The sequence below is a fragment of the Gobius niger genome, assembly GCF_951799975.1.
Source record: "Gobius niger genome assembly, chromosome: 1".
In the NCBI taxonomy this organism is placed as follows: Eukaryota; Metazoa; Chordata; class Actinopteri; order Gobiiformes; family Gobiidae; genus Gobius; species Gobius niger.
Window position 1 is genome coordinate 58,520,686 of NC_136852.1, and position 144,179 is coordinate 58,664,864.

General features: G+C 39.8%; 10 protein-coding genes and 1 long non-coding RNA gene across 13 annotated transcripts in view; 2 read left to right on the top strand and 9 right to left on the bottom strand.

Annotated features, from left to right (window-relative positions):
- Positions 1-19,751: 19,751 nt before the first annotated feature.
- Positions 19,752-47,077, bottom strand: LOC306980182 (uncharacterized protein). The gene is made up of 16 exons (XM_079579446.1): positions 46,744-47,077; positions 31,995-32,050; positions 31,002-31,114; positions 30,792-30,866; positions 27,445-27,588; positions 27,287-27,364; positions 27,058-27,209; positions 26,928-26,982; positions 25,844-25,918; positions 24,560-24,662; positions 23,998-24,465; positions 21,617-22,123; positions 21,214-21,312; positions 21,001-21,131; positions 20,722-20,773; positions 19,752-20,590 (listed from the first exon to the last, which is right to left on the bottom strand). Exons 1-16 carry the CDS (start codon positions 46,833-46,835, stop codon positions 20,445-20,447), a joined length of 2,346 nt encoding a protein of 781 aa, XP_079435572.1. The 5' UTR covers positions 46,836-47,077; the 3' UTR covers positions 19,752-20,444.
- Positions 47,078-51,503: 4,426 nt separating this feature from the next.
- rhobtb4 (Rho related BTB domain containing 4) lies at positions 51,504-83,553 on the bottom strand. 3 transcript variants are annotated; one of them, XM_079556568.1, is made up of 12 exons: positions 83,418-83,553; positions 82,758-82,876; positions 66,993-67,194; positions 66,800-66,903; positions 59,963-60,148; positions 59,006-59,825; positions 58,601-58,820; positions 58,090-58,208; positions 56,092-56,242; positions 55,926-56,014; positions 55,744-55,849; positions 51,504-55,629 (listed from the first exon to the last, which is right to left on the bottom strand). In XM_079556568.1, the coding sequence occupies exons 3-12, from the start codon at positions 67,182-67,184 to the stop codon at positions 55,451-55,453; spliced, it is 2,166 nt and encodes a 721-aa protein (XP_079412694.1). In that variant the 5' UTR covers positions 67,185-67,194; positions 82,758-82,876; positions 83,418-83,553; the 3' UTR covers positions 51,504-55,450. The 3 variants fall into 3 exon arrangements, with proteins under 3 accessions (XP_079412694.1, XP_079412695.1, XP_079412693.1); XM_079556569.1 differs by having other exon boundaries at positions 83,378-83,553; XM_079556567.1 differs by lacking the exons at positions 82,758-82,876; positions 83,418-83,553 and adding an exon at positions 71,661-72,021.
- Positions 83,554-90,501: 6,948 nt separating this feature from the next.
- wdr54 (WD repeat domain 54) lies at positions 90,502-93,298 on the bottom strand (the record flags this gene model as incomplete). Its single annotated transcript, XM_079566017.1, has 9 exons — positions 90,502-90,691; positions 90,767-90,841; positions 91,131-91,293; positions 91,429-91,529; positions 91,595-91,722; positions 91,803-91,859; positions 92,624-92,690; positions 92,935-92,997; positions 93,074-93,298. 9 exons carry the CDS (start codon positions 93,296-93,298, stop codon positions 90,560-90,562), a joined length of 1,011 nt encoding a protein of 336 aa, XP_079422143.1. The 3' UTR covers positions 90,502-90,559.
- Positions 93,299-93,990: 692 nt separating this feature from the next.
- Positions 93,991-105,648, top strand: nol6 (nucleolar protein 6 (RNA-associated)). The gene is made up of 26 exons (XM_079560700.1): positions 93,991-94,121; positions 95,729-95,944; positions 96,014-96,130; positions 96,213-96,392; positions 96,464-96,632; positions 96,746-96,874; positions 96,949-97,112; positions 97,199-97,319; positions 97,409-97,467; positions 97,536-97,637; positions 97,720-97,835; positions 97,914-98,091; positions 98,188-98,310; positions 98,384-98,532; positions 100,966-101,041; positions 101,291-101,431; positions 101,516-101,633; positions 101,718-101,872; positions 101,971-102,134; positions 102,217-102,369; positions 102,492-102,589; positions 102,700-102,824; positions 103,861-103,950; positions 104,033-104,233; positions 105,172-105,273; positions 105,350-105,648. Exons 1-26 carry the CDS (start codon positions 94,083-94,085, stop codon positions 105,497-105,499), a joined length of 3,435 nt encoding a protein of 1,144 aa, XP_079416826.1. The 5' UTR covers positions 93,991-94,082; the 3' UTR covers positions 105,500-105,648.
- Positions 98,688-100,959, bottom strand: LOC306966077 (zinc finger BED domain-containing protein 4-like). Its single transcript, XM_079560711.1, has 2 exons — positions 99,347-100,959; positions 98,688-99,271 (listed from the first exon to the last, which is right to left on the bottom strand). Exons 1-2 carry the CDS (start codon positions 100,823-100,825, stop codon positions 98,720-98,722), a joined length of 2,031 nt encoding a protein of 676 aa, XP_079416837.1. The 5' UTR covers positions 100,826-100,959; the 3' UTR covers positions 98,688-98,719.
- On the bottom strand, positions 103,028-103,590 carry LOC306966088. Its single transcript, XR_013793087.1, has 3 exons — positions 103,352-103,590; positions 103,180-103,263; positions 103,028-103,075 (listed from the first exon to the last, which is right to left on the bottom strand). It is a non-coding gene; the product is annotated as an uncharacterized lncRNA (long non-coding RNA).
- A 4,567-nt stretch (positions 105,649-110,215) lies between the features above and the next one.
- On the top strand, positions 110,216-114,022 carry LOC306970059 (aquaporin-3-like). The gene is made up of 6 exons (XM_079565885.1): positions 110,216-110,385; positions 112,393-112,519; positions 112,593-112,730; positions 112,818-112,933; positions 113,030-113,247; positions 113,338-114,022. Exons 1-6 carry the CDS (start codon positions 110,278-110,280, stop codon positions 113,546-113,548), a joined length of 918 nt encoding a protein of 305 aa, XP_079422011.1. The 5' UTR covers positions 110,216-110,277; the 3' UTR covers positions 113,549-114,022.
- A 6,094-nt stretch (positions 114,023-120,116) lies between these two features.
- On the bottom strand, positions 120,117-124,246 carry LOC306968091 (uncharacterized protein). Its single transcript, XM_079563378.1, has 6 exons — positions 124,139-124,246; positions 123,463-123,836; positions 122,827-122,953; positions 121,348-121,467; positions 120,901-120,991; positions 120,117-120,815 (listed from the first exon to the last, which is right to left on the bottom strand). Exons 1-6 carry the CDS (start codon positions 124,188-124,190, stop codon positions 120,617-120,619), a joined length of 963 nt encoding a protein of 320 aa, XP_079419504.1. The 5' UTR covers positions 124,191-124,246; the 3' UTR covers positions 120,117-120,616.
- Positions 124,247-130,612: 6,366 nt separating this feature from the next.
- LOC306974349 (uncharacterized protein) lies at positions 130,613-131,306 on the bottom strand (the record flags this gene model as incomplete). The annotated part of the gene is made up of 2 exons (XM_079571540.1): positions 130,613-131,074; positions 131,244-131,306. Coding segments are annotated over 2 exons (525 nt in total), but the record flags the coding sequence as incomplete, so codon positions are not given.
- Positions 131,307-131,750: 444 nt separating this feature from the next.
- On the bottom strand, positions 131,751-132,615 carry LOC306974428 (arrestin domain-containing protein 3-like; the record flags this gene model as incomplete). Its single annotated transcript, XM_079571668.1, has 4 exons — positions 131,751-131,780; positions 131,974-132,115; positions 132,181-132,238; positions 132,348-132,615. 4 exons carry the CDS (start codon positions 132,613-132,615, stop codon positions 131,751-131,753), a joined length of 498 nt encoding a protein of 165 aa, XP_079427794.1.
- Positions 132,616-134,204: 1,589 nt separating this feature from the next.
- LOC306974514 (uncharacterized protein) overlaps positions 134,205-144,179 on the bottom strand; it is a gene marked incomplete at both ends in the record, with an annotated part of 11,413 nt that continues 1,438 nt past the window's right edge. Inside the window, 8 exons of the mRNA XM_079571784.1 lie at positions 134,205-134,221; positions 139,229-139,295; positions 139,704-139,863; positions 141,951-142,537; positions 142,623-142,879; positions 142,962-143,058; positions 143,153-143,309; positions 143,396-143,435. Of these exons, the coding sequence (XP_079427910.1) occupies positions 134,205-134,221; positions 139,229-139,295; positions 139,704-139,863; positions 141,951-142,537; positions 142,623-142,879; positions 142,962-143,058; positions 143,153-143,309; positions 143,396-143,435 (1,382 nt within the window). The remainder of the gene's footprint in view (positions 134,222-139,228; positions 139,296-139,703; positions 139,864-141,950; positions 142,538-142,622; positions 142,880-142,961; positions 143,059-143,152; positions 143,310-143,395; positions 143,436-144,179) is intronic.

Here is a 144,179-nt window from a genome sequence, read left to right on the forward strand (position 1 = left end):
GTCTGGAGGAGGCCTGGTCCTGGTGTCCGGCCCCTGTCGCCCCCTCTGCCCACTCTAGTCCACTCAAGACCTGACATCCACACTAGTGCAATACAAACAGTGCAGCCGTGCCAGCTGGACTGCCCACCAGTTAGCATGCTGCAGGGCTACACACTAAATATTATTTGGCTTTTCAATTGCGGTGTAAGTAAACATTTTTTTATCACTGCACCACATAATTAATTAGGAGCATATAGCAGATTTTGGGAACTTATTTTAAAATGAAATCATGGCCGTTTCTAGCCATAAGTCATATACACATGACCCATTTCCAACGCCACTCCCTTCTGAGCAGTGTTTTATTCATCTGGGAACTGCTTGTATATATTTTAATTAACACAATCCATCATATCATTTTATTGAATACTTAAATGTTTATCAACTGCAGGACTTTCGCTCCAAATGTTTTGATGAATTTAGCTCCGGACCCTATCACAGAGCAGCACATGACGCTGAAGACTCCTCATTGGTTACTTTCACTTAAGTTACATGCGATCTCGGTAAACACTATGGGGAAACTAGCTTATAATACCGGTGGATTATACAGATATTCTACGTTTTTTGGACAACTCCTGGCAACGGGACTTTTCGCTGGCGACACAAGATGAAGTGGGGAAGTGGCCATGTGTTTATGGAGTTTTAATGAGGCTAAACCATTGGCTAAATAAACCTAAGGAGGATGCGATGCTCCTCAATACTATGGGTGAGTCCATGGTTACAACACACTTCCCATCTGTCCCCTGGGTTCAGCTATTGTTAACTTGGGGTCAGCCCTATGTTCCCCGGTACCTATGTTCCCCTATGTTCCCCCACTTCTATTGATTAAGATTAGGCAAAAGCCCACTATCCTTAAGGTTAGTGGCTAGGGCAGGGTCAGGTTTAAGCTGAGTGATATAGTACGTTTCGCACTCATGACTTGATGTACCAACTCACCGACAAAAAAAAAATTCACCCGGGGAACATAGGACCCGTGGAACATAGGTACGTACCCGTACCTGCTGTTTAGTAGTCTGCTGTTTAAATTATGTTTTGGAGCGGTTTGACTCCCGTCTATAGAGTAAACTTTTGCCTTGTTGTAGGTCTGATGCTCTGGGAATAAGAATTGTCTGTGATGCTTGTTCTGTGGGTATTTGCTGGTATGTGGTTAAATGCTTCTTTTTAGTCTGATAAGTACTGGTAAAAGACTCTTAATAGATCTGATTGTAAAAAAAAAAAAATCCAACACCTTGTGCAACAGCCCCACCTAGAGTTTACATCACCAGCCGCCACTGGTCACGCTACACACTTTGTTAATTAAAGGCCCCAATCTGTGATTTGCCTCGGGCCACCACAATGCTGGAAACAGCCCTGAATTGTTTGTCTCCACAAATTGACGTAAAATCATCATTGTGTTAAAATACATACAATTGGCTGCTTTAGTGACGCCGCAATGCTAACCCATGGAAAACAGATATTTTAAGCTTTTTATTTGCCCAATACATTTAATGTAGGTGACTTTTCCATTCATTTATTAGAGACTATAAATAAGAGACAAGTAGTTTAATTTTGTGTACAATCCAAGTAACTGATCAATTACACACTGAAATTAAATATGGTTAAAATTAAATTGTTATCATCTAATATTACAAAGAGTTAGTGAACATTTTGTGTCTAAGGAATTGATAAAGAAAAGTGTTGACCTTGATCTACCTTGTGCCAAAATAATATATGCAGCTTGCAGAGAGGTTGTGAATTGATACATCTTTGTGTTTCAAAAGCCGGATTTGTTAATAACCTGGCTCCGTAAAATTATCCAGAACAATCACTTCATAATTTTCAAGTCTGCAATGAAACTAAAGGGAAATGAAGAGGTCATTGGTTTAAGTTTTCGCAGTTTTATTTTACATTACTCAGTATTATTTTATATTCTCCATATTTACTCATCCTTTTTGTTGGACCATGGCTCTGGCTTGGCTCATTCCAAGGAAGACATTACAGTAGTGTTTAGTTTCAATGAAAATGAGTTCCCTAGACGCAGAGGTCACGGCCAAAGCTCCTCAGTTACATCCCTGTGAAATGAGTCTCCTCCAATACACTGCACTTCTCCATGCTCCCTTTAATAGACCCTGTGTTGTTTTTTGGAATTTTCATGTCCAATGGTTTTCCTTAAAATTCCAACCACATCACAGGGAACTATTTTTCTTGAGTGCTGAGAATAAATCGATTCCTCCACTGCTCCATTACACTATGTAAACAAAAGTGGACTGTAGATTTAGCGCTACAAGTTGTGTGAGGTTTTCTTGATTTGTTGATATGGATGTGACATTTAGCTGAAAGAAACATTGTGCTAAAGCTTTGTGGCCACTGAGGCAAGGAAAAGATACAGACCTTTTGCTTTAAAAGCCACAGTTCAGAGAGAAAATGGAACCAGTGTGTAGCAAGGAAAAGAAGTTGCGTGTTCTCGCTGACGTTAATATTTAACCAGAGAAAAGCTTTTTCTTTGAAACTTTACAGTGTCCTTATGGCCCCTATATATTTTCTTCATGTTATATAGCTTTTCTTTCTAATTCCCTATCTCGAGATGACTTTTTCTATTTTTGTAGATTAGAGAGGGGCTAATACCTGGGGAACCTCACAGATGTGTTGATGATGGAAGCTACTGTTTAAAATTCATTTCAGAGAAAAAGAAAGTCCACACTTTTGTTAAAGGCCCTATATCTGATCTCGGAAACCACTAAATTAAAATGTTAGATAAGGTCCAAACTCATTCTTATTTTTTTAATATACACTTCACTATATGCAGGGTCACTTTTCAGGGTTACTTTCACAAAAACGCTATAAACTAGCCAGCAACGTTAATGAAATTGATACAAATGCTTTATAATTATCTGCACAGTGTTTTTCCCACAAATGTCTCAGTTTACAATAAACTAAAGGAGGACACAACAAATTGTATTCCATTCCTAATTCTCTAATTAGCAGCACAGCAGTGGCGGCTCCTTGTTAACAACAAGGGAAGCTGAACATCCACCCAAAATTTCACTCAAGAAATTGCCAAATAAAAAAAAATCATTTTGCAAATGGAAGTATTATATTACATTATAAGTACACTGGAGAGTGCTAAGTTTTGTGACAATGAGCATTGTCATTCTTGCTGCACTGTCTGAAAACAGCATCCTTTGATGAAGCTGCCTAAACTTCACTTATATCTCTTAGTCATTATCTTCCATTTTGCACAAGACACAAACAGAATGTCAGCTGTTAATCAGGTGTTTCAACATGTCTTCCCTGTAGTATCTCTATACCCTGAGCTGCCTGAAGCTCTGTGGAAATTCCCATGGAAGCTCTGTTTTTAGAAAGCAGCCTCTGATTGGCTAACTGTGAAGCTCTGCTTCAAAGCAGGGGACGATGTTGTAACATCCACCAGCTTTTTAAATAAAAGGTGAAAAAAAGATTTGACTGGCAGCTCCTGCTCCTCCTCCTGACTTGTCCTGTTATGTGTCTTTAGCATTAGCTTGACAGAGATAGACTTTATTTCAGTCATGGACTACATGTTTGATGGAAGCTTTTAAAATAATGTACTTTTGTGGGATAAGAGACTTCTGTGGAGCGTAAAACATTATGACACAAGCACAACAGAACTAGGGCTAATTTGGACCTGGTTTAATGTCACATCCTAATGTCAGTCCTCTGGAACTGGGGAAAACGTTTTCCTAAGTTGGAAAATGTATATGAGCCCTCACTCAACTGGGGAAAATAACTGGGGAACTCGGGTAAAAGCAAACTTCCTGACTTCCGCACATGGTTTAGTTCTGGTTTACGCTGCGTTCATGTGAAGTGGGGTGCTCATTTTCGGAAGATGTGACGTCATTGCTGGGTTGCCAGATATGCAGTTAAACCACAGAATTGGGCATCACTTTAAGCCGTACTGTTTTAAATGCAAAATATATATATTTTTTAGCTTATTTCATGATAAAAGGCAAAGCACTTCTGAAAATGACAAAATGTCAAATCCCAGCTCCGAGCTGCTTTTTCAGGAAGAGAGGAAGAAAGAGGGATTTCTCAACATCGCAGAAGCACAAGGGCTCCATAAACTAGTAAAAACATTGAAAATTCCAGCTGCTCCGTATGTTGTATTTATATGATAACAACACATTTCTTTCTGTTATGTAATATGGCCTGTGATGCTGTTCATCCTACTGTTATTTTATCAAAAGAACCTTTGCCAAAAGAACTATTGTTTGTACATTACCACTGAAGACTGGAGATTTTAAATCTTCATCTGTCACATACAAGTCACACTGTAATGAGACGACAGACATTCCTGATCTGCCTGCCAGATAGAGTTCACTGTGTGAGCTGTCCTAGGACCACATGGGAACTTCTCTCGGCTGCAGTGACTGTGGGAGAGCAGTATCGACTAGGGAACTTTTCTCATGTGAAAAGCGTCTGGCCCTTGCATAGAAAAATGTCACAAAATAAGTGTATCCATGACCTGATAATCAAGCTCTCTCTCCCAAGTAGTACCCTCTTCTTTTTTTTTCTCTAAAATTCAAAGCCAGGTTAATTAAAGACCCCTTAATTCCCTCACACATAATCATGACAGTTCTGCAACCAAGGTAACATGATCTTATATTTTGGGTCGCTAACCGTGCTGCAAAGTACTTTTAAGCGTGTCTTCCTGTGGCTGACATCTCATCATGGCGTGCTATGAAATGGTCCTGAAGTTGAATGAGACTCAAACAAAAGCGCGTGGGGAATTAGCACACACGAGGCACATTTCCAGCAAGTGTTTATGTTCTTCTTAAAGCCTTTCTCTGGCAGAAGCGATTACACGAAACGTCTCCCTACTTATTTGTTTTCTCATCCCAACGCTTGGCTGCGGCGTTTATCCATTTTGACAAGCACATAATATGGCTTTTGCCGCTGTGAGGGAGGAAATGAGCAGCAATCGGGAGGGAAGGCATAAAATATGGAAGTTAAAACAGAAGCTAAGGGTTTTATCACTTTTCCTGCGCTCGGTCCCCAAAGATGTGTTGAAAGATCACAATAATCCCCACCAAATGACATTACTCTCCTCTCTCTGAGTAGGTGGAAATGTAAAGCAGCCAAATTACTGAAGACACTCAAGGGTGTTGGGAACCATGCGATAAACACGTAAAGTTTGCAATGTAATTTGATTAAGTCAAAAAAGTATAAATATGGAGTCGGCACAACATCGCAGGCTAAGACTATTAGAAGATTTTCTAAGCTCATGAGAGTTTGATTTGACTAACAGAGTTAGAGAAAGTTCTCAAAAGCTGTAGGCTACTTAAGTATAAGTAACTGTTAATACACCTGAGTGGCACCTTGGTGTTTGGTTAAAGAAGTAGCCCAATACAAATAGGCAACTAGTCAATGCTACAACTTTACAACTACCTCTTCCTGATTTAAATCTGTTATAAATACAGTCTCCAACAAACATCAGTAAAAGCAAGACTAGAATAATGATGAAATTATATAAAGTATGTAATTTCATTCATTTGACCTTTAATTAACCAGGATCATCTTTATTTGTCAGACTCGAGGTCCAAATGAAACCACACAAGACAAACAAAACAATACAACATGGATAAAAAGAATATTATAAAAGACAACTGTACCAGTGCTTCCACAGAGCTGACTGGTAACGTATGGCACTGATAGTAGGATTCAGCAGGAGTCCTGGCCACAGAGGGAAACCTACTGTACATATTTTTAGTAGTCGGGGAAACCATAGAACCCAAAGCAAACCTACGCAGACACAGAGAGAACATGCAAACTCCACATAGAAAGTCCCCATCCAACCCTAGGATTGAACTCAAGGCCTATACTTGCAGTAAGGCGTGAGCGCCAACCGCTGCACCACCGTGCCGCCCAATGTAACAATATAACTTGAGCAAACCATTACTTGTACTGAGCAAACAACGTTATGTCACGATTCCACTACCTGAATAGTAGAATAGGTACTTTGAGATCCGAAGAATTACCACAAACAGTAATATCTACAATCAGTCATTATGTTAAAAAAAAAAACACTTAATGTTTTATATAAAAGTATGCAGCTGTTTGGACCAGACTTGGAGATCAGTCCAAAAGACATAATATAACTGAGTGGCCCTCTAACATTCTTTCTGAACTGCTTCAAAATGGAGCGTTACAGAATATGGCCCGCTCCCTGCAGCAGCACAGCCTTTTCAGCAGTGGAGTGCGTATTTCGACTCCATCAGGCAGAGAGTCGGGAATACAGATCTTGAGTGCGTTCAGCTCCAAAATTGTGACCAAGATTTGCCCAAGACTTTTCAGACAGATTTTACTGATAGTAGCCTGTGTGTGGGGTATGCTTGAGGACAATACAACGGAGTATTCAGAATGCCTTATGAAAATTGTCAACTGTATTGCATTTGGTAATAGCTGCATTTTTGAGATTTGTGGAATAAGTGGAATTATTCCATTAGTGGAATAAGTATGTTACTATTGAATCGAGTTTTAGCGCAACAAAATGTTAATCCCTTAAGATTATTTTACTTCAAATATTTATAAATAGTTTTGTAGTAACTTTAGTTTAGGCCTTGTTTGACTAGAATGTGGGCCATTAGCCATCAATGCAAGAACATCAATTTGAGTACAAAAAAGTATTTATGTCAAATCATATATATATCTTAGAAAGAGCATAATTATTATTACCCAGTATAGATGCATAGCCAACATTTTATTGTGTCAACCATGCCTGTGTGTGCCAATCCACTTCCCCCGTGCGTCTGTGCCCGTGTGTGTGAAGTGCGGGATAATTAGCCGCCTTATCAGCCTGGGACACTGCTGTCTCCTCTCCACTGACAGGTCATGGAGCCCAGGACCAGCGGGAGGCAGAAGCAGAAGGAGTACAGGTTGATAAGGCCACGTTAGGAGCACAGACTAGGAGGACGGAGGGACCCAGCGAAAGGGTGAGAGAGGGGGCAGGAGAAGGGGAGAGGAGTGAGGAGGCTCTGAGATGGAGCACTTAAAAAGGAGGAGACAGCTAGGCCCCGCAAGGACAGAGCAGCTGCTGCGGCCTATCAGCTCTTCCTCAAGACCTCGCCGCTCATTAGCATAAATTCAAATGACAAATGTGGCCCGCTTTGGCAAGGACTAATTAATTCACGAAGGGGGATAGACAGGGGTAGAGTAAAAATTCAAATCATTCAACGCCACGGGCCCGAACAAGTGTTAAGAGGGCATGGCTGTTGAGTTGCCTTGTTGTACTTTACATGCTGATAAAAGGGCCATTTCCAGCATGTTTTTCTTTGTTTTGTGTATCGTTAATAATCAAGAAAGATAAATATTTTGGTGTTTGGAGAGGTTTGGCCTGACGTTGAGTGAGTAGAGAGGTGACACTGATTGGACCCATAGGTGGTATTGTGGGCTTCATTACACGCACTTTCGACCTCTTGATTTATAACAAGGAACAATGGACTAAAAAAGATTTGCTCAGCTCTGAAGTCTCGGAAAATTGCGCCGGGAGATGCGGGAAGGATAAGTGCTCCCCCCTGTGGCCAGTGTGAAAACCTCCGGTTTCAGACTCCTGTCGAACTCTTTGAGACAATAGGGGAGACCAGGGCTGTTTGTCACTCGGGTTGGTTGTCACAAACTTTTGTAAGCCACGTTAATGTTGCTACTGACCATCAAGTTTAGCATCTGCTGTGGTTTGTTTTCATTCACTCAAAAATATTGCACTGAGGAGATGATTTGCCTTTTTTTAGGGGTCTGACCAATTTTTCAAGTGCATGATGTCGTTGTTTTAATTAAAAGCCTGTAGGGGATTAGTTTCTGGAAAAATGTAATATCTAGATGAAAGCTTTTAACTGAACATTTATTGAGCTTTGAAGCTAAAGTGCGAGAGGTTGAACTTTTTTACAAGTGGTCAGGTGGTCAGCTAGTCACATGGGGTAACATTGGTGGTGAAAATTTGTCGTTGTGCCTGTGTGTTAATGCTCATATTCATTTTATGATAAGCGTTGAGCACCTATCTCTGTGCTTTGTGTGTATTCATACATTTTTCAGCTCATTATAGCAATTTGCTAAAAAAAAAAAGTAACACACTTTATTCTAAATTCATGTTTCCACCTCATTAAAAATAACAATAGTGACAATTAGCCATGGGACACATTATAACTGTCTATTTTCGTCTTTTAGATGGTTACTCATTCATTGCAAGGCGATATTAAAAGGAAGTCAAGTCAAGGGTTAATGTAACTGTGACTCTTGTGGGATGTTCTGTTGAGCAGTGGGTTTTAGGGTTAAGGTTAGAAAAACATGTGACAACTAGCCCCAGTCTCCCCCCCAAATTTACCATTTCATCTTTCTTTTTCTGCTGCTTTCTTCAATGACCATCAGCCTGGATCGACATCGGGAGATGGGTTCCCAGGTGCTGCACTGCGCTCGGCCACCGCTCCTGACGGATTTCCCCAGCGGCATCGAAGGCAGGGTCAAATGCAGAGGACAGATTTCCCTACGGGGACAACAAAGTACACCTTAACCTTAACTTTACTTAAGCTTACAAACTTACCAACTGAGCTACCGCCATACAGGCTGGGAGTGGCCAACTGAGCTGGCGCCATATCTAAAGAGGAAGGTCTGAATAATGCTGGAAGTCCAACAAAGTTACTCAAACTTGCATCAACGAAATGCAACGTCAGGTACGGGGTTGTTCCGTTTTAACACTAAATCATGGCTGGCTGTTGTCAACTCCCTATTCCCTTTGTTACTTCACAGCACTAACAGGCCACAACATCTGTCCTCCATTACATCCAGGTGTTCGCACTGAGACGCCAGCATTTGTGTATTTGTGGTTTCCCAAAAGCCAGTCTATTCCAATTCTATTCCTTTTCTCTCTTTACACCTCTACGTCACTCTCCATGCTTCTGCTCCTTGTCTGAAAAGTATCTCAGTATGAGCCAGGTGTGACCGTTTTGCCTTTACCAAATCCCTTGTTAACCACTTCACAATAGTCGCCCTGGAGAGTTCCCCGCTAAACCAGACTTCGACTTCTTCTCATCGCACCATAATTACATCAAAACAGAACATGTTGTGCACTGAGAAGACTATTTATACATTTGAGACCAGAGCCAGTTTTTCTGCATCCAATGAACATCTTTCGGTCTGAGCTGTTTGTGTGTGTGTGTGTTTGTGTGTGTGCGTGCGTGCGTGTGCGTGTGCGTGCGTGTGCGTGCGTGTGCGTGCGTGCAACTGAGTGGTTGAAAACTGGCAGTGGTGGTGTAATTCTGCAGGTGGCACATCGGGGGCCCCTATAGTCGCCTGTGCCTATTACCAATTATACCCATAGGCTGCCACCACACCTGTAAAATGCATTACGTTTTGGACCAAGAAAGTGGCCACTAGTCTTTTTGTCTGACCATGGATGACAGCTAAAACGATTCAGAAGCTACGCCGTAACCAAAAGGGGTCATTCAGGCAAAAGCCGCAGCTATTATGAGCCTACGACTATTCATATCTTTCAATGAGACCATCTGAATTTCCATAGTAGCCTCTATGTAATATGATTGCCCTCCAATTTAAAAAGACAGAAATGGTCTTTGTTCGAAATATCTCATAATGATGCAATGTTCCAGGGCTTTAAAAGGCAATTACAGGCCCGGACTTTTATTTATTTATCTTATAGCATCTCCATGACAACAACATCCACCTTGTTCACATCGAGTCATTGCATATGGACCGTTTAATCATTATTCTTTTGCTTTCATTGACAAAAGCAAGGTAAATATTTGCTGATGCAAGTAAAAAAGAAAGAAAAGGGAGGCCAGGTGTTAAGGCGGGCGACCTTTAGGAAGGAAATGATATCGCAGTGTGATGTGTAATGTATTCTTCACAGCAAGAAGGTCCTAGGTTCGATCCTGTGCCGTGGCCTTTCTATGTGGAGTGTGCATGTTCTCCCACTGCATGTGTAAGTTTCCTTTTCGTGCTCAGGTATCCACTAAAAACATTGCACAATTACAGGCCGGGATGAATGAGACAACGGATACATATTAGCCCATATAATCTGGCGTGGCGTGTTTACATGCATTAGTCCCATGTGGCGTTAACATCCACTGTCCCGGCCAAATAATCAAATAGTCAGTCGGCGCACATGGTTCGAGGAAGATGGGGGGTGTCTGAATCCTGAGAGGAAATGGTTTCATGGCTGAGCTGCCTGTTTGTGTTAGTGTCTCTGAAATGGGCATCGTCTGCTAGCACTCTGACATGGTGTTGCTCTGGCCTTTGGCATCCATCCATCCCTTTAGACTGACCCCTGCACACACACTTACATGCATAAAGGCGTGGAATAGACTCAGACACACGCGCACGTGGTGCATTTAGCTTGCCTCTCCGCGACCTCCCCGCTGCGCCTTACACAGCAGCCATGATCGCGTGGCTGGCGGGCTGTTAGCTGTCAGAACAACGGGCTGACGGAGACTGACATGTGACGCTACCAGACAGGATCAAATGTGTCAGCCTCAAACACAAGACAAAGACGTTACAACCCCCTCCTCAAAAGAGTTTTTATCAGTATGCAACAGATTTATCAACTGGGTTGTCTAGGACTTTTGGGTTCGACCACTGAATTCAAAATCTGGGACAGGACACATTAGGGACATTTTAGTTAAAGTAATAATTAATAAATTTTAAGACTTTTTATGGCTTCTCATTTCTTCTCTTGACTTCTCGTTTCATTTTGTTAAGCATAGCAAACTTGTGGATGGATATTAAAAATGCCATGCAACAATGTGAGGGGATTGTGTTCATGACCAGGTCCACAAAGTCTGTACATTTAAATATGTGGCTGTGGTGATCAGCTCAGTTTAGAATATTCTGAGTTTATTAAAATGGTGTAAGGGCAGGGGTCCTCAAACCTTTTTCTCTGGGGGCCACATTATTACGGGTTATGGGCTAGGACATACTCAGGTATTTGTGCTCTACTAGTCATGGGCCGAATGAAATCATTTGGCCCGCGGGCCATAGTTTGAAGACAGGGGAAAGATTATATATTATTTGGTGTGCTCTACTGCACACCTTCAAAGTTCATTGTATGTACATTGTATGTTTGCAGTGTGAACATTACTGTTGATAAAACTTTTTGGTTATAAATAAAACAATTTGAACATTCAAATTTTCATCTGGAAAGTTGTTGAAAACTTTGGCGCTTGGTCAGTACTAACTTTACCAAAGTTTTGACATGAGTGGTACAGGTGTTAAAATTAGAGTAGGACACAAAAGTGTAAGATTACTATAGTAATCCTGCTCTGTCTTGATGGTGACAAGGCCCTGACAGTTAAAGCACATACACATACACAAAATATACAGTCCAGGCCTGGCGGACTTTGCCCAATCTGTCCAGGCCTGTCCAGTTGTGCTGTGCAAGCCAACCGCATATCCTCACTTGGGTCCTTTATTGTTCCTTCCACTGCCGTAATGGAAACAGAGTCAGTGTGGCACAGAGGGGGAGGTTGAGCTGCCCAAGGACTCTGACCAGGCCTCAACAGACCTCTACGGCTGCCATCTCTCTCCTCTCACACTTGCAGTGGCCTAATTGCACACACTACCACATCTTTCTCTCCTCGACTTTTCTTTCTGTCTCTGGGCTGTCTGCATTTGACACACACAAATATACCATTACCAGGGAGTTCGGCAAGCCACACTTTAGTGCAAACACACGCCTCCCCAGCCTCCACTCAAATGGGAGGAAATCCTGGACATGTCAAGCACATTCGGGAAAATACTTGAGGTTTTAAAGAAATTGGGATCACCTCATCGCCCAAGTAACGCGATGCTAGTTATATTAACAAATAAAAGAGTGCCCATATGGAAGCTATATTGGCAGATTAGTGCATGCACGTACACATGAAAGTCAGCAGAGGCGGGCTGATAATGAGAGCAGCCGTGACGTTTTTATGTCGTTATTCTTCTGTGTGGCTTAGCTAATCGGACGGGGTTTTATCCACAAATGTGGCACGGGCCAGGGCGGTATTGTTACAGCCTAAACATATTTTATGGTCTATTCAGACTTTGAATTATAGTACAATTTCCTCACATGGCAGGTACCGTTTAGGGGTTGGTTTGCAGGCCGGATTTATTTAGTTTAAATGTCCTGAAGTAGCCAAACTAACACAGAGGGGAAGTAGTGCTCAAAATCTGAAGTACAGCAGAAAAAAGACCCTTGTACTAAAGAATAGATGTGCTTTGTAAGTTGCTGATGTTTTATTGATAATATTGAATCAGTCTTATGTGGTGCTTTTCCACGCAAACCCAAACCTGTTTAGCTTCAAAGATCAGATCAGATTTAGTTTTTAACAAACTCAAATGTTATTTTTTGAATATGTGTGTTTGTATATGTGTGTTTATTTCCAATAGTGCCTAAGTTTGAAATGTAGGCCAGTCGCATAGTCTAAATGTTGGTATTACGGCAAATAGATATTGTGAAACAACTGTGATTGAAGGGCTTGTATTCCCACACTTTTGTAGTAAAGTTGCTCTAAAACTTGATTGAGATACTAGACACAAGAAGACGTCAGATGTTTTGGAATACCAATGGCTCACATGTCTGACAGTAACCTCTAAGTTCTTCTATAAGACAGGTGCTAGACAGATTTGTTATGCGTGTGCGCGCTCTATCTTGGTCAGGGCGATGCCAGGCTGTGAAGGTCTGTCTCCCTGTGTTGTTGCAGCTCGTGTAATCATGGTATTAATTATTAGCTGTTTGCTCTCCATCATTCCCACTCCCTTGAGGCGAGCTCCGCACGAAGGTTGCCAAGGGCTGGCTCTAGGTGTCTCTTCCACTATAAATCTGTAGGCTTAACATCACTATCATGCTAGAAGCCTTTGCAGCACTTCTGAAAGGGAGAAAAGTTCTTCCAAATCCAAGAAGCAACAATTTACACTTGAAATGTGTATTTATTTTATGACCTTCAAGCTGCACTAACCTCTGTGCAAGTCTCACCTTTCTTCATGGACAATTGGGATCATCAGGAGAGTGTCCGGTGTCCATCAGTGTTGCTACATTTCCTCCTCTCGGCCACTATTTGTTTTGCCATTTACTTATTGCTACAGTTATTGTATAAAAATCATAATTCTCAGCATGTTAAAAATTCTGTAGTAAATGCATTTACCCCAATATCAAAAGAGCGTATTTGCAGACATTTGTAGGGGAAACAAACGTGTTTATAAAGGATCGAGATATAAAGTTAGGAATGATCTTCATCGCAAACTAACAGTTTTCGTTTCCTCTGTCAATCAATTCTTGATTATTGATTTGAGGGGGTATTTTTTGTAGTTTTTTCGTTAAAATTGTGTTATTTGATCTTCTGTTAAAGCAGAAAGTAACTTGTTTACCTTAATAAATCCTTTTCGTAGTCCCTCTGGGGGTAATACAAGTGCAACATCGCTGCCTCCGGGTCGGAGTCAGCAATACACATTGATGGAATCATGAAGAAAACGCTAACAGGCTAGTGGGCAAAGCTAACTGCGGGCTAGCGCCACTTAAACAGTATTTACAGCCAAGTTTGAGTGAAAAAAAGTATCTCCATTGTGTAATTGGATGTACAATATCCCTCTCTCCCTTTGTTTTTTCTGTCAGCGTAGTGTTTATGGCCTCTAGGGGCATGAGTTACTTCGTACTGCTTTAAGTGACAATTCTGTGTAGCCCAGTGGTTCTCAGACTTTTCACACTAAGTATCCCCCCATAAAATATCTTCATCATGATCAAATCAGTACTAAAACAGAGATTGAAAAAGCGTTTTAAAATAGACCTTTATTCAACTAAATAATGTAGAAACTGGGTGTTGTCAACCATGTCTAAACTAGAAAGAAACAGAAAAGAAAAAAAACGCAATTGACCAAACATCTTCATTGCATTAGTCAAACACAAGTTGCAAGATAGATTTATATTTCTTTAAACGCCTGGAAACATTTAGTTCAGCTATTGAGTAAACAATGTGTCCCTCTGGGGTTAGCCTAAATGGTGTGAGAATAGATGTCACACATTATCCAGCTAGTGTCCTCAGGCCATGCCATAAATTAGATACATCTCTGTGCCCTTTCATAGACAGACAGCAAATTGACAACCAATCCACACTACATTTGTATTTTCTTTTTTTTTCTTTTTTTACAGTGCCTTATCTTTCTTCAATTGCTGTCATTGTCATTGCTCCCAAATTAAGAGAGATGGGAAAGAGATTGTCCTGGGGAGGGTTCCAGCATCTGGGAGTGATTGAGAATCCACAGAGCAGGGGCATAGCGGTGCAGAAAACACTAGCCTAAAGACATTTTTACCTATATGTTGACTGACGACTTCTGAAAACAATTAGGTCTTCAGCTCAAAGTAGTCCTGACAGCGTTTCTCCATTGTGAAAGTAATAGTTGCTACTGGTGTTTATGAAATACAAGCTCCCCATGTCAACATTTAAAGGCATTTAGTGGATTGAGAGCAATTTAGTAAATCAGTAGATTAAGGCTCTTTATCCAACATTGATCTTGGATGGTTTCATTGCTTTTGAGCGCTTGCCACAGCCTCTGTCACGTTTCCAATTTCTTTCATTTTCAATAATAGTCAAACAGCCAGAAAATATCGCTTTAGTAAAATACATTTACTGTCAATTTACTGAATGGAAATATAAATGACTGGTGCAGACCAAAAACCAATAAGCCTAAAGAAGACTGTGTTTCTTCTGGAACAAGGCCTGTTTAATAAAAGTCGCTTGTGCTTTTGGAGACACAACATTATTTCAAAGTCCAGGAACGCCATTTGAAGATGAGGTGGGAATTTAACCAAGGAAGAATTAAAGTATGCAGTTTTTGTTTTCATCCTTGCAATCAGAAAAATAAAGCATTTTAGAGCAAGTCTCTTGCATTAATTAACAAGTAACACTGTTCCCCTGTGGTTCCCGAGCACTTTGAAGATTCCTTCACAATAGAACCAAAGACTCAACCATTTACCAACCCGAGAAAGAGAAAAATCCCTATGATCAAATCACAATGCCACATGTTGGCCGATTGCAGGCAGAGAATTTGTATCGTAAAGCAAAAAGCCTCTCGGGAATCATGACAGGAAAAATCCCATAGAGAATGCTGCCAATAGTCTCCACCAGTGACTGGTTATAAAGATTTGTCTTTTACTTTCTTGCTTTAAGACAGAGAGATGTGCTAATCCTTTGCTTATTGTTCCGCATGTGCGCTTGTGGCCAATAGAAGCTTGGAGAGGAGTGGGATGTTTGCCAAAGAGGCCCATAGAAGTTAATAGGTTCCTTTCTATGCTGACAGTTAAATCTTGGCTCGAGTCATCATGATCTTCAATGTGTTATCTACTGCAATGCTGTTGACGATAATCTTTAAAGAGAAAATGTGCATAGGACAATGTCACACAGGAGAGAGATGTCTAAAAGCAATGGTTTAACCGCGACTTACACCAGATGGAATTATAACTTATCTAAAGCTGATTTGTCTCCACGCACCAAACACAATGAGGGAAATGAGATTCATGTTTTGATACAGTTTACACTTGGCGTGCCATCACTGTGGCGCATGACTTGATTTATCCGATTAAAAAAACACACACCAGCAGCACTGTCAGAGTTATCAAGTTGAAAGAGACTTTTTTCTCAGTGTGGGTCCTCCGTAATGCGCAGATGTTAACAAAAAGGCTTTATTTAAGGGAAAGACAGGTGCTTTTGAGCTATTTCGGGAACAATGATGCATGCCTGCTGCTAAATCATCATAAGGCGATGCCGCTGTGGATACTGTAAAATGTTAAGGTGGAGATCGCCGAGTTGGGGCATAAAAAGAAGTGTTTTAGACAACATCAAGTCCCAAAGAGAGTCTCACAACCTTCCTTGCCTCCTCTCCTCACATGTCTTCTTCCTTTTTGCCAAGTGCCAAGAAAGAAAACTAGACGCATTTCCACTCAAAAAAACTTGCCCACAGGTGCTTGCAAGCTTGCCGAGATAAGTCAGGGTTATACAAGAATGCTGAGAAAGAATTTTGTCGGCACCGTGGAAACTGACACCTCTCCCAAACATGTAATTAATCACAAAAGTTGCGGCAAACTATTAGTTAGAAGATGACAGGCAGGGGTTGGGAAGTGGCAAGGAGAAAAAGGTTGATTCACAAACGGAGGCTAAGAATAGTGTGCGTGCATGGGGCTGGTGTGTGCGAGCAAAGTGTGTCCTCCGCGTCTTCTCCACTGATCTTGCAGGCTCCAGAAGAGAAACACAGCCGATGGGCCCTGAGCTCTGAGCAGCCATAGGTCGGATCAGGTTAGTGTCATTTGGCCTGGGCGCTGATAACACTACATACAATGAGTGGCACTTCCCCAGCGCCACTTCACCTCGGCTATCCCACACTTGTCACTCAGATAAGCTGTCAGTCTGAAAGCAGATAGGCAAGGGTGGATTCCCGGAGTATTGGTCATTTACATTGTGAGTGAGTTACAACTATATCTTACATCTATAATGAAGCACAATTAAGAAATGAAAATGATTCTGATGGGTTTTTTTCTTCTCATTTTCAATCATCTTTGCTTATCAGAAGTAAGGACCTTTTCTCATTTTTGGTTTTCAGATTGTAAGGATTTTGACTTGATAAATACATAATGTATGAAAAAACCAAAACTCCCCCAAAATAAAATACAGCATGCCAAATCTAGTTGGACACTGGTATATAAGAGCTGCAGTCTGTGGTTTAAGTTGTCAAAACAAAACACGAGAGAATGGGGGAAGCGAAGGAAAAGGAAATATTTGGCTGCCCTTTTATTACTATTTTCAGCTTATATTTTGCCAAAAGTAACTCAAAGTAGTGTAACTCAGCTACATTTTTGTTTTACTGTAATCATCAATATTACAAGAATAGCTAAATATGTAAATTAAAATACAGAATTTTACTGAATAATTTATAAGATTTCTGACCTCCTCAATATTAAAGTAGCTCTACTGCTCAATACTTTGTACAATAGTACTACTACTACTGCTTTGTTAGTATGCACTTCTTCCTACATGACCTAATGACCCGTCCAGTGTCGTCAATTGTTCCTTATTTAAATAATGTAATCTTCAAATGAAAAAAGATGATTTATTTATTTTTTGGTGCCATTGTTTTTTTTTTTAGATGATTAAAACAAGAGCGTGGCGAAGAATCAGGATCACTTAAGGTAAAGCCTGCAGACAGAGTGGACTGCAAGGTTGACTGACACATTTATCACTCTCTCTAATCTGAGTGGACACGATATCACTGGTGTTGTGGGGATGACCATGGGAACAGGGGCATGGCACCCTGGGTACACGGGGGACACAACTGTCCAAACTCATTTCACTTCACATTTTGCCTCAACCCATTCCACTCTCTATACCCTTACCTTACTTTGCAAGTAAAACTATAGATGAAACTTGATCTCTTTCCCTATTTATAAATGACTCAAAAAAAAAAAAAAAAATCCCTCTGAAACACAGGCACTTTTAAGCCGTTTCACGCCCTTCTGCCCTCATTCCAATTTCTGCTTTATAAAAGGATCATCACCTTTTCACACGTATCACTGACGATTAGCCTCCTGGAATAACATGGGCAGAAGCTTCTCCTGGATAGGTTTAGTGAGTGTGTCAACATGCATCAGTTCAGCCTGCATCTAACCCACGTCAAAAAATTATACCTCTCTATTTCGGCTGCCAAACACCCTTACTGAACTGGCGCCACCAAAGCCTAGCCCAAAATACTAGAGGTGTGTGCTTAAGAAATATTAATGTCATATTTAATCAATCATTATTTCCCTGGAAGAAAATCCTGTTTGAAGTGTAGCAGCATTAGCAATTTTTAGCCTCGGTAAAGTCTGGATATCCCGCGCTTGAGAAACGAGTGAAACAATGCTCCTTCTTTTCTGCCTGTCAAAATATTTTACCTTTTGTCCCGTGGAAGGAAGGCCGCGATGTTCAGGGCCACAGCAGCTCCGGGGCGAGTGAGTAAAGACAATGTCGCCACCTATAGACTCATATAAGGAACTACTCTTTTTTTTTGGGGGGGGGGGGGGGGGGGGGGGACATTGTTTATCTCTTTGCATGTTCGATGTATTATTAATATCAATAGAAAAACAAGTCAAATGGGTGGGTATTTCATAACTTATATCATTTGAGGTATAGGTGTGTCACAAAAAATATTTGTTTCAGTGGTTCTCAAACATAGCGCATGGGGGTTTCGTGGTAGAAGTCTTTGAAATTCACTTGGGGAGGGTTCAGATTTTACGTAAGACTTTTTAGGGCTGCAACTATCGATTATGTTTGTAATCGATTGATCTGCCGTTTATTTTTTGCGATTTATCGATTAATCGCTTGGCTGTGGTGTATGAAAATTGGAAATTTTTTCTATCACATTTAAGCAGAAGTGGCGCCACTTGATGCAGTAAACTTAAAATAAATGTTTGTAAGTGCTAATTCTGCTTTTTGATTGGATGAGACAGAGACAGATATTTATGAAATGTACAATGTACAAAACACTATATACCCAAAAATACAACATTTTCATGTAATTTTTGCTCGAATTGAGTCTGTGTGAACCAGAAAATTATTAATCAATTACTAAATTAGCTTTCAACTATTTCAATAATCAGCTAGTCAATTAATCGATTAGTTGTTTCAACCCGAATAGTGGTAATGTGCATTTGTAATTATATTTATTTTTAAAAAAACATTGCATGAAGGGTAGGGGACAGCGGAGTAACAGCATGACAGTTCTTCAGTCTGATCTACGAAATATGATCAGGCGTTGTTTAAAAAACAATGTTTTTACTAACATATAGAAAGAAAACGCACAACTACGGCTATTTTAAAACATTTTTAGGTGATTTCAGTCTATTTGAAACGCCCCAGACTACAGCTGGTCTGGTCCTGCCCAGTTCAAAACCCAATGTGAACTTTGCATCAAAATGTTTTTCCCATATGTACCATAAAATCAATGAGGTGAGAGTTTAACCTCTCAACCCCCCACCTTTACCGAGTGCATTTTCTCCAGTTTGGCCGGCCTTACCCAAATCTAAAAGTGTCTTGACTGGAGAGCTATAGGCCAGAGTTAACGTCTCACTTGAAAGCTAAGACCAGCAACCTTAACTAAACTTTTCCTTTCTTTGTTGCCGTGTTGTTGTCACTTTTTAGACTTTCTTTTCATTGCATTTTTGCCATTTATTATTCTGCTTTTGTCCCTTTTTTGTCCCTTTTTTATGTATCTTTTTTGTTGCGCTTTCATCCTCATTTTCATCTAATTTGTGTTGCAATTTTGACACTTTTGTGAAGAAGTCACTCTAATTTTGGCCAACTGGAGAAAATGTGCTTGGTTCAGGTGGGGGGTAGAAGGTTAATCTTTACACCACTTCATGTTTGGTATAGTTTAGTGACTGAGATCTCTACATCTTTCATTTTTGGCCTCATTTGCGCATATGGCCATCTCATTCAAACAGCCATGATTAGAGTAGGGGGGAAGTATCCCAAGTGTATGGAGTAAGTCAAATCAGTGTGATTCAATTTGTACACACAGTTACTGAAACCACCAGCATTCCTTGTTTTTGTTGTTTACATGCTTGCTTGCCTGCCTGGGTCTGGACTTTATCCTCTTCCCTATTGAAATGATCATGCTCTAAATGTAACCCCATTGTTGACAATAAATAACAGAATCTTAATCTGTACAGTAGACAAACTTTTAATGAAAGGTTTTTTGTTTTTTTTCCTTAGGTGCAGTACATTTGGAGCTTAGACAGACCATACATAAGCTTCTGTGACTCTATACATTCTTATATACAGTGCAGTCAGTGTAATTTGATAATACAGAGCTTTAGTGAATCAAATGTTTTAATGCAAGACAAATACAAGTCATAATGAAAGAGGATTATGAAAAACACTCCATACTTAATAAAAGATACAGATATACTGTATATAAAACAGCACTGTGCTTCTTTATGTGAGGCTGAGGGTAAATTAAAATAGCTGTCATAAACAAACAGAGTACTAAAAAGTGTCTCAGGGTAATAAGATGACAACCACTATGTGATTAGGCATACCAGTCAAGAGCAGTAATTTATGAATAAAAACACACACAACAAACTAGGAGTAGGAAGTAAAGCTTGTTATATGGGAGCATCAAAAAGTGGAATGATTGTTATGGAAAAAACAAGTTTGTGATCATTTGTCATGCATTTGTTCCTCCTCTCTCTATCATTTTGAGTGTATCGCAACAATAAGTTATTTTGGTCCAAAAGGAAAAGGTCTTATACAAAACAAATGAGGCTGGCTTCTTGCTAAGATAAGACCATATTTTGAAAGTTTCACACAACAGAAAGTAGTTCTGGAGAGCGGAGGAAGGTATACGAGCAATTTCCTGAGCGTCTATACGTACACGGGCGTGTCTCAAACTCATTGTGGCGATATGGTCTCCACATAATTGGCAGGGAACAAGCCTTGGCGGCCATCTTGGCTACAACCCCTCCACCAGCCTTTGTCCACAGCTTCCACGTCCATAATTATGTCACCCAGTTCAAAAGACAGCTCTGAGTCGTCCTCTACATGAGAGAGGAACACAAAATGACATGTTGAAGAGTCGCAAATCATACCTCATGGTAGGTAGAAGTACAAGAAGCACTTAAGGCACGCAAGGGCTTCACAATTATGCTCTGAAATTGCTGCTGCTTACCTGCTTGATAGTCATACAGCGCTCGGACACACATTTGTGGCTCCGTTAAAACCTATGGAGAAGACGCAAGAAATGGAAATGAAAATTGTATCCCAACACTCTTTAAGAAATACTGGACACTTTATTATCAGAAGTAGCATATGTCTTGGAGTTCAGCTTCCCCATGGCCCTGTGTACGAAACCGTTCCTCAGTCGACTGGAACTGACCCGTAGATTCAGCAGTCTCCTCCCTGAAGGCATAACTTTGAAGAGACTACATGGGAATAGTGGTAACCTTACCTCTTCTCCGTTCTCTGAAATCTTTATATATTTTTGGATGCAAATATCTTCCTCTTCATCATCCTCGACTGTGCAGTACACCGCAAGCTCTGGGCTGTCCAACTCAGGGTCAGATGGGCTCAAAGAGTGATCTGAAAGGGGGAAAAAATAGATTTTTCTCACGCAATACTGAACCTGTGTCTAATTGGAACAAAACAGGATGCAGTATCTAACCTGTTCCATTGTGCACCTTTGTGTTTCCATTTGTGATCAGGTTGATTGGCAGATCTGCTGTCACACAATTGATTTCCTGGCTCTTTTCTGATATGGGGTCTAGTAAAAGTCACATATTGTCACATCATGCAAAAGCATTACTCCTCAAAAGTTAATTGAAGACATTGACAAAGAGGCAGGGCAAGGACAGGATTAACGGGATTAGGGATGATTAAGAGCTTGAAATGGTTTATGTGAAGAGGAGGAATAGTAAATACTAAAATACAACAATAAAGTGGAGAGATAACTGGCCAAGAATAAAACTGTAGAATGACTCTTCGGTCTATATACTGAATTTAAACACGTGTACTAGTGTATTTATTAGGGTCCAGAGAAACTTGATTTCCATCACTGCTTCACATACCTGTGATCACCAGGACTTCTTCATGCTGTGTGAGCAGGTAAGGTTCAGTCGGACTCAGGTCATTTTGTTCCTCTGGTATTTCAGGGACAGATTCAACCTCCATTGTCTTTGCTTCTTCTATTTGTTCTGGTTTTTCCTCCACTTCTTCCTTCTTCTCCATGGCTTCCTGCTCTCCCTCCTCATCCTCCGACCTCTCCTTTGTTTGCTGCTGCTCTTCCACAGCTGAAGTCTCCTCTGGTTGAGGTTTATCCTTGTCATAATCTTCCTCCTCAACAGCCTCCTCTTGTTCGTGTTGTATTTGGGCCTCAATGTTTAATGTTTCTCCCTCCTCAGGTTCCGAAGGATCAGCCCGTGGTTCAGATTCTGTCCTGGGCTGAGAGTCTTCTTTCTCCTTGACATCCCCCTCTTCTTCTTCTTCTTCTTCTTCTTCTTGTTCTTCTTCTTCTTCATCCTCTTCTACAAGGACAGTTTGTACTTTGTAGCTGATTTCTGAGACCAGCTCAGCAGCTGCGAAAAGTAAGCAAATTGAGGCAGAAATTAATTAATGCAAAATAAAAATAAAAAATCCATGACACAATTAATAGTTTTGCAACAAATAGCATTTCTTTTATTTAACCAATATTATACGTGCACAAAATGTATGATTTATTGATTGTTGAGTTCATGCCATGGCCAATATAACACTATGAGAGTGGCATACCCATAAATTAATTTATATAATAATTATTAATTTATACTGCCTTTCATTATTTGCATATTTTAGGCAATCTTCTAAACTTGTGTCTACTTTATAATGTTATGATGTCACATGAATGGAAGTGGAAGTTCCATTGGAAATTCAGCACGTGTGTGTGGACAAGTGTGGAATTCTTTGCTTTCTTTATTTCAGCTGCCCTCTAGTGGCTGGAGTGAGAATTCTGGTGATTTCTTGAATTTGTGTTCTACAAGTCAGGGGCCGAATTGAATTATCACGCCAGTCAGAAGTGGTCCGCGGGCCGTCTGTTGGAGACCCCTGCACGAGACTATCGGCTGTACAATACAACATGTTTTAGTTAGTTAGGTGAGTTATTTTCATCATGTAATAGTAATTGGATATTGGGTCTAAAGACCAGGCCGATATTGGTGAAACCTACTGCCAACAAAACATCAATCACATTTTTCACAGTGTAGATCCCTCTGACTCTCTCCTGGAGATGCAAGGCAGGTAAATTCTTACGGCCCCCAACTCTGTCAAGAGTCCCCACTCTCTGGCCAGTTATACCTAGCCTGATAAACTACACCCACTTCTCGCTGCACCAATATATTGTTAGTTCAATTAACATTAACATTGGCCAAAACTAATCATGGATGAAGTAGTCGCGCTCTCCGCTTGAGTTTATATTCAGTCCATATTTTGTGAATAGGACTACAGCTGTTGTCACGTCCACTAATTGCTGATTGGTTTATTTCACTGACAATCTGTGTGTGTTAGGCCCGCCCGTTCAAACTGCTCCAATAGCTCCTTGACCAGACTAATTCCCTGCATGGAATGGACAGGGAATAGTATGGCAGAGCCAGGCAAAGTTATACCTTACAATGTATACTCATTTCATAGTTTTCTTGATGACTTTGGTGCTGCAGTCTCACCATCTTTCCACATAAGTTTGTGTGACACTATTTATACCCCTCCTGCAGGCATGCTTTAATGAGTCATGGTTCCCTAATATTAACTTCAACTCATATTCACACTCAGTTTATTGAGAAGTGCCTTGTAAGAGTAGTCAGGTGACAAGCTCCTGCCCCTCTCTCCCAGTACGTGCATGGATGGATGAGTATTTGCTGTTTTTAGATGGACATATCTGGTTTCCACTGAGAAGATTTCATGTGTTTTCGGACTTCTACTCTCACTCTTTACATCTGTAACTCTGTGGAGAGTTTTGCCATTTCACTGACTAAATCAATAGTGAGATACGTTGTGGTTTTGTGGAGTTTTATTAAGGTTTTGGGCCGTGGCCTTGAGTTGATGGAGCACACATTTTAAGACTGTGTTGTGAAACCAGTTGTAATTTACAAATGTTGCAACACGTTGAACGCAGCAAGATTAATGGAGTGAGTGGTATGAGGTGTTTGCTTGAAATTCGGCAATAATGACATACAGCTGTGTTTTGTTGCTTGTATTGTTCGTGTACAAGGACCTGCTGTTCTCACTCTGATCTTGAATAGTTGCTTCACACCTCATCTGAATCATTGGTTCTATTTGTGAAATGACACAGTATTGATAGCACTAAAGCACAGATTTATGATGGAATTAATAGTGGTAATGGTATTTTGTCTTTTACATATCTAGCAGCTTTAACTAAATATACTATAGGGCCCCCTGTAACTTTTCCCAGGGCACTCACCTGACATTGGTTGTTCAGGAAGCGAAGCCCTTGGTGCTGGTGGGGTTAAGCTTGGTTCAAAATTGAAAGTATTGTGCTCTGTAAAATTCGGTGGTGACCCCGGTGCACCCCCTTCTGAAGAACCTAGTAGTGTTGGTGAGGCAGGGGGTGCAGACGGTCCTGTGGGTGACTTCGCTCTACCCTTCATCTGGAGGTTTGTGGCTGGGATGCTGGGCAGGGCTGAAGTCGGTGGGGTGGGGCGCAGGGGGGACAGGGGAGGGGACAGGGGTGTTCTCTGGGGAGAGGTGGACGAGTGGAAGACCGGACTTGTGGGTGGAGATGCAGCCCGGTTGAATGGAGAGGGTGGAGCTCTGGAGAAGGGGGACACTAGTGGGGGGCTACGAGGGGAGGACGTGGCGCTCTCCTCGGCTTTGGCGAAGATGAAGGCTGTGTCCGTCAGGCTGCGCTGGTAACGCCTGAATGGTTTGCCTGATGAGAAAGATAGGCCATTAAGTCAGCAAAGAAAGAAACATGAATGCATTAAATGTTTTGTGTGTGCCTTTTCTCTTCAATACATTCATACCAGAGCGAGAGGGACTGGTTGGACTCTGTGATGAAGACGAGGATAGCTGTCTGAAGAACTCACGTGGGTTCATAGTGCGTTTGGAAACTAACGCTGCAGCCTCCTAAACCACACACATGCAGTATTTTATTATGGACATTATGCGCAGAGTACAATAAAATGCTGTAAAACAAGATCAAAGGAAAATGCCCGTAACCCTTTATAGGGCAAGTGACCATTTTTGGTCAATTCCACACTTTACATGTGGCCTTCCTGCTGCACATCAGTAAGGTAAAAGAAGCACATAGTCCTCACTCAGCCAATCAGAAGAGATCATCCTACATCACAGACCCACTACTGTGGCATTTGACCAATCAGCAGAGACCTGTCACACTCTAAACTTCCTGTTTTCTCTGAAGTCTGAAAAAGACCCAAGTCTGGCTAAACTCATGAAACTCACACATTTTATTGGTGAATAATTGTGCTAAGTGATGATATATGTGTTGGTTTTGGAGGACGTAGTAAAATAAGTGAAATTAGAGCATGAAAACGGCAGGCATCATATTTGATCGTACGCCCTGTTCAGTTAAACCTAAAGTGAATTAGTTTTGTCCATATTTTGACATGCCGTTGCACCTATTATTCATTCTAACGGTATTTTCTTCACAAAAGAACCAATAAACCCTAGGACTATGTTTTCATGTTGCCAAAGGTTATTTTTAGTAATATTTTTAGGCAAACAATATTGGAGGTGACTGACCCCTCCCACTGCACGTAAAGCACAATCACATTACAAAAGCTCTTGCCTATGACAGGTGTGATCATTCAAACATCAATAACACAAAGCCTCCTGAATATCAGCACCCCCCGAGACCTGAAAGTACTTTATGTATATTTTATATATAAACCTTTGTATTTTTTTTACCCCTTAAAGGGCAATGAACTACATATGGTAACGTCGCTCACATTGATTTTCTGCATGATGATGAATAATTTTGAAAAATGTTACAACAGAAATAAACTTGTGTTATGTTCCCCCATAACACTCTTAAGTTGAAATTATTTATTTCAAAGTATTTCAATGAGTAATGTATATTTTTGCACTTCTTTTTAACTTATGTATATTAGTTTATTTTGTGTGTAGTTTTTGGCACATATTTTGCACAGTTTTTGAGGACTGTAAAACAAGGCAGAGTCTGGTACTGTGTTTTCCAGTTTAGCCGCTCTGACACACAGCTAATTCCAAACCTGTCTGGCGGTCTCTCCCCCCCTTTGACTGCACAGGTCTGGGTGACACGGACTTACTGCAGCTTTCTCAATCGATTCACTTCTTTTGAGGCGCGCTCGCATCTCGTCCTCGTGCTCCCTCTGCTGCAGCTCCTGTCAGCGCAGAAACACAGAAACACATGTCACAGCCGCGCGCTAACCATAACCGCTCAAAAAGTCACAAAGAAACACGCACTTCTACACGCACTGGTCTTGATACATGGATTACACAGATGTCATTGGATATAACACTGTGTGAGGAATGTTGTCATCCCCTGTCGTTCTGTCGCAATGAGGCCACTCAAGTGGAGAGAGTGGAGTGAGGTTATCCCATGTTTGCAAAAATGTGTCTGAATGCACTCGTTTATACTATACAGCCGGTTGTCCATCAGATTCACTTTTCTTTTTTTTCATGAACTGAATTTGGAAGCTCCCTGGAAGCTATCTATCTATCTATCTATCTATCTATCTATCTATCTATCTATCTATCTATCTATCTATTAGGGCTGGGATGATCCACTTTTGTCTCGATCCGATACGTATCACGATACTCAGGGCCCGATGCGTATTGCGATACAGCAAGTAATTATGATACGTAATATGTTTACCTTAAAATGTGTAAAAATTTGTAAACCAAGTTCCATGCATTAACACAAAAAGTAACAAAGTGCTGTGTAACTTCCTGGAAAACAAAGGAGTGATAATAAAAAAAATGCCTCCTAACAAAAGTATTGAAAGAATAATAATAATTCATTTTATTTGATGGCGCCTTTCATGTCACCCAAGGACACCTTACAATTAAGAATACAAAAATACAAATATAAAATCACTAATAAAATCACAGTGCATGAGCAGATTTGTTTTGTTCTGGGCTTTAAAAGTAACTAAAGAGTCCAATTGACGGAGGGGCTGAGGTAAAGTGTTCCAAAGCTTTTGGGCAGAGTAGCTGAACGCTCTGGCTCCCATAGTGACCATTCGTATTACTATACATTTGATAAATTATCAATACTTGGTATTGCAGCACAAGTATTGCGATCCGATCCAATCCGATATTTTGTCCCAGCCCTATCTATCTAGTGTAGAAAAGCCTGCTGTATGCGTCAGTCCTGTTCATTTCACCTACCCATTTAAACTTTTCTTTTCTGCGTTGTTCTTCTTCTTCCTCCGCTGCTTTCCTTCTGTAAAAGACCGCAGGCACGTGCATTCTCAGATCGAGCTGCTAGAGGTCAGCATAAACACACTTTCACACTTACCTCTGCTCTTCAAACATTTTCAGCTTATCGTTCATTTTTCTGTCTCTCTCTTCTGCGTCTTGCTTTTCTTTCATTGCCCTCTCTCTGTCCATTCTCCGTCTCTCCTCTGCCGCCTTCTTTCTTTCCTCCTCTTTCCTCTCCTCTTCCTCACGCTGACAAACACAGAGACAACTTCATCATTCACAGAGGATGCTTGATGGAACTCTGTCAAAGAAAGAGAAAAAAGTACCTCTGCACGTGCCCAAAAGGAATCCCTGTTGAGACGACGCATCTCCATTGCTGCATTAGTTTTTCTGTAATTTGTGCCCTGTTTCAAAGAGAGTGAGTAATCAGAATGCAGTCATTGTCTCCCTCTAGTGGAAGCAAGCGGTGTTACATGAAGCCTACCACAATCTCCTCCCTGTCCATTGATCGTGAGCTCCTCCTCAGCCACTGTGTTGAAGAATTCGTGTGGGCATTGCTGAGCTCAGCCCGTATCCTCTCCTCTGTCACCTCCTCTGGCTTTTCTGCCTTTAGGAACACCTGTGCTTCCTGAAACAAACATGCACAAAGTCAAACGCACATGAGCATAAATCAGAAGCTACAGAACAGACATAAACCCGCATAAGTACATACAGCCCCCCTTCTGTGTTGGTTTTCATTTACTCTGTGTGTAAGAGTTATGCACGTTTACAGCCAAATAGTTGTGCAACAGCTCCGGTTCAAAACACTGAGAACAAAACCAGGCTTAGGCACAAGGGGAGGAAAATGGTGGTTTTGGGGTGGTTATGCAAAACAGTGAAATGCGACACATCAGAAAGAGGGGTAAGTTGGAGAAAGCATCCCTAGCATAAAAAAAAAGTAGGACTACAGAAAAAATTTGTTTCTACCAGTTTACATACAGTATTACATGCAAAAGATAAACAGCATTTGCTTAACTTCCAAACATATGTTCTCCAGTTTGGCTTTACCCAAATCTAAAAGCTTCTATTAAAAAGGCGACAAAAACGAGGATGAAAATGCAACAAAAGAGCGACCAAAACGTGCCTGAAAAGCAACAATAACACAATAAGAAAAGCGACAAAAACGAGGAAAAAATGCGACAAAAACACAACAGAAACACTTTAAAAGTGTGACAAAAAAGTGGCGACAGCGCGACAAAAAACTTACAATAAGTCTTGTAGGTCTTAGCTTTCAAATGACGTCACTCTGGCCAGTCGAGAAGCTTTTAGATTTGGGCAAAACTGGAGAAAATGTGCTCAGTTAAGGCGGGGGGGGTAAGATGTTAGACAGGATTTTAACACTTTCTTGCCTTAAGCATGCATTCCAGATTTTGTGTCATATTAGTTACGCCTTCTTTGTACCTGTTTTTACACTTGTATATTTGTCTTTGTGGGATTTGAGAATCTTTGCCATCAAGAAAAAGTCGGAGAAGCTGCAGAAGTGTCAAACTCGAGGAAACCACAGCCCCATGTGAGTGACAACACTGACAGTGACACTGAGCCAAGCACAAAGCACCCTATAATATGAAGTCAGCCCAGTGTATAATCCATATCAGCCTGTCTGTCACAGCCGAACACATGCACTCACAGGCCCTGTAACAATGTTCGGGACACACGTGAACTAAGAATGTGCATCAGAGGGAACCTTTTGTCCAACCAATTGGCCTTTACTAGAAAGCCTGAGATGTGACTTTCCCCTCGTCCATGTAACAGCAATGAGTGACTCAAGAGTGCTGTGTTATTTCAGGACTTGGCAGAAAGAAAAAAAAATCTTCACAATGTAGAAAAATGTCTGCAACCTATTCATATTTTGTTTTTCATAACTTATTTCAACAATGGAGCTCAGCAAGCTACACGCCCAAAATGTGCAGACTCGCCTTGACAAAACCACTCACAGCCAGCTGGGACTTGTAGCCAGTTAGAGGCGAAAACGTGAAATGGTTCAGATGTTGTGAATGGGATATAATGAGACAAAATACGCGTTACATGTTGTGCAACTGAGTTTAGGGAGTCGTTGCGCAATTTGTAGAAATGTGGTGATGTTTTGGTGCATTGCTTTGCAGCACTTTTGTAAACACCAGTGAGTTAAATGTGAAAATACAACATTGTTTAATTAGTTAATGCACTAATCCTACACAACTGCAGCTACTGGGAAAACTTCGGAATACGAGAGATCCACCTAAATAGCAACCACAGTCAAACATGTTTTCCTTATTTATTATCCTTATGAGGGCTAGGCTTAAGCCAATACAGCAGCTAAGGGCCTTTAGAGGGATATTCCCACGAGAATTAATTTGCCACAGGGATGAAAGACATTGTCGTTGGAATTGCATGTATTAGCAAAAAAAAAGCTGGTGACTTTCCAAGACTGCGATGCATTAAATAAGCAGAGGATACCACTTTCCCACATGTTCATTTACACATCAAACCCGGAGCATGTACTGATTATTCATCTAATTTAACCCTAATTTTGTCAGGCCCAGGAGAATACTCAAATAGCCAGCCCCGTACTCACACCCAAAACGCGTGACGGAGGAGTGAGGGGCTTCCAGACAGCTCCCAAAACTCCCAGACTCCATACTCACGCTTTCAAAAACAAGGACAAAAACACAACAAACATTCCAGAAATGCTTGGCCCGTTGACTGGGCGATGCCTTTATATGGAAACCAGTAAACTCAAGGGTCATTTAACTCTATCGGCGTTCACAAAGGACCATAGTGGGAGTTAGCCATGCACTTGCACCATAAGAAGTAAGAAGTGTGATAGAAAAGAAATGTATCTGTGTGTGGCGTCACTTATTATTGAAGGTCCAATATCAGGCTTCATTCAGGCTTTTCACCTTAGTTGTGATTTCTTTGTTAAAAGGCTGAGATTAAAATAATGCATGTGTCACTGTCTAGAAAGCACCCCTGACTGAAGTTGTTATAAAATGTAGTTGTACAAATCCCACTCCTACTGCAGCAAAATAAAAAGAAGTGGTACAGATTTAAAGCAATAATATCGATAAGAAAAAGCTAACCCGCTAATCTGCACAGGGAAAAGAATTTGACCCTGGACAGGACAGGAACAAATCTGGTGGTGTATTGACAAGTGGTTTTCAACTGGGTGTCATATACTGTCAATGGTGTCATGACAAGAATAAACCCAAAGCAAAATATGAATTTAAACTTATTAAAATGTATTTTTCCTCACATAGCTCTGTGGATAAAAGCACTTTAGGTCCCGACACACAAGTTTAAAATGGCTGGTCTCAATAAGGCGCATTGAGTTGCCTTGTGTACGAAATGCGCGGTATAAATAAAGTTGCCTTGCCTATAAGACTCAAAGGGACTTTATGGAGTCCTCTGTATGACATATGAGGTATATATACGGACCAAATATACAGGATCACAGAAATATGAATGAAAAAAACAAAACCACACCAGGTATGTTTTTCTGATGAGGATATAACACTGGAACTTTGAAGATCAACCTAAAATAAGCATCTTACGATGTTCTGGCAGACCATAAATAAAGCCCAAGTTCCCAAATTCTTGTGAGACAGAACAAACAGTAATGGGACAGGAAGTGGACTGAGCACAGGAAGCCCCCAAGACAATGCAAAGTAAACCAATGTGGGTAAATATAGAGTGCCCAGTGCAGGGGTGATGAAAGATACTACACTTTAAGACATCATGCCATTTATGAACAAGAACAGTTATATAAAATAAAGCATTTACGACTCAGTGATTTGCATGTGCCAGTTTGTATACCTTGAAGAAGTTTTTGATAGCTGGGATGTGGTTGGCACATTCTGTCCTTCTAAAGTCGTCGACATTTTGCCCCACCTGAAGACAAACACAGGAAGCAGACACTTGCATTCATGTCATACCTTTCTCAGGACGAGACAATAAACCAGAAGCAAAATGACAAAAAATATATATATAACTGTAAAACTAACTAGCATGCTTATAAACACTCACCCAGATAATCATGGCAGTCCTTGGGGTTCCACTGTCAGGACTCCTTATCCTGCAGAGCCCATACTGCGGCTTGGAGATGTGGAACTTTGATGCGAGCTCGGCCACACCGCCCGCTGTGTGGACGACAAGCGGAAAAAGATATAATGTTGCAATTTTATGGGCCACACATTTCTAATTAAGTACGAACATCATGCAGTATTGTTTCTATTGGTTTACCCATTGTCTCAGATAAAACTATTTTAGTGCAATTGGAAAATGTTGAACTTAAAGGCACTGTACCTAATTAAAATTTTCAAACAAAAAAATGCAACTAGTTTGATTTTAAATTGTTAATTGTGGATCAAAGTAATTCGCAAGTTTCCTAATTAATTCCTATTGTCCCGATGCTTTACAAGGATGAATTTATAAGCATGTTTCACTGTTTTTTCGGGAACAGAGTGACCCAGTAATGTTTACAAATTTAACTTCCACCCTGCTAATCGTCTTTAGCATTGGTACTACCACTGAATTTACAATGGCACATAAAACGCTGCTGGATATGGACTTTTTTTTTTTTAATAATGCTGATACATATACCAGACTTACAGACTCACAAGACAATACATTGACATGAGACAGTACAGAAAAGGAAATGGAATGTGTATAAAGGCAACATAAAGAAAAATAAAAAGTGTAGTGTGTGTATGTGTGGTTATGCGTTTCCTTTTGTTCTAAACATGTTGACATAATTTACAAGTGTAAGGTTCAATGTGAAAAAAAATGTGAGGACAAACTCGAAACATGTTTGCTGGATCTGGACGTTTAATCGACAAACTCCAACCTCGTCATCTGTAGAGTACAGCAACAAATATCCCAACTATTTTGAAAATGCAAATGAACTCTTCAAGTATTCCGAGTGTGATATCACCGCTCATTCAATATGCATCAAAGCACATAGTTTGGACCCACACTTTGACATTTGCATTCCATATCACACATGACGGTGCACCTTACCTCCTGAGTCAGCCAGTTTGAGCTTGTTGCTGATTCCATCGTAGACGAACAGTGCCCTGTAGACACACAAAAGGTCACCCCCTCAGAAACATGCAATAAAAGTGAATCACTGAGACACTATAATATTCTAAAAATGCCATCGAAATTTATGAACAAAATGGAAAGCTGTTCACAAGAGTTATGACACATCCAGAACAATCGCTGACATCTGGTTGCACAAGATTGCCAGTGCCGTTCCCTGGGGGGACGCAGACATGGTCAGAAATGGTGGAGCACATATTTTGACAAGAGCAAAGCCTTCTGGAGTGCTTTACGTCTCCGAATGTCAATAACGTGCTTCTGTTTGTGTGCATTTCCCAGTGGGACCCAGTACGCCTTCCATGTATTGCAGGAGATTAAGCTCTAATCGCGCTGCTTTTCTCCGTCAACACTGATGGATAAAAGTAAGATATTTGCTATTCACCACTGCAGGATCTGTGCAGGTAAAGGCCTGTCCCACCACACCCACTTGTCACATAGACCTTCGCTGCATAGCACAGCGCCGTTTTTTATGGAGATAGGTTTACTCCAATTAGATTTACTGGAGTAAGATGAGGCGATGTTGACTTCTTGATACTTTCTGGTTACTAAGGAAGGGGGGGAAATGCACGCCAAAAGTTATTCAATCATTTTCTTAAAGGCTGAATTTATGCCTGTTTTCTTTTTTTATTGACTTATTGACTTTATTGACTAATTTGACCTCTTAACCCCCGCCTTAACCAAGCACATTTTCTCCTGTTCAGCTTTACCCACATCTTAAAGTTTCTTACAGTCAATAGGCCAGTGCCTCATTTGAAAGCTAAGACCTGCAGAACTGATCTAAACAGATCTTTGTCCTCGCACTGTTCCTCTGTTGTTGACACTTTTTTGTGGCTTTTTAGCTGTGTTTCAATCTTTGTTTTCATTCTCCTTTTCGTCTGATTTTCGTCTCGGTTTCATCTCATTTTTGTCTGATTTTTATCTCATTATCATCTCATTATTGTTGCTATTTTGACACTTCTTTCAAGAAGTTTTTATTTGGTTTAAGCCAAACTGGAGAAAATGTGAATGCTCAAAATCCCTCTTTGCTTGTAGTCGAGGAAAGAGAACTTCTAATCTGCCCTGATATTAAGCTTAAGAAAATAGAGAGCTCATGTCAAAACAACGTGAGCTTTTCTTATTCATAAAAATTCATTTAAAAAAATGACATCACTTAAAAATAGGGAGAAATACAATTGTGACTTCAAAAACTTTTGCTTGTGAATAAAAAATGTACCAAACAGAATGAAAAAATTAACTACATAGTGAAATGAATTCTTGGTTGTGTTATCTTCAAAATAGCAAATAATATCTTTTAATGTAAAACTCTTTTGACAATTCTTGAAAATATGTTACTCAATTCAGCCCAAAATGTTTGAACAATGTTACAAAAGAAAAACAAGTGCTCAAGAGTCTCTTCTTGTGTTTGACAGAAAGTACAGAATTTATCAACATCTGCATACCTTGAGACCACCAAGTTGACAGGGTAGATTTTGTGAATGATCTTAAAATGAACTTCCTTAATTTTGTTGGTTATACAGTATTGTCTGTCTGTCTGTCTGTCTGTCTGTCTGTCTGTCTGTCTGTCTGTCTGTCTGTCTGTCTGTCTGTCTGTCTGTCTGTCTGTCTGTCTGTCTGTCTGTCTGTCTGTCTGTCTGTCTGTCTGTCTGTGGTAACTGCGTGTGACTAAGCGAGGCCCGTGGAGTGATGAATGGGCCGCCCCGACTGTGATGGAGCTGAGTACTTGTTCCCTGATGGACTCCACGGGGTGTGTCAGAAACATCTGTGGGCCGCAAGCTGCTATTACTAGAGGTCAGAGGTCAGGCTGGGGGTCTTTGTATGTGCATGTTTGTCATGGAGACACACAGAGAGGTAGAAGGATATGTTTACAATGTCAGTTCATTGAGCGAAACATTAAATAATTTGTGGTTGTAATTAAGCACTTTTGTACTTACTAATACTTCTGTGAGAGTACTCTGGGCTTATTTGGTTTTGAACAAGCTCGTATGAATCACTGTATTATTTTCTTTCATTGTCATTTACCAGTCAAAGGCGATAAGAGAAAACCATGTTGTGCGCTCAAAGAACACTGGCCCCAAAGATACCAGCCTCTTTTTACAAGCTGATTGTTGCGTTAATCCTAGCAAACATTCTTGAAGTCGTCCAAGTGTTATTTGAGCTGATTTTATGGCACGGCCTCCTCTCCATCGTTAACCCTGTCAGCGTCCAACTTAAGGCACAAATCTACGCTGATCCCAAGTCACTACGGCATTCCTTGAGGTCAGTATTCACGAGCCGCCAGGGTCAAGGTTCAAATGTCTCCAGCTCAGAGCGAGGGTCAGGGAGAGGAGACAAGGTTTTTTTTTCTTTCTTTTTTTTAATATATAAGCCTGTATATTACCTATTTCAATATGGGTGGACCGCGTAACATTTCACCCAATAAATACAATTAAATCATGTTATTAAGTGTTTATTTTATTACCAGTGTTGGGCAAGTTACTTTGAAATTGTAGTATATTCTATATTAGTGATTGCAGCTTTAAAAATGTAGCATGTTTGTATTACATATTCCTGTTTCAAAAATGTAGCCGCGTTACACTACTTTGAGTTACTTTTGAGTTACTTTTGGCAAAATATGAACTGAAAATAATAATAATGCCACCGAGCAAAGGTGCAGTCAGAGATTTCCTTTTCCTTCATTATCCCCATTCTCTCGTATTTTGTTTTGGCGATATTAAAGAGACTAGATGCAAGTTGGTCAATTTATGCTCACTACTGCCACTTCAGGTCTTACGCATTACTTCAGCCTCTATATCAAGCTCATGCATTACGGCACTTCGACCCAAAGCAACAACTTAACAGCTTATTCTACACATTAGGACATGGCTGGAACATGTAGGGGGATGAAAATACTTAGTTTTAAGATTTTTTAACTCCGTATAGTCCCTTTAACTATACGCAACTGAAGATCTTACACACCATGTGTCCAATTTCATTTGGTGCTGCATTTTATTTGGGGGCACTTGTAACTCGAGTTATTTGAATTGTAATGACTAATATATTCACATATTTTGTTTCAGTGATGTGTTATATTCCTTAGTTACTGAAAAAAGTAATATATTTTCTTAACTTGTTGCTTTTGTAATACGTTATACCCCCAACACAGTTTCTTACAAATATTTTTATTGTAGAAAAATGGCCAAATGAAGCAGCTCTCCTCACCTAAGACTTGTAACTTTACTGGGAGCAGGGATGTCTCCTGCTCGTCTCAGTGGAGATGTCATTTAAAGGCCGATTTATATATAAATGTGTGATTTAAATAGGTTAGGTCCCCCATCCTAATCCATTCTACTCACTGCAAAAATAGCGTTTTCTGTGCCAAAACAAAAAAATATATACACTACTGTTCAAAAGTTTGGTGTCACTTAAGATGTCCTTATTTATTATTTTAATGAGGATAACATGAAATGGATCATAAATACAGTCTAGACATTGTTATGAATAACTATTCTAGCTGGAAACGGGTGATTATTAATGAAACACCTACATACAGAGGCGCATTTCTAGCAACCATGATTCCAGAGTTCTAATGGTACATTGTGTTGACTAATTGTGATAAAGGATCATTTAGGATTGGAAAACCCTCTTGCATTTATGCTAGCACATCTGTTGTGCTGATTAGAGAATCTGTAGAACTGGCCTGGCCTGATCAAGTTCTGATCTCTGTTATTTGGCTGGTTATTTGGAGACCGGGCTTGTATGAGCCAAAGTAACCTGACCTTACTTTGTTTCAACGACACGATATGGGCCTTGAATATCATGTTCCCACCTAACAATATGCAATATAACTGAACATGCAACACGTCACAAGCATTTTTTAAGGAAATAAATAATGTCTAAAATGCTTTTGATTTTGTTACCACGTGTTACAAATTTTCAGTAGAGGACTGCTGTTAAAGCAAGACAGTATCTGCTCGTATTCACAGAAACCTGACACCACAGAAACCAGAAACTTGTTGCGATTGCACTTCACTGATTTGCCATTATATTGGATCACAAAATTCACCAATTATATTTTGTCAAAAGAAACAAACAGACAAGTTCACACATGGCACTCTGCATGATGAAAACAGACTCTTACAATGGTTCGCCTTCAAACCTTGCCAGTTCTGATCGTCTTCAATCTGGAAAAGGGAGTGACAGTGGAGACAAGGAGGCATTTAAAAATCAGCCTTTGAAAAGAGGTGGGAATAACATATCACATCACAGTAATAACAATGACATCACACTGAAATACTGCTTGTTCTCTCAGAAACGTACAATGGAGCTCAAGTCGGTGCAAGTCAACCATTTGTCGTTAATACAAATACATAAACCTGGAAAAGTACACATACTACATCCAAACATGAGGTCATTAATGATACCTAACATGGAGAAAGATTTAACATAAATAAAAGTTCATAATCCAAAGTAATGAATATCATTGTACAACTCACCTGATAAGTAATACGTTTATTTTATAGCTTAGAGCAGTTTTTAATAACTTGTTTGCCTTAACAAATCCGTTCCGTAGTCCCTATTTTATTAAAGTAGTAAATGCTCATTGGGCCATAGACGTTTTTCAGCCAATAAAGTGTAGGCCTATGTATTTCAAAGAAAATTGTGCCAAGTACTATATAAATGACAAAGGTTTATTTCAAACGACCCGACCAAATGCGACCCGAATATCATTCAAAATATTTTTGGATGACTCGTAACCACGGGTGACCGTAGGCTCCGCACATCACTGCTGCCTACGGATCGGAGGCGCAATACACATTAATGAAATCACAGAGCTCACAAAGCTAACAGGCTAACGGGCAAAGCTAACTGTGGGCTAGCACCACTTAAACAGTATTATTTACAGCCAAGTTTGAGTCAAAAAAATTATCTCCATTGTTTTATTGGATGTACAATATCCCTCTTTCCCTTTGTCTTTTCTGTCAGCGTAGTATTTACTCTCACAGACAATTAATGAGTAAAAAACTGCAACATGCTACGACACCTGCAGTGGCGCTTATGGCCTCTAGGGGCATGAGTTACTTAGTACTGCATTAATCTTAGGTTCTGTTCCAGGTTTAACCATTCATCTCAGAATTGATAGGTCGCAATCCAAGCCTAAGAGCACATTGTGATTGTGTCTACGGGGAAGACTTTTGGCCCCCTCTGCTCACAGTTATGAGGGCATCCAGCCTAAATATCTGCCAAATCACTATCTGACTCCTGTGACCACCCCTGATGATAAAGGGATCTGCCAAATAACAACAACAATGACACTGGCACCACATAAAACCATCTGCAACTAAATGTAGTGATTCACAGTGAATTGAATGTCTTTGAAAATACTTGTGATGATCAGAATGCAAATATTGGAGCAGCCAAAGCAATGTTTTTTTTTTTTAACTTCTCTCCCTGTATAGCAATTCCTGTCGAAAACATTTAAGCAACAAGCAAAGCCCTGTCCTCTCCCCATTTCTCCCTCCTGCCTGATGTTTACCGGACCCATAGTTGGTTTATTCATTCCACTTGTGCCAGTGGGGGGGATGTGAGAGATTTGTGGTTACGTGTGCAACCACAGTATGATAAACTGAGCACAGGGCAAAGAATATGAGACAACGGGCCGAGTTCTCAACACGACCCAGGGCTGAGATTAAGGCCTCCATCAGAAGACATTACTCACCCCCGTCCTGCTGCTGTCCCACATGTGCATTCCCCCACTGACCCCAACGATTCTTCATGTTTCATATTTTTGGCCTCCCCCCTGGCCTATTACTTACTCCAGGCTGAGAGGTGACCCGGGCCCCTGTGTTATTTTTAACCTATTCTCCCCCACTCTGATGTCTGAATTTAGGAATACAGCATTTTGAGAGATATCACAGTGTCTCATTTTAGAACGTACAAAGACAATGATTGGATGAATAGAAAATAAAAAAAACAATATAACTGTGAGGCACTTAGTCACAGTTCCACCCTGCTTTTTCGGCTATTATGTATTGTCATTCATCCAAGAGTATTAAGTATGAACTCACAAATAGGCCTCTAGACAAAAACAGAGCACTTGAGCTCACTTTAATGTTTAACAGAAGATTAACTGCAGCGTTTGAACAGCAGAATATTGCATCTAAACAATAGAAGTGTCCCCGGTCCACCCAGCTTTCTGGACAGACTTATCTGCAGAGCATTTGTCAGGGTGGAGGACGCTGCCGTCTCAGGAGACTATTACAGACCACTGAAGTTATTTAGTCTGGATGCAGCGATAAATAGTCAAGGAAAATGACAGAGTTGATAAAGAGCAGAGATTATATGAGAGAACAGTGGCTTTATGCAGAAAAGCAACACAACGCAGGGGCATTTAGAGTGTGGGGGGGGGGGGGGGGGGGGCAGGTCGGTGAGAAGAGAGGAATGTTGCAAGGAGGTGGGGAGAGGGAAAAGTTTCTGTTTTTGCCAGATATTTAGTGAGAGAAGTTTAGAATATTACCATCTAAACAAACAAGTCATTAACAGTGTGCCAAGGATGAAGGAGTGCAGGCATGCTCACGGAAAATGCGTGAGTGTGTGTGTGTGTGTGTGTGTGTGTGTGTGTGTGTGTGTGTACGTGCGTATGTGTGTGCGCGTGTGTGCGTGTGTGTGTGTGTGTAGTCGTAATACCCCATGAAAACTCTAACAACCGAACATAAGAACATGAGACTGTGAACAGAGGACAATAAAGCGTGAGCATAGCTTTGCAGAAGGCACCAGTGCGTTGCAGGGATAACGGTTCGCCTAGTGTTACACAAGTTAATCCACACTCCACAGCAGCCAGTCATTGTGTAAGCAGAGCCACACACGTACCAATTATTCAGAGACCACATTTTCCTCAGTGAAACTCAATCCGCAGGCACTAACTAAAACTTCTAAAGACTTTATGTAATGTCTTAAATGCACTTTAAAAAAAGGAAAAAAAAACTTATATTAAAGGGACTATACGGAGTTTAAAAATGTTAAAATTATCTAATTTCCTCCCCCTAAATGTTCCAACAATGTCCTAATGTGTAGAATGAGCCCAGACCTGTTCACCACAACTGCCTCTAAAAACCTGCACTGTCACTCAAAAACGTGTTACTTCGGGTCCGAATTGCCGTCATGCACGAGCTTAATATAGAAGGTGCAGTTACACGAATGACCTGAGGTGGCAGTAGTGAGAATAAAATGGCGAACTTGCATCTAGCCTCTTTAATGCCAAACAAGGGTTAGCTGATTTTATACATTAAGAATGAATGGACACTGTTTGCAAAGGATGTTGCACTTCTACATCACTGAAGACAGCAGTTTTCTCACTACGACCACTCAAATTAAAAACATCTCAAATGTAAATAATTATTGGCAAAGCAAAATGGAATATAAGGTCATGAGAACAAAGATTAAAATATTGCCTGAGAACTGACACATCACCAACTTAAAGGGACTATACAGAGTTTAAACATGTTTCAGCCATGTCTTAATGCAGTGGTTCCCAACCTTTTTTTGTCTGCCAATGATCTTCAGTGTTATTACAAAGTGACCAACGAAACTGAGATTATACAGTATTTAGCAGTGTGTTGTGTTCAATATTAAGCTAAAATACTCTCAAAATCAAACCTTTTGCTGAAAAAATTATTAAATCTAACTTTCCTTTTCTTTTCTTTTTTCTTTCCAAAGCAAAAAAAAACACATTTTGGTTGTTTTCAACATGCAGAAATAGTATGGTGCAGTGAATTTTTTTTATTTATTTTTTTACTTTCCACACACCAAGTATCACCTTGGTATCAGGTCCACCAAGTCTGAAAAGAATCACAAATACTCTTAAATTTGACAAAATTATGCCTAAACCGAAGGGTAAACATGTCTAAACCATAGAAACACTGAACTGAAACATCGTAAAAATTTAAGTAATCTCTAGTAAAAAGATAACTCTCAGTGCCACCTATGGCACACATTTTGAGAACCATTGGCAGAGAATAGTCCTCTTGTACTCATGCAGTGTCATACGTACAGCCTGCCAGAGCATATTTCTAGAAAGTCAAAGAGACATTGGTCAATGTGATGCTTTTCTATGGCTTTTCTAGTGCTTTTCACTACAATGGCGGAGACACAGATAAAGGAATAATGGTTGTGGTGGGGGTCGAAAAACAAGTGAACAGTAGAGAAAATCTTTAAAGCTGTGTTCCATTGGGATATCTCAGGCATTTCCTGTGCATGCTGTCTCACACTACAGTACATACAGAAACACCCTCACATCCCTCAACATTCGAACATTGAACTATCATCTATAAGTTAATGCACAGCTTAGGCAATGCTCCACTGGATCTTTCTGGACACTGCAAACCACAATAAAGAGCATAGACTTTGTTGATATACAGTTTAGACACATATCAGTTGGCTTCTTTCTCTTTGCTCAAGGAATTAAGGAATGGATTCATATCACTGAAACAGTGGGATGGATGGATCCTGGCCATTCTTCTTTTTCCTTAAGGGGAAAATTACAGTCCCAATTCAATTTAATGTATGCAGTTTGTTTTCCAAATAGCTGCTCCATGTCATAAAACGATGTGATTGGGAAAGTAACACACAAATGCATCACAAACAGGCACTCCTGCTGCCAGCAAATCCAGTCTAAAATGTCCCTTAAAGTGATTTCATTCCTAGTTTCTTTTCCAAACCTCTCCACTCAGTCCAAAACTTTCCCACCAGTGTCGCCAGGACAACACAGCCCACCGTGTCTACCCACAAGCCCCGTCCCATCCTCACAAAATGAACAAACAAGAGCAGAGGAAACATGGAATAGAGACCTTACATCAAGCTGTACTTTATGGTGCAGAAGTTGAGGGTTTGTGCTTAGACAATAGTGGCCCTTTGTAACCCCTCCGTAACTATGGTGACCGGGGTTAACAGCGAGAGGTAACCTGCAAACACAGCTGACACCTCTCACTGTCAGAGATCAATCCATTAGTCAGTCAAACTTTACATATAAAGCGCGTTAAAGGCTAAACTAAAAAGGTGGATCTTGAGCTCGTTCTTCAAAACATGAACAATCTCTGTGGCTAGGCCTGTCACGATAACAAATTTGAAGTTTGATATATTGAGGCAGGAAAGTATCGCGATGAACGATATTATTGACTCCGACGATACTGTCAACTCTCAGGCGTAAAAATGACAGTAAACATTTGTTCTAAAAGTGCATCATCATCTCCTAAAATACTACACGAGCTGCAAGAAACATGAAATATAATGTAACTTAATCTGCTTCAGTTAGAAATCTAAGTTTTACAAAGAAAACATAGTGGGGAAATGTTAATAACTGTACAGACGATAAATATCGAGCCCAAAAATATATCGTTTTTCTATAAGTCGATATAGTAATTATCGTGACAATCCTATCTGTGGCCCTGAGCACCTCCGGCTGGCTGTTCCAGAGGTGAGGGCCATAGTGAGTGTATGTCCCGACGTTGGGAATGACTAGTAAACGCCAGCTGGAGGAGCGCTGGGACCAGCAGTTTCATAGGGTAAAAGCAGTTCTGAAGGCGCAAATATTTTTAAAAATAAATGAACAAATTAAATTAAATGGGACTAAATCCAAGTTGGTCAGATTTATACTCACTACTGCCACCTCAGGTCTTAAGCGTAACTGCAGGTTATATATTGAGCTTGTGCATGACGGCACTTAACAATTTTTTGAGTGACAGTGCAGGATTTTAGAGGCAGTTGTGGTGACTAGGTCTGAGCTCAATGGACACATTAGGACATTGCTGGAACATGTATGGGGATGAAAATGTTAACATTTTTAAACTCCGTATAGTCCCTATAAATGATAATGTACAAGAAAAACTTCTATACCCATGCACACGTGTCTGTAGAGGTAGGTACTGTGCCTGCAGGTAGGGGTATGTATTTGCGCTTGTATGTGCTGTATATGCCTACAACATGGATCAAAAGTTTGGAAACACTTTCTATGTAACAGCTTTGTGTGATTCTCTTGGAAAACATTAAACTATGAATGAGCACATGGGATTATGTGGGAGACAAAAAAGGGTGAAATAACTTCAAAATTGCCACCATTTATTCTTGGCATTTACAGTGAGCTTCATAAGGAAGGAAGAAAGAAGAAGTTTATTTATATAGCACCTTTCACAGACATACGAAAGAAAGCGCTTTAAATGAGACAATTATACATTCACTCCACTCTCTGTTTAGTTTCCCCTGGGGGAGAGTGACAGAAACGCTGTTGCGACTGCACAGTGCACACATCTGCGCCAACCACCATGCATTCACGCACACACATCATTCATCCTGGCCTATTGTACATGTTTTAAGTGGTAGGGGAAACCAGAGTGCCCCTATGCAGACACAGGGTGAACATGCAAACTCAATAAAGGTCAAATAAAAATAAATAATATGTGAAGTGAAAACCATTTCTGGTTATTAGATCGTGAAGCCCATTGAAAATGTGTTTAACGCAGTAATCAAATCAAAAGTTTTTTTTGAAGAATTCATGTCAACTTTGTGAAACGTGTTTCCAAACTTTCGACCAATGTATGGGTATAGATGTGTAAGTAGATAAAGCTCAATCTGACCAATGTAAAGATCAATTGGCTTTTAATTTCATTATAATTTATCTTTATATCTTTATGTACTTTTGTTTGTTTGATGGCTTGTTTCTTTAGATCACAATAATATTGTGGCAAAAAAAATGCAATGCTGAATGTTGAACTTATAAACAGAATGTGTGTTTTGTTTGTTTTTTTTGGAAGAGAGAGATGCAGCTATAGACCATGGCAAAAGTCTTTCAAGTGGGTTTGCGTTGTTGGAGCTCATATCTGTGCACAGAATGTATCATGAGTTCAGACATGCTCATCAAATCTGTGCTCATGAAACACACATATATGTGCTTTTCTTGTGAACATAAATGCATGCATTTTTGTTTTGGTATTACATCTTTGACAATGATAATCATGTTTTACCCAGGTTAAATTCAGGCTTTACCATTTTGAGATTTTACGAGAAGAGATTAAAAAAAGTGCTTTATTCCCTCACTAAGACCAATAGTTGTGGCCAATCGAGAGGTGATCACTGCAAGCAACTGGTCATTGAGGGTCTTGTGAATAGTAATATTTGAATATTATGCTACATATTAAATCAATTGTTCCTGCAAGCAAATGTTGACCATCTGTAAAGAAATGTTTTGACATTTCTGATCCCAGGTCAGCCTTAAGACACAATAGAATAAAGATCAGGATGAGTTAAATAATAAAGCCTATTTTGACTTATAAATATAATATTGCTATAGCCAATTTTTGTGTTGTTGCAGTCCAGGTTTTCTCAGATCATGCTGCTCTGTTTATTCTATCCCTTCAAAGCTGGCTTGGAGGACATATTCCTCTGAAGAATGTGCCCGGATGGCCCTCATTTGTTGTGCTGAGCAGATTTGTGTTAATTCTTTAATAATGAGGCAGCTGTGTGGGAGTTGACAGGGAAGCTCAGCACACACTGTCTCCCTTTAGCTTCTACTCCTACAGCCCAAAGCAAGCAGTTTCTCCACAGAAACAACACTGCTGGAACATGAAATCCACAGAGTTTGTTTGCAAATGTGAAATTGGACATGGCTTAAACACACCCTCAATCTGGCAAGTCAGAATAGCAAAATCCTGAATGTGCTCATAACTGACAATCGAAAAAACCTTCGAAATAACACCCAGACTTGTACTTTTCTGAAAAATGCCACTTGAGTTTACAATAATGCAAAGTTAGCCGAAACAGATACAGTATTGTATTGTAATCTGCTATTGTGGGCACAGAGATGAGAGATTTGCACTGGAAACTATTTGAGTGTGTGGCTGGAGGTCGGCCATTGTCTCTGAACAGAAGGGAATCAAATGCAATTTTCAGGTCTTTGTTTCGTTTTCGCGCTTTCAAATAGAAATACTTGTGTTTGTGATCAACAAACAGCAGTATGTTTGCATGACTCACCTCGAACACCGGAGCTCAAGCACAATCAAATACGCCGCAATCAATTTAGTACTTGAAAGGCCTTAAGTACACACCAAAATACAGTCTTTCTCAGTCATGCCTCATCTTGCCAGCTGACCTACTATTAACTTTGCGATTCAGCCTAAATCTAAATCCAAACAGTATTTAGCTCGGCAGTAAGCACTGGGTTTGTGCGGCCTATGGTTTTCCTAAACAAAGCCAGGTATAATAGCTATTACTGTATCTATCATTGTTGTCATATTCCTAAATGCCACCCACACTCAGGCTTTTAAACAGAGCTTAAACACATAGATTAAATGTTGCCATTTTAAATAACCGTGTCAGACATACTGAAGTTCAAGCAGAAGCCAATCATGTTTAAATAAATCAATGAACAAAGCAGAACTTGTGATAATGCAGAAGTAGGTGGTTCCTCAAAACGAAACTATTTTTTATTATTATCATTTCAGCATCTCTCAGGGGTAAAAGAAACACTCTTGTTTAAAGATACAGCTCTTCTTAAAACCTGCAGCCAGTGGGTTTTAGGCCAGTAACATAAATATAAATGGATTTTGTATATTTGCTCTATGACTTGTATCCTCTTGTATGCCAGGCCTAAACACACAGGCGCATCAGTGTATCTGTAACCGAAGTCTTCTGAGCTGTCGCTTAATCATGCATGAGCCTGCTCTGAGTCTGACAAGTAGAAGCAACTCAGCCACCCCAGGCCTTAGATAAAATAAAACTTCATATTTATGATCAACTCCAATCTAGTTTATGGAATGTCTTTTCAATAATCAGAACCATATTTATACAACATAAGAAAATAAATGCTTTCGTTGTTTCCACTCAGATTATTGTTCACACTATTTTAACCTGGCAGAGATCAGATTTGACCAGTCTTTGCTTGCAAATCTTTCACCATTATATTTCTTACAATAACTGGTAGACAATACTAATCTCATGAAAGTCCGTCTCGGTGCATTAATGTTCATCACCAAAGTTCTTTGTTTATTTCATAAGTAAGTAAGTGTTTTATTTGTCAATGCACAACTAACAAAGTTATGTTCAGGTGTTAGTCCTGAGCCGCTGCGACTGAGCACACGTTTATATTAAAATTTTAGACAATATTTTTTTGTGGGAAGTACGTTTATTGTCACAATCTTGTCTTTTCAGACATCCAGTTCCGTGGGTGTATTCTCACAAAGAACAACCACCTAAACACTCATTATGTTGTTTATATATTTCCACATAATCACTAGTTCCTTGTAACAAAGTGATAGTCCTTCCCGCTGGATGAGAAAATACTTACCCTAAATTTCCCACTACCTCCATTCCTCTGACCTAAACAAGACCATAGAAAGCATACAACTTTAATGATCCATGTAAAACTGTTTAAACCAGGCCTAACTGCATTGGAGGCCTGTGTAAATTTACTTAAACCCAAAATAAAGACAGAGAAAAAAAGACTATGTAAATGAACAGCGAAAGAAACGCAGTTGTGAGGCATTTAAAATGTCTCCGGTCATCCTGATGCTGGGCATAAAACCCAGAGAGAAGGAAGCACCGAGACTCCTCTCTTCTACAAAGTCTTCCCACAAAAGGTCTGTTTCCCATTCAGTCCACAAGGTCATTAGATAATACAGCGAGGGACCTGAAGGCCAAGCAGTGGGGGTGGGACCCATTGAACCAAACATGCAACCAAACATGCACCCCCATCGTGATCCATGCAAACTGGGATTCAACTGCGACGTATAGTCGTACTCAAACTCACATGCAAACTTCCTCACTGCACTGAGAAGTTAACATCTGTCTTGCTCAGCTGTTTGACAGAATCATGACATCATAACACTCCCCCTTCCCTTTCCACCTCCAAACAAGCTCAAAAGTAGGCCACTTCTTTTCCCCATTTTCCCTGCCACTAAAAGAAATTCATGTTTTTGAGTTTAGCTCCTAGATTGCTTTGACATTGCACACAAAAACTCTGGTTGTTTGATAGAATGATAAACGAATTCACATTTTTCGTGAGATTTGGGTAAACTCTAAAGTTTGTAAGTTGAGAAAAGAAAGACAAGAGCAAGATGTGGCAATGCATAAGTTATGAACACATGTGTTCTTTGGCAAGATTCTCTCAACTGTGAGTCATGAACCTGGGAAAGTCTTGTTACTGAGTTGGTCGAAAGGACAGCTTCCTTCATGGATAAAGAATAATGAATTGGGGGGGATTTTAAGTCAGCACAACATCCTAATTTACATGATGGCCCTTCTGAGTGGGTGCCATGTATTCGCAGTAGTATCTAATTAAAGAGATTCCCCCTGAAAGGCAACCCTGTCAATGATCAGCACACCAGCAGAAACTCGATCCCCTGAAAGGACAATAGCCAAATGCAGAGCAGAGAGCTGCTGGCCAGGTGCTGCGCAAAGAGACGCACCAGACGCTAGACGTGCGTAAAAAAGACCATCAGCGTAGTCTTACATTTAAGTTCTAATAGTAGCCGTGATATGAGCAGTGTTTCCTTTGAGCTCTCCAGATTAATCCATAGAGGTGAAACCACAGAAACATATACCAAAACAAACGTCAAAGAAGTTTCTTTATCATCAGCATCAGGGGGAGCAGTGTGCTTTCGAGGATGCTAACGTGTTTCTTTATGCAGGATTTAGCGTGTTTTACCAGTCAGTGGATGAGCGTGGGTTGAAAATGTCTTCCTTTGCAGTGAGCAGCGACAGGCTGTAGGTATCAAGGTTGACCGTTTGCGTGCTCATCGTGCCAGAAGTTTCCAGAGCACCCTCTCAAGTCCTCTCTTCATTCACCACTCCCGACAACTTTTCGGGCTTTGGCGTAACAGTGTAACAAGCAGCAAGGACCCAACACCGAAGGTCAGCGCGACAGGAGGGGTACGCAGTGTCATGTAGCGAATCAGCTTAAGTTCCGAGTGAAGTGGGGAGATCTTTGCAGACGCTGCGCACTCCCAGTGTGCAGGGGAGGACTGCCAAATGCGCGCAGCTCTTTGTGCACTGGGGTAGAATAAGTTTTCAACAAAAGCCCCACCTCCTGTCGGGAGAGTGGAAGGCGTAATGACTTCTCTGGCTGCTGGGTCATCGGGGAGGAAAGTGCTACCCATCGTCTCACCTCCATCCACATTAACGAAGCCTCACATCCTCAGTGGTGGAAAGTAGCAAAGTACAAATTATAGGTACTTTTACTTCACTTAAGTACATTTTATGATGAATACGTTTTACTTCACTACAGGTCTGTACTTTCTACTCCACTACATTTTTAAATTGGGTTAAAAGCAAAAGTATTTCATTTTCAAGGTGACCACTCTACACATAGTTTTACTTTTTACTTTTAAGTACATTTTATAATGAATACTTTTATACTTTAACTTAAGTACAAATTTGATCAGATACTTTTACTTAAAAACATTTTTGGTCTTGTATCTGCGAGTACTTCAGTAAGAATATTGAGTACTTCTTCCACCACTGCAAATCCTGGATATTGAACTACAAACTTCCGGTGTTTGATTTCTTTGCACGCTTATGTTTAAAGTTTTTTGGTTCCTAAATATTTTATGTCCAGAATATGTCATATCAAAATATGACACGTGTTTCAATAAAATCAAAGTGAATCAAACTTTATTTATAAAGTGCTTTTAATACCGAAAGGTATCACAAAGTGCTTTACAGATTACAACATTTAAAACAATACGCCTGGCACACCCTCCCATCCCTCCGGATATATTGCTGGGTTGCAGGTTCTAGAATATGATGAAGTCATCGGGCCCAGCGGGGGGCAGGAGCCAGTTTTTCCTATTAACAGCATTACACTTTCACAAGTCATAGCTCAAAAGAAAATTTATGAATTGCAAAAATGATCATTAATATCATTCGCTGAGTCCATGATCTCTCTGTACAAGACCAAAAATTTCCTCAGAAACAACATATTTTTTCCTGAATACAATATTGGCCTTTAGAACGTTGTGATGTCACCTGCAACCCAGCAATACAAACGTTACACTTACACACACTTAAACTTTTACCCCACTATCTATGCACACACACACACACACACACACACACACCACACACACACACACACACGCACGCACGCACGCACGCACACACACACACACACACACACACACGCAGCCACAGCCTGTCACTGCTCCCAAGCCAGAGGGCCCCGTCAGGGGAGACACTGGGAGAGCCAAAAAATATTAGAAACCATCTAAAAAATATCATATCATATATAATTAGGACTAAAATAGTCAGTTAAAAGCTATGCTAAAAAGGTGGGTCTTGAGCCTGCTCAAATGTGTATATTTGTAGTGGCACAAATTGTCCCCATAATTAGTTGTGATCCTTTGTTATGCAGCAAAAAAAGGAAACAAAAAATAGATGTAACTATTTTGAAAGTGTGCCATATTCAAAATAGTTGCATCCTGCATGTTTGTGATATTTCTATAGGAGGTTTTTAAAGGGGCTGAAAGGAAAGAATTCCAACTGTGCATGTGCCAGTGCCTTTGCCTTGAGTGGGCTCTATCTGGTTCTTGGCAGACTCCGTAGACGCCATTTACAGTGTCACTACTATAGGGGGGAGAAGAGGCCAAAATGGGAGGTGAGTCTGAAGCAGGCGGCAAAGGCACAGGCCTGCTTTAGTCGTCATACTGCTGGATTTGTTGGCAAAGTTGGATGAATTATCATTAGATCATATGCTGTGTTGGTAGCTTGTTATTGCATTTCGCATTGAAAGATGAACAGATATTGCTGCAGCACATAACATCCTCTTGCCACATTATTCTTCCTCTTCCTGCCATTAGAGGCCCCTGCCCCAGAGACACTTAGTCCAGTAATGTGGACAAACTCTTATGCCTGTCTTCAAGGGGCTTTGGCATTTCCTTTGGACCACAACATGTCCAATTATCACAGACTTCCTGCCTTACTCATGTAGCCTTGACTAACACCATGTGAAGAAGACACAACAGAAAGTGGTCTAGAATTGACTAAATGACTCTTGTATCACTTTGAACTTCTTTTATTGAAATACCCTGTTCAATCAATCAATCACTCACTGTATGACATAGATGGTACTTGTAACCATAATGTGGAAGGAACTGGCTCTGTGGCGTTTGAGGAAGTTTTGGGGAGAAGAGAAATGCTATTAAACTGACAAATATAAATGAAATGTTTGTGAAGGCTCTCCTTTGTCCACGTAGTGTCTAAGGAGAAGCTTCAGTGAAAAGAATAAAGAATGGCCTTTGCCTTTTGGTGACAGAAAATGTCAAGTGCTCTATAGTAAGAATTTTATATCTGACCCTGTAAATAAGATGGAAGTTGCTGAGTGGCTTTGTCTATCCTCCTCCGGGTGTTAGGATGCTGAGCTCAGTAAAGGAGTGTTGTTATTGTTTTCATCAAGCTATAATGGGTTTGAGCAGGGAGATTAACAATAAACATGAACTTCAATCAGTTGTTGCTACTACTCATCCATGCATCCACCTTTTGCCGATTCATTGTATGAAGGTCACTGTGTACTGGAGTCTGAATGAGTAGCTTTGGGCCTATAATGCTGTTAAATCCTTGTTCATGGCGAGTGTTGGTGCTTTGAGGTCGACAAACTGAGAAGCTAAATGTGAAATATAAAATGATGCCATACTTACATGCTATTGGTCTTTACTTTGAGAGGAAAACTGGGCGCCCTATCAGGAAGCTTGCAGATGAGGTCACTCCACAGCTATGCACTTTCACAACACCCTTTAGAGTCCCTTTTGCTCTCCTCGCTCCATTAGAAGACCACATGTGTCCAGGAAGGTGCCACATACCTTTTTTTTTTCAATTATCACCCATTATGTCACCTGTGCCAAACAGTAGCTACTCAAATGTATAGGAGAGTTGAGATATTATAGCTTTGGGGCCATTACATTGAGATATTGTACAACTTGTTTTATGATTTAACTTTCTTTAAAAAATACTTTGAACAGCTTATCATTTAGGTTATTTTTTTTCAGAGTTGGAAAAAGTTGGCTTAAAGTGATGGTGCTAATGAGTTACTCTTGCTTTCCCCTATGAAGCCATTCTGTAGTTGTCTCATGTTCGCTTTTAACTTTAGAAATGTCTATCACCAAATGACTGTGAAATGAGGATCTCTTTGTGTTGTCTTGGGGGAAGTTAGAGAGATGGGAGCCAGATGTGGTGACATCATGGTGTCTCTCCTCTGTGCTCTCACAGAGTGAGACCGTTAAACCAGAACATTTGTCGGAAACGAGACTGGAACGAATGACAAAGCAAATGACACAGCAGCTTGGTGGTTACTTAGTGCATCAGTATTATATTCTCAATGGTCATGTTTATTTAAGTGAATTATAAAGACATTTAGAAAATGCACATGATTTCTTTAACAAGAGTTGACATGTCTGTACAGTACATGTCAAATCTTGTTAAACAATAAAGAACCAAAGAACCTGCTGTTTATTCTGAAAATACTGCTTTTCTTATGGAGTGATGCAGCTCGTATCCACTAGAGGGCGGTTGTACTAGTTTAACCCTTTTATCAAAGAAAGGGCATTTAAGTTCTTTGTACATATTTCATAAACGTTTCGCCTCTCATCCAAAAAGCTTCGTCAGCGCAGCCTTTTGGATGAGAGGCGAAACGTTTAACACTTCAACTACAGAGCACTGAAGACCACTCAAGAACCTTCATTAAACATGGACAACTCCTGTACGACTGAGAGCCTACACAAACATACATACATTGATTTTGCAGATAACAATTGTAGTGATGATTATTCACAAATATAATGTTCACATTTTTGGTTTTGACTCTCAAGACAATTCAGAATCAGAAAACAGAATGAGACTCACCGTTCACCTTCAAAAAAGCCTTATTATGGGCTAATGAGTTTTAAAAATCAGTTAAAATAATTGCTTTCTTCCACGCGTATCTGCTACAACAAGCCTTTCTCAAGAAGGGACTCTCTTCTGCACAATCCCAGGACCTTGTCCTCAGTCAAGGCCTAATTTGTGGCAGAGCAGCCTGCTGTAGTTACGAGACTGAGGTAGTTACAGCTCATGCAGTGACTGAACCCTGGAGGTTCAAACTAAGAATGGCATCTTCATCTGGTAATGCATGCTCCCCATATGCCGTTTAAAGCAATCCAAGTAGCATTTTTGTGCCTTTTAAAAAAATGTAAATCGATCACTTTCTAAAGATAAAAAGGGACTTTGCATATCAAGTGCAAAGGAGACAAAAGAGAAACCCAACACTGCAGTCTGAGAAAATCGCCTTTACCTTGCATCAACTTTATTTGTTAAGTTTTTTTTTTTTGTAAATTAGGAAGTGTGTGGCATTATCTCGGATTAAAGCTGACTACATTCTAAAACATGACTTTTAAGGTCACTACATGTAAATGAAAACAGTATACATGTTTAAAACATTACCAGTTTTAATAAACACATGTCAAACATTAAAATACTGAAATGGCAAAAAGAAGCTTTTTTTATCGTATTTTCTTAACATTTTTGTACAAATCAGTGGTTTAAAAACATTACAAATGTTAAGCTTCAAAACATTTTTGCAACAGCAGCAAAACATTCTGATTGTTGTAGATTGTTTGACAGCCCTTGATGGTTTTGTTGTGTACAGTGTGCTCTTTTGCCTTTTATTGTAATATACACAACAGAAGTGGTAGCAATAAAGTTAAAACCCCTATTGTATAAATCATTGGGAACAAAGGTGCATCATAATACTACAGAGTTAATACCATCCACTTTAAGTACAGAAAAGACCAGAGGTTAAACACCATGACAGTATATGAACATTGCCCATGAACACTGGGCCTCCTGTGCACGCAAACACTTTAGTACATAAAGCGTGGTGAGAAGTTTGCCTTTTTACAAAGAGAGAAAAGTCTGTTCAAACTTGCAACACTGCCGTATGTTGAGTTACAGCGCAATTTTAGATGGTCTTCTTGCAAGATTGCAATATAATTCTACTAGTCAGATTAGGTGTGTATATGAGTGACTTCATTTGGTTTAGAGAAAATAGACAAGAACTGGGCATGTCCATTTTGTAGTGATAGCTACATAGCATGACATACAGGCACCTTAATGAATGCAACATTGGAGAAGCGCAGCTTGAATTGCAAAGTCACAAATATGACAAGAAGCATCTTAGCATAGACATTGTAGACATGCGTGTGGAAGTTTTCATAATGTAGGTGATGCTGCCTCTTGAATGTCTAAAAAGAATGAGTCAAAAGCACAGGCCAGCGGAGTGATACTATACAGAAGTGAAAGCTGCCGGTGCCTGCTGTTCTGTTTCTGTGCTCTGTGTGTTTCTTGGCTTCATTAACTCTTTCGAGCCCAGAGAGCTGCAGGTGCAGTATCTATACACAGCCCAAAGAGTGAGGTTTTACTCAAGGCACAGAAAAGGAGACTCCTAATAGTGAAGACACAGCTAACACACCTTACTGTATGTTACTAGAATAGTGGCCTTCATTTAACAGACTTTGGCCAGTAGGTGTCAGTGTAGTTATGCATTTATACAGCGCAAGTTCACATTGTCCCATAGCCAAAGCCATTTCTGGCAGAGAAATCATCCTCACAAGCACTGAAAAGCACTACTCAAATATTACGATTTCCATGTGCAATCAAACTTTAGAAACCCATATGCCTTTGAAGTGAATGCTCAAAGAAACATGTGCCATGCTTCTTTACTCGCTTACTCATCCAAATGCTGCTGTTTAGGTATTAATTTGATAGAAAAAGTTTACTGGTAACAGCACCTTAAGATTCAAACCAAAAACTTTGGTTGAGAACCCATCAGTTTGATTTGCATATTGGGAACTTCTAGGGAAGTGCTTGCCTCACAAAATATGCTACTATTTAGTAAAGCTCATTTGTGCATAAGCACATTATAGCACATTAAAAGCTACAGTAGAGTTGAACAACAACTGATTTTCAGGGTATAGGTATAGCATGCTACAATCATCAAAAAAAGAGTACACAAGAGACTATTTGTGTCAAGCACAGATACAGTTATACACATAAAAAAAGAAAGTGCATTTCAACACCAAGTGTCATTGTAAAGATAATAGGCAAATAAATTCTAAACTAACTGTGCACCCTCCCAGCACTGAGACCAGCCAGTGCTAAACTCTTTTAGACTGCAGGAATCAACCTGTCAAACCATCACTTGATTTGCTTCCTCTCTAAAACTTGAGTGGATCTTTTAAACTACAAATTATTACAATCTGAAATAAACTCATCAATTTAAGGCCAAAGTTGCTTGTTACAAATAGAAAGGTTTAAAAGAAGGCCATCTGTCAGAAAGTCTGTGACTAACAGACAAAGGTGCTCTGCGGGCATGGCTCAGGTTGGCTCAGAAGACCTCTCAGAGTGATAGAGCACAACAATACAACTCCATCACTCTTTGAATGAGATTATTGTAAATTAAATTCCACAGAACCAGTCTGCAGATTCTAACTGAGAATTTGTACGTAACTACGGTTCTCCTACCATAAGGCACATACGCTGTAGGAAAATAATTACAGTCAGAAAATCCTAAGACCCGCTCAAACTAAAAAATCAAATATACAAGGGAAATATACAGAGGGGAAAAAGCTATCTGAAAATTAAATTGCACGTGGATAGAGAATTTCTTCTAGTGTACACGTTCACATGTGCTGTTCAAGCAGATTGGCTCGGGTTTAGCTTTTGCTTCACTTGCACATAATTCAAAGAGGAATTTGCTCATTTCTCACTCAAGTCTTGTGAGATCCTGTCTACCTTCTATTTTTGCAGCTGACAACAACTTTGACACATATCCCATGGAGAACAAACCACGTGTCTCACACCATCTATCTTTCTCCAGCAGTCACACTGGTAATGCTAAGGGGCACACACCCACAAATAGAACAATGTGTTAATAGAAAGTCATCACCACAATGTTTTTTCACATAAGGCTTAAAGCCCAAAGAAATTAGCACGCTTTACAACAAATCTGATCTGCTCTCACCTGCACTATACATGTTCAAAAAGCCAATTTAATCACAATCTACTTTCTGGTTAGGAAGAAATATAGAACAAAATGCAGCAGAGATCCTGGGATGTTAAATGACTTCACTCATCCTAATATCACTAACCCTTAGTGACCTCTGTACACTGTTAGCATGTGTGAAGAAACTTAATACTTTCAGATTTCAAAAACCTCCACATGTTTTTGTAGTAAACTCCAAGACTCTCTAGAGACTATGTCAGTATCAGATTCCATGTGGACTTATTAAAATAACAAAAAAGCACCATTTTTATTTCCAAGAGTGGAAAAAGAAAATGGAAGGCAGTATGTATCATTGATACCAACCCAAAATAAACACCATCTTACAGTATGCTCTTATTCTAAACCCTCTATATATACGTGACACGTAACGTAACCCTATCACCCTTTGCTAATAAGCATATGTAACAGGAATATGTGGATGGAAAGAAATCACAGCTTTGGTTTTGCAAAACAACAATACACACCCCCATGTCTTTTGTTTAACTAGATGTAAAAATGAATTTCTATAAGATTAAGTCAGTGCTGCTGTGGCCCTGAGTAGCGCTCTTCCTACTAGTGAAGGGATGCAAAGGCATGTTAATACTTTTATCCTTTTGCCAATCTCCAGTTAGTAGTGGTCATTGTCACTTGGAGAGCATAAACAGTGCATAGGGATTTATCTAGGTCATTAATAAGAGCAAGTTTGATGATGGACCCAGAAGATCACTTGACTACAGGCTAATAGTCATGATCAGTTCATCGCAATTAACATTGTTTCTGGCCTTTTAACCCACTTCTGCGCTCTAGTCTAGTGAACAGTCAACACTCTGGGAGTGGTATCCACCAAATCTTTTGATAGCCTAATAATAAATTGTTGACAACCAATAAAGATAGAAGAGGATAAAAAAATAAAATAAAGAAAACTACATTGTTGGTGTCCATGTTTCCAGTGCTGGTTTTGGAGGGGTAATCGTTTGAGGGGTAACAGTCTGTGTACAAGTGAAGGCAGAATTAGGCTCCTCATAAGTATCCTCAGTGGTCACTCAGTGTGTAATAGTCATTAAGGTCAGTGTGAAGGGTGGAGACTGAGAGATCAGAGCCCTTGCTCCCAGTGCACTCACTCAAAGGCAGGGTACTGTACCGCTGGAGGGACCAGTTCATGTGGAGGGGCAGAGGAGCGGCACTGGGAAGCACTCACTGGAAAGAGTCACACTCACAGCAACATATCCAGACCACTCCATCACACACATGAACCCAACTGCACCCACATAGGTCACATTCATCAAACATGCTCACATTCAGGCATAGTAGTACTGAGTCAGTTCACTTTGACAGGGAACACACTTCAGGAGATGTGTGGAGAGGAAGACGGGTGTCTCCAAAAACACCAGCCTCTTTTGGTGTGCTGCTTGCGCAGGATCTCCTCCTCTCGCTCACGCTCCTTCTGAGAGCGCAGATAGCGGTCCTCTTCTTTCAAGAACCACACCGGAGGCCAGCGTTGCTTCTCAAAATGTTTCTGGTTCTCTGCAGACATATGCATTGCTTTAGTGATACAATAATAATAAAGGTGAATTAATGAACTGTTGTCTTTTATGCTGTATTGTGTTTTGATGTGTGCAGATGATGTAGAAGCAGTACCTGGAGACATGGCCTTCATGTCTTTGGGGAACTTGCGACAGATGCTGTTATAGTTAGTGCAGATGTGATGCAGACACCAAACGGAGAGTTGTTTGGCATTGTGAAACTACAACAAACAGAAACATATTAATTACTTATTTAACTATAGGAGAGGATTTTACTTCTTCATAATGTTTTTAAACCTGTGCCAGTTCCAAGTAGGCCAACACTTGACCATCAATATCCACTCCTTTAACTGCAAACTGAAGAAGCTCATCCACTGCGTGCTGTTCTGTGAACAAAATAAGCACATCACCATTTGTATGATCCAGTAAAATTAGAGAAATTCAATTTTAATGATAAAAATACCAGTGAGAGCAATCAGCCGTGGCAAACAGAGGCGGTTGGCCAGAACTATAAGCTCCATCGGCTCCAGACCAGGACTAGGAGTCAGCAGACCACAGTAGAGGAACTCCAGCACCCCTCTCATGCATGCTGTGCTTGTGTTGGGGATGGGCACCTGATGCAAACATGATAACAAGCAAACAAAAGAGGGTTTGGTGACAGCACTGTACAGCAGTTTAGTATAAGGGATCAGAGGATTTCCTGCACAGCCTTTGATCTGAGCACAGATGAAAGCCTGAATAGTCTGAGGCTAGGACTGTCACCTCATAAAGCCTTTATGCTCCTTCACGTTGACAAAATAGTATAAAATTGTCCAGAATTTCATTGCTCAGTTTGTTAATGCCTTACACTTATTTAGTGTCTTTCAAGATGCCTAGACCTTGACGATGGTAAGCTCCTACTGCAGCCACCATATGGCCCACCAATCATTTGCACACTTTTTTTCCACACAGTGTCTTGCCTGAAGACATTTTTTAACAGAACGCACTACTCAGAGCAGAGATTGAACAAAAAATGACTCAATACCCAATATGAACAGGCTCACAAACTAAAATAGAAAATAAAATATCATCCAGTGTTTTCACTTTCAAAAGACACTGTCAATGTCACACTTTTAGTCACAGAAGAACCAAAAGAACTTTCATAAACTACAAGCATCACCTCCAATCCCTCAGACACTTACAGAAGCCTTTTACACACATGTGGCCAGAAGAGTCTGTCCTATACGGAGTGCAATGTAGAAAGCCTGAGCAGCAGGCAAAGGCATTTATTTACCTGTGTGCTATGGGACCCGGAAGGAGGCTAAATGATAATGATGGTATGACCCCACAGGGAGCTTCTAACCAAGACACTTCCATAACCAATTAGGAAGAATGTCAGCTCAGTGACCTATGGGTGCCATTTGTAGGTGACAAATGCCAAGGGTGGTCTCCAGAGCTGAGTCCCTATGTAAGATCAGGAATCATGAATGAGGTAAATCCTACAGGACACTTGTGTACACAAATCCTACTACAGCATGATAGTTTTATTTTATTTTTTTACTTATTCCTTCCTTGAAAAAAAGTTTGTTTGGAGGTTATGACAGAAGTACCACAAACCCTTTTACGTAGCTGAGTTATAGTTCCAATGTTGCACTAACACATTGCCGTCTAAGTATAATGGTTACAGTCCACTGTCTATATTATTTTATATCTAGTCTGTCAACATAATCAAACAGTGCCTCAGTTATTTCTGGCAAACTCCGTTAAAGTTACCATAGCCACAAGCAGCTCACCCGCAGTCCACACTGTGCCCCCTCAGTTGTGCACATATCCAATCTACAACAAACTCTTTGCCATCACCCACTCACACAATGTGGTTATTTTCATTTCAAGTTAGCCTAAAATGTGACAATATGTGAGACCTGGTTTACTTTCTATACCTGAATCGAGGAAACTTAACACGACTGGCACGAAACTATACTCCAGGGATCTAATTCTCCACAGCCATACAGAGCAGCAGTTAGAAGTGGTTAGCTTATCTACTTCCTTTAGAGGTAGGTCAGGGCCAGTGGAAAAGCCCTGCTCTGAATCTGAGTCTAAGGACAGAGGACACTCGAAGTAACCAATCCTGTGGCATGGGAACCTCTCACGCCACAGAAATTTCCGGATCACAAAAGCAATCAAATACTGCTACAAACTTTGGGAAATGACTATACTTTAGATGTTTTTCATGGTGTGCCAACTACAATCACATGAAGTGTAAAATTATGGTGATACACAAGGGAAGTATTGTGATGAAGTAGCAATGGTGCAAAGTGAGAGAAAACTGTTCACTAAGTTGAATCAGCAGCTCAAAGAATGTCCAAAGATAAAACTATTAAAACAATGATCAAAAATAATTTCCTTTTGTTGCATCTTTTAACTAAGACTGAACATGAAAACTAAACTAGCAAACATCACGATGCAAAATGAATGAACTCACCTCATCAATGTAGCTTTCCATAAAGGAGCCACGAAACATCGCAGCCATCCAGTCACAGCTGGAGATGAGCAGGGGCTTATGGGCCGGAAGACATCCATCATCAAGTTGGAACACCACATCTGAAATCCGGAGTAAAAGAGCATTCATCCGCATGGCAAGCCACAGACGTGATCAGAGCACATACATGGACATGAGTGAGCGGGATAAAGTAGGTGAGAGGTTACAACTTTTACCCAAAAAGGAATTTGTTTAAAATATATAATCTATAATCAGCTTGTTGATCTAAAAAAGCAGTTGAACCAAACCTGTGGACATACATTTTGTAGTTTGTTTTGGGACACGTAAAAATCTTTTAAAAGTAAGGTCACACTTCACCACACACTACCCAAATGTTTTCTATGCCTGTATTACCCTTGTCATTCACAGCCTTATGTCTATATTACACGATAGCACATGAATGTCTTCACAGAAAAAGTATAATCTGTTCTGAAACTGAGGATGAGAGGTTTACCAGCAAAGGTCCCTTTGTTGAGACTCTCCTTGATCCGGTTGGCCCGGCGCACGTGGAAAGCCTTGGTAATCTCCTGGTTCATGAAGCTCTCTCGGTTCAGCACATTGGCCACCATCATACGCAGGTCAAACACTTCCAGCAGCTCAGCGATAGTGGCCACCTGCATCAGATCCCCTCTGCCTTCATCCAGACTGCCCGTGTAGAGGTACTGGAGTACAGCCTACAAAACCAAAGTCAACAAAATAGGGCAGATGGGGCATTTATGTTTAATTACATTTTTCTCAGTTGACTGCTCAAATAAGCTAAAAATTCTAAATACACTTACGTATAACTTATGTTTTACTGATGAATCTGTATTAGTACATAGTAGCAAAATAAGTGACTGTATGGCGTAAACAACTTTACCTTAAATGGTTCTTCCTGTATGAGTGCATCCATGGCAACCACAGTCATAAGTCTTGGGCGTCCTGTCATGGGGTCATCCACATGCTCCAGACAAACACTCAAGAAGCCCCTGCCCCATCCGGAAAGAGCACGTCCAGTCCCCCGCGCCCCCAGTGTGTACTGCGCTCGAGACGGGAGCGCATTATCACTCTGGGAAGTCCTCAGAGAGCCCTGCTGGAGGAGCTGCGGTCTGTTCAACCCCTGCACCCCTCCCTGAACACCATCTTTGTCAATGTCCAGACTTTTGGTACGTCCCGCCTGCTCCTTCGCTCCTCTCCTCGTCTGCTCATCTTCCTCACCAAGTTCCAAGTTTTCCTTGCCCTCCTGCTGGTCTGCCACCTGCCCTATAGACACCCCGCCCAAATCCAGGGTGAAGAGGTCATAGAATTTGGAGCAAGATGTAGCAAGATAGACTTTGTGTGCAAAGACGCGAGTGGTGCCACCCTGCAGGAGAAAAAGGACGTCTGCACAGAGTGGCTGGCAGAAAAGGGTATCAGGACCTTCACCATCAGAGGGTGGGGGGTCTGGGATTCCTACTATGGGCCGTGGGGGGCGAGGTGGCAGAAAAGGGGCCTGCAGGAGAGGTCTCTGAACCTTTTTCAGATGGGACTTCCAGAACTGCAGGTGCCTGCGGGAGATGAGGGCAGCTCGTATGGCATTGTCAAAGACATCTTTGACTCCAAACTGAGCTACAATACTTGTCTCATAGTAAGGAATACCAAGCTCCTTTGCAACCTCATGACCTCTTTCTGGCGGAAGAATGTCTGTTGGTTTGATGGGCCTGAAAATAATATCAAAAACAGATAATTATTTTGCTATACATATTCTTTATTTCTGTGCTATGTTGTTCAGTCCTGACAACCAAACTCAAAGACATCTTAATCTTAAATGAGAAGAGTAGAGCAGAGGTTTTCTCACTTGGCTAGGGGTCGGCGTGCTCGGTTAACAGCATCCAGGTCAGCGTAGCGCAGATCCAGCTGGCAGCCGACCAGGATGATGGGCGTCCGAGGACAAAAGTGCTTGATCTCCGGAAACCACATGGTACGGACATGGCGCAGGGAGTTTGGGTTAGCCAAAGAAAAACACAGCACCACCACGTCCGACCTGCAGGAAAAAAGAAAATGGAGAAATGTCAATTTGTTTACATGTTTGTATTATCAATTCATGATTTAGTTAAAGTAGTATAGTCAAGAACACAGTGCAATCTTTATTGATAAAGTGAAACTCAAACATGGACTAAATCAGGTTTTAGTAGCGTTGCAATAAATATTTATTTATATATTGTGATGCAGCTATTGCATAACAAGTTCTGTGCGATACATATTGAGCAATCCTTACGGTTAGTGTCAAAAAGCAGAGAGTGCGTGTGTGCGCGTGTTGGACTTGGCTGTGTGTCTCTGTGTACATGTCTGGACCTCCAGGCTACTGATCTGTGTGGCCTATTTTTCTCTTACATAAACACATCTAAGCCCTCTAAGGCTACATGGTCACAAAGACACGGCTATGAATAGTTCCGAAAATTTAATTTGCTTAACTGCTGGTTTGGGCAATGTTAGCAGCACTAAGGACCTCCGTTATCTCTTCTGCACGTACATATGCATGTTTCTAGGTAATGGTTGATATAGACCGGGAGCCAGACCACCTCCTCAGGCACATTTTTGCTACCTTTTCCAAACTAGTATCTTTCAATAGAGTATATCCTGGGTCATTTCCAGTGGGGACCCCCCATTGCAACTCGGCCCCGTTCGGCTGTGGGACCCCAAAAACCACTTTAACGGGACAGGGTTCAGACAAACCTTTGTGACTCTATCCAAAGTAGTGCTGTGGTCTCATACAGAGTCACAGATTAATGAAATTTAGAACAAAGAAAGCTGACATGATGAGGAACAAAGGAATATGACAGTTTTGGGCTTTAGCTTTTTCTTTTTCCATATATTAAACAATATATCTACAAAAATGCTAAATAAATGTCATATAGATAAGAAAAGCGCTTCACAAATGAGTGCATTATTGTCTTTTGTGTTTATTTTTACCTTTTCAAATGTAAATAGAAAACTGCCCCAACTCATTAGCTTCACATTAAGCCCAAGATGAGCTCAGTACCTCAAACGGATCAGCAGCTATAACAGAAAGTGTGTTCCATGTTCCCTCTCAGAGCTGTGGAATCCTCATGCATTTGTCCATATAGGCCTGTGAGACCATTCCATGGTGAAGTTACAGCTTTTAGGACTACAATTCAACTTCACCTTTTTGGATTTGCTTCAAACTTGGCACAGTTGATGTTGATATACTAAATATTCTGTGAATACAATTTGAGCTGCATATCTTTTTTAATTCATGAGTTTTAGGGGATTTCAAAAGGGGGTAGGGTTCAAAACAGGCCTAGATGCAACTAACAAGTTTCACTAACTTTAGAGATTACAGACGTTTGTGACAGACTTTTGGGAATTTTAGTACTAATTTCTACTCTTCAAAATATCTTTGACAATCAGTACCGAATATGTTGCCAGTGTCATCTCTAAATAAGATACACGATGGTTTAACGCAGGGGTCACCAACGTGGTGCCCACGGGCCCTTTGGGGCGTGCCCAGCAGCCTTTTAGACTTTTTTAAAAGTGTAAAAGACTATTTTTCTTGAATCAAATACAAATACAGTTATTTCTGTTTTTGTGACACAATACGAGGTTCAAACAAAACAATTTTGCTCAGTATCCTATAAGTAAACAGTGTATGTTTAAGTCTTTAGGATTAGTTTTTAACTGGAAGCTCTGATTGTGAGGTTGCCAGTTAGAATCCAAGCTCCCGCAGGTGCAGACTGCCATTGTGTCCTTGGGCAAGAAACTTAACCCACATTGTCCATGTATGAATGTAGTGTGTGAGTGAGAGGTGCTGGTCGGAGAGGTCTAAACACATGGGCAGCCTTGCTTCCATAGCCACAGCTCCCAGGGCACCTGTGGCTACAGCAGTAGCTTATCACCGCTGAGTACTGGAGACCCAAGTGTTGGTGGCATTGGTATTTGGTAATATTTTCCTGTCATTTCAATTTGAGCTCGTCCAATCCACTTTAAATCCAATCAAAGCCCATCTATACATCACGTCTAAGTGAATGTGAGTTGGTGGTCTAGATGTAAGCAGCCACGCTTCTGTCAGTCTGCCCCAGGAGAAACTGGCTGCATTGCAGCTGGTATGACATGAATGAAAATCCCCATTCCTTTTGAGGAGCCCTTTGGGTGACTTGTGTCATGAAACACACTATATAAAATAAGATTCCCTTCCCCTTTACCCAGTCTAAAGCTGACCTGAGTCTAGGGTTGCCAGGTCTCAGAAGTCAAACCTGCCCAAGAACCTGGCAACCCTGCCTGAATCAGTCTAATTGGAGCTTGAGTTAACACAGTCTGAGCCTGTGTTTACCTATTCAGAGCCTAAACCAGTTCTTTTAAGGTTGGGTTTAGATGTGATCCAAAATCCAGTCTAAACACACATAAATGTGGTCTAAACTGAAGCTTAACCACAATAGACTCAGAATTTAAAAAGAACACTCAGTTATCCAGAATAAAGAAAAAAATATTATTGTTATTCAGAATAATGAATAACCAGCCATTTTACAATATAGTGGCATTGAAATTCTTTGGCCCACTGAAGAAGTGAAATGGATGATTCCTGAAACGTTAGTCTGTGTAATTCTGGAAAAGGTTCCCTTGTGTTTTGGGGATCCAAAGCTCTAGAAATCAGGCTAGAAATTAGCTTGAATGGTGAACCAAAGACAAATTTAAACGAGGTGGACATTAAAGTTGAATCTAATCTAATATAACCGCACCGGGCAGGTCAGGTTTTTGTGAGTGGATAATGCGTTACACAAACTTTTAATAATTTTAGAAAAAAAGCCAAAGGTGAAAGTTCACAAATGGTCATTTTAATGTGTGAATTTGGTCCAACATTTACTCTCACAATAAAACTAAGATGTTGAGGGAGAAAACATAAACAAAGAACCTAAAATTGATGACTGTATGAAAAAAAGTCCTCAATTTACCCACAATTTATTACCACACGGCGACTTGTCTGCCAGTAGTAACACAGCAGGTGCAATGAAAATGCATAGAAGAGATGGTAAACCACAAAGCAATACATGCTGCTTCAGTAAACACTGGGTAGTTTAAGCAAAGTGGGATTAGGCTGATGAACAGGTCCCAAACTGTTCTTAGTTGTTGTTAAGTTAATGTTACATATGTTTGAACCGTCGTATATCATACTTAGTGATGACACTGGCAACATATTCTTATATATTGTCAATGCAATGTTTCGATAAAATAATATATAATGTATATTAATATAATAAGTACTAAAATTCCCAAAAGTCTGTCACAAACGTCTGTAATCTCTAAAGTTAGTGAAACTTGTTAGTTGCATCTAGGCCTGTTTTGAACCCTACCCCCTTTTGAAATCCCCTAAAACTCATACATTAAAAAAGATATGCAGCTCAAATTGTATTCACAGAATATTTAGTATATCAACATCAACTGTGCCAAGTTTGAAGAAAATCCAAAAAAGTGAAGTTGAACTGTGTCCAAAAAGCTGTAACTTCACCATGGAATGTTCTCACAGGCCTATATGGACAAATGCATGAGAATTCCACAGCTCTGAGAGGGAACATGGAACACATTTTCTGTTATAGCTGCTGATCCGTTAGAGGTACTGAGCTCATCTTGGGCTTAATGTGAAGCTAATGAGTTGGGGCAGTTTTCTATTTACATTTGAAAAGGTAAAAATAAACACAAAAGACAATAATGCACTCATTTGTGAAGCGCTTTTCTTATCTATATGACATTTATTTAGCATTTTTGTAGATATATTGTTTAATATATGGAAAAAGAAAAAGCTAAAGCCCAAAACTGTCATATTCCTTTGTTCCTCATCATGTCAGCTTTCTTTGTTCTAAATTTCATTAATCTGTGACTCTGTATGAGACCACAGCACTACTTTAGATAGAGTCACAAAGGTTTGTCTGAACCCTGTCCCGTTAAAGTGGTTTTTGGGGTCCCACAGCCGAACGGGGCCGAGTTGCAATGGGGGGTCCCCACTGGAAATGACCCAGGATATACTCTATTGAAAGATACTAGTTTGGAAAAGGTAGCAAAAATGTGCCTGAGGAGGTGGTCTGGCTCCCGGTCTAATAAAGATGTGTCAATAGCAGTGACATGGTTCATTTAGTGTGAGTAAAATGTTGACAGAGCAAGCTTGCTAAATCATCTACATCTCGAACAACACAATGACAAGGGACTTTTGACCTCAAATAACATCAGAATATAATAAATGGCTACAGCAGAGAGCAAACAGGATGCATTATTATTGACAGACATAAGTTATACTCCCAAAAGGAGTAGTACAAATCAGCTAATATTGACTGCTTTAGAGTAAACTGGTGTGCCCCAGTTAGTTTGATTTGATAACAAGTAAACAAAGAACACATCACAAAAATCAATATGTTACACAACTGTGGTGGTAAGTTACAAGGTCACTTTGAACTGAAACATCAGAACGTAATTGATGCATTATTCAAACTCAATTTGAATAAACTGCACAATATAATGCAACTACTGTACCTTCACTATCAATGGGTACTACATCCATAATCAACATCTTCTCACAAAATGAAGATTGATGTAATGTAATTAGTAATAGATCAACAAGAGTGTAAAATGTGGTCTGGTGGTTCGATTCCCGCTGTAGTAAAGTTTATACTGTTGTTCATCTAACCTACCTTTATCTCTGTGTTTGTTCTTGTACACTGAATACTTATGTTTATCTGGCTTGAAATAAAATATTCCATTCAGTTCAACATTTGGCGATGCAGAGACGCAGCACAGGTTGTAAATATTACTAGGAGGGAATGAATAATGAACTCCGATGTAGTGCTATGTGAAGCTTGTAAAGTGTAATCTGGTCTATTATTACTGTAAAGCATTAGTATTTTTAGTAGTTATTAAACTGCTTGTTATTCAGACTCATTTGATGTTTGTTGTTTGTGACCCAGGTACTAGTGGTGGTAGATTATTATGTAAGTACATACACACATGCATCTTACTAATACACAACATTACATAACACTGCTACAGCTGCTAAACTATACAGTGACACATTAACGTTAAAGGTTAATTGACTATATTTTGTCCACAAAGCTTATTGTGCTTTTGACATGGACCTGTTTTTCCACACTTGACCTGTTTTCCTTGGTCGAACAAATCGAATAACAAAGACATGTGACAATCTGCCTTGCATCAGACAATGTGAAATTTTTAGTTTCAGATGTCAACACAACCCTGACCACTACATGGTTAAAGGTATAAAGGGAGGAGGGTGGGAGGTTTTTGAGCAATAACTGGAGGTCAGGTGAGGTGGCATGTCCCTGGTGTAAACAGAGCAGTAACGTAGCAGAAATACAGGAGGGAATAAAGAGGTGAGGGGTCAGTGATGCAAACAGTGACGACAATGAGGCGGGTGAAAAACTGCTGAGCTGGGCCCATCAGCTGACTGCGGGCTGAGGGCACACAGGACGTGCTCAGGCTTATACACTGAACAGATGCACTGCACTGGGGCTTATACGGAGGGAAAACTACACAAAATGCAATTACACAGACGGTCAATGCCTAATGGTCCTTGGTTTTAAGGTATATATTATAGTATCAACAAAAGAATATAGCAGAGAAGTACATGTCATTTAATTAAAGGGGAAAATGTGAACAGTTTAATGCACATGAAACTCTAACTGTGGTGTTTGATTGTTATTTTCATCTTAAATTGCTATGCTATATATGTAAACCTTAATCTTAACTACAGTATTAACATGATTGGAAAATGAATTTCTAAACACACAATTGATTTTTTGTTGTTGTTGTTCTTTGAAGCTGAACAATAGTCAAATATTATGATTTTCTTGTCTCTTTTGAAATTGTGTTTAAGGGGGGGAAAAAACACTTTCATTTCAAGCCAATAAAGCAGCTTTGACAGGGGATGTGGCGTAAGAGGATAGAGCGATGATCCAATCATGTTTGGAGGGAGATGGATGTAACAGGCAGAGGTCAGGGGTCTGGAGGGGTTGGGGGGGGGGGGGGGGGGTTGGGGGGGTGGCAGCTGGATTCCACTGAAGTTTGGGAAAGAAGCAAAACACTGTGGTTATAGTTAGTTTACTACTACTCTACTACTGTACTACTACTCTGTCCTTTTAGCTTTTATTGCTGGTTTTGTTACCTCACAGCTGCCTCTATTTTCTTATTAATATGTATGCAGATGTCAGTCTCAGATGACAGATCCCACTGACTGAAGGACAGGGGATCTCCACCAGGCTGTCAGGAAACTGAACTCTCCCCTTCCCTCCCTCCGCTGATCTGTATTATGTACATATATGCATTTCATATTCCATTTAGTGCAAATAAAAGTGTTTAAAACTGCAATCTCTTAATTTTGTCATAAATTATGGTCTATTAATTTCTTTTTTTACAATGTTAAATGGTCTTAACTCTTATAGCACCTCATTTAGGTCCTAAGCGCTTTACAGCAAGGAACCAGTCCCCCATTCCCACTCTCATTCATACACCAATATACGCAGACACTGGAGAAAAGGTGGGTGAAGCGTCGTGCCCCAGGACACAACGACATGTGCATATTCAGGAGCTGGGATTCAAACCTCAAACCTCTCTACCAACTGCGCCAACGACTGATGTTGGTGCAAAATGTACAGAGGCATGTATGGTTTCTTACCTGCCATATGCAAATCTTCTGTCTTTGTGATGATCCCCAAACGTGTCCCATAGTCGGAGAGACACGCTGACCTCATCTACAACATCGCGGGATCGCTCTAAAACCTGCAACACGCATCCAGCTTACGGTATTAGACCGGGGGGGACACAAGAGACTCAGGAGACCATTTTGTTGCTTGGCTCAGAGCACTTACCTCCTGGCAAACCCGATACTGGTCAATGGCCCAGACGGTTGGCACGTGGGTGGCGAGCAGCTGATACTGCGTGAGGGTGGCATTGCAGGCCCGGGCGCAGATCAACCTGGTTTTCCCGACAGCGTTGTCCCCGACAACCACACATTTAATGGTTTCCACGTTGGGCCGCTCATAGTCTGTGTCTATATCCATGGAGAGGGCCCTAGGTAGGAAATAGAGACAAAAGAAAAATAAATTAAATAAATTAACATTGGCTTGGGATACTCTGTAACCAACCTTTTTTTTTATTTATTCTCAGAAGTTAAGGTCAGGTACAGTGGCCAGTACTTGAGTATATGGCTGACCAACCACATGCAACTACGGTACTCACTCTTGCACGGTTCCTCAATAAAGAGCATACATCTATTAGGAGAGTGTGAGTAGCAGAAGAAACATCAAGGTCTAATACAAACATCTCATTTTTGCATTAATGGTTAATGAAAGAGTATTATTATTGTCAAATAGAGGCTCACAGCCCACCTAAACACCCAACCACAGCCTTGGCAGAAGATGTTGGCAATTCTGTACAAAGCTCAACTGACTTCCTCTTAAAGCCACGCATAACTGTGAAAAGCTTATCAAAATCTCCTTTCCATAAACAGCTTACAAACATTTCTGGCATGTCCAAACACATGATTACACTCCTTTTTACATTCCTGGAAGAATCTACTTTGTTGCATAATGACCCACGTACCCCCACACGCTGATGGCCGATAGTCAGCAAATCAGTCCATCTGTCCTTGCGGCTAACTTGTTTATAGAGCCATCTCAAGGTCCCAGAAATAGAGCATCTGAAACATTCATAAAGGTCTCACTTGTTATTCCATTGACATGAATGCCAAAGCAGCACTTCAGTCAAGCATTGACAGACGCTGCAGCTAAAAACGGCACCTATTCATCGGACACATGAGCCACGTGTGCACTCTCCAAATCTCCCATGGATGCTCTTGCATATCTCCTCATATACAACATTGTAAAAGATATGGCCCTATGTTTATATGGTCTTCAGAAACTAATATAAAATGCACAAAATGACGTCAAGAAATGTGACGCACAACTCAGCCATCTAACAGGAAATGTGTGTGTGAAAGTTCGTTTGACCTTATCCTTTTAAAAGTATCGAAACAACTCTTCTCTATTAGGTCACGCTTTATCTGTATGACCTTCAGACAGTTATATAGTGAGAAACTGTGGAAGCAATTAAAATTTACAGCTAGGATTACATTAAAAGAGGCCAAAAGATAACATGGGACAATGTGACACATTGATTATTTATGTTGCATTAGTGCATTTATTCTCCTTAAGCCTTTCTGATATTTATAGGTTTTAATGGTCTTAATGCACTTAAGTGCATTTCAGTTTAGCACAAACTAAAGAAAGAAACACTTAAAGAACAAGTCCTATCAATCTTATCTGTCTTCTTTCTCATTAATGAAAAAGATACCACATAAAAGCCAAAGTTGTACTTAAAGATAATCCACTTCATGGGGGGAAGATGCCCCTTTCTGTTAGGAGTTACTGAGTAGATGCTTTACAATATTGTAGACGATGAGTGTAAGTCGCCTGCACCTGGTAGATGCCACACAACATTTTCAATTTTAGTCATCTTTGAGTCATCTTCCTAATTTAGATTAATTATAGTCTTGTTTTTCCTTAGTCTTTTTTGACGCAACTTGATAAAAAAAAAAATATATATATATATATATATATATATATATATATATATATATATATATATATATAATAACAATAACAATAATAATAATAATAATAATAAATGCTAGCTTTAGGAAAATATTGCAGAAATAGACATAGTTATCCAAAATGGAAACTTTTTGTCATATTGAGCAGCTCTAGCACCTGGCTCGTGTTGTACAGGATGTTGGGTGCAATGATGTAACCAGGAGGCAGCCTGTCTGTCACAGGGTTTGAGTGGGATAAAAACTAAATCCTAAAAAAAACTACAGCTGTGACTCTGCAATAGGCTCCAGGCTGGTCAAAATCAATCGACACAATTCGTAATAACAATGCACTCACACATCACTGCACCAAATAGATATGCATCTGCTCCTGCCAATTTTACACTCCGCTACAGTCAAATCTAACTTTCACATCGGGTTATTTTTAGCACTGACCTGTGTGAACTTGTCTAGACCTCACACTGTATGCTACATACTGTTACATCAATGATTGAGACTGGGCCAACAAAAGCAATTTAAATACACATTTTCTAGGCTTGTTTTCATTATTTTTTGTTTTGTTTTTTGGAGGGGAGGGCATGTTGATTTAAAAAAAATAAAACAATTATTTACGTTTAGATGGGAGAAGATTTTTTAAAAATAGTCCTTGATTTCACCAGAAGACTAACCAACCAAACACACTCCTAATATGGAACTATCTCAGTATGGTCTTCCTTAAAAGACTCTTTCATAATGTCATTTCTGGACTCTCCCACACATTGACAATACGAGCTGTTGCAAAAAAAATTAACAGCAACATTTTCTATCTACTTTCTATCTACTAGCTCTAATACTGAACACTTTTTGTAATGTGTTGGTTTGTCATATATAAATTGTTAATATTGTAAGTAAGGTTACCCCTTTAAAGCATAGCTCCTACTCACATCCGGTCTACTTCCACTGTCTGCCTCTCACGGTTATGCAACAACTTCAGCAATATAGTGCAGCAAAAACTCATCCCAAAAGCTTTCAGAGCTTCAATCATTTTTGGGGAAACTTTTCTGCAAATGTTGAAGTTCAATTTACCTGAAAAACTATGTGTATGTGGGGATTGTTGTTGGTGTTGTTATAAATGAGCCATCAACAATGTGCTACTGTTGTGTTACAGTATCACTGACCTGGATGCATAGAGCAATGGGCCATATCTGCATGTGCTCATGTGTGTTACCCAATTTAGTGTGTGTTTGTGTTTAGGAAATGCATCTCGTTTTTGTTTTTTCATTTGGGCTCTCAGGTGCTAAATGTCAGCAGATTAAGTGTGGCGGGGTGAGCCGGGACTGCCATAGGCGCAGCTGGCACAGACTAGTTACATAACCTGACGTGGAGCTTGTGCCTGGTTTCCTGTTGGATGACAGTAAGACCTCGTATGGCAGACTCGCCAACTGCAGATGCTACCAGCTCTAAACCACGCCCCGCCACCGACGTCAGTGTTACACACATCTATCAAAGTGAATGAAAAAGTCAATAGAACAGCGGTCCTGTCAGGCACAGTAATGCTTTGTAAACACAGATGGGCTTGTTGTGTTTACTTCTTAAGTCTGTCTTCTGTTCATATTTAGAAACAAGTCAGGCTTCTCACACATATTCTTTCACTTTCATCTAATACCTGCCGCAAACTGACTGCGGCCTTACCTCTAGACGAGGCTACTATGCAGCATATGATCAGGATATATGCAGAAGTCCTTAGCAACTCCACTATTCTACGGATGAAGTGTAAGAAATGGAAATAAAAGCTTCTTGAAGGTCAACATATTAAGCTCATGAGATGTACATAACTTCACTGATCAATAGCAATATCACAACAGTACCCAGTAGCACTGCCTTATTATTCTATGAGAAATTCTCCATTGCAAACTCCCTTGACTCACAAAGGCTCAGACAGCAGCTAGAAATAGATCTAGTCTTCTATGTACCAAAACCAATAAAAGTGCATTCAGAGATGTTAGTGGGGTGGATAGAATACAACAGTATGCATTAGGTAGTGCAAAATAGTTCCTGAAAAATCAATAATGAGTATGAATAATCAAATTGTTTTACTCCTTAAAACCCCGCATAATGCATAGGAAGAAGTCGGTGATTATTAACAGTTTATTTGAATCTCCAACAGACTCTCATATCCAAGGTGACAGCATCACAGCGACACCTGGGTAACACTATCTCCCTGTGACGTCTCAACCCCTCGGATCAACATTACACTGGGGTTGAGTGCTCGCCATAGAGTGCTCGCTCGACCTCTCCACAAGCCCTAACCAGTAGGAAACCGTGTGAGAGCACGTCCAGGATGAGGTAGCCTATGGAAACATCGTCTCTGTCCCATCAATGAAAATCACTTCAAGAGCTGCCTTCTCCCTGCAGTCATTCATGCACCTGGCCCATTCATATATATTTTTTTTTAGGATTGACACGTCATAAAGATGTCAATTAGTCTCACGTTCTCAATGTATTTACCTAGAACAATAACCAAACAAATTGCATGAAGTTGTTTTGATATAATTTGAACGGTTTGTGAAAATGTAGGTGGATGTCTGCCTACATCCTCATTGTACTGCTTAGGTCTTGCGTAACGTGCCAAGCCCATCTGCTGCACTATAACGCACAAGCAAAATGCCTCAGTAACAATTACTCCACGATAATGCTCACATGTGGGATTAAAATAATCCCCCCGTGTAAGTAAAGCATTTATGAACTGCATGCATCTTGCACGAGGATATTTAAGACATGGAGGAGACTGTAGCCATAATGCACGATCGCGTTATGATGGAAATAAAAGCATATAGTTGAATGTTAAAGACAGGGCGAGGATGTTGGGGAATAGTCTGTTGCTTTGTGCACAACGTTGTACCATGCGTTGGATTGCATGTGACCTACTAATTGTGCAGAGAGTCCCTACCTTCCGACGGTTCCGGAGTTGACCCACATGCCACTCTGCTGGTGATTTAGCCTGTCCCGTAACCGGACAAAGCACGAAGAATCGAGAAAAAGAAGAAACTGTCGACTCGGTTGTGGTCAAAGAGCACGTTAAACCTGCAAACGTCGCGCGCCTGAACTCCTCTGCCCTGTCACATCCTTCAGTATCACAAAGGCCTCTATTCCTGTTCCAGTCTGATGTAAAACACTGTGATGCCTTAATTAGCGGCTGTACGGCGGCTCGTTTCATAAACACTTTGGATCATGTGTGGCTTGTACATGGTCTAGACTGAGCCACCCCTTTTTGTTGTTGTTTCCCCAGCTGATTTCAGCAAAGACACGCCTCCAAGTCTGCGCGTCACGACACAAGACGGCCAGCTCTTCCTTTGTTGCGTTCAAGGACGGTGAGAAAAGTCTAGTCCATAAAAAGGTTGGCTTATTTTTAACGCCAAAAAATCATTAGGGCAAGTCTTAGCCACTGAATGTCTTGTGTTGGGTTAATATAAAACCAATGACACTATGCGTAAAAGTGTACTGCAATGACGCAAACCGCGAATATAGCTTTTTTTGATTTTAAGATCGATCTTAGTACACGCAACACCCATCCAATTGCTTTACATTGCGCTGGTACTTGCCTCTGCCTCATCATATACCAAGTGCAGTATTTAAAGTGTCTTGTTTTGAATTGCAGTAATCATCTCAATCTCAATTTTGACCCACATTTAAAGGCTAGTTCGTTTTATAGGATCCATGTTCATGTTTACAACAAGCATTTGAATGACACTTAAATGCGTATTAGTGATGACAACACAACAGCCAATCATATCAAGCAGGCGGCCCTGAAACGCACTCTCTCATCCTGTTAACCCAACACTGGCCGAAATGCACGCTGTCTTTGTGTAGAGAGGACCCTCACACGTTCATGGTTTATGTCCTCATGGAAGCTGATGTGACTTTTTTTTACTCTTTTACAAACTTAATACAATACAGTCATCGAGGGACATAGGCACACAGTGCATTTATTGTAAGCAAGACATGGTTATTCTGGGTGTGCACGCATAGAAACTAGACACCACATAGCAACACATTAGAGGGAACAATCTATTTTTTGTTGTTTTGTATTGTTAGGCCTATCTATGTACATGCCTGAATTTAATTTTCTGCCCAAAAATGTACCATCATCACTAATGCAACATGCCATGTTTTTATCCATCAGCGCAAATAACTCTCTATGATCAGTTTTACTGTTTAATTGCTCATGCATGATTGGGAATTTACCAATGCTTTCAAACTGTGAGGTTATGAAAATGTGACTTATTGTTCACTAGTACTTTTGTCCCTCTACTTACAACACAGTAACTTAGTTTTTATCCATTCCCCCAGCTGGGGCATTTTACAGTTTCTGGGCTGTCTGACCTAGCTTTCCTTCAGAAGACTGAAGACAGACATCTGCTGGCTAAGACAGGAACTGGTTGCTCAAAAAGGGAGACAATGAAAAGCCTTTTTTGGTCTATATGTCTGAGCTGTTAAATAGGTCATCTCCCTTGCATAACCTATAATAAATCAATGAAAGGTTGTATAAGGACATAGTAAAGTTATAACAGAGGGCATGGAAAGAACACTCTCAATATGCTTTTAATAAGGGAGTAATGCTGTGTTTTTCTTTCTTCTTTTTTTTCAGTTGGGACCAAGATCCTGAGAAAACAGTGCCCTTTGCCAGGTCTGGCATGGTTCGAATAAAACAGCATGAAATGGGCTGGAATGTTGCAGAAGTAAACAGGGGTTCTATTGCGCTGCCACTAAAAGCTCTTAGAAATCTAGAGAGGCAGCGCCTTTGTCCAGAAGCTGTACTTGCAGAGGAATTCTCAAGCGGGACAGGCTGAGGTGATGTCTGGCCTTTTGAGCTACAGTAGTATGGAGGCACTGTGGATCTTTGTATACAAGCTTTATCACTCTTTCATTAACTGTGTGGGAAGCCGACTCCCCCAGCATTTGCACTCTGCTGAGATTAAAGTTGGGAGAATGAGCTGAGGTCACTCTCTGGCATGGACACCAAGAAACTCTCAGACAAACAGCTCCAAGGGTGAGATCCGAACATTTAAATTCATTTACATGCTTCTCTCAAACTGGTACAAGCAGCATCAATAATGCAGGATGCAAACATCAATTAACTGCTCACTTGGATTCAGTGATTTGATATTTACACCAGACTTAAATCAATATACTTAATTTCCTTAATCACGATGCACCTTACAAAATAAAATAACAAGAAGCATATAATGGGTAAAATCCCCCATGCTTGTTGCCAACAACCATAGACATTAGCCAAAACAGCATACATTTTTATTTTTAAAAGAGTCGTGGAACAACTTGTTTTTTTTACCATTACAGTATAAGAATTATCCACGACACACTCCCAATCTCTGTACAAATATAAGCATATTTTCTAAATATTATATCATCACACTCCTCCTCTGCCCTTCTTCTGACCCCGTCGACTTATCCGAATATTCAACAGAGCAGCACACCCCTGCTCCAACACTCGCGCTCTGCAGTTGCTCTAAAGCTGTCAAAACACACAGCTTCTCACACTACACGCGTCCACTAAGACTTGTACACACAGCGTCCCAAACAAATACACACACACGCGGGTTACATGCTGCATACAGGCCCAACACAAGTAGGTCAGACTGCAGTGGGTCTTCAGCACCCTGCCCCGATAACAGTATCAAAGATTAAATTCTACCTTCACGCAAGCGTCATAAGCAGAGTTTGAGATCACTAGCCTGTCTATAGAAGACACTGCCAATATTTTATTTAAACATTTTCACTCACAAAAGCTAGATTTGCTGAAGCTACAGCAGAAGGGATAAAATCAACTGCAACAGTTATCTAAGGTCACTGGAATTATAATCAGTATTCACATCAAATAAATCTCATTTGAAGGCAAAATATGATTTTAATCTTTGTCCCAATATTCTCACTGCTGGGCCCAAAAGAGAATGAGAGGCAAGGGTTGGGCCTTTGCCATAGAACAAGACAAACTACTACTACTGCATGCCATTCATAAAGAAATAAGAGACATTTAAAAGCTTAAAAGGAGATGTTATTGTTGCTAAAAGTCTAATTTAAAGTAATCTTAAGAAAACATGCACAGGTGTTTGAGAGAACCAGTCAGCCGGTCAACAGATTTAGGCCCCCACACATTGTACAACGTCCCTTTCTAGACTGGACTTTCATCTAACCTCTAAATCTCTGGCCACTTCTCTCTCCCACACATGAAGCTTTAGACAGTGTCAGAGAAAGTGTTGCTCCAGTCGCCTCTTTGGCATGAAATGCAGAGGGTTCTGTAGCAGCCAGGGCCTATTTAGAGGCAACTGATGATGTATGGTAGTGTTGAGTTTAAGTGAAAAACAGCATTCAGCAGTGAGATAGGGCTCCCATTAAAAGTCTGTACTGAAAGGCCTATAGAGGCAGAGGGGGAGAGGCCAGATATTGTTTACTGCAAACTTATCTGTAGCTTGTCTTATCAACTCTCACTTCTGCTTGTGCCCAGCTGCTGTTGCCTCATTACTGTTAATGAACATGTATTGTTGCATCTGGCAAAAAGGAGGAAAGAGTTAAATGGAGACCTTTTGGTATTCAACTTTTATAGTTATATATATACATATAGTTAGGGAATTGCTTTGAGTAGATCCTGTGGGATATAAAGGTGTTATTTAAAAAAAAAAACGTTTTTCTTTTACAATTTCTTTGTCATATTTAATAAAACTTGATATGTACAAGGGAAAACCTTTGTGTTTTTGCAATCTGATCACTTACATTACAAAACATTTCAAAACTGAAGGATGACGCAATGGCCTTTTTCCACTGGCCTGGGAGCCTCATTTTTTTTTTTTTGCATTGTTTGAAAAAACGGCTCTGTGTCGTCTTCATAGGTTTATGTCTACATAAACTTATGTGGCCATCATCAAAATGTTAACGCACGGAAATCTAAAATACTTTTATATTTTAAACTTTTAGAACTTTTTGTTTGAGAGCCAGGTTCATTTTTCAGACATGGAAAAATGTTATTCTATGTTGTGTGAATTTAATCATAAATATACATATACTTGCAAAGTAGTGATTTTGAGTGTGTCTGAGCCCAGCTGACCTCAGTTTTCACTACATAAATCTGCTCCTTTTTTTCTGTTTCTTAATGAGTCATCATATTCTGATTCCTGCGCGTTCTATTGTGTCTCTTGTGTCTTTGGTCTATGGACTGTGCAGTCCTTTGGTGGGGAGTGGTGGACAGTTTCGGTACATTTGTCGCTATACAGTATATTTCAGCATACTTGTTGACATTGGAAATCTTGCCTCCGATCATGATAATGAATGCTGAGGTCATGTCATATCAGCTGTGGTGACGGCAGGTTATGTCGAGAATGTAAAGTGCCCTGGGCCCTACAGTAAAAGCTGCACAGGAAAAACTACGAACATGTCTTTGTAAAATGTACTGTACAAGGCACTATTAAAAAACTGCTTGAAACATTTGTAATTTGTAATTTGTTGTCATATGTTTGGAAAGAGTTGAAGCAGGGAAATTCCAGGAGCCATGAAGTGGAAAAACAGTGGTCTTAATATACTGTCTGTCTCCTCTCTCTGCTTAGACATGTTCTGTGGAATGAGACGCACACGTCATAGAGGCACCTTGCATTTTCAGGTTGGCCTACAGCTCTTAGTATTTGAAGACATACAATGTTGGACACTGTATACACTAGGGTGTTCCCATCTGTAATGAGAATTTTCTCTTGGTGATACTATATAGAGAGACTCTGTAACCAAAGTATTTTTGAAAATGTAAAATATTTAGGTCTTGCCAATTGCCCATTTTTTGTAAATTGCCATTAACTGTTGTTTTTTCAAGTTACTTAAATTAAATCATGTTCTAAGTCACCAGACCTCCAATGGCACTGGCAGCAATATTTACAAAATTTTGTGATAATTATGCATTAAAAAAGTTTTGACTATTTTGCAATTGCTAGATTTGGACAATGGGAAGAGTTACATGTTCTGCAAGGTCTGGTTGGAGGGACAGAAGAGAAGCGTACTTAGCGCTTGTGCTTCACAGCTCAAAGGTCCTGGGTTCGATCCCCAGATGGTTCTCCCCATGTATGCGTAGGTATCTTCCGGTTTCCCCTACAACTAAAAACATGTACAATAGACCAAAATGAAGGAGTGCTGATGGCGCCTCACTTCCATCAGTCTACCCCTGGGGCAGGGTAGCTTACCATCACTGAGTATCGTGTGAATGAATAATGACAACAGAGTGGTGCTTGTACAGTGCAAAACAAGAGTAAGCCAAGAGTTAAAGGTGCAACTACCATAGTGGTGAAAATATGAGTTTGAAGGACTGCATAGACAGCTGATTTGAGAAATGGCAGTGACAGAAAGCATAGATGAGTGGAGATTGCGGAATCGCATCAAGAGCCTGTGCTTTGATACTACAGCGACAAACACTGTGGACATTTTGCAGATCTGGCAGAAGAGTTCCTGCAGTCTGATCTTCGTGAAGATCCAGGAGACATATCAATTGAGTCAAACGGTTGCTCAGTCTTTGAGGCAATGACTTTGCTGAGCGTGGAGTTGCTTTAATGCAAGAGTTAAAGTAGCTGTAGGTTTAAAACAGTCCACATCATCTGCTGACATGAGTGAGTGGCAATGATGCATTCGGACAATACAAGTTACATAGATAACAAAATAAATGTGCATTGTACACAACTGATATCATTCAGGTGGATTGGGCAAGTAATCCTGCTAATACTTTCAATACAGCCTATTTATCTACCTACCTCTAGAACACAGCAGAAGGCTGGTCAGTACATTTGTGACACTTTCTTTTTTTAGAAGCACTCTAATATACACACAGCTGCACACAGAGGGAAGAATAGAAGCAGGTTAATCCTATGACAGTCAAGTGGCAGACGTAATCTTGTTAAGACCACAGAGTCTCAAAGTCTTAAGGTGATAGTGTGACTTGGCAAATTACAAGTCTGCCAACTACCTACTGTAACCCATTAACAAAGCATTATGCCCATCTGATTTTTGATGCTCACCCTTTACTCTTCTCCTGTTTACAATTGTCCTTTTGACAGAATCCCTGACTACAAACTGAGAGCACACTACAACAATCACAGTTTTGGACATGCTTTGACCCTTTATGATGTGGCTTATATTAAACTAGCTCAAATGTCAAATCTATACAATTCTGTTGATCGAAATGTCAACATGCTAGCAGCTGCCTAATGTGTCTTGCCATCTAACAAATGCCACAATGACAAGATAATTGGTGTTATTCGGCTTACCAGATGATGTACAGCAAACAATGAGCCTGGGAGAGGTTTTGGGGGGTCACTACAGTAAAGATAAGTTACAACAAGGCAAGGCTAAGTCAAGAACACTGCTGGACACAGGCTGAGAGAAAGAGGTTGAGAAATAAGATGATCAGAGGGATCAGGAAGTGAATGTCAGAGCAGAGCTATAACAGGAACCAACGTGCAGAAAGAATATAGGTTAGTAAACAGACCTGGAGAGTTCCTGCTGAGCTGCACACACCGAGACATAAATCCACAAAGTAGCCCAAGGGTACTAAAAACCACGCACTTACAATCATAATACCACAAAGTTTAAGAGATTATAAAGAGCTTCTAATCCACAAGCAAATTATTATCTTTTATGTTCCTAATTGTCACAAATAGTTTAAGATCCAACAACCTTCAAATATTCCAAACACTTATCTGATTATGTTTATTAGCCAATTCATTCAGTCATAGTATATCCTTTATTCATTTCTTTTTTGCCACAGAACATATATCTTAAATACCATAGGCATAGAGAGATGCTAGATCAATTAGGTCTATATATTTATTTTCAATACAGGTTCAGGGTGGGTAAAAAGAGTAAGAAGGCTGTGACCCTCAGATTCATGTCATACAAACTATTATTAATAATAAGATAAAATATGCTACATCTGCCTACTGTAATAATATTCATGGGTTTATGTGGAATGCAGAATGCAGAATGCAGACTCATGACAGGATGTTTTCTTCTCTGGACAGTGCAGCCTCTATACTCAGTGCTGGATTATGCAGCACTGAAGACAGCTGAAGACAGCCTATTTCTTATGCAGCTAAGACATGTTACAATTAGAGCACTCTCTACTATAGATGTTAAAAGCATTATTGACCAATGGCCAATGAACAACTATCAGTCAGTGGCCAGGTGCAGCACAGAAAAATCCACAGTCCAAGTGCCTTTTAACTGCAACTAGTAAAACAAATCCATCTTTTTCTCCTCCAAATCTTGAAGAAAAATGCTACTAGGTAAGTCATGTGGACTTTATAAATATTATAGAATATGGCAAGGTATATATCTAAAATGGTACAGACCTGTAACTTTGACAAAGATTTTCTAAGTGAGAGGTACATTTGGTGAGTGAGTATTCCAGAAAAAGGCTGATTAAACAGAGAGTGAAGCCAAGCCAAACAGTCCTGGACTTCACTCTGGCTCAGAGGAGCAGAGCTCCAGCCTGCTGAGATCACGCTGCACACAGCCAGCACTCTGACCCAGCGCGGTCCACATTACTATCTAGGTTTCCAAAAGTACAACCTGATCAATACATTAGTAGATGGAGATACAAAGGCCTGCACTTATGCTTACATTCCATAGCAGTATTCTAATTCCAGAGTTGAAACAATAATTCATATCACTAAGACTTTCACAGAAAAGATGGCAGCGACAGATTGTAGAAAAGTAAAAACAAACAGAACTCCACTAAAGTTAGATTAAGGCACAGGAAGGGCTTTTTTGTTTTGCTTCAATAGTCTGCAAGTTGTATTTGAATTGGAATGCCTGGTTAGTTCCTCATATTGTGTCGTAGCTACAAAAACAACCTCACAGAATACAATCTGCATTACACTCTTCTTACTACAGAGAGGTTTGGTCAACTAAGATCATGCACTTCTTCTTCTCAATTGTTCATAATAACACTATTTTAATGTACAGTAAATACATGTCCACTAATTTATCAGATTATCTATTTTATTTGATGCCAATGCATCATTGGCATCCTGAAATAGTGTGATGGAAAAATCTATACTAGTATCTGTTATTTCCGCACTGCTGCTCCATGGCCCAGTGATACAAGCGCCATGTCATAGTCACCACACACTGTGACCACATGCCATTGCCAAGCTGCAAACTGTCCACATGGGCTTTAATCATTGGAAATGGGTGAAGGGCATGAAGCCACTTGACCAGTGCATTTATATCTAATCCAAGCCACTTGTCATCATAGTCAGATCAGAGTCATTTTCAAGAAGAGCATGTTTGAGTGATTTTAGAGTGTTTCTTACATGTTACTCCAAATGGATACTGTGCTTGACTCTGCTATTACTGATTCTACTGAATGGACAGCAATTTGAAACCATAACAGTCATAATGAAGCTTGATAACGCTGACCAGATCAATATTTGTGTATAACATGACCCCTGTAAAGGAATGCAATAGCATTAAGTATCCCACAGTGCAAAACATAAATAGGCCTGGAATGTATTAAATATTTATACTATAATATACAGAGGATATCTAATGGAAAAAAAAAATCTTTGAGAGTCTTTGTGTGTCTGTCCTATAATGACTATACAAGATTTCCCAACACAAATTAACAATTCAAAGCTAGTTTGTCTTACAAATACTGTGTGGTCACTCGGTTCTATCCCATTGTTTGTGTCTAATAATAAATCTGGGCAGAAACAGACTAACCAAAGTGTATAATGTTGTGATTCAGTGTGAGCAGTACACTGCATGTGTGAGTACAGAGGCGAGTGATGACAGAGCCCTCATCTCAACCTTCTACACTAGGTTATCAAATCTGATTCAGTCTGTCGTCTGTGTGCACTCGATGACACTCGGACACCAAGACAAGAGCATGGTTGCCTCAACCTAAACTGGATCTCACTCTCGAGTAACACATGTGCTTAAAATAGATTTGGAAGAACCTGTTGGCAGCACACTGCACACAATTATAGATTAAAAGCTGACATTTTTATGAGTGGTTCAGTCAACAATGAAACTAGCCTGACCCTGATTTAATTACAGGAATGGCACCTTTGGGTGTTCCCTCATTACAGATTAGTTTAAAGCAAATAGATACCGCCACAAAACCGCAGAAGACACGATTAAAGACTACAGTGTGTCTGTTGATGCTATAAAAATAAAGTGAGTCATAGTCTATGTGATGTTAAGACACAGAACTTGAATTGCAGAATGAACTTGAACACAATGATGAAATAAAATAGATGTAATATTTTAGCTGAGTCTGGCATTGAGGAGTCAGACATAGGATAATGTCTGGTATAGGCCTAAAGATATCGGGGGCAAAGGTCAGACTCCTCTTGGTCTTGTACGGGTCTGAGATATAGCCACACCCATATGACACACACAGCTACGAGTACAGAAGTCTCAGAGGACCTCCTGAGTGTGAAATGCAAAGTGTGATTGTGTGACACGGTGCATCCGGATCCCTGCATGCCATATAATCTCATGTGTCGGTGAGGATTGCCTTTCCGCCCCAAATGAGAGGAACAGATGCAATAGTCGGAGGCATCGCGGGGATCAACTTGCATGCACAATCACACGTACGCACTGTTCATTATGCACATACACTATTTTAAATGTGCGCTACCCTCAAATATAAATGGCACCTGGACTTTACATCGCCATCTCCCAGGCGCTCCCATTAATGAAATAGAACTATAGCAGACATAACATATCCCACAAAGACACAGATGCTACAGCGCACTTAAAGAAAGCCATTGTAAAATGTTTTACCTAAAGCTTGACCTACCCTGCCCTCTAATCCAGTCAACAGACAGGTTGAGCAATATTGTTTTTCAGTCCAACCCTTTCCCAATAGATAAAAAATAAAGCATTCCAACCTGGCCAAAGCCTAGCTGAAACAAAAGGAATCTAACCTATTGTCACCTAAAGCCCAGTCATAATGCTGAGGACTGTGGCAGATATTTGGCAACTTTATCATGGACTACAATGCACTATGCCCATCAGTGTGTGTTCAGTTTGCATATAAAAAAAAAAAATCATCTAAAAGTTTCATGAGCTAAACTGTCTTATATGACTCCCTGCTGAAGACTTGGCCCGTCACTTTTCAAACATCTTGCGACAAAGGAATGCAACAGCCACGATGAAAAGCCCTTGGATCTCCATACATACACACCAGTCAACTCTTCTGCAGACCAACACCTCCTCTAAGCTGAAGGAGCAGACAGAGGGCCGTCCTCACCCCACAGGAAGAATGGTTCAAATTCCACCATTGATAGAAAAACACTCTGGGACTTTGTGGAAGAGATGATGTACACTTTGCACACAAGAATAACAGTCACTGACACTTGGCATCATCTCAAAATTGTGGATACAAAAATGTCCCGAAAGACAACAGTTATTTTGTATCATTGACCACATGCAAAAGCTCAGCAGCTGTTTGCTCTTTATAGATCACATTCTTCTGGTTCCTGCTTACTCAACAGCTGTCCAGTTGTAGATGGAATTTGAGTAAAAGAAAGAACCAAGTCTTTTGAGCTTTGTAATTTAAGTTTAGTAGTTGGTGTTTTTTTTTATAACTTGGGACTGAGTTTTAGTTCTTCATAAGGTTAAAATGGAAAACATCTGTCCTGGAACATGAACCTTTTTTTTTTTACCCTTATCTTTTTTAAACAAACAGTATAAACACATTAAGCAAACATAGCTGTACTCACATGTTTTAACTGGCACAAGTGGCAGAATAAGAAGCCTGCTTGAGTATAAGTAGTGATACTGTCACAGTTTATCTCAATGTAAATCTTTATTTGCCAGAGAGGGACAAGAATATTCGCTATGAGGATCACATTTTTGTACCAAACAATGAAAATGAAATGAAATGAAAAACGAAAGACAGGAGTAGACCTGTAGGCTAAATAAATAAACTGGAACTCAGAATACGTGTCTTTGCTTGTGACTTAAATCTGGAGTTTTAACTTTGACTTACCTTTAAAAGGCATTCGCGGCTTATAGGTGTTCAGCAATCCCCTCACAGTCCAAACTTCATGCGTTGCTTCTTTCCCCTGGGTTATTTCTTTTCTCTCTTCGGTCTCTCCCCATTCAACTCTAAAAACATAAACAAATGCGATTACTTGGAGCATTCCGTTAGATTTGCAACTAAACCGAAACGCAACTCTCGATCAGCTTTTTAAGCATTGTGTTTTCACCTGCCTCTTCAGATGAAGCAGAAAAGAGCAAGTCTCTCTGGTAAGCACAAAGACGCCAAGGATAAATTATTACAATAAGAGCACTGTTGCAATTGCAAAACACGCTGCAGACAGACTGGGTTTGCTCCGCTATTGTGCGGACAGTCTGTCTGGGCTGTGGTCCTGATGTGAGTTTTTCACGTTCCTTTGTTGTTAGAGACGCAGCGTGGACCGACGTGTGTGATACGCGCAGACTTAAGGGGTTGTTTCTGACTGGTAAATCGTAGTTTAGCTTTTGAAAACCTTTCAGATGTTAGTGCGCACTTCATCACACGTGTCTCGTGCATGATGATGCGTGCATATTGGCTGTCTTTACATTCTTTTTGACCAAAATTACGACTTGAACTAAGTTCTACCGCACCCTTGTTGTTTTCGTCCCGGAGCTCCTTCTGGTGTCTTACCGGATCTTCGCCTGAAGTTTGCCCTCTTTGTTGGAGTGTGAGCGGGGCTGAGTCGGCGCTGTCACTCTCTCCCTTCCTCTCCTCCCCTTCCTTCTCTCTCCCAAGCGGTGGCAGAGCTCAGTTATGTTCGCTTTGGGGCAGCATCCGAGCGCAGTAGCACGCACCGCAGCGTCTGTCAGCGTGCGCGGTGACGACAGCCTTATTGCTGGTCAGCTGCGCCACACCCATCCATTCATAAAGTGGAGAAGGTGGCATCTCCCAGGAAGGATGGATGGGCATGAAACATCTTTGACCAATTTATGCATGTGCACAGTTTGCTTGTAACTTGCTTATAGGCTGTCATAGTACTTCCTAGGTACAGACATTGTAGAAAGATTTCAAATAAAACAACACAAAGAACCTAAATAAGTCACTGATCGCCTGAATATAGCCTACAGCACTTGGATGGTATGGCCCTGTTGAGCAGCATTTTGTAATAACATCTAATTATTAATATTATTAGCAGTATAAAATGTATGGTTAAAAAAAAGTAAAGCATTGAATACTTGCTTCGTCATTGACAAAACATTCCCTAAACTGTTGTTACTTATTTATAGTCTAGACTCTTGTGAGACAATAAGCCGACACCCTTTCTACTAGTCTAAACCATTCCTGACTTGTGCCTAAACCGAACTGACACAGAGATATTTATGTGCTTATAAATAATTGCTAAAAGCTAGTAAAACTGTGTAAATGTTTTATAAAAGAAAAAAGTATTTCCGAATGAATACAAATGCTGCACATTATTTATTTAAAGTTTTAGGTTTGCTAGAATGAAGTGAAAATTCCATTACATAATGTAGCGTAATTACAAAATGTGGGTAAACAGGCCCGTTCTCAATGGTTTAATGAAGACCCTGCCCATCCATTAAGTGCAGCAAGTTCAAGATTAAGTGTAGGACTGTCTGTGAATGTCATACCTTACCACAGTTTTCCTCACCCTGATGGAAAGAGTATAAGAACAGAAAGTGCAGTAAAAATTGACCTAACCCTGTAAACAGTCCAGGCTGAAATGATACGTGACAGATGATGACAAACAGAAAGCGCAGAGTGTAATATGACAACACCTCATTCCTTTGTCAACTTGGTCATATTACTTTTGAATATCCACTGGATGTGTGACTCTGCGTCTTTGTTTTCTAACAACTAAACGCCCACATCAGTATCTGGGAGGACACTGAAACTTTGCTGTTGTCCATCAACTTCACCCTTTCTGGAATGTCATTTTAGGAGCCACCTCCAACCTATCAGGGGAGACCCAAGCAAACAAACAGTGCATTTAAAACAAACTTAAAGTCATAATAATTAATCATTTTGATCTCAGTCTAAGTTAATTGTTCTGTTGATTCAAACATTGTAAATAAATATGACAATTAAAACAATAGACATATTGAAGGAATAGGCTACTGTGTTTCCATACTGAATTATGTTCTTACCTGAGCTTAGACGAGTTGGTCTTTGTGTGCGCCTGTGGAAGAGCATGGTAGCTTCCAACTTCACCCCTGTTTGGAGCTATAGGAATACATTGGGGGAGGCCAAATGCAAACAACATCTTTGGTCGTTTAATGTGACTGAGCGAACGCATAAAGGCCAGACAGGTACGCATCAACTCGTCTAAGCTCAGGTAAGAACATACTTCAGTATGTAAAAACGGTGGCCTGTTCCTTTAAAACAACTGTGCATGGGGTTTAAAACAGTGATCAAATTTGTAGTGATGTAAATTTGTGCTCTCCTTTTGGTGATGTTGAGAATCGTGTAGAGCTGCTTCAGCTTGTTCTTATCTCAGTGAACCAGGTTCTAGGTAAGTCAAAACCGAAATTCCAGAAGAAGAGTAAACAAACTGGGCCATGATCCGTGAAGGGCGACTGTGTCAGACCTGTAAGCGTCATGTAACCTGTCCATAAACTGGATGAAATAATTAAATAATTGCATACACAGGTGCTGATGCTATTTTAGCTGTCATATTTGTTGTGTCCAGGTGCATCCTTTATTCTAAAGTGACTTGTGAAGCACTTTTGTTGCATGCAGCTTTTCACAATTGTTGCACAGACTTGGGCACAAAAGGGGCATAATGGGAGAGTCCACACGGTTCCATCCACTGTCAGCTGTTCTCCTGAAGGGCCAAACTGCTGAACTCAGGGATGTGAAAGGTCCACCATCAGCTGATTTCATACAAAGCACTGTATTTGACTTCAACCGCAGATTCAAAATATCACCACACAAAAGTCGAAGACATAACTAGTCATTGTTTAACCAGTTGTATCGGTGCGGCAGCCCATCAAGTGACTATCAGCAAAAACATTAATATGGTCATATGGCACTTCTTTGTCTCTTCATACGTCCTTTCAAATAACAGTAGCATTAATGTACATACTGTACAAAGATAACTGAAATATTTGAAGCATCTAATTGTATATTGCAAAGAATGCAGCACCATGCATATCTTTCAAAATTGTCAGTGCAGATGGCCTACAGTGGGAGCACTACAAGGATCTGGATTATAAACAGCAGGCCACAGGCATCCTCTTGTTTTTCCCAGTTCTGAATGAATCTCCATAGCATGACAGGCTTTTTGCATCTAATCTTTTTCACACCTTGCCAGAGTAGAAAGGAGAGTTGTGCATTCGTATTGATTTGTTGATTGCACATTCCACGCCAGACGTTCTTCAGTCCGTTTTGGGGTCCCGCTTGGTCATTCGGGAGAGAACACCCCCATTGGGCGTCACAGAGCTGCTATGAATAGGCTCTGGCGTATGGTGCGTGCAGTCAGCTGGGCATTGGCACATGGCTCATGTCAGTACGGCCACAGCGCAGCGTACTGCCGTCACCACGCCGATCTCACACCCAGGTCACCATGGAAACAAAGATGAGCAAAGTAGCTCCCTCTGCCTTGATATTTGCTGTGTGTTCTAAACCGGGATCTTTGGTAGTATTGTTGTCTGCTATGAAATAGTCTTCTGTGATTTGAATAACAGACACTTTTCTTTTCCCAAGCCACTGTTTGAGAACCTTTCACTTTTATTGTAGCCTATCATGCAATCGTGACAAAACATGCATACAGATGTAACTGAACAAACTAGAAAATCTTGGGAATATACTGTGTGCATTTCAATTGTGAAGTTATAAAAACATATATACATTTGACCGATGCTGTTGTGATTGTGCAAACACAAACATCAACATTCAATATCAGACATTGGCCAGTACCAGTGATTCAAGGACACAATATTTTTCTCATGTCGGCTACATCTGGCCCGCATATTCTTAGACACATTTTGTGATCTGAAAAACTTCTCCTGAAGTCTCAAGAGCAGATTGCGATGTTTGATCTTCTGCCCCATTGACCTCTTTGTGTTTGAGGCTAAAATGATTGACTGTCAGAGGGCAAGATCGGCGGGCGCACAGGTAGGTATACTCAGTTAAGAAAACAAACTCAGGGTAATGTGGCAGCTAAATGGTAAATGGTGCCCTATTTTGGTTATAATTTTAAAGAATGACATTTCAATATAATACAATAGAACTTAGTCAGTATTCCTTTAAGTTACAATATTTGTACAACTTTATGTTTAACTGCAAACATCATATGATAAAATTCTAGTAGAACTTTTATCAGGCAACGGTCTGCTGCACATGAATCTATCAGTATTACTTCATTCGCATGATTATTGAGTGACAGAACAGCTGTGAAATGTATTGGGTTAAGTGGTCAGTGGAACTATCATGTGAGCCCATTAGTATATGCAACTAAATATAACCTTGGATCGCTTCCAACTGTGAATCTTATCTTCGGGGATCATAATACAAAACAAGAGTTAGTAAACATGAAAACTCTAACTAATCAATATGTACATAGCAAAATATGGCAAAACATTACATTTATGGTTACAATTTCTCCAATAGAACCCCAATATTGGCATAGGCTTTGGTCATATGCCTTGCTAAAGCAGGAACAAAGAGATAAATACATTCAGTCATGGTATATGTTGACATAATATTAAACTATTGAACTAAAGGGTACTTTGCAAGTTGTCTCTTTTTGCTATGAAAGAAACTATGGCTTTAACTTCACCAGATTGTAGATCTCAGGAGCTGAGGATCTGTGTGAGCATGTGTGTCATGTGACATATAGAGTTTATATAAAAGCACCTTATTTATCATGAGAAGGACGCAAACAAAAAAGGAAGGCTTCTTTTATATTGGTAAAAAATAAATATGGGATATTGTGACCTGAAGTTGCTAATTTGTTCAAATATGTGCCATACAGTGACACTAAGTCATGCACTGATGAGGGTTGACAGTATTCCGGTTAATATGTGTGTCTATTTTGAGATTTTCTAACTCACACACTTGAGGTAATGAGAGGGGCGTTCATCTGTTAGAATAATAATCTGAAAAGCGCGAGATCACCTATGAGGCTTTCTAGTAGTTGGAGCAGATAGTTGTTAAATTGCTTTTACATTTTAGCCATGCATTATTATTGTTTTTTAAACATAAAAATGCTTCCATCATGATTTGGGGGTACCATCTGTGCATATAGACACATACACAGAGCACAGAAACGTCAGCGCATCCACGTAAGGCAGCCCAAACAGTAGATGGATGCTAAGCAACCATGCTGTCTGAGTGCAGATGGTGGGGTCTGATCATGTTTATTTTACCCTAATGTGTCTAAATCCCAGTGCCTGTCCATGCCTCTGAGATGATGGCACAAAAGGAATTAGCAGGAATATCTGGGAACCAAGGAGTACCCACAATGCCTCTGATGCCATATTTATTTTTGAATTGATAAAATGCAAAAAAACAATAGATAATTTTACTGTTAGTTGGTTCTTGAGCTTTACTCAGTCTCATAGATCACAGTTAGGCTATGCAATTATTTTTAAAATAGTAAACCTTGGCATATCCCTTATGGCCGTGATGTCATTTAGTGGCAGCAATATCCTTCATACGAACATAACAATGTTGGAAGGCTTATTGCAAGTAAATCATTGTGATTGTGCCTGCAGACATGTTTGTTTAATTGCCAATATAAAGTAATCCAAAAACTCATAAGAGATCTGTGTATAAGGGGTTCCTATTGTATTAGTTAGGGGTTTGATAAAGTACAATATTAGACAATTGGGGGCAACAGTGGCTTAGTGTTTAGAGTATTTGTCCATGGATCAAAAGCGTGGCTGTGCGAATCAAGTCACATTTGTCTGTGTTTGAGAATTGAGCTAAACAAGAAAGACTTGTGTCACAATCTCTACAAAAATTCATGAGGAGCTAAAAGCAAAATGGTTAGATTAGGCCAACTGGTTGTCCAGTTTCTGCAAGTAATGCTACGTGCTTTAAATGCTGTACTTGGTTTGGACCTATCTGGTAAAACCAGAAATGCCTCCTTTGTTTCATGATGATAGTAGAAATAATGGGGTGGATGAATTATGTTGACATACCTCATTCTGTCATAATACAGTAATTGCAAAGAGTATCACACCCAATTAAAATATAGAACAGGGGAAAAAACAGTGTTTATTCAATACAACATTTTGGCCAGTGGCTTTTGTCAGGCAAATGTTTTTTTATGAATGAGAAGATATCTTAAAAGGTCTGTGACTGGCTACATCACAGGATGCACCCCATTCAAGTAAAATCATTTCAGACCAGGGCAGTTCTATAATAAAGATTAAGCCCTGGCATCAATCAATCTTCCTGGTTAGCCTGCCTTGAAGCATTGTAGAACATAACTTTATGCAATGTGTTCCTTAAAAAAGCTGGTTTCCCTCCAGCACACAAATGGCTGCTGTGTAGCACAACCATAGAGATTACAATTCTTATCCCACTTGGCAAAGCTTGGTCCCAGCAGGCTTCATGTCAGACAAACAACTGTCACTAGACCGGACAGGCCAGGATAAATTGCTCTCTGGCTATAACACAAAAATCATGCTGCTGGTGGAAAAAACAAGGCATGCTACACACTTCTCATGTTCTCAGTTTTTATCTTTATGCCAGAGATGCAGTCAGGTGCCAGTCTCTTAGTGTTTCTCAAAATGTGGCACAGGTACCGCTAGTGGCAAACATGGCTCCACCTGTAAATCTATATTACATTAAATATTTATATATGTATATATATCACAATCTCACTTAGTCTTTAACCCTTTTAAAACAATACAGAGACATCTGTTGAAAATTGTCATCTATGGGTACAACTTTATCTACCAAATTCAGATTATGTAACCTGTCATGCGTGTGGGCTCAAAACAGCCTTGTCAGATGATGTTATGTGATCAGTGTTGACTGCAAACTAGAAAAGCCCTGGACCGAGGGATTTATTACATGCACAGATAAACAAGTCAAAATGCCTCACTGACCTGGTTTTCACAGACAGGTGAACAGGAATACTCTGGTACTTAGCTCTTCCCAACCTTAAAGGTGCCTGAGGTTGCAGAAAGTCCCTGAAGCCTTGTCTGGTCAGAGGGTAAGGTCATAAGAGATATTATTTTAACAAATTAAAAAATAAAAACACACATATATGTCTAAGAAGGGAGTCCAAGTGCAGAAAACACCCGTGAAGCTGTTGCATTGAAAAAACACACACACACACACACACACACACACACACACACACACACACACACGCACACACACACACACACACACACACACACACACACACGGCTCTTTTAGGGTCTAACCCACATAATGTATTTGACCCATATGAGTAGAAAAAAGCTGCTGCTACAACTGCGCAGTAGGCAATTTTACTATTGCGAATTATTCCTAGAAATCACGCTTTTCCATGATTACTTGTGTCTGTGTCCAAGGACATCACAACATCATATACACACTTGCATAAAAATAAGGAATTTTATTTATAAAGAACTCACGCTCTCTTAGCTTTTGTTTTGACTGCACTGCCACCTAGTGGGATCGAAGGGAGGTGCATGTCAGTGCATAGAACAAGTTTAGTGACGACACAGGATTCTGTGTGACTGTACAAAATATTTATTTAAAGTTATTGGAGAATATACACATTGACGGCTGTTACTCCGTTTTTGTTCTGTTTACAATGACTATGTTTTGCTAATGCAGTTCAGTTAAAACAAATGATCAATGAAAACATGCTATGTCTGTGTGTAGCGGATAATCTCACTTAGGTCATAGCCCGTCACTGCAAAAGCATAGCCATCATCATCACAGAACCGGGCACCGCAGATTTGTGTGTCTGTTACACATTCATTATGTAAATGAGCCACCTGCAAAAGTAGGGACATCACATTAAAAAATGGCCATATTAACAAACATAAATAAGACTTTGGACATGAGATTACCTCAACACTGTTGGTCTCAGGGGTTAAAGACATGTGCCACACCCGCACCAGAGAATCTTCAGCTGCAGACAGAAGCTACACCACACAGAGCACAATCGATTATACTTTATGATGTTTCTGAGCATGTTTATGTAGGCTCTCATTTGTCCAAGTATTATTCATTGCAGTCAAGATTTTCAAATGTTGTTGACTGGACAGGGTTCATTGAATTGAGGACATTTCACTTTCAGCCTTACATTATGACTACAAGAGTGAGAGGAAGCTTCAAAAGATTGAGCAGAAAAGTCCTCAACTCAATACACCCAGTTCAGTCAACAATATTTGAAAATCTCTACCACGTTCATGAACATATTTTCCAACTTACTAGGCCAGCAAAAGGAGCAATGTCCAGAGAGTAAATCCAGCGAGCATGGGCATTAATTTCCACATGTAGAATTCCAGTCACAGCCTCATACAAACGGATTTGGCCAGTACCATAACCTGCTGCAATCGTACCCTTCCACAGCTTCACAGATGAGCATGTCATACTGAAATGAGGGACAGTGAATGTCATTATAGGAACAACAGTCGTACACAAAAATGTATTGAGAGAACAAAGGAATAAACAAGAACACATCCAAATAAGCTCAAGCTTCTGTGAGTAGATCTGAAACAAATCTTACTCAAAACCAGGTATCTTGTTCAGGATTTGAAACTCCTCGCCGGCTTTCCACACACAGAGGTTGCCTCCATCGTCAGCGCTAACCATATCGGCGATGCACTCCTGGTGGAAGAAATCAACCCAAAATTAGTCGTACATAATACTGTACTATGAAACTTCCGACTCACCTGGCTACCAGAGCACTCTGAAGCCATGTCAGTGACAGACTTCTTATGCTCCTCAAGCACTTCAGACAAAGTGATGTTACTGCCTTTACTTGGAATGTCGAATACTAGAATTGATCCTGATGACACACCTGGAACAAATGTTGAATTTGGCTCTTTTGACTTCTGTCAGTAATTTTAATAGTCAGAAACATTTAATTAAAATACTTACCCACACAGATGTAATTATCCCATACTGCTGATATTCCTCGGGCAAACACAGCTTGGGCTGTCACAGAAAGTATTGTTAGATAAATAATATAAATAGTATCCATTTACCGTGGCGCCGCAGTTAGCGCTCGTGCTTCACAGCGAGAAGGTCCCCAGACGGGGGGAGTGTGTTTGAGAGTACCAGTGCGGGACAAGCTATGGAAATTAGTCCATGGTTGCCATGGTAGTAACCTGGCGTGTCGAGTTTACATGCATGTGTGTTCATTAACATTAACAGTGCTGATAAAATAAACAAAATCAAAAGAATTATAATCAAAGGTTGATAGACTAGACAACATTTTACAAATGAAATTCACAACATGGAGAGACTAACTTATATTATAAGACAACAACAAGAAATCTGTGAAGAGAGATGGGAAAAATGGACTCTATACACGGACTTTATACACTATGACCACTGACACTGGGTTGCAAATGTTCTTTTTGTTGTAAAATGTAAAAATCAACAATAAACTTTAAGTGAAAAAAAAGCACCATTACTACATTATTAGGAAATAATACGTTAAAAGAGTGGATGAAAACACTGTGAGAAATGTAAAAAAACTGCTGAAAGAGTGTGCATTTCACAGATATTTGGAATTCACAACTTTCCGAGGCAAAGGCAGTTTTAAGTCACAAGAGGAACAAATGTTCAAATTATTGAATATAGTTAAACGGGGTTGACTTGTAGACTTACTCATAATATTCATTTAAAAATTGTGGTGTGATAAAACACCTTTGAGAACAACTTCTTCAAAAGCCAAGTTACCCAAGGAAACGTACCCGTGGGTGTTTCAGGTGTGTCAAGAGCATGCCAGTAAACCATTATAGAACCATCAGATTCATAGATCTAGAAAAACAAAAACATTATTAGCATTATTTTTGATAAGTAAAATAAAATAAAAACTGCAAGACATAACTATGCAAGACACAACTCCATTTCAATAAATAAAAGTAATGGCAATGATAATTATTCTGGTTCCAAACTAATAACAATACACATAACTACTAACTGCTGTATCTACTTTAAAATAATAGTAATGATAAAAATAAAATAAAATAAAATAAGACATACAAACAATTAGGCCTTCTACCTGAATGCCTTTCTGAGATGTCACCACCAGCAACTCGCGTGAGGGGAGAACACAGAATGAGGCCTGTAATAATATCGTTACAAATAGTGACAAATAATAAAAAACTGCTATAAAGTAATAGGCAACTCAGCGACCTGACCTGCATTATGAGTGATGTGCTTGTTGCCACGTTGGGCTCTTTGGATTGCAGTTGTCTGTGGGAGTAATTTAGTCCATCCCAGGATGCACTCACCATATTCACAACATTTGCGTGGACCACTGTGAAATATGTTAGCTTTCGAGGAGCGATGCGAAGCACACTGAGGTTGTTGTACAGTGCAGATGCACTGTTTTTTATTTGGATGCTCTTTTCTTTGTGATACATCATTCAGGCTCTATTTTCTCGAATAACTTAATTGTCCGAGTATGGGGATTAAATGTAATAGAAATTAATTTGTTATTTGGTTTAGAATAAAAACTATTGAGTAGTTACGTTACAGCATCTGTTTCAAAGTTGGTGATGGTTAATACGGATTTGCTAGCCGCGGCTGAGTGTTAGCTACAAGGATTCGAGAATTTCGCTCCAAACAAATACAAACAGAACTTTTCTCACATTAGCTCGGTCTATTTTACTGAACGTGAACGTTTACTTAGCTTAGTTAATGGTCCTAGAACGGAGCAGGGGGCACACGGGACCCATGCATAGGACTGATTTATCCCTTGTAGCACGGGATTATCTGAGCGTTCGACGCAGCCATAGAAACCATTTTACAGTGGCATAGTTGCTAAGCAACTATGAGCCAATCAGGGGCTCGCTGAGACGAGTTTACGACTTTTTCTTTACTCATTTATTATAAAGCTTATTTTCTTGTGTAGTGGCTGTAGTACCTCCACGGTGGTGTATGCGCACAATGTATTATATTAATAATATTATATTTTAATATAAAATATATGAACTTCTGTGCATTCAACCAAACTACCACTGAAGCTATGACGAAATGCCATTTGTAGCCAATCACATGTATTCCTTCATTTACCAACCAATCAGAGGCTACATGTGCTAGTAGCAAGGTTGAATGACCCTTCTCCGCGTGTGCGAGCGTTACACACGATTTCCAATACAATTTAGATTCTTTATAGTTCATTAACTTATATAAAACCGCTACAACATGAAAAAGAAACAAAAGGACGCAGATTACTCAACTGAGGTAAGTCTACATTGTTTTTGCGCCAAGGCATTGACATTCTCCCAATAGCTTGTTGTTGGTGATGAGTACTGTTTATTACGGTGATACAAGTGAAAAGTCGTCGCGTTTTGGTTTTGTTTTGTTTTTTGTTACCTAGTAGGTTATATTGTTTGAGAGCGTCTGAACCTCATTCATTACAGAGAGCGGGGTGGACTGGGTCACATTAGACATTCCTACCTTTGCTGCCAAGGCTTCAACATTTTGCCAAGATACTATATGTACACTCTTAAGAACAATGAGTAAGATACCTCATAAGACTTTAATATTGAATAGGGAATCACACCAATTTGAATTTTGAATTGCAATGATTTGACCCAAAGGGAGGGTTGGCTTACTATTCTGAAGGATTAACACACAAATTTATCTATGACAGGATGACATCTTGTAGAATTGTATTGTTTGTTTGGGTAAAGTTAGAATAGTATTGAAACACGGGTATCCTTCACAGAAAAACCTTTTCTTTCTTTTTTTAAACAAAAAAATTGAATTACAGAACTTAACAACCACTCAGATCTACAGAAAACATAATAGATGGAGCAGACCAATCAATAGCTCCTGCAGATAAAGGGGTACCAAGCATGAGAACAACAGTCTTTGGATTAATAAGTTTTTTGTCTTCCTTGTTTGGATCTGTAAACAAAACATAAGATCCACAATAACAGACCACCCACCACTTCATCCCCACTGCTGTTAAGACTGCACAACAAGACTATAAAGTAACATGTGCAATAGCCCCTTTGCAAAACTACGGGCAATAGTCTATTCTAATCTTTATTTTAATTGTATTATTGTTTGTACTCTTGCCCCTTAAGATTTTTGCTTTTACTTACCTTTTTTTGCACATTTTCTGTCTATTTTGCACACTGAGTGATCTTATTGAGTGCCGAATGTAACAAGTGAATTTCTCTATTGTGAGATCAATACAGGATTATCTTATCTTACTTCTTCAATGACTCTAGCAAAGTAAAATGAAGTTTTTATTCAGTTGGATACTTCACCAAAACATGTTTACCAGGCGTCATCTGTGTGACCCAACCCTCCCCACACAATTTTACCCAAAGCTTGCCAGTCCGTCAATGATTAAAGATGCCTACTTAGTCTTTAGATTATTGCTATTCATCATCATTATGATCAATGAAAGTTAACTTCTTCAGTGTGAAAATTGACTCACACTTGACAACCAAAAGTTTACATAAGTTGGTGTTTTAGTTTTTTACTTTTGAAGGTGACATCATACTCTGTGGCCTTGAACTCTTAGTTTAGCTCGGTCTCTCTTATTAGCTCTAAAACACTGTGAGACCCAACCCTACCTGTGGCCCAACCCATCCCGCTCCTAGATTTTGTACAATTCAAAGTTCGACTGGTTACAATAACTACACTGTACAGCTAATGTGTTATTATGAATTTCTTTTTTTTATAATTATATTATAAAATTATTGCTATGAATATCTGTGTCTTTGTGAACCATTAGTAAAATCAGACCGACGCAATTGTGTTAAATGGATCTTTTACAGTTTTTATTGCAATAGTACACTGTTTTAAAAATATAATTATTTTATGTGTCTCAGATGATTGTATCAGACTCCTTTCATAATGAAGAGGAAGGCAAGGTTCTGTCTAAAACTAAAAGAGGTCCACCTGATGATTCTGCTACAAATGAGGAAATAAAGTATCATCCTGTAAAGATGTCCAGAAGTGACCTGTACAGACCTCCAACTGCAGAGGAACTGAAACAGCTGAAAGAGGCTGAAAGCCTGTTCCATTGTAGTTTACTTAAAATGCAGGTAAGTAAGAGATGACCCTCTGCAATGTTGTTGTTGTTATACATATTAATCTGTAATCTTAATTGTCAGATGGAGGAGCTGCTGAAGGAAGTTTTTATCAGTGAACGAAAGAAACAGCAGATTGATTTATTCATTGAGACTATTACAGAACTGCTACTATCTGTGCCAAAAACTGAAAAGGTTGAGGTATGTTGGTGAAGCTGTGATGGTTAATGATTAGTGTGTGCTTTACTTTTAATTGCTGGTGTCTAATTTTTTGTGTGTTTAGATGAGTGATCTGTCATGGTTGACTGGCACTGTTAAAGTTCCCTTCCTTCTTGTACCTCAAACATCAAATGGCAAGTTTCACATGGGACCTCCATCTTCGGTTGATCTTATTGGCAGCTACCCACTTGGGACCTGCACTAAACCACATGTCATGGTTGACGTCGCTGTTAATATCCCAGCTGTAAGTTCCGTTGTTTAAATTGACCATGATAATTTAACAAATAAATGTAAATCAACTAATGTCACTTCAAGGATATCCTTCAAGAAAAAGATGCCTTGAATCAAAGGTATCCCAGGAAAAGAGCTCTATATCTGGCAGGTCTGGCTCAGCACCTCACCACTTCTTCAGATATTGGAACATTGCATTACTCCTGTCTACAAGGCAACCGGCTTCGTCCTGTTCTACTGTTGAGCCCGCCAGGTCTTGGTTTTAACCATTCATCCATAAAATGCTGTTCAAATGTAGTTTTTGTTCATAACTATTTTGAAATTTGAGTCTTTTATTTGAGATTCTTTTTTTTTTTTTCTGTATAGGCAAGGATTCATCTAGCTTCAGTGTACGTATTCATGCTTGTCCACCTCCTGGGTTTTTCAAGCCAAGTCGTTTCCATCCCCAGAGAAATAATATAAGGACAGCTTGGTACACTGGGATCCCTCATTCTGGTAATGGGACTTATATAAATTTGGTGGAGACAATTTGTATATTTCAAGTTTTACATTATTTTTTGTTTTTGTAGAACTCAATGAACCTCCAACACCGCATTACAACAGCACACTTCTTGGGGACCTTCTGCCCAGAGCTCACCTTCAGTTTCTGTCTGCCATTCAGTCTCAATGCTCAGCCTTTGCAGATGCGGTGGCCTTACTTAAAGTCTGGCTTCGTCAAAGAGAACTTGACAAGGTAGTGCATTAATCTTACCTGTCTTTAGTTGTTTCTTATTTCACTGTTGTGTTTTTTTTACATTAACCATCACTATTATCTTTAAGGGGCCTGGTTGCTTCAGTGGATTTCTTTCTTCAATGCTTTTGGCGTATTTGTTGACCACTCACAGAATCAGTGCCAGTATGACTGCTTATCAGTTGCTCCGAAACAGTTTAAACTTTCTTGGTAAGGTAAACTTTCAACTGAATGTATTGTGTGGCTTAATGTATTTTTTTGTTAAAGCATATCTTCCATTTACCTGTTTTTAACCACAGCGACCACAGATCTATCAGTAAATGGAATTACCCTTGCAAAAAAAACTGATTCCACAGTCGTAAGTGTTAATAGAAAAAATATTAAATGTACTGTGTAACCAACAATAATTTGGGATCTTTGCTCCAGCCATCACTTGAAGAGTTCCACAGGGCATATCAGGTCGTCTTTGTTGACCCATCAGGGCATCTTAACTTATGCGCTGATATGACCACTTCTACCTACAAACAGGTACTGTCTGTGAAAAAAAATATACAGAATTGTTTTTAAGCATTTTTTCCCCCCCATTAATACATTTGATTATGCTGTATAGCTGCAGCATGAAGCATCTGTTTCAATGGAGTTTTGGGATAATGCAACAGTAGAAGGATTTCAGAGCCTTCTAATGACACCAAAACCTATGACGAGGACAAGCGACCATGTCTTTCAGTGAGTTTTTTATTTTATTTATTTTTTTACATTAGTGTTTTTAATAATCTTTTATTGTAAAATGCTCATGATTCACAGATTGTGTGAGCTTGTAAAGCTGCAGTCCAGCTGTAAGAAGCTCAACCTACTGAATGAGTTGATGGACCACTGTGGAAACTACATCCAGGCTTCACTGCCTTATATTTTATCATTGATTCAACAAGGACTAGGTCAGAGAATAATTCTTCTGACCCATTCCCGTGCTCCTGACCCTGAGGTAAGTTAAATGTGTATAATGAGTCAAGGAGCTTTGCTATAACAGTAACACAACACCAAATTGATGTACTATTTTTTTTTTATGTTTCTATGTCAGTGGTCTGTACAGAATGAAGCACCAAAATATAAAGACCAGCCGGCTTTGTCCTTTGGCCTGCTCTTGAAACCAGAACTTGCCACCTCTGTTTTAGAAAGAGGGCCTCCTGCAGACAGTCCCAAGGTTAGTGTTATTACACTTGCTGTACGTTTTCTTATTGCAAGTTATTGTCACATGTTTGTATTTTTTTTTTCAGGCAGCCGAGTTTCGTCAGCTTTGGGGTTCTCGTTCTGAGCTGCGTCGGTTCCAGGATGGTGCCATCACAGAAGCCGTGATGTGGGAAGGAGAGAGCATCTACCAGAAAAGATTGGTCCCCAAACAAATCATCACACACCTCTTACAGCTGTATGTATTCAATTCATCTTGTTAAAGTTGTGTAGGGCAAAACAGATTCAGCTTCAATGGTTTCAACAGTAACAAATACCTTCTTTAAAACTAGCTAAACATGACTAAAAAAGTAAACAACCAGCTCATACAGAGACATAAATGTTTTTTTCAGCTCATCATTAGTCTCATTGTAAACACTAAAAAGTTAGAGAGTTGCATTTCTATTCAAGAAGATGAGCATATTAACATGCTCTGGATCCAGTCTTGCACGCAATGTTGCAAATGTTTGTCCATTTTCAGTTGATAAAGGTAGTGCTACTCCAGGCACACAAAGGTATTGGCGTGCCAAAGAAGCTAACTTAGGGAAACGTGGTGCATTTATTCTCCACCAGTGAAGAGGGTTAATGTCAAGAGAGGGAGATATGTCTCTCAAATAGTAATCTACTTGAGCCTCGCAGTCTGTGGCATCTGGACAACTGTAGTTATCTCCCAGGAGCAGCATCATAGTATTTTTCCTGTCGCTTTTCACTTTCCTGGGAATGGGTCCATGAGAAGTACTAGGTATATCCGAGGGCTTGTGCTCCTCTTTGCTGGCGGTTGCTGGTGTACTTGATGCATCCAACTTTGACACCAACTCATGCAGTTTTATTTTCGCAGCCAGCCTACCCGTGGGGGGCAAGAAATTGAGGTGTTTGTGACGAGGGTCAAGCATAGAGGAAATCAAGGCAGGTTTGGAAGCCAAATCTGTTGAGTCAACCTGTTAACAGAAAAGATGAATTGTGAGACGGGAAAAGCAAATTATCTTCTGAGGATAGGACGTTATGATACGTACCTCCATACGTTTCCTTAGTGACGTTTGAATTTTCTGTTTGAAGGAAGCGACTTGTTCAATGTCATCTGCCTTAGCTACTAGATGTATCTGTATGAGGCTGAAGGTTATTGGATAAATGTTTGAAATGGATCCTTCTGCCTCTGTTGATATAGCCGTTGTTGCCCATTTCAGAGTTGCCAATACAGTTGTAAAGTTCTCAATGATTTGCCAGTTATCATCCTCGATCTCAAGGGCTTGAGCTTCCTGTCTGTTGAAAATTGTGCGGTCTGATAGCACAGCTTTGATGGCCCACCGCTGCTCTAGCAATCTTTCAAACATGTCACATATAGTGTCCCATCTCGTTTTGTTGGACTGGATTAGCTTGACTTGTGGCAAGCACATCTGAAGCTGTTTTTGCTGCAAAGCTTGATTTGCCATGTGGTTAATATTAAAGTGTCTAACAAGTTTCCCTGCAGCTGTTATAATATGGAGGAGATCTTCAGAAAGTCCATCATTTACTGCTAACTGCAGTGTTGTGGAGAAGCAGGTGGCATAGTCCCATGTTATTTTAGCACAGTCACGAGTTGGAAAGATATCCACTGTGTTCTGAACACACGCTGTGACCTTTTGAGCAAGTCCCCACGTCTCTACGGTTTTAAGAAGCCTTTCTGAGACGCACTCTGTAGTGATGCTGCTGTCCGATGGAAGCTTGTCAGTTTGCAGTACAGCCCACTTGCCCTGCCAGTCCTCAGTTATGAAAGAACATGAAACTGTCACATATTTCTGAGATGGAAGACCTGTCCAAAAATCTGCAGTTAGTGCCACTTTGTCCACTTTAGTCAACTGTAATTGGAGTTCCTCTACTCTCTCATGAAAATGTCCCTCAATAAGCCGCGTGATATCAATGGGTGATGGCATTTTGAAATTCTGCACTGTAAATGCAAGCAGATCACAAAAGCCTTCGCCACTCACCACGCTGATAGGAAGCATGTCCTTCTCAATCATTTTACAGATAAGCTCATTCACCTGAGCATGAGTAGGAAGCGCTTCTGAGTGCTTGTTTCTAATATGGTAAATCATGCTGGTGGTGCTACTTCTGTATTTAAGTTTGGAGTCACACATAGTGCAGTGGACCTCGTCCCCTACTTTGATGAACACATCCCAGACAGAACTTCGCTTTAAACGCTTTCTGTCGATGATTTCGGTGCAGTCAGATGACGTATTGGGAGACTGTAAAAAAGCTTGCGATATCTGCCCGGAATTGCCCTCTTCATCAACGGTTTCAACCATGCAGATGATCGGCTTTTCCTCAATCTCCTCCTCGTTGTTTATCGGTTTTGTGAACGGTGTGTGCTTCTTCATGTGATTGATCATGGTGCTTGTAGCTCCGCCACAATACTTCAATGTTGCATTACATCGTGTACATTGTACATAGTTTCCGACCTGTTTAAAGCAGTCCCAAACCGAGCTGCTTCTCTTTCTACCCGAGCGCCCCATCATCGTCGACGAATGTTATTCCTATTTATTATCCACGTCCCGTCCGTGTATTCCTTGTATTTATTTCATCAACTAACTGTTTTACATATGTGTACAGCCAACGACTTTCCTTTAGTAAAATGTTCTTCTAACCAACATTACAGCCACGCGAGTATTCCAGAAGCCTCAATTCGATATGTCGGGGCGATGGTGGATGACGTCATCAAAATACGCCGGGAGGTTAGCTGATAATCTATAATTAATTTTATTTATTTATTTTACTTTGTGACGTATGTATTTTTTTTTTTTACTCTATCCCTATCAGTAGTGTGTACATATCGTTTAATGTAATCTTCTGCATGATATAGTATGTGAAACATTCGAGATAATAGTTTACCACTAGGGGGTGACATTTTACCGTGACAGAAAGCCCACTGTAGCCTTTTCCAGGGAAGAAAAAGAAATGCATTGAACTATTATTTCTCACAGGTGTCCAGCACTGGAGAGGAGGAGAGTTTATTGGTGGTACAATCCTTTGATGATTTGAGTAGAAAGTTATGGCAGTTAAAAGGACTGCCTTTGGCCATAACATCTGTGCAAGGAGCACATCCAGCACTCAGATACACACAGGTGCAGTATAGATGGAGAGTTTGAGAGTTTGTGGCAGAATTGCTTTACTTCTGGATTGTAAAGTTGTCTGATAATTATTTACAGGTATTCCCACCCCAGCTGACCAAAATGGATTATACCTTTTTTGAGAATGAGAAGATATCCCGATCTCTTTTACCTAAAGAAGGAAAACCCTGCCCCTCATATATTGCCCCTATAACAGGTGACTTTGAGCATCTGGGAAAGTGCTATGAAAGACTTGTGTATTATTTGTATATATATTTATGACCTAACTCTGTGTTTACAGTTATTTGTCACATGGAGGGGAGTGGAAAATGGCCTCATGATCGTCTTGCTATCCGTCACATCAAAGCAGCATTCCACATTCATCTTGGGGAATTGTTGAAACAGCAACACAACTATACATTCAGGGCTTGTCCTACTCACTTGGATGTGTGGAAGGTGATTTTAAATTCTGTCATTGTCTTTCTTGTTTTCATATGGTTTGTTGTTAATAATGGTGGGTTGATTTAAATCTTCTGCGATGACTTTGTATCTAGGATGGACTGGTGTTCCGCATCCAGATTGCATACCATCGTGAACCACAGATTCTGAGGGAAAGTATTGGTGCAGATGGAATGTTGCTGGTAAGGGACACCGAGGAAGCTCAAGCTTTGGAAATGGCAACTATACTGAAGCCTCTCCTTACAAGCACCCTGCATGGGTAAACATTCCTATTGTTTAATTATTTTGACAACCACACGTTGATATCTGCACTTGTTTATTAACTAATCAAATATTGACAGGCTACAGCAGCAACACACATGTTTCGGAGCTGTGTGTCGTCTTGCCAAACGATGGCTGGGTGCCCAACTCTTTGGTTGTGATATTAACGGTGACACAACAGACTTACTGGTGGCATCGCTTTTCCTACAACCAGCACCATTCACTCCTCCTGGGTGAGTGCCACCTGAAGGCTGTTAGATATCTGCCTGAAGTCAAGTGTATACATGCACATGTTTTCTTCTATTATCCTTTGTTCGTTCAGTAGGTCATGTGAGTGAAACTTTTTCTCCATCAGTTCTCCTCAGGTGGGCTTCCTGCGTTTCCTTCATCTGCTCGCTTCCTTTGATTGGAGAAACAACCCGCTGATTGTCAACCTCAACAACCAGCTCACAGGCAAGCACATAAAACAGCTTATCTTCTGGGTCAAATACCAATGTGTACACTGACTTCACTCTGCTTATACCAATATTTTTCTCCTTTTTGTGTGCCTCTGTCACGTGAAGTGGCCGACTATACTGAGATCAAGAATGAATTCATGGCCTCCAGAGAGTCCCTGCCTGTCATGTTTATAGCCACGCCTAAGGACAAAAAAATGTCTTTGTGGACCAAACAAGCACCAAGTGTACAGGTCAGTGACAAAGCAGACATACTACACACTTTAATAATACTGAAATATTAGTTATAAAGCCAATAAATACTGCAAGTGCTTAAGAGACAAAATACAAAACAATATTCTATTAGATACACCCTGGAGAGCAATGTTGAGAATGTTTATAAACAACGATGTAAAAAAGAGTTGCATGTCCGCGGAAGTGAGCAATCACAGAGTTTTCCAATCCTGGAGCCTTTTCGCAATGCACACTGGTCTCCTGGCTCGCACTGAAAATTTTACACACGTTTTCTTTAGCTTATTTTATAGAATAATAAATGGTAAGTCTGTTTGGACTTTATTGATTGACAAGATGGCTTGTATCATTACTTACCAAAGGTAGATAACCTTGCTTTTTTCTCAGAGATGGAAATTCTTTGTTTTGAAGTCGTTCCAACACTTCATGTAAATCATTTATCTGTAGCCAGAGAGATGCATTTAAATAGTTTCATTAGATAAAAAATCATCCCAATATATCTGTAAATATTTGATAAGATAGTACTCACCAGTTGCCTTTCATAGTTTTTTTCTGTCATTGTGAAATAAGTTGAATATTGATTCTTGTAGTCCTCTGTGTGGGCACCAGAGTTGCTATGTACAAATCCAGTTGAACACAGGAATGTACAGAGAACACACAGTCTCCAGATGCCCATGGTTCGTAGCTGACCCAAATCAACTTCCTGCGCTTACTTCAGTCGTGTAGCAGCTCAAAACTGCTCCTCCCTGAGAGGCCCATTTATATCAGTGGCAGGAGGCAGGAACTGTGCTTTGTGACATCACAAAAAGTTAATTTTATCAATCCCAAACTCATATACAGGGCACTAATGGGTTTACCTGGATTGGCTCGAAGACCTGGGGTTAAAAGTTTTAAACAAATATTTTTTTCATTGTAAGTTGGATGAAATGGCCTGTAAATAGATCAGTGTCCAGTGTGCAGAAATCACAGAAACACACAAAACAAAAAATGTCACATTTTCATAAACAAAACCATGAGTCGCTCTCTTCTTATATTCAGATGCTTCAGCGTATTATAATGGTGGCTGCAGAAAGTCTTAAAGTCCTGGAACATCAGCTGATGTGCAGTGAGGAAATTGAAGATGTGAGGGTGAGTACAAGGAAGCTGTTCCTCTGTATTTAGTTACTCTGTGATTTTAACATGTGAATGGGAATTGTGTTCTCACTTTCAGGTTGTCATGCGCCCTCCTCTGGACGCCTATGATGTGTTGATTCACCTAAACCCAAAACAGGTTCCACTCCTTAGCCAGGCTGTGGATCCTTCTGCTGTCACCTTCACAAGGGGCACCACAGCTGGCTCTATGGGACAGTCAGGAGGAGCCATGCCTGTGGTCGACTACGATCCCGTCTCTCTGTACCTGAAAGAGCTCAGAGTAAGTCTTCATAGCAGTAAATCCTTTGGGACACTTCAACATACTCTGAAGCAGGCTTGTTTTTTTTCAAATGCTGATGTATAAGCCCTTTATTCTGAAAACATAAGCACTACTGTTACCAGATGTACAGTGTATTTGTATAATACATCCATAATTGTGACTCGCATGTTTCACAAGTTTTATGAACATATTATCTGGAAGTGCCGTACAAGGAAAATGGAGATACAGATACCTGCAGATACTTGCATACCAATGTCTACAGCCAGCTTCCTTGTGCTTGTACTTGTCCCCTTTTATTCAAACTCTGGTGTAATTCTTAGGCATTTTGAACTGGTTACAGCCAGCTCAACCACAGGGTGACAGGATTACATGAGTTATGACTTTATTTGGTAAAGACTTTCTAAAATATGAAAAATCTTACGAAAGACACAACAACAGGCTATAGTTAACCTATTACCCCCGCCTTAACCGAGCGCTGGAGAACAACACTGTAATTAATGCCTCATATGAACGAATTGTGAGTTTTTTGTTGCGTTGTTGGAGCGTTTTTTGTCCTGTTTTCGTCTCTTTTTATGCTGCTTTTTTGTTTTGTTTTCAACAGGTTTTTGCTGCTCATTTGTTGTGTTTTTGTTGCTTTTCTGGTACGGTTTTGTTGCTGCTTCTTTGTTGTTTTTGTCACTATTTGTGGCTTTTTTGTTGTGTTGTTGTCACGTTTTCACAATTGTTATGCTTTTTTTAGATTTGAGTAATGCCAAACTGGAGAAAGTGTGCACGGTTCAGGCAGCGAATAGCAGCATTTTTTTCTGTGGCTAATTGAGATCCTAATAGATAAATACATAGATAAACTACTTTTGAAGATCATTGTTAGAGTTTGGCGCATACATTGTTTAGTAAATTAGTAAATTTAGTTCTTAACACTTCTGTTTTTATTTATGTAGGAATCCTTTGGAGATCTGGCCCTATTTTTCTGTGATCCATTTGGTGGGACTGTGATTGCTGTTTTGTGGAAACCAAAAGCCTTCACACCATTGCCATTCAAGGTAAAGCTAAATACTATCATTTATAATATTTTGTAGTGTTATGCAATTATGTTCAAAACTCTTAAATGTCTCTCAGACCTCACAGATGTCGGCCAGAACCGTTGAAGTTAATGGGGAAGAAGTAACCACTGTTCCCAATGTTGAAGCAATTCTGGAGGACTTCAAGATTATGGGGAGCGGTTTGGTCAAAACTATTGAGGCTAGAACCGAAAGATGGACCTTTTAGGCAGCACAGATACAAGTACACACACATATTTGTCTGTATTTTAAAAGCAATTATAGTGTGTGATTATCCGATTAGTGCGAAATTAATGGAAATATGTTAAGGCCTTCTGTCTCACCTTAAAATCACTGTTCTAGTACATTGAATGAATATATTACTTTTTAAAATCAATTTTCTGTGTCTCTGTTGTTCATTGTTACTTCACAAAAGCGTTCAATATATTTGGAGGAAAATCAAGGGGAAAAACAAGCAAAGGCTGTCTTCAATGAATGAAAGAACATTCATGAAAAAACTATTAGACTGTAGACACGCTTGCTTGAGATTTGATCAGAAGTGAGTTGAGTAAGCAAAATATTTACTCAAGTAAGAGTAGTTGCTTTAAAATTTACTTTGTATTTCTACTTGAGAAGAATCAAGTAGAAATACAAAGTAAATATTGACTCGAGTCCAAAAAGTAAACGATGCTTGTGTAGTGTGAGTGCTGAGCAACTTAAAGAAGAAAAGTTTGATTCATATTTCAGTTGTGACAAATTCTTAGAACCAAAACATGGAGTAATGTAAATATTTTAATATTTTCAAATAGCATGAAAACATTTAAGAAGAAATCATATTTTGTCTGCATCAAAATGAAGATTTGTCTCTTTAAAAATGTGCTCACAGCTTCAAAAAGTTACTTGTTGTACTTGTTGTAACTGAGTGCTACCCACCTCAGGGTTTGATCCATGTACTAAATTATCAATAATTAGAGAATTACTTCACTGCTACTTGAGCAAACATGCTGGATATTAATTGTAAGTGTTAACCTCATGTGAACATGGTCAAATCTGCTGCCAGCCATTGTCACTACTTTACAGCGTCATGCTATAAAATGGATCAGCAATGACCCGTAGTTATATACCAAGGCACAGTATGAATTGATAGTTGAATAATAAATAATAATAATAATAATAATAATAATAATAATAATAATGCATTGGTTTTATATAGCGCTTTTCTGGACACTCAAAGACGCTTAACATTGCACTATTCATTCACTCCATACTTGGCGGTGGTAAGCTACTATCATAGCCACAGCTGCCGTGGGGTAGACTGACGGAAGCGAGGCGACCAATCTGTGCCATCACGCATTACATTCGCTAGGCTTCCTGGAGTTCCCAAACGGTCTCCCATCCAAGTCCTGCCTTCTCTGCTTAGCTTCCTAGGTCTGACGGGATTGGGCATAGCAAAGGCGGTATGGCCAAATGTGCAATGTACCTAAAGGCAAACAGCTAAGTTGTAATTTGTCAGGTGGGTCTGAAGAGATAGCATGGTAACTGGTAGTTGACAGTATTATTTCAGAGCAGCTAAAATGTATGATACAAGGTTTGATATGCAGAGGTCACAAAGAACTACCAGATTTTCAACGTTTGGGCTGTAAACACTTTGTATATCCGTATTTAAAGATTATTTTCAGGTCATCTGCTGCTGTTTTCCATTTACATTACTACGTAATGGTAGTGTTGTTTTGCTACCTTGTGAATGCGTAACTGTCTTCAGATGTTGATAGAGCGAGCATGTTGCAGCCAAATGTAATTATAGAGAAAGAGGAGAAGCATGATGGAAATGTACCAGAGACAAAGTTTATCAGCGCTCTGGATTGAGGCCTATAACTACAGCTCTTTATAACAGGTATCTTGAACAAACAAGTGATGATCAGTAATGAATTGCGTCATTAATGTTGAGACTTCCTTCCTATTAGTCACGTATTGACTGTACAGTGATCAATTTAACAGATAACAGAAATTTACTCTTGGGAAACATTTCTGTGGTATTTTCTCAAAAAGTCCATGGTTATGCCAAAAAGATTTAGGTTTCAGGGCTTGTTAGGACAACTGTGACTCTAAAGTGCCCAGACTTAATGGAGTTGGAATAATGGTGGGAGTATAGTGTGCGTATGTCACCTCCGCAACACAATTCACTTCCCAGCTTAGTTCAAAACTTAATCCCAGACTAAAGGAAATTTTCCATTCTTCTAAGGCTTTCAACTCAGGTGAAAACAAGTATAGCCGGCACACAGCTGCAGACACACATCTGCTACACATCTGGACATTCAGCCATCATTCACAACATTATAACAGAAAAGAATAGCTTTTATTTTACTACTACTGTATTTCAGATCCCTTTGATGCTTGGCTACTCCTCTTCAAGGAATCAAGCAAATTATGTAGCCGGGTGCCCAAAGTGTGCCCCTCAGACCAGGTTTTGCTGAATTGACACGGATGGCCACAGATGGTACTCTTTACTGTCAGTTTAATTATTCTCTACAATAGTAACATCCGATTTGCATGTGAGATAGAGGTGCACCAAGGTTCTAAATCTAAATAAAGGCGCAGTTACATGGTTAAAATAGTTGATGAATACACCCAGTTGAATGTTTCACCTCATTGTGTCTGTGGCCCTATACTGTGTGCACTTCAATACGCGGCCCATGATGAAAAATGTTATGATGAGGCCCATGAGGGAACCTGCATGAAGCGGTCTTGAGAAATGCTTACCAGCAATTATACAGTAGCAACCCTTAAACATATGATCAACACATTTCTGAGAATGTTTTGATACTATACATATATATGCAGGTTATAAATAAAGTGGCTCTGATGCAGAGGTTATAGCACGTGGCACAGACGTGATTGCACATGAGTTACTATACAGGAGGGTTGTACAGTCTGACAGCAGTGACAATGAAGGACCTGTGATTGCGCTCCTTCTTGCACTGAGGGTGTGCATCACAGCCACTGAATGAGCTGCAGTCCCATGCAGTCGGTGGGAGGTGTTGTCTGTGATGGATGAGAGCTTGGCGTCCTGTCCCTCACCTCTTCCACAGAATCCATTCGGCAGCCCAGGACAGCTCTTGACTAGCTTGTTCAGTCTGTTCTTGTCCTGCTCTGTGGTGCCCCTGCGTCATAAAAAGGCAAGGCAAGGCAAGTTTATTTATTGGTTGTTTTCAGGTTCTAGAATGTGATGATATCACAGGTCCCAGTTGGGGACAGGAGCCAGTTTTTTCCCATTATCTGCACTACACTTTCACAAGTCATCTTTGATGAATGATCATCAATGAATTATAAAAATGATTAGTCACTGGGTCCATGATCTCTCTGTACAAGACAAAAATGTTCTCAAAAACAAAATACTTTTACCTCTACTCTAATCTCTAATCTTATAGGCCTTTAGAACATTGTGATGTCACCTGAAACCCAGCACGCAGTTCACACACAATGCACCTGAGCAGAGGCCTGCTCACTCCGAAGGACCTCGGTCTCTTCAATATGTGGAGGCGACTTTGGCCCTTCTAGTACATTGCATCAAAAAGACTCAATAAAAGTTTTATTTATCCATTTTTCAAACTCTTTCTTAAGTTTAAAGTGAGGCCAAGGCTTACTCAGTTGCTACGCATTACGCAAGAGCCAGATTTATACACTGCCAATAACATAAGCACCCCTTGTGATCTCACAAATTCAGCTTGCAGGCGATGTTAGCTATACACACTTAACTAGTGTGAGAAAAAATATACATTTTTATTTGTTGTTATTTATTCTTTTGTGTGTTGTTGCATTGAAAACACCTATAGCCAGTGGTACTAAATAAACAAATTAACAGTTTCCCGTTTACATGTTGCACAATAACAGTTACGTCTGACTGTGGCGCTGTGAACACCATGACTCAGATTGCCTCGGGCACAATAGCTGGTCCTGTCAAGTGTCAATTCACAGCACCATTCTTTTCCCATGTGCATCCTGCAATATAATTATTAACAGGGAAAGCAGAACATTTTTCATTTCTCATCAAAAGTGTTTTTACTGTCTGAAACTGAAACAACATGCAGCTGATTTACCTTCTGATTTACCTTCTTCTTTTTTTCTTTTTTTTCTTGACTAGACTTGCAAAGGGAAGCAGGGCACAGCTAAAGTGAACAAAAGCAATAAAAGGGTTCACAGATTCTTACAGATATTGCCGGCTGTGGGAATTGAATGGCGCAAAATGTTCTCACATCTCTATTGAAACCAGACCAAAAGAGCACAATACACGCAGTGATGAAATTTCAGGCAGTGGACAAAAAGAACAGGTCAGCAAAAATGAGACGGGCACAAGGAAGGAATTTGTACACATGATTGCCAGGTGTAACTAGAGTCCTCTACCCAAGTTATATATTTTGCAGAGTGTTCCAAAACTTTGTTGTAGTACAGAAGGATTGTTATTACACTGGTAATGACAGCAGAAGCACTTGTAAGATGATCTTAGATGTTGTGAGAGTAGTTTTAGTGTACTGCAACTTCTATGTAATACACTTCTAGGAGTATTGTTCAAAACATGAATGATACTCATTATAGTAATAATTGTAAATAAACCTAAATAAAAGAACCTACACATTTTTCCTTCCACATTCTAACTGTTCTAAAAGGTTTTTTTTGTCATCATCTCATTCTGCACGGGAAATGGCACTTCTGTAGAAATTGATGAAACCAGCATATAGTCACATATTTCAATTTTGTATCACGTAGCAGTGAAACTTCGTGACAGCAATCCACGCACATGCATACATAATAAGTGTATGAATCATGACCTAGGCAGGGCAGTGTCGTGCAGTGAGGGTGTGGCTTAGCATTGGCCCAGCCCCAAGCCCATCAACCTCCACGTATAAAGGACAGCTCTGCTCCTCCTTGTTTCACAGCCTCACAGGAAAAATCCATCCATCCACTATAACCGACCTCGCGGCTCTGCTGCAGCTCTCCACATCAGAAAACATGGGCGTACACAAGGTGTACTTGGAGAAACTATCACACTTCTTCCAGATTCGTAACCTGTTGCTGCGGCAAGCTCTGGCAGAATGTCTGGGCACCCTCATCCTTGTGGTAAGTGCCATAATGCTTCTTATAAAGTAAGGGCTTGGGTATAGGTTCAAGTTCATTCTTTGTAGTGGAAGTGGTTTGACCTATGGCCCCCCCACATCTTTTCAAAACCGTTCTATTCATTGCTTATCTTAGTTTTGTTAAGATCATTCACTTTCTGACACATTCGTGTGATATACGTATGATTGATTGCATAACTTGTATGTCCACTCAGACTTCAAAGCAAGTTAACCATTGAACACAGAACATTTTGATTTGATATTTCAGTGCACATACACCTAAGTGCATTTCATTTACAATAACAAGACCATAATTACCTGGAGTTAAGACCTTTTTGCTGTCATCACATCCTTGAAACACCCCTTGTCAAGCTTCTAGCTGCAAACAAGAACACAGCCACACTGTTTATTCAGCAAAAGACTTAAAGTAACAGGGTGAATATTTACACAGCTCTACTCAGTGTCTTAAACAGACTAGATAAGTTGTTACAATGAATTTAACACTTAATACAACTTTAGCGGGTAACCACAAAACTATAATGTTGTGTAATGTTTTTGTCATGTATGCACTGCACAAGTATCGATGTGAGGTGTAATTGAACAGCTAAAAGGTAAGGTGTGGTGGTATGCAGTGACACATGCAGATGGCACAAAAGAGCTCCACCATAGAACTAAGACATGACGTACAATACATGCTATACATAACTCACATGTATCTGGTTATCTCTATGTTCCCTCTTTTTCACGCTGAAAAAAAAAACCCTTGTCAATTCTGTATCCAAGTGTTTTTAAGAGTAGTGTGAGTGTTTGCTCTGTACATGCTTTGGCACACGCCTATATTGTCCTCAATTCTTAAGTAGTTTGAAGGACCTCATATTGAATTTAGATCAAACACATTCATAGAGGCCCATCCTAGTGGAGACAATATTAGCTGTCATATATATTTTGTTTCGTCCTCAGGCGGTGATGTAAATCAGAAGGAAATGACAGAGCATATACACACACAGTATGGGAGCCTCAAAATCTCACCATTCCTCTAGTGATTTTTAAAGCTGGTTCTTGGCCAGAAAGTATCTTGCCTTTAGCCCTTCCACAACAGGAAAAGCAGTTTTAGTGTGCCAACTTGGGTGACTTAAGGACAATCTTTTGACTGTGCTGTGTTGAGAAATAACGTTGGTTCTAGGAAATATCTAATAAATAGCAATGTAACCCTAGTTATACAGATCATTATAAAAACCACGCTGTACTAAATAATCCGCAGGTTTCGGAAATGGAATTATACTATAGCTAATTGTATAGTGGATTTAAATGAGACCTTTGCGGTGGAATGTGATCACTTTAAGCCACTCAGCACTGGTAAGATGATATCTCTGACATTTAGAGAAATAGCATTTTAACATAAATCGGGCCCAATCTGTTGGAATCCGTATGAGAAGAACATTAGAGGACATTATTGTTTAATACGAAGAGCAGATCTAGTATGTCATGTTTTCTTTAATAGACTCTGGATAGTTTAGACTGGACCCAATGATTATGAACTTCCCGGAGGCGCCAGGCCCACAGTATGTGGTTCTCCTGGGCTAACCTCAACATCACAGTCCTGTGGGGAGATGGAAAAGTATCCTCATCAGACGCTTCACGAGCTGCAGCCTAAGCCCTAAGCGCAGACCACACATAATTTCTCTCACCAGACAGTTTAACACAGGAAAACAGACTTTACACTCACCAGACACATATAACATAATGCGCTGTACCCATATGCAAACACAGTTCAATCATACTTCCTGACAGAGGGGATTCTGACCTTTAGCGCATACAGCATAGGGTTATAGCTACAATAGTTCTCATTTTGTTCCATGAAGAGCTGATTAATGAGTTTTTGTTGTGCTGGTTGAATTGATATGGATCACAACATCTCACCTTACGTTTTCCCTTGACGAAAACGAACCAACAAAGAAGTGTATTGTATGGGTTCATAAAGACATATTTTGCAATCATTTTTTGTCCTCAGATGTTTGGCACGGGTGCAGTGGCCCAGCTGGTGTTGAGTGGCGGTACTCATGGAATGTTTCTCACAGTCAACTTTGCCTTTGGCTTTGCTGCTACCTTGGGCATCCTGGTCTGTGGACAGATATCAGGTAAGCCATGCTCTATATTTGACACAATCATCAAAAAAAAGGGTAAAATCTCATGAATCTGTATGATTTTTAGGTGGACATCTTAATCCTGCTGTGACCTTTGCCCTTTGCCTTCTTGGAAGAGAGCGCTGGAGAAAGTTTCCTATGTTCTTTCTATTCCAGACGATTGGGTCATTTTTTGGTGCTGCCATCATTTTTGGCATGTACTATGGTAAGTGATTGGACAAATGCATTTTCCAACTCGATGTTTCAGTTTTTGTATTCCACAGGTAATAATGTTTTGGTCTCTTCATATTAGATGCCCTGTGGGACTTCCCTGGATGTTTCAATATGACTGGAACCTCTGCTACTGCTGGTATCTTTGCTACTTATCCTGGAAGACACTTGACCATTGTGAACGGCTTCTTTGACCAGGTAACAGTGGCGTAACAATAAAGCAATCAATACTGTCAATCAATAGATCAACATTTGTACGTGTGTAACTTTATTCTCATGTATTAATTATGGCAGGTTATTGGAACAGCCGCTCTGATCGTCTGTATCTTGGCTATTGTGGATCCACACAACCACGCCATCCCCCCGGGGCTGGAGGCTTTCACCGTGGGATTTGTGGTTCTGGTTATCGGACTCTCTATGGGCTTTAACTCTGGTTATGCCGTCAACCCCGCCAGAGACCTTGGACCTCGTATCTTTTCTTCAATGGCTGGTTGGGGCGCTAAGGTCTTCTCGTAAGTAGAACCACTTCATGTTAATTCAGATAAATCTCAAAATGTGTCCCTGATGCTCACCTCTGAACAACCTCATTTCTCTGTGTCCAGTTATCGGAATGGGTGGTTCCTGGTGCCCACGTTTGCTCCATTCATTGGCACGTTCATCGGTGTAGTGGTGTATCAGATTATGGTGGGCTTCCATGTGGAGGGTGAAGTGCGTGATCGTAAAGCTGCCGAGCACGAAAACGAGAGAGTCAGGCTAACAAATGTAACCACCAACAACGACAACTGCAAAGAGGGAACCAATGAAGTGCACTGAATGTGTTGATTTGTGCATAATACGATCAAATAGTTTAAGTGTGTGAGCTGCGAGAAAAAGAAAAAACAAGAATTACATTAATTCTTATAAAATATGTTCTTTATCATTTGTTACAGTATTGTACTCTTTGTACTAAGGTAGTATGCACATAGCTTTGTATAGTTTTTTTCTTTTTTTAAGATGTAATGACAAATATTTAACTAATGCTTGAATCCCAGTCCAAAATCTTTCAACACTAATTTTGTAGTCCAGATTAAAATGGTAACAATGTTTAACGCAATTGGCGTAGAACATTTGACATCTGTAAAAAAGCCAGAAGGGATTTATTTATTTCATTGATTTTCCAGTGTAAATGTTGCCCAGTCTTTGTATACCAAGCTTGCGTTTAGGGAAAATATGTATGAACTGTAGGTTAAGGGGAAATGCTTTTGTATGAACACAATAAAGTTTTGTTTTGTATGACATCAAGGCGGATCATGTGTTGCTCTTGTATCTAGTTCATCACAAATGTCTTCCCATTTTTGCGTCTGACGGTGTACAAGTTACAACAGGTAGTGTCTGCTTGTTTAGTGAACTGTTTTTGAGCACAGGTTAGTGGCTACATGACCAACTAAATAATCCAAATGATTCTATATACCGTAACGCTTTTCACGTAACCCATTCACACACATACAGAGTGCTTTAACCTTTTTCATTCTAAACAGTGTGTCAAAACAAATAAATAATAATAACTCATTTTACATCTCAAAGTTGACATTCTGATTCTGTTGCAATGGAGTGACATCACCTAGTACAGGGTTACCCCCGGGGGTACGCAGGACGCCTGGGGGGTACGCAAAGAAATTTTGGAGAAAAAAATGTTTATCACAATCTCATCGATATTATAATTATAATAAACTTTTTTTATAAAGCACATTTAAAAACAACCAAAGCTTACCAAAGTGCTGTACAGTAAAGAGCAAATAACAACCAGTGAGAAAACAAAAGTTTACACTTGACACAGCAGTCACAACAATGCCAAGACACATCATTCAAAACCAGTGAGAAGAGGTTTGTCTTTAGTAAAGATTAAAAGTGCTCGAGTGTTTGTGCAATTCTAATGTGCAAAGGTATGCCATTCCACAACTTAGGCCCAATCACAGAGAGGGCTCTATCTCCTCTAGTTTTATGCCAGGTCCTGGGAACAACCAGGAGTAGCTGGTCAGCAGACCGTAGGGCTGTGGTCGGGACATGATGCTGAAAAAGTTCAACTAAATAAGAGGGGGCCAAGCCATTCAAGCATTTAAAAACAATCAGTAGTACTTTAAAATTAATTCTAAAATACACAGGGAGCCAGTGCAAAGATTTTAGAATTGGTGTGATATGGTCCCTGCTTGTCTTCCCTGTTAAAAGGTGGGCTGCCGCGTTTTGAATTCTCTGTAGTCGGCTGATTTGAACCAGCCAGGGCATTACCATAATCGAGCCGTGAAGTTACAAAGGCATGAATGGCCTTTTCAAAGAGCACTCGTGGAATGTAGGGTTTCGCTTTGCTTAAAACCTTCAAATGATAACACTAGATTTAGGAACAGCATTTATTTGTTTGTTGAGTTTAAAAAAAGTCATTCCTACAGAATGACTTTTGAAACGAAATCAAGGGTCCAATTGCGCTATCACACGTCGGCAGGAGGTCTGACTGTCCAAAGACAATCATTTCAGTTTTAGCTTTGTTTAAGCTCTGAAACTTATTTTGCGTTGACTGCTGTATTTCCTTTAGGCAGTCCAATAAAGTTTGCACAGAGCTCTCGGATTTTAGTGGCAGGTAGATTTGAACATCATCTGCATAGCAATGTTAGGCAACGTTATGCCTCTTCATAATAGTTCCTAGTGGAAGCATATAAAGGTCGAAAAGGATAGGACCGAGAATGCTTCCCTGGGGAACACCACATTTTACCTCTGACATCACAAACGTAAATTCTCCATGCTGACAAAGCCACTTTATCCAATGGGCTAGCAGCCCAGGGGCCTACCAGTCAAGGGCCTATCAGAATTAAGGGAAGAAAAAAAAGAAAATAGTTGATTCGTTGATTTTCACGTCAATCACTTCTATTTGCGGCATTACTAACCATATGCGATGATTGCGCTGCGCTCCTATGTGTGTACCTGGAGTAGGCCCGCCCTACCTGGCTCAGAGGGATACATACATTAATGTGGGCCTGTGAACAGAAAAACCAACATGTTGCTCCAGCAGAGCTAACAAAATTGCATGGTCCACAGTATCAAACGCTGATGATATTGACCGGCTAAAACTGCCACACGGGAAACACGAAATAGAACCTAACCTTAAGAGCCGAGCTTTGGACCCGAATGCGTAAAACTCAGCATTAACATTGAACCGCGCCAAAGTTTGATCGTGTTACAATATCTTTGATCTGTCAAAAAGGGAGAGAGGAGCCTGTGTGCGCCATCAGACTGATCGGGGACTTCGATTAGCAACGCGAGTTTCCGCTCATACGGATAAGGAGCGAAAGGAAGGAAAAGCGTCTGTGGTCGTGTCGTCCCTCTGTCGCTTTCTATCTGTCACATACAGTAGCTTAATTTCATTTACGAGTCGATGCTCGGCGGCACGTGCAAAGATTGTAATGTCCGTATAAATTGTCTTTGCATCAACGGGAGCTTAAACCGGATCAGATCTGTACCAGCGGTTTAGGAGACGCAGCCAGAGCGCAGAGTCCAAACCAATGTCTGATGTTTCAGAATGAGCTGGTCACTAGGACACAGCAAAACTATCAGCTTTACCCATTCACACTAACAGACTCGTTTTAAAATAATTCAATTAATATTTTGTGCTTATATTCTTAATAGTCACCCAAGCGAGCAAAAATTGTTTAAATGTGGACAACCTCCTTGAGTTCAGTGTTAATTTTGACAACATATTTTATTTTAGTTTTAGTCTTAGTCTTTTGACTAAAATGTAATTTAATTTTAGTCGAGATTTAGTCAAAAAAAGCTTTTCAATTTTAGTCTAGTGTTAGTCGACTAAAATTGCATGTCAATTTAGTCGACTAAATTTAAGACTAATTTAGTCGACTTTGCATTTATAATATTCATTATAATCATATTTAATCATGGTCCTCGACTTCATGGAGCTGCTTCCACATGAAATAAGCACACACCTGTTCATTTGGCAGTGAATTTAAAAGATATGAGGCTTTTTTAGACGGTCAATAGAAGTTTGGATGATTTTAGTCTCTCCTTTTTTCATTTTTATTTAGTCTTATTTTAGTCGACTAAAATAAATGGACATTTTAGTCATAGTTTTAGTCTCATGTAAAACTTTTAATTTAGCTTTAGTCCAATTTTAGTCGTCAAAAATATAACTTTGACTAAAATTAAGACTAAATATTTTAGTTGACGAAATTAACACTGCTTGAGTTCACTGTAAAAATGGATGGAAATAGTAATTTTATTATATTTAACATTCACAGTGTTTTTAATCGCGTCAAAATAGGGGGTGCGCGACTCGTTGCGCAAAACTTCAGGGGGTACACGGCTCCAAAAATACACAAATACATACCCTCCATTCTATCACCAGTGTACGCAGACATTGGCCATTGATCTATATACTGACAGAACAGCACCTGTGTCAGCATTAAATTACTAATACATAAAATATCAGTTGGAGTATTAAAGAACTTAAACTGTATTACTTGTATAAAAACCTCAGTGAAAACAAAAGGCTAATATATTTGTCACTGTAGGGCGGAGTTCAATGTCATCGATGACTAGAGTTTATGAAGTGAAAGGAGGGAGGCCAGGGAAGGGAGAGAGTTCAGCTTCATAGCTTCCTCACAAAATTTAATTCAGTAAAATATTTTAAAAACTAACAAATCACAGAGAAATAGCCTGTAGTCTTTTGGTGAAAAGAGCTTGTTAAATGTGCTTACCAAAATATTGAAAATGCACATTGACTCCAACGTGTCAGGCATGAGTTGACATTTCAAGGAGTTTAAGGCAGAAAAACAATACAATTTAAATTATTTTGGGCTTTGTACATGGGGAAGGCAAAATAGAACTTTACTAACCTAACACAAACAAAGCAGCCAACATGTACCCACAGAGCCAATATAAAAAGCACCAACCAGACTCAAAATATGGACATGTGGTTTCTATCATGAGCAGCAGCTTTCACTAAAACCTCCACTGGAATTTAATGACTAGATTAGACATGATTTTCCATCTCTGTAATAAATCTTTTACCACTAAAATATAATGAAGATTCTCTTGTGAGATATAATGGGTGTTGAAGTGGCTTTTTGTTCATCAGATTTGTACAAACAGGCTCAAACACTATTTGTATAAACACAAAGCCAAAAAGAGTCAATCTACAATCCAGAACCGCTGGTGGCGACACAACTTGTTTTAACTAGCCCTGTGTTTTACATAAAGCTGTATTAATTACATCAGTTGCACATATCAAGCATGGACAACCGTCTGTATGAGAACAGCTGTTTCCTTATAGACATACGTATAGAAATTGCACACGCCAACTCTAATAGCTGATAGTGAGCTTACTCATAAAATCTCTGTGACACCAGTGATGCCTGGTGACTCTTGCCCAACTTTTAGCTAAGCATCTGCCCTGGGCATATTTCAATGTTGTGTAACACACATGCATAAGAACACTGAATAGGTGTACATAAGGTCTAAATTGTTCAGTCGTATTGTATTGCGTCTGGTTGAAAGACACATCATCTGGGCAGTAATATTTATGAAGTTATATTGGTATGTTGATTCCAAACGATGCACTTTTATGGTGTAGTTCACTCCAACCTGAGGGAAATGCTGGTGCCATGTGCTGGCCATGTGTGATAGGTGCCATGTTTACGCAGACTCTAGATTCATAGGGAATACAAATACAGCTATCCAGGCTAAACCAATAACTTTAAATTCAAAAGCTCCAGGAAAAATGCATGCAAGTCTTGTTCAACTCAAATATGACTAAGGATTCTTCAAATGCCTGGGCAACAGACACACGGTCCGAGCACACACACAAACGTATACAGTCATGCTTTCATCACATGCGACACTGCATTGACATATATTCATTTCCTGAGGCCTTACAAAAACAAAGCAGCAATGTCCAAAACAATATCCTTAAATGAGAAGACAAAAACTGAAAATGCTTAAATCTTGGCAGTTCGGATCACATCTGTTTGTTGTTTTTGCAGCTATCGTTTCCTGCCTTGATCCATTTTTCTGTCCAAGTTGCCTAAAAATCAAAACTTGCTTCATTCAAGGTAGTGAAACTAGTTGTTCCCAATGAAAAAAAAATGAAATGCAAAGTTTAGGCTACTATTTTTTTTGTTTTTTGTTCTAGTCATAACATTTTGGAGGTGTAGAGACAGTACAATCTAGATTCAGTCATTTTGTGATAAGAGCATAATAAAAGATTTAAAGAGAAATCAGGGACATGGCTTTTAATGAACTATTCAATTTTGGTTCAGGTTCCGGACCATTGGCCAACTTGTTTAAACTCCTTGACTAAAATGGGGAGTTTGTTAAACCAGAATTCTGATCTGCGTAAGACTGCTGACTCAGAGCATGCATTACACACCCTTTTTATTCAAAGAGACATAAACCCTCCCAAGTTACGAGTAAAAACCTGACCAAAATATTATGCAAGTACGTGCAAAATGCTGTGATAGGAACCGTGAAAGGGCTGAAACACCGTCCTATCTCTTTAAAAAGTTTGTGGGATGCTCAATCTAAACACTAGAAATGATGATGTATGTGTGTTGTATGAATTTTAAAACAATGTTTAAAGCTACAAAATGATTAGGTATGTAAGCACATGTAGTAAAATAAGGCAGCAGATTATATATGTTTGTGGCTAAAGAATGTGTCTGTGGTTAGACAGGGTGCGTGTAGCACACAGCTTTCACATCGCAGTGTGCTGTTCATTAAAGTCTGTGCCCTCTCATTAGGATAAGAGCTACCAGGAGCAGAGAGGAATCCATCCATCCAAATAGCACAAAAAGTGTACAATTCATATAACTTAATTTTAGGGAGGTTTATGTGTTTATGTTTACGTAGAAAATGTTTTCGTTGATGCATATTGTTCTTATTCATAATTGCTACAAAGAAAGGAAAGATCAAATGAAATGCCTGGCAACGCCAGCCACACCCTAAAACAGTTAAACACCTTCTGGTTTGCTGCTGTAAACAGCCTCCTGCAGGGAAGTTTCCGTGCAATGGGCCAAAACCCCCATCAGCACCACATTAACATTGCCTATATGTGATTATTACATTCCTGCTCCCTGCGACTTCTATTTGTCAACAATCGTACTGCTCTGTTATGGCTAAAGATGATAATGATGATGAAAAAGGCTGGGGTGACATGTTGAATGCAGAGATAGTTGAATAGCAACACAACCTTTATTATCATATTTTGGAAGAAAAAAAAAATCAATTGTACATGTATAGCAAGAATGGTATCATAACAGAAGATACATTTAGCTAGTACTTACACTGGAGTTAAAACTAAATATTACATAATAATATATTACTACTATAACAAGTAATATCTGTCAAGTCACGTGAGATAAGAAATACAACAAATTCCTCAAGTTCCAGAACAAAAATTTGCTTTCAAGACAACATAAAAAGTATCCTTACAGTGTTGATAATTAAACCTTCAATGTTACTATCACATGTATCTACCATTTTAGTGTCTAATGTTAACACAACTATAAACTATCTTTCAGTTGTTTAGCACAGTGGTCTCCATCCTTTTTCCTTGAAGCTCCCCTTGTGCATGTTGGAGTCAGGCTAAGCCCTCAGTGCTCAATAACACAGCTCCCCAAATGCATTAAAACATAAAAAAATAATGGCTCATAAGTAGTTAAATACAACAATGATGAGAAGTTGTAATGTATTTTGCATCTGTAACACCTTCACAGTCAATAATTATTATATATATAATTATTTGTTACCAGTTAACTGGCAAAAATAATATCTCTTCTGACCTGACTTTCGGTTGGAGCTTATCCCAAGATGGGAACCACTTGTTTAGCACATACGCACACACCTTCATGCCTCATACAGGGGAGTAACTGTGCCGTCCTTCCATTCGATCAGGATCTCTCCTCTCTGCAGAGTTGGGGTGGACTGTGGAAGGCGCATGGCGTGTTCAGTCAATGGTGCTCTCTCACTGGGCACAGGGGAGCCGGGAACTCTCATCTCCTGCCTCGGAGAATAGGACTTCAAAACGCACACCACTTTCTTCCGTCTGAAATATAACATCAAAAACAGTTGTTGGTGTTGATACTATAGATATAGATTTTATTTCCTGTATTTTCCTTATAAGCGTTTACCTGTTGGAGTACACGTTAAGGATTAGGATAATCGTTCCCAACACCAAAGCCAAAGAGCTTAGAACAAGCATGGTTATTTTCCAGCCCATACCTGAACAACATAAAAACAAACAAAACAATAACATTAACAGTTGTTATGGCACCAACTACAGTGCATCTGTTGCACTAAGAGTCACGTGTAATTTAAACAAGAAACTTAATAAAACAGCTACATCTAGTGGTAAACTAATGCTACTACAAGACCAACTGTGCCATTACAGCTAGGCATCTGTTAATAAGTGAGATCAACAAATAAATGTAAAGTCTTAAGTAATAATGTATTTGTATTATGTTCGGAATCAGTACTTATAATCATGTGATATCAGTTAAAGTGAATCGGTATTTTAACATTAACCTTTTTTTTTTCTTTTTTTTTCAATTAGTAACTAATTTTGTTTCGCAACTTACCATAGTCCATATTAAAGAATATCATGGTGGGGTCGACAGCAGATTTAGTGTTTACAGATGGAAGAGACACATTGTTAAGTGGATAGGTCTCAGTGGCTTCAGAATCTTTCAAACCTTCATCTAAAAAAAAAGACAATTTACGGTTTAGCCTAGGCTTGTCCATTATGGCACTGTGGCTGTATAAATAATAACAGAATGGACTGGGCTTTGTTTTCAAGAAACAGGAAACATAAATGCATGTTAGATTCAATTAAACCAAGCCACAGGCTTGAGTGGATCTGACCACATACTTCTGAAAATGTTGTTTGTGACACAGTAAGTAGAGGAGACTGTGTATGGTTGTAACATGGGGAGAGTTGTAACACCACCAATTCCACCATTCAGGGATAAGATAGGAGTCAAATGGACATATCAGTGTTTGCCCACTTCCTCTCTGATCCCACAAAAAAACATTTTTTGACCAAGACTATAGTTTGTTTAGTGCTCATACTATTGCACATAAAACCATATGACTTAGATTAGATTAAATTGTAGTTTCTCAGACAAAATGTGATGCACATTTCCCCAGCTAATTTCAAACCATTATACAGATGCAGCTAGCTAAACAATGGCTGACAGGGGTGGGGATGGTTGTAACACAATCATCCCCTATACAGTAAATAACACTTACTTGATTTTGATACTTTTACAAAATGCCTAGACAGTGAACAAGAAAGACTGACAGAGGTGTGCCTTCAAATGTTTTTAAAAAATGAGAAAGAAGGGAAAGAAGGGAAAGTCAGATCAGTGACAAAGGCACATGACATCTGTCATGTAAAACTGAATAGATACACTCTGAGATTTGCACTCTGAGATTCTCTGAATGAAAAGTTCAATCAAGCGTTACAAATAAAATGTATTATTATTATTATTATTATTATACTGCAAAACACTGCAGAAGCTGAGAGACCGGGGTCAAGTGATCATCCCAGTGTAGGTTACTGAAGCATCAACAGTTTTCTCTGAGGTGCAGGAGGAAGTGTTGGCCGACTGACTCAGGCAGCAGACCTGTACTATGTATTATGGACTGTCTCCACCTGAGGTAAGCATATGAAAGGCTAGAGAGAAAGAGACATTGTTCTGGATTGTTCTTTTATTTAACAAACCTCTTTTTGAAAAGTATCACATGACGTGGCCTCTGTTTTTGCTTCTTTTGTCTAACTGTTGCAACTTACCCCAGAATGTGTTACAACCTACCCTGGTAGTGGGTCATTGTATAAAAGTTTGAGAACTTTAGCTCAAGAATTCTGTGAGTTACAGGTGCTGAAGCAAAAAGTGTTACAACCATACCCGGTTTCCCCTTCTGGGGTTTTCAATAAGAAAGGTCACAACAAAACCAGTACCAGACAGTAAAGTTACTGTATAATAGTACAGACAGTTCTGTCTGTACTATTAACTACAACAGCAAAAAAAAAAGGAAATACAGTGATATTGCCTTACATGGTTGACTTTGCTCATCCACAGCTTCCACAGGTTTTCCAGGATACTGACTGTGCTGCTCCTCGTGATGTTTGCTCTGCCTCTCCTCACACAATGTCTGGTTATCAAGAGCCCTCCATCGGCTGCCCTGTATGTAGCAGAATAATTTCATGTTGGTGGTAAACAAACACACGAGAATCCATCTTGAATTATTGGAACTGTAATATCAGTCTGGCTCTTGCCAGGTTAGTAGATGCCTACATGTATACCTACTTTGCCCGATCTGTCAGATCTCTGAAGTTAAGCAGGGAAGGGCCTGGTTAGTAGTTGGATCGGAGACCGTTTGGGAACATGAAGAAGCCTGAGGTGAATGGAGTGAGTGAGTGAGTGAGTGAGTGAGTGAGTGAGTGAGTGAGTGAGTGAGTGAGTGAGTGAGTGAGTGAGTGAGTGAGTGAGTGAGTGAGTGAGTGAGAGTGAGTGGTCAGAGAGGCCGATGGCACAGATTGACAGCTTTGCAGCTGTGGCTACAACAGTAGCTTACCACCACTAAGTATGAAGGGAATGAATAATGCAATGTAAAACGTCTTTGAGTGTCCAGAAAAGCCCTATATAAAAATCGATGCATTATTATGATTTATTTTTACACTTTGAGTCTACCTGCTTGTGTTCTCTAGAAACAAAAACCAAAGAAGATTCCTGAATGGCACTGAGATGGAGCCCTTTCTCCCTCAAAGTGAGATGACCCTTTTTAGAGCAGGACCACGCTTGTCTGATCATCACGTCATCTCCTTCCTCTCTTGCTTGTTCAGTGAGTACGCAGGGCAGCAGCTGGACTCCTTCATACTGCTCTGTGGGGGCGGTCAGGCACTCTGCCGTGTACTGGCTCTGCAGAGCATGATTCTCTCGGAGCCATCGCCACTCCAGAGAGGACTCAGACATGCTGCAGTCCCCCAAAGACACTCTTCCATCAGACAGGCTCTGTAGACATTTTCCCAGCAGCTTGTTCTTGATCTTTATGCTTCCGCAGATGCCTAAGGAAAGGACAGATACTTTTTTATTACGATTGCTTAAAAATATACAGAAAGAAAGCTTCCTTTGTAGGGTTAGGGTCCACTACTAATCACACTGCGTTACTTCAAATGCAGGCTGGCAGTTCTTACTTTAGTTAACAGTATTGATGGATAGACTTAACACTTTTGAGCGTGCGCGCAGCATCCATTTTCAGATAAACCGCGGAGACCAAAGTTTAGCCTATTAATCCCTTCTGCTTTTGGCGACTGAACAGATCTCTTCCAGGGGATCTTCTTTAGGAAACGTTGGTCTCTGAACTTACCGATAAAAACGACCAGAACAGCGAAACGCAGGTGAAGCTGCCTCCTCGCCATCGCGGGTACAGTCGAAAGTTTGGAAAGTTCTTGTTCCCTTGGGCGACAGTGACAAGTGTAAGTGGGCGTGGCTACACTTTCCCTTATTCCCCCTTCGCATATATCACCAGCAGAAAGCATGGGATAGAGCTGATGTTTGTCGCTAATCCCGAGGAATCTTCTATTTAGCGGCTTCCACATTGTTGTTAGTATTGCACAGAATAGTCAGACCTTTCAACCAAAATAACTTTTGTTTACACATCGGCCTATATGACCTGAATCAATCCAAACCACCGCATGTAGGCAAGCTTGGCTGAAATGCAACCACTGTGCAGTATCAAAATATAAATATAATATATCAAAATATCAAAATTAGGTCTGTGTAAACAATACCAAATATATTCTAGGAATGCAATGAAGGCTGTTTACAGTCACTGGGCAGCGACTGCATGGACTGCTAATTAGATGTGAAGATCATAAATCTGTCAAAAGACCTGTTCACTCTGCAGGGTTGAATGGTATGCCTGCCCAGTACTGTGAGATATGGGGCCGCTTTTACAGCCCAACTGGTCACATGATGTTTTTCTTTTAATGATGCACAACCAAGAATGTGGCTTGGGTTGGTCAAAATGTTTTTAACCAGAATTTATTCTACAATGATTATTTAAAGTACATTTTCAGAAGCTGGTAGCGGCAATAAGGTTTGCCACTCAAAGTCTGTACTGCAGCTTGATAATAAAACACATTTTTGAGTCACTTTATTTGATTATTTGAAAATTCACACTAGGATATAATGCAGGCGGATCTGGAGTCAAGGAGTGCTTCACAGAATAGATACGCCTTTGTTGTCTCCAGACAGGATACATTATTTTTGGACATCATTAAACAAGCCAAGAGCTGCACATCGCAGGGAATTATTAAGGGAGGAAGATTGCATTATCCCCAAAAGGCCTTAAAATGCCGTACCTTTCCCTCGGCCCTCTAAGTTTCTGTTGCACATTTCCAATTTGGCCTGAATAAACTGCAGTTAATATTGCATTTTTCCTACCTCGTATTTAAGTGTAAATTTGGCCTGAATAAACTGCAGTTAGTATTGCACTCTCTCGATTGACCTTAAAGTGTGATTACATAACCTTCCTTTGGTTTTGTTCATCATTAAAGGAATAGGCCACCGTTTTTACACACTGATAAATGTTCTTACCTTAGCTTAGACGAGTTCATTTGTACCTGTTTGGTCTTCACGTGTGCCCTCAGTAACGTAATCAAAGCACAGACGGTGTTAGCATTTAGCTTCTCCTCCTCTCCACTATAGCTCCAAAACGAGGTGAAGATAGAAGCTACCAAGCTCTTCCTTATTTAAATATGGCTGTGTTTCCGTGACTAAGGGCACCCGTGAAGACCAGACAGGTACAAATGAACTCGTCTAAGCTAAGGTAAGAACATATATCAGTATGTAAAAACGGTGGCCTAGTCCTTTAAGATTGACAGAGAAATAAAAGAGTTCTTGTATCTGTTCCTTTTACACGGTGGCACCTTGTACCTCTTGCCTGAAGGCATTAACTCACATTGAAAAGGTAGTAGATGACCTGGTTGAGAGTGAAATGAAGATACGCCTATACTGGAGGTGATGACTGGAGGTGAAGTGTGGCTGCTACGTTCAGGTAATGGTGATTGAACCCTGCTCCAAACAAACACAATCGGACAAGAGCGTGGGGCAATAGAAGAAGTGAGGCTCTAGACTTATAACAAATCAAACGTAACTGTCTTTTTCAAAAATAAGTGTGAGCAAACACTTTGTTCACACACTTGACCTTTGGAGAATTTCCACACCTGTTTATCTTTAGAGCCAACCTCAGAAGGCTGGTAAAAGACAAGTTTATTTTTGCAAGAAAGAGATGCACAACATACCATAAAGCCTAAAGTCACTTGTTATGGTTATTTAAACGATTTTAGATTTGGCTATTTAGAGGAATACAAACACATACAAGTTACATGTGGATGGACACAAGAAACCTGTTTTGCCTGTTTTATGTGTATTTAGTGTTGTAGAAAGTTTCACAGTAAAATGATGTTTGAATGAATCAGTGTTTGCTTTAGAATTAATATGGGTTTAGTCAGTTTAGCGTACCTATTGGACAAGTAAGTGCCTGCATGTGAGTCACTGTACTTCCCACAGCCAATTTATTGAATTTACTGTGAACTCTTCTGAACCAAGTTCAATTTAAGGCAACGACATGTCCTTGGTACGGTGCACATACAATCTTGTATTACACAAAACACACATTCCTCTGATACTGTATATCCTATGAAAGTCATAATGTGTCCAGGAAAGACCAGAATATTGGCAAATATCATGTGGAAAGAGAAAAAAATATAGTAGTATTAAATAGAGTTTGGATAATTATTGCATGTAAAAAGCCTTGTTAAACCTGTTAAAATCCTTTATGGGAGACATCTGACAGCACTTGTGACTGCTACTTAACTGGACGAGGAAGAACCAACAACGTAGATCAGCTTAGTCCGGGATACGCCCTGTCAGACAGGTTTACATAATCTGTAGACCGTGACAACTTTGCATCTTGTACAATGCAACATCTGACTTTTACTATTGCACTTAACCCATTTAAGCACATTTTTTCTAGACATGAAAATATCCTAATCAAGTGTTATTGGGAACACTTTGAAATGATCAATACATTTTATCTTTTTTTACGTGGGGAAATTGATGAAAAGGTGTGTTTTATGACCGGTTTTATGACCGGTTTGACAATGTGTTAATAATGTGCAAAAGTGTATTTTTATTTAAAATAAGGATAATGTGAAAAAATAAACATCAAAATATATTTACATTGTTTCTTTATTCAAATGTAATGGTAAGTAAGTACTAAGTAAGTAATACATTTTATGTCAAGCTAGATTAGAGGCAGGTATAGGCTTCAGATCTAAGTTCTTGATTTATTAACTATTTTTGCATTACTATTTTTTAGTATAATCGATCAGACTGTTATTACAGCAACAGAAAATAAAAGTAACATTCTGTATGTGGATGACAAAAATGATCTGAAATTTGATGTGTTTTAAAACATTTAAAACAGCTCTGCTTGTTACATGTCTTTTCATGGTTTAGCACCAAAGTACATCTCTGACATATTACAGCTGTATGAACCATCTCGGGCCCTGAGGGCCCTGGTTCTCAGAGTAAACACGGTGAGGCTGCGTTTCAGTTTCATGCAGCTAAAATCTGGAACAGTCTTCATGAGGATGTGAGACAGGCCTCACCTCTGACAATATTCAAATCCAGGCTGAAAACAGTTCTTTTTACCCGTGCCTATGACAACTGAAAGTATTTTATCTGCACTCTTGCCTTTTGATTAACTTTTATGTTGATGTTTTATTGTTTTTTTTCTGCTTTCTTGTAATTTTATGCAACTGTGAAGCACTTTTGCCTTGTGAATTGTGCTCTTCAAATAAACTTGCCTTGCCATATGCATTCAACATCGTGTTTGACAAATAGCCCATCTCGCTCTCATAGACCATATCTGACCCATCACTACCACAATCACTGAGGATACCATCTTTCTTGCTTTCTTGCTCAGTCATGAGAGCTATTCCTATTGGTATACTATAAAAGAACTAATGAAAGCACATCAAAGGCAAGAAACCGCTATAATTACAGAACCCATTTTAATCAACGGTGTCAACTTTACAAGTAACAAATGCTCCAATAAGTTCATCCGCCACCACATTCAAAACCAAAACAAGATCTCACCAGCTTGCAAAGCTCATTGGAGCTCCACTTTTAGTGAAGTGAACTGGAACAAAATGTGGCTAGTGGCCTTTAAGTACTGTATCAGTAACAAAATCAAAGAAATTCACTGGAAGATTATTCACAACATTTACCCTACTAATTCTTATATATCGAAATTTAGAGATATTGACAACAAATGCTCATTTTGCAATCTGGAAACAGAAACTCTAAAACATTTATTTTACGACTGCGCATATACTCACGAAGTATGGTCCAAACTACAAATGTTTTTATCACAAAAAATCACTTGTCCTATTAAATTAGATTATCAACATATTGTCACGCACTTTAACCACAAAAATAGTCATATTGAATATATGGTTAACTTATTCATTCTCTATGGAAAATTTCATATACACAAAGCTAAATTCTTAACGTACAAGCCCTCGATCAAATTACTAAGTATGGAGATCAACAACTATCTGCAATCACTCAAAAATATTGCCAACAAAAAATCAGTCAAAACTTTAAACGTCGCGGAACAGTTTAACTTTACAACTTGACAAACAGCCGGCGTCATCCCGTAGCCTTGCCTTATGTCACCAGTAAAAAGTATTGAAATGTTATGTCTTTCTTGTTGTTGTTGTTGTTGTTGCTGTTGCTAGAATGTTTTCACTCTGGAAAATAGATGGGTGGGGCGAGCGCCGAGTCGTCAGCCCCTCTTGCTGTCGCTTCAGCGACCGCTACACCGGGACTTCACCCACCTAATACGGAAGCAACGGTGTGACAATGATATTCTTCTGAAATAGCCTCATACCATGGGGACATGAATACATATACAGTTAACAAGAAACATGGCAATGGAACCAAAGTCTGTACTCTTTACTTTCTGGTTTAATATATGTTTTAACTTTCTGTATACTGCTGCTCAAGATGTAATGCAAAAGAAGTTAATTAATAAAAAAAGATAAAAAATAAAAAAATCTTTCTTGCTTTGAGGGATACCTGCAATGTTCCATGAGTTGTCTGGGCCATCACCCAGATCCAACATATCCAGAACTTCACTTGAAGTGAATTTTAAAGAAAGAAAAAATAAAAAGTTAGGAACAAGAATTTTGTATATATAAGTAGGCTATGTGTGTCCATCGTTGTTTTGGTTGAGGAGCACATGTGACGTACCAAGGCAAAGCATGATGGGAGCTGTAGTATTTACCGCAACAGTTGCGACACTTCCGTGTATGGATTTGGATTTTGCGTTTGCATTCGGTTCTTTCTTGTAGCGAGAAGTAAAAAAACGTGTAACCCGTCAAAAAGTCATATTTGTGGTTCATGTATTTACGCAGTGATCTTCACTAGATTTAGAACATCATAGCTAGCATTGATTAGACCAAATTGTGTACAACAATCCCATTCCGAATGCTCGTCAGCGATATGCAACTGAAAAAAAATAACAATAAATAAATATATTGTTGTACGAAAATACAAATGAAAAGTTAACTTACCTTCGCCTTTACATAATTGCACATTGGAACAGCTCCTGCCCACTGCGCATGTGCCAATTGAATCTTGAGCTCTGATCTTTTTGGAGTAAATTTTACTCAGGTTTTCATATATGGTTACAATAATAAAAAATAAAAAAACTGATTAATACTAAAATTACAGTAATTGTTACAGTTCCTATGCAATTCATTATTTTATATAATTAAATCACATATTAGTACACAATTTTAAATGACAAAAGTTGCTAAACACTGAGACCTAATTTTACAAAGTAAGAATTATGCAGTTTTATACAATAAAATTTAGTACACCCAAAAGTCATTTCTTTCAGTGTGGGGGTAGAGGACCTGGGTCTATAGGTATCACTGTTGAGCCCTCTGGAGATGTTGTGGGGTCATTAACATAACATCAAGGAAGGATCACAATGTTATCGACCAAACTGTCTGCTTGCACTGCATATGACAGTTTTTAATCCTTCTGTAATTATGACAGATAACATTATTTCAGTGATGCAGGAATTTAATGAAGAAAAGTTGGGAAGTAAAGTTATTTTATCTACATTTTTAAGTTAATGACATAGATAGAGGGAAAGTTCCAAAGCATTCTGACTCAATCATTTCTCATTGATATAACGTGGTTGCACGTTTAAAAAATGTAACACTATGCATTGAAATCACTGAAAAGCCTTTAGCTATCTGTGTATGTTCCTATACAAATGCCCAGGGCACTCAAGTAAAAGAGATTTTTGATCTCAATGAGATTTTTCCTGGTTTAAAGGTTTCAATGAATGAACAAATGAACACATTTTGTGAGCCGTGGAATCCAGGACCTGATTTGAATTGAACGTTCCATTTTCATTCAAATTAATAGGGAATACAGGCGCAATACTAACGTATGGCACAGTATATTTTGTCCTTTTCAGGGCATTTAAATAATTTCAGTGTTCCAAAAAATGCCAAAAGGCGGGAAACTCTGCCCCGTGAGGGGGGCTGAGCAGCAACAAGCCTCCACAGTGCTCATGGCCTGTAAGTCTCGGGCATAATTGTATTAATTATACAGCACAAAAACAACATTCCCTGGTAGTTAAGTTGGGCACCGTTTTTATGATCTAATCAGACAACAAAAAATAAAATGCATGCACATAAAAGATATGTTAATTTACACTAAAAGTACAATCTGTACACTTGCAGTCAAACTAAAGCTGTGTTTTTGTGTCCATGTCTGTCCCACTTTGTGGAGATGGGTAGAGGGACATGTAAGTCGGTGGTGCCTGCTCCTGTGGAAACTGAGCGTTGATTGTATTGGCTTGAGGCTGCATTGGGTTTGGCATGAAAGGCATTGCTGGATACCCATATGGAACAGGCTGCGGTGGCATCTGATTGTTGTAGCCAGGAACAGGATTGTAGTAGCCCCCACCAGCCATATTTGGGTTTGGATATGGGCCTGGTGGAGGGTACGCATATGCATTTGGTGGGGCTGCAGGTGCAGGATAAAGACCAGAGAAAGGAGGAGGGAAGTCACTGGAGCTTGGACCACCTCCTGCCCCAGCAGTATTTGGAAAACCATGATGACCATGTTGAGCAAGGGCACCTGGGGCAGCAATGATCAGTGGAAGCGCCACCTCTGGGTCAGAAGCAAAACTGATGTCCAAATATGCCTAAAGGAAAATGTTCAAACAAAATAAAATAAAGCTTGATAAATCATGCCTGCACTGATGCAGAAAATAGATCAAGTCATCGATTTCCATTGTCGAACATTTTGAGGTGTAATCGTTGAGATTACACTTCAGATTTGAAAAAAATAAACCAGTAGCCTATATTTCCTACCTTTATGTAGGACTCCACGTTGATGATCTCACAGTTGAGGATGCTGAGTCTGGCGTCTGGAGGGACTGCGACTGCACATGAAACATCCCCCTCAAAGCCACGTTCAATAGTCTCTCCGACTATTTTGCACACCTCTACACGTTCCACCTTTGCGTGAGATCTTGCACGGTACACTATTTCTTGTTCTATTTTAAATTTGATCTTCATTTTCTTGGACGATTTGTTGGTGATTTTGGCAGTAACATGCAAGGTATCCCCTGTGATAAAAATATAACTGCATGAATTTAAAAGTGTAATCAACAAAGGGACATTCAGTGAATAGCACAAAAATATGACTGGGGGTGGGGCGTGACCATTGTGAAACCTAAGTTTGCCCTCAGGTATTACTGCAATGTACCTGGTGAGCAGATCCGTTTGTTCACAGTTGCACTCAAATGCACTCCACCTTTGGAGAACGTTCCCACAGACTTATCCACTGAGCCGGCCTGGGGAGACTAATGACAAAGTTTACAGTGTAAAACAGTGGTAGACGGCATACTGTATAATTCATGAATGTGTAAATATATATATAACAGGCATTGATCTTGGCCCACCAACATCCCTGTTATCTGAATCCCAAAAACCTGTTGGGCCGGTTTTCTGTGTTTACCTTGACTTAACTTTAGAATTTATGTGTTGACAGTGCAGCTTTGTATTGAGGACCAAAACAAAAGTCACAGCTTAGTCCTACCTGGTCAATAGGTAAAAAAGTCCTAGACACAAAATTTAAATCCTTTTTGTCAGAAGATGACGTGTGCCAGCTTCGACTCATCTTTGCCTGGAGCACATGGACAATTTTTCCATGAAACCCCTTGAAGGATGGTGGTATGTTTCTGCAGGATAAATTTATTGATAAGTCATTTAGATACACTTTGATCTAATTATCAGACATCCTCACCCCTCAGGTATTTTAAGCTTGAACTGATAGCGATGGTCTCCGCTGGATAGAACAGTTCCTGCAAATTAGTCCAGAGAAAATAAGTAGCTAAATATCTTATCTCTAATTCATTGTCGGTTGATGCAAAAGCAAGATGAGAGTACAATATTTGTGTAGCGTCTACTTACCATCTTCATTTTCAGCAACGAGAATCTCTTTGGCTTTGTAATACCGCTTGTGCGCAGTGTGCGATCTACGTCTCCGATTTTCACCATGTCCATACGATTCACTCCAATGTACGTTTGCATCTCCTTTCGCCTTTACATAAAGACATTTTATTTTTATTTCCTCAGTCAACGTGAAAGTGACGATGCCTTTGATAGTATCCCCAGCAGAGAATGTATTTTCCTTGTTGACGGCTTCATATTTCACTTTAAAGTCCTGTATGGGAGACATCTCACGCACTGACTGAGGCCAAAGTATATATGAAAGGAAGAACAAGAGCGTAGACCAGGGAAGTCCGGACACGCCCCAACCAGTCAGACAGGTATAGTCTTACATGAGTTTATCCAGCTTAGCAGAGGTGGTAAAGTAGCCTATTCACCTCATTCCGGATGTCCGCGTGGGCGCTGCCATGAATTGTGCCCGCCCCGTTTCTCCTATCAGTCAACATGGGACTGGAGAAGTCAAGATAAAATCAGTTACTAAACGAAAACAAAGCCGTTTTCAAGCCGCGCAGAGAAACATTGCAGTGCTGACATGTTGGTGCAAATGTACATTGGACATTTTACACAAATCAATTTACAAAACAACAGATTTTGGCGGCAAACATTCTCCCTCATTCTCTCTTCAATGAACGGTCTTCGCGCTCTACCGGAAATGTCAATACAAAAAAGTCAGGCAAAAGTGGGCGGGGCAAAATAAGGTAAATAGCCAGAAGATTCACTCAAGTAAGAGTAACGTTACTTTAAGATCATTTTACTCAAGTAGACGTAAAGATTTTTTTTTTTTTTTTAAAGGAAATCGACGTCTTTATTCCATCATCATCATTCCAACAGCTGTTCCAGGAAGATGAAACTATTGAACATTTGTTTTTCTCTTGTCCAGTAATGAAAATAGAGCTAATTCTTTTTGGTAATGACAACCTTCCGAAGGAACTTTTTAGAATTTACAAAATCATAACAATTATGGGCAAATACTAGAAGTAAATGACAAAACAAAAATCCATCCCTTATGTGACGTAAAGATTAGTGGCTCAAATATTGACTCAAGTAAAAGTAGGCTACTTGGAGAAAATTTTACTTGAGTACTGTGAGTACTACTGAGCAACTGTTTGAGCATAAACGTTTGATTCATGTTCAGTAGTGACATCAATTATGAGACCCAAAACAGGAAATAATAATAATAATAATATATATAATAAAAATAAATCTTTATGAACAATTAACAAAAAATACATATATTATATGCTTCAAAAACAGGCTACTTCACTTTAATATTACTCAAGTACAGAACAGAAGAACAGAATCAACTTATTGTCATTATGTAACTTACTAGTACACAACAACATTTTAGTTGAGACTCAAAGTTGATGCATTAAAAAGTACAGTCAGAAAAAATTACTTCAATAGTCTTTGTGCCAAATGACTATTTAATTCAAAGATGGCTGTCGGGAGGTAGTCTGAGACTAGTCGTGAGACTTGGCGGCCTGATAATTCCTGATATCTCTTTTCTGAAGGCAGAAGTTATAAGTACTGTATACCATACCAGCTTTATTTATAAAGCACTTTAAAAACCTACTGTGCAATACACAAAAAAACACATAGGCATAAATATTTATATACCTACTGTATATATACAAAAACAAAATTTTAAAAAATCCCCCTTTGTCAAAGGCAAGTGAATAAAGATGCGTTTTAAGAAGTGGCTTAAAACAGACTGAGCCTGTCTAATCTCGATAGGCAACTGATTCCAAAGGCTTGGGGCCACAACGGAAAAGGCACGGTCGGCACGAAGTATGCGCTGTGTCTTAGGGACAATAATCTTCATCTAATGTGTCGACCTGAGGGCACAAGAGGGAACATAGGGCTGAATCAGATCAGTGAGGTCAGAGTATAGGCGAGACCGTTTCAACATTTAAAGGTAAATAAAATCATTTTTAAAATCAACCCTAAAGCACCGGCAGCCAATGCAGGGATTTTAAAACTGGTGTGACGCTCTCACGTCTGCGTGTTCCAGTTAAAAGTCGAGCTGCATAATTTTGGACGAGCTGCAGACGAGAAAGTGCATGTTGCTCACCCCACAATATAGTGCATTGCAATAATCCAGCCGCGTTGTCACAAAAGCATGCACAACAATCTCTAAGTGCTGCTGTGTTAAAATAGGCTTAATTTTCCCAAGTTGCCTTAGCTGAAAAAAGCTTGATTTGACAACTTTAGAGATCTGCTGGTCAAATTTCAAGTTGGAATCCATTTTGATACCCAAATTAGTCACAACTGGCTTTATAAAATCATTTTATAAAATGGGCTAAAATCACTTCTGATTTATCCTGGTTAAGATTCAGAAAGTTTAAAGACATCCAAGATTTAAAGGTCCTATATCATGCAAAATCGACTTTTTGTTGCTTTTAGCCATGTTGTTATGCTATTTCCTTATCAAAAACACCCCCAGAGTGGTTTGTGGCTTCATTCACGCAGATCTCAGTAATCCTCCTGAATCCTGCTCTCTGAGCAGCTGCTCCTCCCTCTCCTCGTGAACGACTGAGTGTTCAGTTGTGTCGTAACAGCGGAACGGAAGTGCTCGACGTCTGTAATGTAATGTCTAAAACAGCGTTTTCATTATTTCTGTCGTAAGAGAGAAACAAAGAGTAAAAAAAAAAGAAAAAAAAAAAAAAGAAAAAAAGAATGTGCCCGAAGTGCTTCCAGATCAGCTGAGACCAAAACAAACACATCGCGTCTGAACAGATCAGTCATGTTTGCGCTGCAGCTGTGAAGATGGAGCTCGTTACCTACTCTGGACACCTGTTCTTCATTCTTAACTAACGATAATGTCACGGAGAAAAAGAAGCGCGTTTGGCTACGAGGACGAGGAGTTTATTATTATTCAGACTTTTTCAAGAAGAGGCCACTCAGCTGTTTTTTTCTCCTGGATTCAGCGACTATCACCAAAATATTGTTTTTCTGTGACTGTCTCTGATGGATGTTTGGTGAACCTTCGCCAGAATCAAAGTGGATTAACTTTTATAACCAACGCAAGTCCCATAATGTAAACAGCGATGGACCAGAGCGGTGAGTCAATCCAAACGCGGGTTAGCTTGTGTGTTAGCATATTAGCATGTGTGTTAGCCATTTATGAAGCTGTGTTGCAGATGTCAACTCCGTATAACTGCATCGTGAAGTAACTTCACTTATTGTTGTTTATTTATATTACGGTAAAGTTGTATGTGCGGAGAGAGGGGGCGGAGTTAACTGAATCGAAGCGTTGTGTCTTCCGGGTTCGAAAAATACCTCCAGAAAACACTTATATTTATCACAAAAATGAGTGCTCCATAGTGGTAGAGGTACAATATATCATATAAATGCCTATACTTAACTTTGGAATGGCTAAAATAGCATGATATAGCTCCTTTAAAATCCTTCAAACAGTCCAAGAGCAGCTTGTGCAAATAAATGTGACAATCATCAACATAAAAATGAAAAGCGACACTGTGTATTCTCATTGGATCCAAAGGGGAGCATATATAGTGAGAACAATAAAAGGCCAAGGATTGATCCTTGAAGAACACCAGATGTCAGTGGGGCCAAAGAGGAGACAAAATTTCCCAAACTGACACAAAAATGTCTATCGGCCAGGTATGAGCAGAACCACTGCAGAGCTGAACCATGGATCCCCACCCAATGTTCCAGCCGAGAGAGGAGGATCTCATTGACCACAGTGTCGAAAGCAGCCTTCAACTCCAGCAGCACCAGAACAACGGAGCGGCCAGTGTCAGTAGAAATAAAAATGTCCTTAAAAACATGCAGGCGAGCCGATTCTGTGCTATGGACTTTTAAAACCAGACTGAAAAGTTTCTAAAATGTTTTGCTTATCTAGGAAGGAACTCAGTTGAACAAAGACAATTTTTTCCAAAATTTTTGAAATAAAAGGAAGCTTTGAGATGGCCTGAAATTTGACAGTGCAGAGGAGTCTTCTGGCTTCTTGAGGAGAGTATGCACAACTGCCTGCCTAAAATTAACAGGAACAACACTGCTGGTGAGACTGTTGTTTAAAGGAATAGGCCACCGTTTTTACATACTGAGATATGTTCTTACCTTAGCTTTGACGAGTTCTATAGGACCTGTCTAGTCTTCCCCCGTGCCTTCAGTCACGTAAACACAGCGCAGACGGCGTTAGCATTTAGCCTCTCCTGCTCTCCACTACGGCTCCAAAACAGGTCAAGATAGAAGCTACCAAGCTCTTCCACGTTTTCCCTATTTAAATATGGTTATGTGAAGTGTTACACTACAAAGTATAAATACACAAAATTAAACAATGTGGATTTTCTAAGCGGATAAAAGGGGGAACTATAATGTAAGGCGTAGTAATACCAGGAGTAGTTTGGCATCCGCACAGTAAAGTGAAGATTACTGCGCGGATTTTGAACTACTCCTGGTATTATTACGCCTTACAATATAGTTCCCCCTTTTATCCGCTTAGAAAATCCACATTGTTTAATTTTGTGTAACTATACTTTGTAGTGGAACACTTCACGTAACCATATTTAAATAGGGAAAACGTGGAAGAGCTTGGTAGCTTCTATCTTGACCTGTTTTGGAGCTACAGTGGAGAGGGGGAGAGGCTAAATGCTAACGCCGTCTGCGCTGTGTTTACGTGATTGAAGGCACGGGGGAAGATCAGACAGGTCCTAAAGAACTCGTCAAAGTTAAGGCAAGAACATATCTCAGTATGTAAAAACGGTGGCCTATTCCTTTAACAGTGTTAAAACTGCAGGTGCAATAGTTTTTAAAACCGCTTTAAAAGGATGTGGAGGAGGTAGTGGGATCATCTGGAGATCCAGCAGCCTTCATATGCGTTACAATAATATCAGAGAAATAGGCTGTTTTTGCCATGTTTACGATCCGCTGATAATGATGCCAGCTCTCTTTTAGAACTTGAAAAGACACCTCGAGCTTGTCCTTATTCCATTTGCATTGTATGAAAAAGTACAGTTACTTTAAAAAGTTACTTAAGTAGTACTGACTGTTGCCCCCTCAGGTAATTACAATATATCAAAATACATTTAAAGAGATCCTAAATGTGATGTCTGTGAAAAAGAAAGTGGATTTTTAATTCATTAATTTTATTGAACATTTTTAGTTTGTTTTAATAAAAAAATAAAAAAAATCAAGGTTGAACTGTCATAACATAATTCAGATTATGAAGATATTTGAAGTGAAGTCTATAATGAAGCCTAGGGGTTAATTCAACCTGGGAGACTATTTTCAGCATCACATACCTCCAGCCAATGATTACTTCCGAGAGGGCCACACCTCCACCTCAGCCATCAGCGTAAGAGCCGCACCTCCATAGCAGCCAATCATCGCCCTCGGTCCCGCTTTTAAGCCCCAGCAATCATGGTTCATTCGATTCCCAGCTGCGCGGCGACCCGCCTCCACCCCATCTCCGCCTCCTCCATCCACAGCTTCTACCTGCTGCAGCTTCACGGGTCTCCATACCACCACCGTCCAGGCTCCGGGGGAATTCATCCCTAACCACAAGCTGTTCATCCATCGATGTCTACCGCCGGGGTCTGATCGCCAAAACTAATATACATGTCAATAAATCTTCCTAATCACTGCTTTTGTCTGTTTGAGTCTATACAGGTTGAATTCAGAATCCTGACAAAACATTATTACTTTAATACATTTGGTCATTGATGTGTATTACCTATTTAAGTTCATGATCTTTAATGTATTTATTTAATAAAGTGAAACACCACAATGAAAAAAGTATGGGAAGTTAATTTTAATGCACTTCATATTTAATACTGCAGAATCGGATAGAAAGTGATAATAAAGGCACTTTCTTGTAACACTGACATGACTATTCCTATATTAATTCTAACTTACAACACACACACAACTTCCAAAAGGCCAATACACATACAAGACCTTCACAGGCAAGGCAAGGCAAGTTTATATATATAGCGCATTTCATACACAAGGCAACTCAATGCGCACATTGTATAAATATATATGTATATGCATTTTGGTTGCATATCATATCAACACCACCATCATTATACCACCGTAATACTGTAATAGAATTTTCTGACAAATAGTCAAAAGCATTTGAAGAAGTAACAACTTTCTTCAGTCATTTTATCCATTTGACAGGTTGAGCTTGTCCTAGCATTGAAGTTTGAGGTTATGGTACTCTAACGACTGAATAGGTCTACATTATTATACGCAAAACATTCCCTGGTGGTTAAGTTGTGCACCATTTCATGACCCAGTAAAAATACAATCTATACGCTTGCAGATAAACTAAAGCTGCGTTTTTTTTTGTCCATGTCTGTCCCACTTGTGGAGATGGGTAGAGGGACATGTAAGTTAGTGGTGCCTGCTCCTGTGGAAACTGAGTATTGATTGTATTGGCATGAGGCTGCACTGGGTTCGGCATGAAAGGCACTGCTGGATACCCATATGGAACAGGCTGCGGTGGCATCTGGGTTTGGATAAGGGCCTGGTGGAGGGTACGCATATGCATTTGGTGGGCCTGCAGGTGCAGAATAAATAGAATAGAAAATAATGCTTTATTTGTCACTACACACAAGCATATTGAAACTTGTGTGGCTCTCAAAGTCTCAATAAAAAATAATAACACAAACACAACAAAAAGCAGAAAAAACAGTAATAGCAGCTACAACGTGGTGCTAAAGTGCTATTAAGGTGTGATGGGGCTTACAGCTTGGTGGTAAAAACTGTTCTTCAAAGACCTAAGAAAGGAGGAGGAAAGTCGCTGGAGCTTGGACCACCTTCTGCCCAGGAAGTATGTGGAAAACCATGATAACCATGTTGAGCAAGGGCACCTGGGGCAGCAATGATCAGTGGAAGCACCACCTCTGGGTCTGAAGCAAAACTGATGTCCAAATATACCTGAGGGAAAATGTACAAACACAACAAAATAAAGCTTGATAAATCATGCCTGCACTGATGCTCACATTAGAAAATGGATAAAGTCATTGTTTTCCATTGAACATATTGAGGTGTAATCGTTGTTCCTGAGAAATGTGTTCCCTGTGAAAGTGTGACACCAAAGGGTGTGAGCATGTCATGCTGAAGTATTAATAAGTAAGTATCAAAATTGTTACAGCCAGTGAAAATGCTGACCAGCTGTTAAAGTATAATAAGTGTGGAGTGATTGTGGCGTAGGCCCAAATAATAATATATAACAGCTTTTATACACATATAGCTGAAGATATAACTTTGCATAATCTTTAAAATTAATTCAGCCTCAAGAATTGAAGAGATCCAACCAGACCGATATTAGCCAATATTTCCTACCTTTAGGTAAAATTCCACGTTGATGATCTCACAGTTGAGGATGCTGAGTCTGGTGTCTGGAGGGACTGTGACTTCACATGAAACATCCCCCTCAAAGCCACGTTCAATAGTCTCTCCGACTATTTTGCACACGTTTCCATGTTCGACCGTTGTATTATGACTTGCACGGTACACAATTTTTTCATCTATTTTAAATTTTATTTTCATTTTTTTGGACGAGTTGTTGGTGATTTTGGCAGTAACATACAAGGTATCCCCTGTGATAAAAATATAACTGCATGAATTTAAAAGTGTAATCAACGACATACAGTGAATTGCACAAAAATATGACCGGGGTGGGGCGTGATCATTTTGAAACCTAAGCTTGCTCTCAGCCCCAGGAAGTCTGTTGAGAAGTATTACTGCAATGAAGGCCTACCTGGTGAACAAATCCGTTTGTTCACAGTTGCACTCAAATGCACTCCGCCTTTTGAGAACATCCCCACAGATTTATCTACTGAGCCGGCCTGGGGAGACTAATGACAAAGTTTACAGTGTGAAACAGTGGTAAACAGCATACTGTATAATTCATGAATATATAAATATATATATAACAGGCATTGATATTGGACTGTCATGTAGATAACAGGATGTTGCACAAACCTGTGCAACATCCTGCAACTTGGATTAGTTAGCTTTAGAATTTATTTGTTGACTGTGCAATTTTATATTGAGGACCAAAACAAAATTCACAGCTTAGTCCTACCTGGCCAATGGGTAAAAAAGTCCTAGTCACAAAATTTAAATCCATTTTGTCAGTAGTTGATGTGTGCCAGCTTCGACTCATCTTTGCTTCGAGCACATGGACAACTTTTCCTGACTTCCCCTTGAAGGATGGTGGTATGTTTCTGCAGGATACATTTATTGATATGTCATTTAGATACACTTTGATCTATATCAGACTTCCTCACCCCTCAGGTACTTTAAGCTTGAACTGATAGCAATAGTTTCCGCTGGATAGAACAGTTCCTGCAAATGAGTCCAGAGGAAATAAGTGGGCTAAATATCTCATCTCTGATTTATTGTTGATGCAAAAGCAAGATGAGAGTACAATATTTGAGTAGCGTAGACTTACCATCTTTATTTTCAGCAACGAGAAACTCTTTGGCTTTGTAATACCGCTTGTGCGCATAGTACGATTCATCTTCACCTTCAGTCCAATGTACGTTTGCGTCTCCTTTAGCCTTTACAAAAAGGCATTTTATTTTTGTTTCCTCCGTCAAAGTGAAAGTGACCGTGCCTTTGATAGTATCCCCCGCGGAGAATTCATTTTCCTTGTTGACGGCTTCATATTTCACTTTAAAGTCCTTTATGGGAGACATCTCACGCACTGACTGACGGCCGAAGCTTCAATGGACAAGGAAGAAAAAGAGCGAAGACCAGCGAAGTAGGCCTACAGATACGCCCCACGCAAAAATAAATAAAAAATGCAAATAAAAAAAGTGAAATATGTAAATAACAAAAGAATGTCGACCAGGGAAGTCCGGATACGCCCCATCCAGTCAGACAGACAGACAGATGATAATTAACGTAAAGTAAGAGTACTTCATTTTAATATGACTCAAGTATAAGTTAAAAGTAGGCTTCTGTTTGGAAAAGTACAGTTACTTCAAAAAGTTAGTACTGAGTGCTACCTGCCAACATACTTTTGGAAGAGATCCTAAATTTGCTGTCTGTGAAAAAAAGTGGATTTTTAATTCATTAATTTTATTGAAGTGTTTTCATTTACAATATATATATATCAAGGTTGAACTGTGATGACTGGTTCAGATTATGAAGATATTTGAAGTGAAGTCTATATTCACAATTCTGACAAACATTATTATTTGAATACATTTGTTCATTGATGTGTGTTCCCTGTTTAAGTTCATGTTCTTTAATGTATTTATTTAACAAAGTGAAGCATTACACAGAAAAATGTATGGGAAGTTCATTTTAATGCATTACATGTCATATAATGTAATACTGCAGAATCAGATGGAAAGTGACGATAAAGGCACTTTATTGTAACAGTGACATGAATATTCCTATATTATTATCAACTTAAAAAACACACACAACTTCAATACAAATACAAGACATTCACAGTGTATGAATATGTATAGGTATTTTGTATTTGTATTATTTCAACACCACTAGACAACATTTAATTGTTTCTATCAGATTGAGGGGAAAAGGGTTTCATAAGAAGGAGGCTTATCATCCGACTGGTACAGGAAGTTCAGCAGGGCAGAAGGTGCAGAGATTTCAGAAGGGAGTGTTGGCATGAGTAGAGCAGAGGGATAACTAGGCGGAGAAGGCACTGTACTGTTCAAGCCAAAAGGTTCAAGTGTATTGTATGTGGGTGGAGCTGATGCAAATGGTGCTGGGCCAGGAGAGGGCGGACGCACTGTTGGTGAGGCAGACGGAGGAGGGTGGAAAACAGATGCTGAGGAAGAAAATGGAGATCCATAAGGGTTCGGCTGCTGAGGAACGGGATTGTAGTAGCCTCCTGCAAACTGTACAGGGGGAACAGGGTACAAGCGCACCCCAGCCCTAGCCCCAGCATACAAAGCAGGACTTGCTGGGTAGTGAGGAGATGTTGCTGGATACATAGATGCGCCTGAATGAGGAGATGGAGGATAAGGTGATGCGGGAGGGGGGAAGTCGCTGGCTCTCGGGCCTCCAATAGCACCCCCTGCTGCATAAGGACTGACAGAGACACTTGGAGTTGTTCTGGAGGAAAAGCCACCCGAAAACAGCACTACAGGGAACACAACTTTTGGGTCAGATGAAAAGCTGATATGCAGATATGCCTGCAAAGACAAATCAAGATGAGTGTATGTTGTTCTTGTTAAACTCAAATGTTTGTACTTCTATTTCCAACAACAGTGCGGTCACCTTAATGCCGTACGCCACTGAGAGTATATCACAGTTGTTTATTGTCAGTGGTGCATCCGAAGGAATCTTAAATATACTCCTGACTTCATTATGAGTTTGTGGTTGAACACAACCGGCAACTTCTTTATGCATTGTTTTTGTTTCAAATTTAGTACTTCCATTTGCACGGTACTCCACACCCTGAATTAAGCTGAATTTGGGCGTCACATCTTTGGACGAGGAGTTGTTGATTTTTGCCTTTATGGACACAGTGTCACCTTTAAACACAAATCACCACAAATTAATTCAAACCAACCACAATTCAAATATTACTAGACAACAAAAACAAATCAATCATACCTGGAGCATAACCTCTCCTGTCGACAGTGGCAATCATCTGCACACTCCCTTTGCTGAAAATGCCAACTTCCTTATTTGTTGAGCCAGTCTGTGGGAACTAATGTATAAAATATGGGAAGTTCAGTAGTACTGCTATCTGCATTTGATTTAGTAGCTCATTGTCTTAAAATGTGTATAGATAAAATGCTCACCATTAGTCGATCAATATTAACAAATGATTTTGTGTTAAAATCGTTAAAATAGATTTCTTTTTCATCTGTGCGGTCAATCCTCCAGCTTCTGCGGAGCTTGGCCTCAAGTTTGTAAACAATCTTTCCATAAGTACCCCGAAACGATGAAGGCAGATTTCTTGAAAAAACATGATACAAATATAAACAGTGACTGTGCATTTAAGAAAACTGTGAAAGAAACCAAATAAATTAACAAGTACTTACCCTAAGGGTATATCAAGGCTGAATTTAAAAATATGAAGCCCTGGAAGAAGTATGGTGTCTATGGGTAGTAATCAATACAGTGTAAATACTGCTATCTACAGAGAGTGTGTCTACTACAAGTGCTGAAAGCAAAACCTACCCTTATGCTCCTCAGCAATGAGAAAGTGCTTCTTCTTGAACAATCTTCTATGTGCATTGTAGCTGCTTGTCTTGTCTCCATGCTTAACTGACCAATGCACACTAACATCACCTTTTGCTTTTACAAAGAGGGTCTCAACCTTGGTTTTTGTTTCTAGTTCCACAGTCACTTTTCCAGATATAGTATCCCCCTCCGTAAATATCCCATAATCGTTTAGGGCATCGTAAGTTATCTTAAAGTTTCTTATGGAAGGCATTATAAAACAGAGAGGTTTAAGACAATTCAGATGCAAGGCAACAATTAAGTTTAAAACCGTTATAACTCTATGCTAGCAAAAACGGATGTTTACTGTGAAGACCAAGCCCAAAATACAGGCCCTCGGATATTTACTTCAATGGACGTTGTTTTAGATCGTCTGGTGCTACGTCACACGCTGGCGCAGCTGTCATGGCGACGAGACTGGAGCTAAAAGCTGCTGTTAGGCGTCAAGCGCAGCAGCTGGAGATGATGGCACGGGCATCGTGTGCAAGCGTTGGAGCAGTCTTGGTGGTTTTAAGTCTACTGTCTCGCATGCGGCTAATGGGCTATTCTTTCTAGTCCTCGGCGGCTCGGGGATTGACCTGTTGCGGTACGGCCAAAGGGAGG

Coding starts and splice junctions, on each gene's coding strand:
- LOC306980182 (XM_079579446.1), bottom strand. CDS start 46,835: ATGAGCACGCAAACGGTCAACCTTGATACCTACAGCCTGTCGCTGCTC. Junction 31,115..31,994: donor CAAACTGGCTGACTCAGGAG/GTAAGGTGCACC, acceptor TCGTCCACACAG/CGGGCGGTGTGGCCGAGCTC. Junction 21,132..21,213: donor AAAGGTGCACAATGGAACAG/GTTAGATACTGC, acceptor TCCCCCTTTCAG/ATCACTCTTTGAGCCCATCT.
- rhobtb4 (XM_079556567.1), bottom strand. CDS start 71,689: ATGTGGGTCAACTCCGGAACCGTCGGAAG. Junction 58,209..58,600: donor CAACAAAGGGACCTTTGCTG/GTAAACCTCTCA, acceptor TCCGGATTTCAG/ATGTGGTGTTCCAACTTGAT. Junction 55,850..55,925: donor CCTACTTGGAACTGGCACAG/GTTTAAAAACAT, acceptor TGTTTGTTGTAG/TTTCACAATGCCAAACAACT.
- nol6 (XM_079560700.1), top strand. CDS start 94,083: ATGAAAAAGAAACAAAAGGACGCAGATTACTCAACTGAG. Junction 97,638..97,719: donor CCACTTCTACCTACAAACAG/GTACTGTCTGTG, acceptor TATGCTGTATAG/CTGCAGCATGAAGCATCTGT. Junction 98,533..100,965: donor ATCACACACCTCTTACAGCT/GTATGTATTCAA, acceptor CCAACATTACAG/CCACGCGAGTATTCCAGAAG.
- LOC306966077 (XM_079560711.1), bottom strand. CDS start 100,825: ATGATGGGGCGCTCGGGTAGAAAGAGAAGCAGCTCGGTTTGGGACTGC. Junction 99,272..99,346: donor CACTAAGGAAACGTATGGAG/GTACGTATCATA, acceptor TTCTGTTAACAG/GTTGACTCAACAGATTTGGC.
- LOC306970059 (XM_079565885.1), top strand. CDS start 110,278: ATGGGCGTACACAAGGTGTACTTGGAGAAACTATCACACTTCTTCCAG. Junction 112,520..112,592: donor GGTCTGTGGACAGATATCAG/GTAAGCCATGCT, acceptor TATGATTTTTAG/GTGGACATCTTAATCCTGCT. Junction 112,934..113,029: donor TGAACGGCTTCTTTGACCAG/GTAACAGTGGCG, acceptor TAATTATGGCAG/GTTATTGGAACAGCCGCTCT.
- LOC306968091 (XM_079563378.1), bottom strand. CDS start 124,190: ATGGCGAGGAGGCAGCTTCACCTGCGTTTCGCTGTTCTGGTCGTTTTT. Junction 122,954..123,462: donor TTTCTAGAGAACACAAGCAG/GTAGACTCAAAG, acceptor TGCTACATACAG/GGCAGCCGATGGAGGGCTCT. Junction 120,816..120,900: donor CTTAACGTGTACTCCAACAG/GTAAACGCTTAT, acceptor GTTATATTTCAG/ACGGAAGAAAGTGGTGTGCG.